Below are 121,896 nucleotides of genomic sequence, written 5' to 3' on the forward strand. Positions count from 1 at the left end.
CTCATGCACAATATTTCGTGCTTGTATAACGAGGGATATAATGCAAATATTTAATAACACGCTTAAAACTTTGAGGTAATAAAGCAGCGAATTAATTCTAAAATAACTGTAAAATATCAGGAATTATTGTTGGTTGAGTTTGATGGTTATATTGCAATCTGCTGTTATTCAAAAGTTGGATCCACTCAAATTTTTTTCGATAATAAAAAAAGACCAAATGAGAGCCAAAGAGGTCTTATAGATGCATAATTATGTGTAATAATTATAAGTATCGAACTATTTAAAAAAAAAAAAAAAAAAAAAAGAGTACAAAGATTACCAAACAATCTGATCTTTTTCAATGGCTCTAAACAAAGAGAATTAAAATTTTAATTAAAATTTCAATTAAAAAACAATGGATTCTGAATTGTTTTAAACCATTGAAAATATTGATTCAAAGTAGGCCAAAATGCTTGACCGTTTTCATACTTTTTTAATGATTGTGCGGATATCTGCGCTTATTGTATAAACTATTACAACTTTAACGTTTACAACTCTGATTTCTCTTTTATTTCCTTGTTTTATTATTTTATATTATATATAACGAATTTCTATTTTTCACATACATAAATTTCTATTACTACAGTCATCAAAAAATGATGGCTTTCGATTATTCCAGTGGCTATTTGCGGATTAGGAGTTAAAGAGACCGAGGGTTGCGCGCGTTTCTCTCGATATAATCGTTCGTGTGGGGGTGTTTACGAAGGGATGCCGCGGCGGGTGCAGCGCGCCACAGTCTCTCGCACTATTAAAAGCGCCTGGCGATGTGTGTGTGTGTGTGTGTGTGTGTGTACGCGCGCGCACGACGACCATTAAACCACTCCCGCTATAAGTAAATTCGCGGGAACTACTGATGCCGGCGGCCATAAAAGTTAATCTTCGCCGTTCTTTCTCGTGCATGGCGCTATCCTCGCGTCCCTTTACCCTCATCCGTCCGAGTGGCGATGCGGAAAGCAAGATCCGTATTTCTTTCGACGCTACCTCCGTGGCGGAGGTGGATAGCGCGAGGGACGAAGACGAGAAAGGAGAGAAAGATGGTGAGCGATGCCGTGTCTTACCTTTTTCGTCTGTTTGGCAGTAACCCAGCAGAGAGGCTGTTACTGCTAAGAACATTAGCAGTCCCATGTCGTTGAGGAAGGCTGGTCTTTTCCTATGCATCTCTTCTTTTATTCAGCTAAACCTCGTTCCTGTCCGCCTCCTCCCGCAGGCTCCCCGCAGACTCACTCTGGCACCCACTCTCCACTTTCGCAAGGCGAAACAGGCAGCACCGGTCTGACGAACGACTTCACGGACCGGCTCTTAAGGGATATCGATTTCACGTGACGGGGGTTACAAAACGCTATTTACGGGGCAAGAGCTGGCTAAGATTCAAACGTATTTTTCCCATCCATTTCTTGCTCGTATGTCTTCCCCGTCACGCACATCGCGGAATTCTTCTCTCTCGCTCCTCCGCGGGACGTTCGATGTTCGATATTGAGACAAACGAATCACTATGGCGACATTCGAATTGAGACACTCCTCCGCGGATGCTTATCGATTATAGATTGGTGCCACCCGTGAGGACGTTAAGGGCCGATTTAGTAGAAAAGTGTAAAACTGATGAGCGCGTCCACGAACGATAGTCGTCGTAGTCCTCGCGTGGTGATGTATCTCCCAAGATGCGACGCGAACGTTACGAAAGCTGGCATCTCGTTTCGCACGTATTTTCTTCGGTCGTTCTCGCGTTATATTGTACCATCACACCGATTTATCCGAATCTGAAAGAACAACGGAGCACAGCTGCAAAACGCACGTGCAACGTGCAGATTTCTCCTGCGAAAACTCTGTACTCTGTATCCGTCGATTCTACGCTTCGAGCTTTCGGGCACGTACACGCTCGCTGCAGAAAACTCGCACTCGCGAAAAAGCTCGGGTCAAAGTGTTGAACACCGTGAGGCAGGTGCGATGCATCCTCAAAGGTTTCCATTCAAGCGCGCGCGCGCGCGCGCGTGACGAGAAAGACATTTAATTAAAAAGTATTATTACATTGAAAAACAAATTCGATAGGATATAATATATGTTATTACAAACAATTAATGTACATCTTATAAAGCATTATCTTGATAATAGCAGTTTATTCGTTATATTTTCCATATATTCCAGATATAAACAAAATAATGAATGAAATATTAAGCTTTAATAAATTTTTGAAAAATATTCATTGACGTCTATTAAAAATTTTTATTATTAATGCAAAAACACAAATTTGTGGACTCTAAATGTGTGCATATATTGCTTCTCTCATTTCTTCTGTAATTTAGAATTTCTTAGGATATAATAAAAATTGGACGCGAGAAGCTTTCCTTGTGTGAAATTTTCTCGTGACGTAAATAGTGAGCAATTATTTTACCGTTTTATATTTGTTTTAATAATATAATATACGAACGGTTATGAGAGCCGAAGCTTTTTGCGTAAAATTATTTTCAGGATGAAAAAGTAGCAGCGTGCTGCGTGACACTATTGTTCGAAAATATTATAATCTCAGCGAGGCTGATATAAAAAGCAATAAACGTAAAGCTAATATTTTTTATACCAAAATATTTTTGAGTTTGTTATACCATTGGAATTAATACACTTGCATATTTTGAATATATATTTATAATTAATAAATTATTTCTATAACGACACGTGATAAATAAATAGATCTCATTGCCGCTGTATTCTTTTACCAAAATATTTATGAGTCTGTTGTAACACCGGAATTAATTCACTTGCAGGTTTTAAGTATTATATATGTATATATATATATAAAGTAATAAATCATTTCTATAACGATACCGTTATACGTAAATCTCATTGTCGCTGTATTTTAGATACCCTGCAACTGTTTTGGAAATATTCATAATTTAGCTTATAGAGCGAGAGCCGAATGCAGCGTATTCTTGATAATCCTCTCGATACAGTCATAGAGAAAGAGAAGCTCAATTTCAATTGATAAACTGTGTGTGCGCGAATCATACACGAAAACGAATCTCGTGTACGTCCAGTCGTATGCGCGGTCGCCGTCTAAAATAATTATTTCTCGTCGGAGGCGAGAGAGAGGCCATCGCCATTCTCGTTCCCGCGACCGCGAAAATTACCGTGGTCCAAATTAAAACCATTTGAATTCCCGCTCGAGCTCGCGATACAACTGGAGACGGTATTTTTCTGCGGCGCGAAAGCCTACTCGCATTACAAATGTGCAAACGCGAGTTTTCGCACGATAAGAAGTTTTTCGTATAAGGTAAAAGAGGGACTTTCGCACCACGAATCTAAACATTTAAACGACCCTGTCAACCCGCAACTTGGCATTCTCCCTTCTTTCGTTCACGCGTTGGTTTACTTCGAAATTTCTCGCGAGAAATAGAAAGAGAGAGAGAGAAAGAGACAGTTTCAAGAGAACTTCTCTGCGTCTCGGCATCTGCGAATCTCATTTGCAGTGACCGACATTCAACACGGTCAACGATCCTCGAGTAGCGAACGACGATGAAATAGAGAGACAGGAAAAAAAAGAAAAAAGAGCCAGAAGTACAAGACGAGAGCAAAAAGGCAGCCGACACGCTCGACATGCACACGGGCCATATTTTTCGCTCTCTTTTTCTCTCTCTCTCTCTCTCTCTCTCTCTCAGCCTCCTCTTTCCACTTCTGTTCGTCCTCTACATCGTCGATCGTCTCGGTGCAACACTCTACATCGCGGCAAAAAAAAAAGCGCACGCCGGTTGTTTCTATTCGACGGGTATCGAATCGCAGCGCAAAACAAACCACCCTCGCCGATTGGAGCCCCTATTTCCAGCCACCACACCGAACGAGACTTGGAAAGCTCGTTTATAAGGTAACCCGCTGAAATTCGCTCTTGCGAAACGCACCCAAATAGCGAGTTGTACGCTTCATTCCAAAGATACACGCTCCGTACCCGTGTCGTTTTATCGGATCGAGCTTCCTCTCTATATATCTGTGCGACATCGCATTTTTTTTTCACCGTTCATTCCTATGGTTGGCCGCGCACGGAATCGGCGTGTGATGGCGATGGTTTTACCGAGTCTAATTGTCGCCGAGAAGGAATGTCGCGGGTCCAGAAAAAACGGAAGCGATACCGTCGTCTCCACCGATTTGAACATATATGTATATATCTATGTATCAAGGAGATATGTGTGTGTGAGCGTGCGCGGCATATATAGGATTCACGTATAGAAAGCCATTTAATCTTACGGCGGATTTACGTGAGATAATCGGAAGAGAAAGATACATGTCTGTGATTTCTAGAACTTCTCCACTCTGCGTCGGTGGCCAATTAAATGGGCTTTAGAATATCATGGCAGAACGGATGACGTTTTTACTATACTTCCTGATTTTACGCAGCGTTACAGAGGGTTACGGCGAGAGGAAGCCATCATAGTGATACAATATTTCCGTCCAATAGAAACACGTATATAAGTACATGTAGATACTTGACACGTTTTCGGAGTATATCCGTGGTCATTCCGTGTGCAAATGCCAAGTTTTGTGAAAGAAAATTGAACTTCCCTCTTCCATGCATAAAAGGGAATATAATAAAGAAGAAAGAAAGACGTTTGCGTTAGAGACATGAAATGATTATTAAGAATTATTGATGCCAACAATTCCTTAAAAATACAGATACACCGCCACTTTCTTATCTTATATCACTGAAAGAGATTCAGCTATCAACGAATGACGTACCACGTATATTTTTAACTGATACAGCTTCGAGATTGATCGCATGAGCGATCGGTGATCGCCCACACACAATCGATACATCAAAATTCTGGGTTGAAAAAAATGCCATTTCTAAATTTAAAAAAAGTGATGTATGATTTACGTTTAGCTAAAATTAAGATTTATTTATTTACTTGTCATCAAAATTCTTATCGTCTATGTTTATTTAATAATTTCAACAATCCCAAAGAATAATATTTTGTCTCGATCGGATTGTTCTTCCAAGTTATCCACTTTGATCTCCGAGAATGGCTTAATTTTCGTATCCGCGAGACAAACGGCGCGATACGTTTTGACATTTTACCGCCGGGTTTCCTCGTAGCCGCAAGGCGGATAACTTTTTATTTCATCTCTTTCTGACTCTTATACGTTACCTCATTAATTAGTACGAAACGTCGAGAATAGCGTAGCATTAATACGATGCATCCTTTCAAAAAAGCACGCGCGCGCCCACTCACTCACACACACACACACACACACACACACACAGACATTACATATACAACGGCCGACGTATCGCAAACGACCAACACCTACAGATCGAGCGCACGCGAATTTCGGTCAAGATGAGTGAACAAGCGGCATCGAGCAAGCACGTCGAGCGTCAGCACCTCGGATAGACACGCGTAAACGAGGACGACGAAGAGAAAAGGGGTAACGTAAGCGAAGGTGGCTAGAATTCGCCTTCGTGGACCGTGACCGCTCGTATATACCCTCCCAGTCGGCGAGAAAGCCGAGGACCCGTATAATGGCTCACGTAGGTGAACCCGTGCACGCGGCTGAAATTTAAACCACCACCACCACCACCACCACTACCACCACCTCTGCCACCACCGACACCAGCAACCACTACTTACTCTACTACACACACTAGACAGCACCCACCAGTTCAAGCATCCACACACTACTGCCGCCACTGCCACCGGCGTATCACCACCCACCCTTTACCGCCTGATAGAGGGAAAAAGAGAGCGAACGAGACGAATAGAGTGACAGGAACGAGAGGCGGAGTTGAGGGAGGCTAGCAACCCCCAGACCGGCATCGCCGTCGTTTTGTCACGGAATCCACGCAGCGGATCAGCCACCCCGCGCGCATTCCGACAAAATTCGGCGAGTTCCTCTCGCGGCTTCCCTTCGCCGGACGAGGATCGGCGAGGACGCATACAGCTTTACGTGCGTCGCGCGTGCTGCGTGTACCAAAATGGTGAAGGTCGGCGCAGCGCTGCCCGGCTCGTTTTCACTCGCGGCTCGCGGAGGGAGATGAAGGAGAGAGAGAAAGAGAGACAGAGAGACAGAGGGGGGGAGTAGGTCGCTTTCAGTTTTTGGTCCAGACAGAGAGAACGCGAGATGGATAAAAAGAGATACGCGTGCGGAAACAGGAGACGAAGAGAGTGGAGAGAGGACCTCGTCGACGCTTCGACCGGGCGCTCCTCGGCCCTCCTCTGTCGCACGACGACTGAATCTTCGGGGTGGACTGGGGAGGCTGCGCGCAGGGTCGACCCCGTTCGTTCCTGCACCCCTGGCCTGTCTGTGCTTCTCTTGCCTATCGGCCAGTGGTGGCGGCGACGCGAACTACGGGGCGGACAGGGATGCTGTTTTAGGATTTCTCTTTGCAACGACGACGCATTTAGATCCCCAATGGGCAAACGATGATGAAGTTTGATGATAAAGCTGTTATAAATATTAATGGCGCGGTATACGGGACGGTTTAACGTGCAAGAATGCCGGTGTATGCGCGCGTCGTGCTTGCCTCGTTACCGTTCGTCGTAATTAATTAGGCACTTTTTCATGAACGATTAAGTTCTTTGATTATCGAATAATCATACTTACATATTTCATAGCGTCTCTCAACACTAATAAATTAATTGAATTCAATAAATAGTGATTCTGATTTTTAATTATAATTATTCGTACATATATCGATGATAAAAGAACATATATTTAAGCAGGAATCATGATATTAACGTTTAGAGGGAGAAACATTTTTATTTATTTAGTTCAAGACCAGTCAGAACTGTTGACTGTTCAGAGTACTTTTTAATCAAAAATATCGAGTTCTGTCTGATAAGTAAATTAAATAAGTATTAATCCAGTCAAAATAAAAAGGAACGACTAAAATGTAAATACAATATATATTTTATTGCGTTAATTATTTTTTACTCAGGTAACAAAGTAATCTTCGTATCTTTCTTATTACATTAGCGTATGTGCCTCCGTTCTATAAACAAATAATAATAGATTATTATTGCACGCGCAAGGCACATATTTCACGTATTAAAATATATTTAAATAAACAAAGTTTCTCATCTTACGTTATATTATATAAATATAACAAATGGACATATAATATTTAACAGATTATAATACTATACAATTATATATATATTTCACATCAATAAAATTTTATCGATATATCCTACGGCAAAGTATTAGTTTATCGTATAAACGAGTATAGCTATATATTCAGATATAACATTACCCTGGATATAATTAGATCTGCATTTGGCGTAGGCAGCCAGCTTGTTTATTCCAGGAGTAATAATAACTGCGCTGACCGAGTCCATATAACGCATACAGATACTGTTGCCTATTGCCGCTGCTTATTAACTAGAAATGTGTTCGATAAAGGTAAGATAATATTAATAAACGACAGTATATAATATCATTGAACGATGTAACTTTTGCCATTATTGAAAATTACATACACGAATCGAAGGAAGCGGAATATTAGAAGTTTGCTATACATGATAAAAGCAATTTTATTTATTATTTTGAGTAAAGACGAGTTATTTGTTGGTTTCTTTTATTGTTTAATATTGGATTATCTCTTTAATAATTTGCTCGAATATTGTTTTCGATTCAGGGACGATCACATATTTACGTTGAAAGAAAACGTCTCTTTTTCTCTTTCTCGAATTTGCCTTCAGGTTACTGAATGGCTGAAACGGGGACACACTTGTTAAAAGTTATTGGACGATCTGTTTTCGCTTGAAAAATTGTTCCAAATATTAGAAATAAGAGGCAGAGAGCATCAGTATTTAAAACCCGAGTAACGGCGATTTAAGGATACGATATTATTACGTTGATATAACTTTCAATTATCTGCTGAGAGTACAGAATTGCGAAAAGAATAAAAGAAATGCGGTTAAATTATATGCATTACCTATTCTCTAGCAAGCTTAAGCTCTTATTATATAATGTTACACATATGAAACTTTCCCTTTAAACGTTCAGTATGTTTAGTAAAAGCGATTTTGCAAATTACTAGTTAAACACCATGTTTCTATTTTCAATTGTTATTAACTACTCAACTAGCAATACTATTTCAGTTGCATTCTTTAATTATGATTGCGATAAGTTTAATGAAGTTGAATACATTTGCAGTTTAACGCGCGCGCGCACACTGTTCTTGTGCTACCTTTCTCCCTCTCTCTTTCCCTCTCTCTCTCTCTCCATGTTTTTATCTTCAATAAAGTTTAACAGCAAAATTCGCCAAACTCAAGCGATATGGTCCCTCGAGCGTTTTGCTAGCGTAATGGCAATTTAAGCATCTCGGGAGTGAGTCGATGGGCTTTACCTGCATAGTTTTTCGGAATGCGGGGAATTTTTGTAAGACGTGAGCCGCGAGGAAGATGACGCTCATCCGCGTCCTCGAGAGGGCCATTTCCGTTTTCCCTGGGCGTTTATCGCGCACGTACGGCAATTTCAAGCAAATTGTTTGTAGCAATGCTTCCGCGAAAAATGAAACGAGCGTATTAGCTCACGGAGGAAGTCTATCTACTTTGGTTTGCGGATCTGCGGACATCAAAGCTGGAAATTTGCCATCGGTAGACACGCGCAAATGCTTTTCTCACGATGATTAAATATTAATCTTTTTTTGAAATTTCTTACAAACATTAAAATTATTTGTTTTATTATGCGTTTTTAATTTTAATAATACACTCATTTATGTACTACAATATAGTTTTTAACATATTAGCGAGATCTTATTAAATCGTGTTGGTAAAACGTATCGGTCTGCATAATTAACACCTCGTTTATAGGATAAAATTATCCGTAAATATTTATTAGTTTCGAATCCATCCTGGAATTCGTTAAATTCATGGGACGTGAAATTAATTATGCGTTTCAGCGTCATTCTATGGGCAGAGATAAAGTCACACGCGCGGATGATAATAGATCAATAATAATAATTCGCACATTTTGATGAAAATTAGTATGAGGTTGCACAAGCGCGGATTTGAAAGTGGAACGCTTGTGATATCCCATTGGAGGATACGATACGGTGATCTATTTTGTGAGCCCTTTGTGCGCCCGTAACTGCTTCTTTGCCGCCTGGCCGACGGAGCAGACGATATTTTCTTTCTCTCCGTCTCTCAAATTTACTCCGCCCCGGGGAAATGTTGCAGAAACATAACTAGAACGAAATAACACGCGATGTATCTACGGTAAGAATATGCAATGAAATTACGACGAAAGGGCTTTTAACAACTGTTCTTGGCTCGTTACTCAGAGAGACGCGACGCGAAACTTCCTGTACTCTTTTACATTTTTTGCCGTCAAAGTTTCCGATTTCATCCTAAGTACACGCCAATTATTCGGTCGGTGCGGCGTTATTGGCGCATGACGCGACCGTTGTCTCTCTTTCCCGTACAAATTTACATGTCCTTGGGGAAATGTCGAAGGAGCACGGCGAGAGATAAAACGGTAGTACACCGGCAAAAGTCGAACTACACGCGAAGTCGAAGTCGCATAAAAATTATTTATACGATTCGCACACGAGGAGAGGATCCGCGCTCGCGACCTTTTCCGCACGACTCAATTTTCAGCGTACAATTTTCAACGTGTAGTCGAAGAGTCGCGCTCGTAGATCGATTAATCGACTATTCCATGTAAGAATTAATAAGATCGGTAGCGTGCTTCGAATCGCGGAGCGCGATTTCGATAGGAATACGTAATGGCTCATTTCGATCGACCCTTTGTACTCTATTCCTCGTTTCTGAAAGAACGCACGAGAAACCATTTTCCACATCTTCCCGGATTCGTCCAAAATTTACTTTACCTCGGGGAAACGTTGGCGCGATATGAACACGGTGATATAAAACGTTATGCTGAAGGGATACGTTCGTTGAGAAATTACCGGCAACTCACCCGGGCCCCGGTCCTTAACTCTCGGATCTCGCACCCCGAAGTACTTTTAAAACCTTCGCCGGTTTAAATCTATCGATTCCGCGGACAATATTTCCTTCCACGGGCGAATATTTACTTCGCCCCGGGGATACATCAGGGCTGTAAATCGGAGCGTAACGACATGGAGGATATGTGCCCGCAATAAAGTTAGACCGCGAATTGATGCGCCAGCGAATGCAAACGTAGTGTCCTTTGTCCTTGACGGCAACATGTTATATCGATACTTAAAGAGAGGTACACACTATTTCTCTTTCTCTCTCTCTCTTACCCCTTTACTATTCTTTCTTATTATTTGGAATTCGCCTTTTTATAAAAATTAGAAATACATTTCAATTTATTATATCATCGATTATATATATGTATATAAATTTTCATATATATTTATATTGTAAATTATTTTTTCTCATTTTATTGGCGAATATGATTATCATAAATAATATATGCCTATATATATATATATATGCGTGTATGTCATGAAAAAAAATGAGAGAGATATATTTTAAATTTCTAGAGTAATCTTCGTACATAATTCCGCAAATTTCCATTATTTCATTCCATTAGCCAGCTATTTCCAAATGTAAAAGAAAGGAAATGTTCCTCATAAAAATTTCCACGGCGAACACTTCTTTTTTTTTTTCAATACCGAGATATACATCATTAAATTGCATTAAGTAGGAAAAGATTAACGTGAGCACGGAGGAGGATCTCGTTGCGTCAATCATCCCTCATCGTCATATACGTTTTCGGTCATACTTTCGTCCACAGACGTCCTCAGCCGTGTACATTGACCTTTCAACAGAAGAAAGACGAAGTTTATAAATATTTTGCCGCGGTTTTGCCGCGGTATTCACCCTCTCGTCGCTATCCTGACGCGCTAGAAGGCGATGTTTGAAGGGCTCCGCCCGGTCGTTCCGGCGGGCCATATATACTGGAACACGTTAAAAAGCTCTTTTTTCTGCACGAGGGGTCGATAGAGAATTTCTCGACCGGAGGAACGTACACGTGAACGTTCATGTAGACAAGAATCGACGGTGGTTTTTGTAAGGCGCGACGGTACGCGCATACTCTCACGCTGTACATATATAACGGAATTACTGGAATTGGAACGGAAAGTTTTCACGGCGAGAAATCTGCCTGAAAAAATTTCACGGCAGTCACTCTTTTAATTACGCGATATTGCGGGCCTCTGTGTCGCGCGAATGTTTCGCGCTGCTGGAAAGCTCTTTGTGCCGCCGTGTGTAAATACACAACCCTTGGCGCGTTGATCCTCTGTCACGATTCGGAATTCCTTGATCCGATGAGCTACTTCATCCGGATCCATTTCCGGATACGCGCGACGCATAATTACCTTTTCTGAATGCACGTTTCATTCAGATACATTCGATCGGATCGGTACAAGAACGGCCGATGCCACGCTCTGTTTAATGAAAGCAACTCGGAGAGCGGTGTATTTTTCTAGGAGCAGCGACAGTTTATTCTTCCGATTCGTCTCTCTCTCTCTCTCTCTCTCTCTCTCTCTACGTAGCTCTTCCAGAAGTACGTTAGGTAAAAAAATGCAGCAGCATTATACAAGGATAATTTATGCCAAATAAATGTAATTCTATTATTATTCAATTTAATTCACGCTATTAAGACATAGTAGGCTTACTTTTTATCCACTTGATGCATTTACATATATAAAATGTAAAAAGAAATAACGATTATTTTCACAATTTGTTATACTTTATATAAAAACTTATATTTGCGCCTTTCATATGCTCTTAAGAAAACTGTTTGTCGTAACTATAAATATTAAAAATATTCCCTGCTATCGGATAAGTCAACATCACATAATTCTCATCGTTAACATGCCGTATCGGTGATTTATGGCGCGGTGCTCTTAATAGCGCCTAATATTCTTAAGAATATTACCGTGGCGCTGCCACGGTAAAATTTAAGCATGTCCTTTATTTCCGAATATAAATCAGGACTGTATAATTTTTGCCGTTAATATGCCGTTTTAATAATTTAACTCAGTTCACCTAAAACGCTTGCGAGCAAGCGATCTTTGCGTTCAAAAATTCGAACGCCTGCGGATATAACCAATATTAATATTATATTTCAATATTCCGGACAATTTAACGCAAGGATCCATACTTGATATACACTTTCTTATATCTTGGTTATATGAAAAGAGTAAAAGAGTTAATTCTCTTATAATCTCCCGGCGCATCCAAAATATTAACTTTTAGCTTGAAGAGAGAAGTTGTTTCTCTAACGAGGAGAGATTTTAGGGGGATTAGAGAAACGAATGAAGCAAACAAAAACATCCGAGATTATCGGATAAAGGTTAACGCAATCGTATGCATCTTGCAAACCTCATTATCGTTTCACTCGAGCGAGTTATTAAGCGCTACTTATTAACGCTTAATGCCCGCGTCGACGTCAGAAAATGGTCGGAAGCCGATGCTCGAACTCGGTGGCAACAGACTGTTCAGGAAAGAGGGGAAGTTAGTTTCGAACAATCATAACCGTATACAGAAATGCACGTGAAAATGCGTGGATATGCAGGTGTGATCTCAACGCGAACGTGACTCGGCATTGACGTAACAATACGATGCGCTTGAGTAACCAGCCGTTTTCGACGTGTGCAACCTCTCCATCGATGATCGATACAATCGAGGGGGGTAAAACGGGCAGAGGCGGATGGGGTGGAATCAGTCTCGACTGTACGAGAGCGGAAAAGGCACTACCGGCAAACGTGCGGATGCACTCACGCGGACGCGTATACCGACGCACAAAAGCTTGATAGTAGGTGGATATTGAGACGGGACTAGAATCTGTTTGTTTGCTCGAAATCTGCGCCGTTAAATGATGTTTTTATAGAAAAAACGACTTGACGTATGATATTGGACGGATTAATGGAAAAAATCCGGTATAGCGCGACTTGCGATTCGCGAGCAGTTTAAAAATCCGAGGGCGCCCGTAATTGCTTTCTCATCCGAATCCAATTCTTTTTTTTTTAAGACTCGTTTTTTAACCGCTGGGCACTGGGTTCTCGTACAACGTGCCATGCGCAGACAGCACTTGGCAGAAGACAGAAAGATTGTGTCGTTTCTTATATCGTCCCGGAGCACTTTCGGAATGCAACTTATAAAATCGACAGCGGGGCTTAACTCGGGCTAAGAACGCCGCGTTTAAGAAGGTCTATCGATTTTATACGCATCCGAGCGAGGGTCGTCGCCGTGTTTTTGCTTATGGTGGCCTTAGCGACAGAAGATACACGCGCAGAATGTAATATCTTCTTGAGAAGACTTTTGCCAGATTCGAAATACGCTGCGTAATTCTCGAAAATTATTCTCGATGTTGTTAAAGAAGACAATATTGCGTTTCACAAAGTAAAATCATTAAAAATCGTGATTATATATTCTACCAATTTTGTTAATTCTTGGATTTTCTCTCATGTTTTTAGATTCTTTAATGCAAAATTTGTTTTCTTTCTATAATTTCCGAAGAATTTCTAAAGTTTGTCAAATGTCATTTATTAAACGGTACAATGGGAGTAATATATCAAATTTTTTAGAGAGAGTACATTTGTCTTTTAAATATCAAATTAAAAGGCGAAAATATTAAATATCTTGTCTTACACGTACACACATAAATAAGTAGAAAAAAATAACAATATCTTTAATAATATTATATGTATATCAGAATTTCTTAAATCAAATATTTCTCGCTTCTTTATTACTAAAGTTGTTAAGCTCTAAATTATAAAATATAATAAAAAAGATATACTTAAAATATAAATAATATCGTTATATGGTAGTCTGACACGTAATGCAAGTCTACTTTCTCGATATTCAGCCGAGCGATATGAGCTAAGCGTATGTACGCAATAGTGGGAACAGCTGTTGCATCCTGTGCGCGGACGATTTAAGACGCGCTTCATATGCATTCCGCGTACAAGCCAAGAAACGGGGGTGAAAACGTACAACTCCGCTTAAACAGGCTCAAGGTTATATACCTTCGCCTGGGCATAATTGTTTTCCTTCAGACGACGGTAGTCTGGCAAAATCGCATAACACCTAAAAATAATAGCGTGATATCTAACCTGCACAATAAATTCGCGCATATTATTTTGCATTACATTAATATACGTACTTTCGGTGCAAGAAATGTGATATAATATTCTAACCCTGGTTGGGGGGTAAATTTTAAGAGGCAAGATTTTTTTTTGCGAAAACTAGACCACAATGAAATTAAAGCAAGGAGACAAGTCTTTTTTAAGCGTAATTAGAAAACTTACTTATTAAGTTACTTTTAATATCTCGGCCCCGTAAAATTTCTGAACAAAGTTGAAAATGTCAGAACGTTTCAGGAAATTTTTATCGTTTTCCTCCCTCTCTCTCTCTCTCTCTCTCTCTGTCTCTGTCTCTCTGTCTCTTTTTCTTTCTCTGTCTCTGCCCTATCTCGTACCGGAGCAAAAATTCCGTTGCGTGCAACCCGGACCGACTTGTTTCTGCATTTGTAAAATATGTAAATTAAAATTGCTCTGATTCGTTCCATCCGCTGGTCCGTAAACTATGACATGGGTGTAAATCACTGAAGCGATATTTTTTGATCTCATACGCATGACGTTGCCAGTTTCGTCATTTTTACCATGACTTAAAAATATTTGGAATAATTTTTTCATCAAACATTTTTAGCATAGAAATTATCATTGCTTTATTAATATTTTCCACGTAAAATTGTTTGACGTATACAGGAGGTCCGGCGTCAATTGCATTACCGATCGTGTGCAGGTAGATTGGCCAGACTTTCCTCAATAATAACTCTTTTATTAAGTGTTATAGAAAAGAATGGTAAAGGACTTTTCTTCTCGATTTCACTCGCACACGACCGGTGATGCGATTGACGCCGGACACCCTCTATATATTAAAAAATATTTTTCCAAGCGGCAAAAAGTCTGGTAAAATTTTCAATCTCTCTTTTTTTTTCGACAATCGCAAATTTAGTAGATTGCACAATGCGACGTAAACTCCTTCATTTGCTTTGAATTACGATCAATTTTTCAAAATAGTTAAATATCTCTCTGTGTTAAATATATCTTTATCTCATTTTATTTAATAATTCTCTCTACTACTGTTTTGTAAATATCTTTTAAAAGTGTAGTATGACAGAATACTTGATGAATATGTCATTTAGATGAAGAGCGGCTTTGACCAGATAATCGAGTTTTTTTTCACAATACCGTTTTCAACTGTGCGTGCTGATTGAACAGTAACATCAAAGACATTGAATATGGCAAACGCTCTTTTCTGGTAGGCCATATTGTAACGATCTTTTTTTTTACCGATCAAAATCTTACAGATAACGAACCGTGCTACAGGCATCTACATTCCGAAAAAAGGCATATTTAATTAAATATAATTAATAAAAGCTTTATATTGCAAGCGTTATGAAATATTTTGAATTTTGCATTCAAAGTTTAATTTATTTAAATATTAATGCGTCGTTTATGTATTTATTATCATTAAAGTATATAAGAGAAGGAATCCAAATATATTGTATATATATATATATATATATATATATATTTATAGAAAAAAAATACAAAATATTATACACAACAATGTGTTGTATAATTATAATGCGTCATAATTTTTCAAAACTGTAATTGCAAATAGAGATTTTGGCAAATATAACGCGCAGATATATTATAATCATCAATATTTATTTTTCATAAAAAAAAATGCTCTTAATTTCTTAATTTGTTTCGCTTTCGTTTGAAGTGATGCGATGCTCCGTTTAATAAATCTTCATACATAATGCCATTTTTCGAGCGTAAGCACAAGCACGCGCTAACGCTGGTTCACCATGCGTATACATTATTCTAAATATTCACCATGCAATGATTAAACAAACGGCTATCAATATTAATCGCACCAGTATTGGATGTGATTTCAATTAGCGTAAACCGGCTATCACACAGTCACTGTGCGCGGCAACGAGCGATGGTGCAATTATGGTCGTACCTTTTACTCCAATGTACATCTATTATAGAGCACCGTGGAATACTGTAGCTTTCCATTAGTAGCAGGCCAGATTTATTACTCATGCGCCCTTTGAAATATTAATACGGACTTCAGGGCCTTGTTTCAAACACCCTTCCCTCCCTTTTTTCGCACTACGCTATGCTATGCTCTACTCGCTCGCGAAGCGAAGAAACCGACGAGGAAATACGCGGCGCGTCTCGAAGTCGGCAGCTTTGGCCGCAACTAACGATTCTCCGACACAGCCGGTACGAAAATAAACTATTTATGAATCATTCTGAGAATACACGCATAAAACTCCCCCTTCCCCCACCCCCTCTTCGCTACTGTTCTGTCCGCCCTACTCTCCCTTTAAACGATCGCAACGCGTGTGCGCGCACGCGATTACACTTACCGCGACGCACGAAATTTTATTTTGGTAAAGTGTCCCGTGTCCCATCGTCTTACTTCCCTCGCGTCGTACAGAAAGCTTTTAACGCGCTTGTCGAGCGAGCGAGCAGACTTTTATCGAGTATATATATATATATATTTGTATTTAAAAAAAGATATTTTTTGAACGGAAATCTTTAGCGGTAAAGAGAGAACGAAAGATTTCTCTCGATCGAAATGCAAGTTGATTCTCTAAAGTGATTTCAGATTTTGTAGCGTTAATGAAGTTTACTTAGTTTTGCAAAAAAAAAAAAAAAATGTTGAACAAATTATGTTTATTAATATTAAAATTATTGCATTAAAGTTTTAATCGTTAAAAATTATTCTAAAGAAAGGATCAATCTTCGTCATAATAGTTATAGAAACATCATTAAATTCTATATAATGGATATAAAAGCGTCAATTTGCATTTAAAAATACACAATATATATATTTTGTTTTTACTCGATAAATAACTCTGAACGTAAGTACGGTATAGCTGTTAGTCCATCACACAAACAGTTAATCCGCAGTTAATTTTTCCATCATACCAACGTGCCCTCACGCTCTGTATATTTTCTTCAGATTATTCAAACAAAACAGCACATGCATTTATTATTACCAAGCTATAATCATAAAAAAAGCACGCTACAGTATATAACAAAGGCTGCTTCAATCGGGTTTCATAAATATACATACGCTATTTGTTGTTCATTAATTGATAAAATAAAGACAGAATCATTTATTTGCCACGTTATGATAAAAGTGATTCCCCGTTGCTGATGGCATCATTCTCTACGCCAGTTGTAATATGATTCTCATATCAGGAGAATAATAATATTTTTTGATTTCTCGAAAATACAGCGATAAACGTAGAACGAAAATTTATAATTACTATTATAGATTTTCTTTAAACGCACATTTATTAGTTCAAGAAATATATTTGATATAATCAAGTTTTGTTTTGTAAAAGACCGTAGATGATACGATTATACGAACGTGTGTCTGTGTTATGAAAGTATTTACAACTGATGGTAAATACTGTCAGTTCAACTTCAATGCTTACCACTCGGAGGAAGCTTTAAAGCTCTTCGCGCCAAATAGACTTGGCTTTATCAACCGGCTACCCATAGCTGGTCGAGAAGAACTTGAATTCGCTTCAGAATCAGTGATGGTAGGTAACTGACATCAATGATCGCCAGTTGAACGGGCAAGATAAATACTTTTGCAGTTAATGGTTACGACGAGAGCTCTTTGAAAAGGCTACTTTAAAATTAGCACTTCAGCGATAACTTTATCAACAGCTCCCGATATCGCGTTTGAAACGTCGGTGCTCATAGAGATTAAAAGCTATTTGACAAAGTTAGGATTTTTATCGAGATATTTTTTTCACCTAAACGATAGATATATATTACATGTATGTGCAATGCACAACGTACAGTACAGCGGATATTTTCGAAGCGGTGACTCGAAAACCTTTTATTTACGATGCTCCAAAAGGCTCGATAGAATTTTACTTTTTCCGATTTTGTAAAATGGAATAAACAAAACCAGTAAAATTAAAAACCTTCCAAAATATATCATACATAGGATCAAACGTATTTCACGTAAAAATGCAAGACATTTGTTATGAAATTGTTATGAATAATGGATGAAAGGAGAATTTAAAGAGATTTTTTTTTTTTTTTTTCCATATTTATTACGAGCAAGCGTCGCGTGAATATCGAATCTTAGCCGTTAGCGGGACGAGACTGATCGATATATAACGTGTTTACCACAAATAGAACCGCAATGAAATGATAACGATCTATGGATAACGGCGTGCTTATACCGCATCTCTGCGTAAATTACGCGGATATGAGCTCTTACCGCAGATGCTTGGTCCTGCAGTAATTCACGGCGCATAATCCAGCATGGTTTTATACTTTTGGACGAGAGATGAAGTGGCTAGGGGATAGGACAGTTAAGAGAAATTTGTGTTGCACTAGCAAGCTCGCATTATATGCATTATTCGTTTTAATCGACCGCTTCGTACCGTGTGTAATGTATGTTCACGATATTAATCGTATTATCGATCGCTAATGACTGAATAATTGTATAAAATATCATTGATGTATTTCAGTTTACGAATATCAAAATGTAAAATACGCTATCGATCGACTTGCAAAAATTTCCGTTCCGCATATGATAAAAAATTGGCCGTATCCGATAATATTAAAGTTATGTGGAACCATTTAGGAGACACTTGGCGAGTTAACGTAAACTCTCTTCTAATCGATAATCGTAATATTGAATCGACAAATCGCTATTCAATATAAAGAATTTTTACGACGAGAAATGACTCGACGAAGGCATCTGGTCCCCAATCTTACCACAATCAGCGATAAATGTCGAAGTGTGTGGGAAACGTGCATCTAACGCGAATGCGAAAGGTCGATTAATATTCGCATCGCGAATCACCGATAGACGTCAGACTGATTAAAATTAAAGAGATAATTGTTACAATTCGCACCGCCCTTAACGAACGCGCAAGCGTGTTATCCGTCCAAATTTTCGCCCACGCGAACTCACACAATCGAGAACGAGATACGCAAAAGATGTTCTCGCGCTCGTCCAAGCGCGCACAACCATCTATTCGCCGATTGTTTCACATCTGGCGAAATTCCCAGAGTAGCCGCAAAGCATTGCTCTCGGCTGAAAGGATTTTCCAAAAGAGGCTTTGCAAAGACGGCTCCATCCGGTGTCTGAACGAACGACGCCTTGTTTCTCGGCTGCAAAGTCCCACCATCACGATTGGCCGCGATTGTGGCATTACAGATTTCGCTGACAGCATGTTACGCGACTCGTATTTTCCAAAGCTACCACCCTTCGTAGGAAAATCAAGAAATGCTAAGGTCGCGAATGTTGCAGTTTTTATCGTGATCATCAAATACAAGAACTGTATTTTCCAAATGCGCTGAAAATCTCTAATACCTTTTCTAGATATTTCATAATTTCTAGAACGTATCTTTTACAATAGGAAATATTTTACATATAAACTATTATTAAATAGAGAGAGAGCAAAAAGTAATAAATTATATAGAATATATATATATATATATATATATATATATATATATATAGAGAGAGAGAGGGGGGGGGGGGAGGGGGAGAAAGAAAGAAAAATTATATTAAAAAAATTTTGATATTACTAATTTGCAATAAGCCGGAATATTTTGTTGTATAATTTTTCAGGTCTACTTTAAAACTATTTATATCACTAATTTATTTTTATATTCATTCCTTAATAATCACTGTAAACTATGCGATAAACGTACGATATCACGCAGCGTTCTATTATAGTTTAATACAGCTTAATTAATTTAAATCGCATTTTGCGCTACAAGATAAGACAAGAATCACCTTAGGGCAAGTATCCTATGCGTGTCTGTTCGCAATCAATCTCGTTAACGCCGATCCTTAATATGACATTAAACCGCCACTTTAGCTTCCTTTCTATGCGATCTATGCTAAGGATCTCTTCGCAATGAAATTCACGTAAATTTCAAAACGCGTGTCAGTATAGAATGTAAAATTTTCCAACATTTCCGAAACGCGTGCGCGGCTCCTTTCGACTGGCTGTCAATGCGCCCGCGCACGATATTGCACAAGCTGACCGATACTCTAAGCGTCCCCTAAGGCACGTGTGCGAGTATAATATGTCAGCATCGCGTCTTTACAGCTTCAGTAGCCCAGAACAACAAAATCATATATTTAAAGTGCCACATTAATTAATTCAATTTTAAATTAATTAATTTATTGAACTTTTTAAACTTCACTTTAATTAAATAAACAGTTTTAAAGAAAGATATGTAAACTGTATTTTCTGTAAAGATAAATCTCTCTCTCTCTCTAATGTAATAAAATATGTTAATAATAATAAAAAAAAATCTTTTTCCCTCATCGTTAATCACAGGGTCTCTACAAATTGTAGATACAATTTTTTTTTCCTTCGGCTGTATTGGAATAAGCGTTGCAGTGTATTATTGGTACATGATAAAATACGGCTGTATCTGACGAGGCTGCACACTGTCGTGCACACCGCTCGTCGAACAGATTTAGAACCGAATCATGCCAAGAACGTCGTGTTTTGAACTGAAAACTTTGACTAATAGCCCGCATATATACTAGTGCAGCGCTTTTCTCTCTATATTTGCCGCCCATTCTTCCAATCGATTTACAATTCGGGATATAAATGCAAATAAAAATAATTAAGAATGATAACGACATATACCAAAGAGATGGAATGTTTACATGTTAAGTCTCAATGATTAAATTATTAAGTATTAATTACGTTATACGTGTCACAAAGTATCTTTATAGAAATGTAACTTGATAATTTAGAAAACGGACAGGTACAAAGTAGGAAAGATCCGCAAAGGAATAATAAATTCACGTTAAACTCGAGAAGCTATTAAGTCTCATGAAATAAAAGCCGCCTTTCCAGGAGAGGCAAAGTAAAGATTACGTTACTGAAAGAAGAAAGTAAATGAAAAAGAAAAAGAGAAGAGATATAGAGCCGAAGATTTCTAGCGTTAAGTTAGAGCCATAAATCGTGATGTACGTGCCCGGTTTGTTGGAATATATATTTCTTTCATATTTCCTCAATAGTTCACGAATCGAAAATCGCATTCACAATTGCCGAAAATGCCGATGAAGCGATGGAATATGTTGTTCGTATCCATAGCCGACGTTATACGCGAAATTGGCCTAATTGGCCTTCCGAAAGATTTCCTTTCGTATGGCTGTCTACACCAGAGTCCGTTTCCTTTTCGTGGGGTGCAAGAGAGATCGCGCGAAATAGATTAAATCGAAAAGAAGACGGACGCGGCTCGGGCGGGGGTGTCTTACGTCCCCGTGCTACGATTTACGACGGTTTGGCGGGAACGTATTTAGGTCAGCGTTTGTTATCGGTCATACGAGAGAGGAAGTGAGGTAGAGAGAGTAAGAGAGAGAGAGAGAGAGAGAGAGAGAGAGACGGAATTCTGCTTTTCCCAGAGCATCACGTCATATAATCATAGATGGCCGATCATTCTGACAAAAAGTCGCCGATGTCGAAGTGAACTCTTCTATGGATATATGTAGTTAGAGATTTATCACCTCGGAAGAGAGGTGTTTGAAACTCTTCGAAGTAGCTGCATTAAATGCGCGCATGGAGATAGGTGAGCAGAAGATAGGGAGGAAGAGAGGGAGGGAGACAGCGTATAGCAGGACGTTCGATAATAGGGTTGGTTCCACCTTTCAGTTGGGAAGACGTCGAAACTTTTGAGGGTGACGTAGCATGTACAGGCAATTCTCCTATCTACATCGTGTAAGGTTTGCAGCGTTTCTCAAACACGGCAATCCAGCCGAAAGGGCAAGGTTAATCCTTAATCAAACTAAAATTTTTTTCAACATACTTCAAAGATTTTTTTAACATGAATATCTTGGCGCTCTAATGTATATAATATAGATGTACAATATCTTTTAATGGGAGAGAATCTATTCATTTTTTAAATACTATGTGTGCAATATCTTTTCGACATATCGCGAATAGAAATTACACACATAAATTGATCGTAACTATCCCGATAACAATTTAAATTTGTCGATTATACGATTATTATCAATTAACGATAATATTGTTTAGATTATTCTATAATAATATAAGCGTTTTTTATGATTACTAGTTTTCTTTATATCATCAATATGATGAAAGGAGGTCTTAAAAACAAGTATACATGTAATTTCACAGCTTTAGTTAATCTTCCAACAAACTCGAAATGAATTTCGTGACGAGACTTTGTTCGCGAGCTTATAAACTTAGCACTGTGACCATACAATGTTTGATGCCGGACGCAATATCGAGAAAACGTTGAAGTTGATCGCTGCAAAAAGGTATGCTTCTAAAACACGAACGCAATCAACAGAATTGATGCCATTAATATCGAAGAATAAACGTAGCACGACGTAATTTTTCTTTGTAAAATCACGAATTAAAGATAGAAATTTGTTGGAAATTATACAAACCTAAACGAAAGTATCGTTGAAATGCGTTTTTGATCTCCAAGCGGAGATCAGGACTACTTATCTAGGACGTCGTATACGGAACTTGAATTTGTACGAATCGGCGCACATATACATATATATAAAGGCACGATGTTGCGCTAAGAGCTTTATATAATATATTCCCCCTATGGAATCGCGGATAAACGATCGACGCACAACATGTGAACGCGATGATATTTATACGCCAGCTCGTGTATTCGAAATTTCGTATTTTCATAAACCGATAAATTTATAAGAGTAGCTTTCTACAGCACGTATAACCTTCGCGATAATAAATGGGACTCAATGGTATTGTTGAGAAGAAACTTGTTCTAATTAATTAGAAATGCAATCTCAAAGTCTTTCAGTTTTTATTTAGCACAATTTTAATTATAATATCATGACATATATTTTTTATTATATAGCGATTATTTTCATGAAAATTATATACATAAAAATATAACGATAAAAACGTAACGTATTTACATTTACATTTATGTAAATTAGAAAGTAACATTATTCCATTTAAAAAAGAGACGAACTTAGTTAGCAAAAATATTGATACACATATACACAAAAATTAAAACATTTTCCTCACTAAATAATAACATTTTGTTTTTTAATTTTTATGTAGCTTAACAAACATTACATAATAAAAAATAAACTAATTGTTAGATATCTTTACATTTAATAATTATATTTTGGAACAAAGTTGATGTAAAACATTTATATATATTTTCTATGTTTAAACAACCCGCTAGAGGAACGATGGTGAATTAATTTTGAACAGCCGTGCGCTTTCAATATCTGGCAAGGACCATATGTTAACGGAAACACAATGCAAAAGATAATAATATGCCAAGGGAAACATATAGGTTGACCTTTACTCGCTGAAATACTTGATTGAATCAGCACTGCCGTTCTAATATTGTATAACAGTTATATATAAAGAATTAAACGTAATCTGAAATAAAAGAAATAGTTAACAGATTGTGCACATTTATATAATGATAAAGATTGTAAAAAAATTGGAAAAGATATATTTGCTTATATTTGCCAAAACTTGCAAATATATGTATGAAATCTATTATCCATAATTAATCCAATATCTATAATCTATTATCTACAATTGATCAAATATCTATAATCAATAGATGTTGTTGAATGTTTTACAATAATTACTATTGAAAAAATTGAACAGTCTGCAAAATAGTATATTTATAATGCACAAACATTTTAATACACAAAGTAATTATTAGACAAGCAATAATACTTATAAATAACATCACAAAAAAATATTATGATTAATTTCTCTAAAGATAAATTACATAACAGGCACTGTATATACTTTTTTATTGAATTCTTATTATGTCATATTATGTTGAAACAATATATTCTTGCATTTTACACAATCCTTTTATAGATTATAATAAATATAATTAAATCACAACTATGCCGTTACCCCTGGATATAGAAGAGCAATTGTTGCACATGTATATATATATCACATATATTTATAGTTAATAATTTGTTAATAAATTACGCATAATTTATATACAGTCCTATTTATGTAAACAGTTTTTCTCTAGTTCGAATGAAATGTCGTATAGGAAATATTATATAACAGCATTTACAAGTTATACTTTTTTCGCAAAAACCTTTTATCGACCGGAAACCGGACGCGATGAAAAGCTCGAGGCAAGATAGAAGCTCGAAAGTCCTGTTGACAGCCGCTAATAACTGTAACGACCTCTGGGGTATAACAAAGTGGGTCTAAGAGCGATGTTAGAGATTGGTGAAGGCTGTTAGGGGATGCCCGCCCCTGGACACTATTACCTTTGCACATGTCATCCTGAGACAAAGTTCTTCACGGAACAAATTCCTTTTCTTGGCCTCTCATATTCACCAGAATACGTACAAGTCAAAAATGTGTTCTGTGACGATTAATAAACGACTGAGCGATGGTTAATATATGTAGAAGCCTCTCGTACACATCTCTGACGTGTACTTACAGCTGGTCACTTAATTACAACAAAATTAAAATTAAGCTACTCGCCCTGTTTGACAAGTTTTTATGTTTCTTCATAAGATAAACATTATCGAGAAACGTTTCTGGGCAGAATTTAAATTTATATAATGTATTTAAGTTTCATATAATAATCATTCAATCGTCTCAAAAATATTTTGCAGACTGTATCACACACTTTGTCGATATTATCGTTAGTTCTTCGGGCAATGCGAACAAGACGATAAAGGAGTAATAGAGATTTATCCATCTTCAATATCCGCGATTTTTTATGATCGTATACAAGTGCTGTTAGAGTTTATATACGATGTATAATATTCGTTTGTACGGTTTCAGAAAGCATGGCTTATTATTACACGTACTCCTTATTTAAGAACATTTTCAAAGCTGGAAACTCTGAATTATATAAGCAATATATTTGCAACTACAAATTGATTACGTTACGCAGCTTAAATTGGCTTATATAATAATAGTAGAAGAAAATATAATACAGCTGCTTATTGTTAAATGAACGTGTCATATAATCGCACATAAGCTGCTTAATTCGTTATACCTATTAACAATGTTTGTTAATGTTATGCTATCATTTATATGACCATACTGGTGAATATAAATGGTAAATTCAGCTTACTATTTCGTAGAGAGTTACAGTTTTTAAAGAAATTTTCTGGATAGGATATATTTTTATTAAATTAAACTTTCCTTCCTCTATCTTAAGCCGAATTAATTTGACCATAAATCAAAGTTCAATTCTTGACATAATGGAATCTGACAATCAAATTGTTATTTCCGCATGATATTTGCAAATATTTTATTGGTCGATCTCAATCAACAATTCAATTCATGACAAACATCTAAATCGTACTTATAAACCTTTTATATGATTGATTTTGAAAAACGACATTAAATAACATCCTGGAAATTGCATTTAAAAAAAATCATTGGGCATGTCCCAAGATAATATTTTTCTTAATGTTAAAGATGAAAGCAAAAATAAACATCATTAATATGTATTAAATATTGTTATAATGCAATAAGGAAAGAATCTTTTGATAGATTTTCTCCATTTCCTTTTTTGAAATACGCAATAGCTTTAAAATATATTTGACTAGACGAATAATGGAGAAAAAGCTGCGGAGAAGAAAAATGTGAGAAACCAGAGACACGGAGCGCTGATACACGCGCCGTCGATTATTTTCAGCAGTAACTTCGAGAGCGAACGAGAACTGTCTTAAATATCCAAAGATCCAATCAATTTTCCTCTGTGTTCATATCCAAATGTTCGACTGACTTTAACGTAGAGAAAAGGCGTTATGTAAGAAAATGTCACGTTTTTTTGCATCGATCAGTCTCGATCTTCGATTCCATTGATTTCTCAATACGTCTTTGACGTGAAACGAGTCATCTACGTATCTCTCGACACAGAAGATGATGCCTGGTCAATGGCACCGAGAAGCTGTCTGCAGCGTGATCCTTGGGAAGGAGTAGTCGATGCCGGACTGGCGCACGAACGCCGGACGGTCGGCTGGAATCCGTCCGGGTGACACCCGTTATACGTGCATTCGTAACGTGAAGTTGTAGAGTCGACTCTCCGATATCGAGCGGGAGAGGCCCGGCAAGGGGTGCTCACACGTGCGCAGGCTCCCACCTCCACGACCTACCACTTCCCTCGTCGGTACGAACGGGGTAGGAAGGTGCGGGTGTCGCGGCAAGTGGAAGAGAGAAATATTCTGGACGGCGGGGCGTCAGCGGAGCGAGATAGACGATGTTCGAAAGGGCGATTTCGGCGGGGTTGGAATCGGGGTGGCCCACCACGGATGTTGGATGGCGCAAAAGAGAGAAACGCGGGGTGACGCGGCTAGCGCGGAGCGAGGAAACAGGAAGCTTTTCGTGCGCATGAAAGAGAGGACGGAGGATCTATCTCTCGCAAAGAAAGATAAACAATGAGCGAGAAAAGGAACGAAAAAGTAAACGAGACGGGAGCATAGGATGGAGAACGTCGAATGGCGGGTAAAGAAGAAACATAACCGAGAGAGACAAAGAGAAAAAGCGATCTCTCCGTTCGCGTAAAGTTAACTCGGTAGAAAAGAGAATGATGCAGATATTTAATAAAAAAACCGTGTACGATCTTTAGTGCGATAAGGATAATCGCGAAATGTTATAAGATCGACGCTAAACGAAAGAAAGAGAGAGAGAGAGAAAGAGAGATTTTGCGTTATCGTGAAATCAAAGGGGAGTTGGTGGCAAATGGAACGGAGAATGGAAGACGATCGAAAGAGCGAAAGAGAGGCAGATAGCGGCAAACAGAGGAGATCGAAGGAGGGAATATATGGTTGGAGAAAGAGATAGAAGGAGGGAGTCGGTGCGACGTCGGTGCGAGGTAGCAGAAGAGGGGACGGGAGTAAAGCGAGAGAGAGGAACGAAACGGAATAGGGTTGTTCCAGTGTGCAGCGGGCGGGCATCGCGGCGGGGGCGCCGTTCTGCTGCTCCTGTATATCCATCCAGGGTTATATGCACCATCCACCACATCCTAGCGACCACGACGGCGACGACGACGACGACGACGACGACGACGACGACGACGACGACGACGACGACAACGACGACGACGACGACGACGGCAACAGTGACGACGACGACGACGACGACGACCACAGCAACGACGACGAGAACGAGGACGAGAACGAGGACAAAAACAAGAACGACAACTACGATGACGACGCCGACGCCGCCGGGAAGCAAAAGGATATCGCTCACGTCGGATACCCGAGTCTGTTCATAGTAGCGACGTACATTAGCATTGGTTATAGTAGTAGTAGTAGTAGTAGTAATCATAGTACGCGCCGCGGACTAATTCTTCCGGTCCCCGCGTCGTGAGGATTCAGTGAAAAAACTCGTCGGAGGGTAGTAGCGAGGAAGAGTAAAACGCAGTGCGGGAAAGAGAGAGGAAATATATCTATGGTACCGAGAATCTGGAATCGCGCGGTCACACTGATAGGTCTATCCAGAGGGAGACATCGGCAAGGAGCCGCTCCTCATCGCCGTTCCAACATGACCCAGCCTTAGTACGGCTCTTCCGTCGTAACACCCTTTGCGGCGCGACACGATACGACACGTAGAAGAAGGTGGTGGAGGAGCCGGAGGTGGTGCTGGCGGCGGAGGAGGAAGAGGGGGTGGAGGGGGCCAGAGAGAGGGTGGAGGACGCCGAGGAGGACGGAGAAGAAGAAGAAGAAGGTGGCGAAGGTGGAGGAGGACGGAGCCCTCGCTAACGACGGCGAACGTCCTCGAGGGTGCGAACCATCAACAACAGCACCACCACCGACGACGACGATGATCGTGACGGGCGGTGATCGGCGTACATGTTGGAGGCGGAGACGCCGATTAGTGATGATGGCTCTGCTCTCTACGATTTTGGTCCTCGCGATGGGCCCCTCGTCGTCCTCGGGCCACAGACCGGCACCGAGCAACCCGATCATGTTTCACCCCACCACGAGTAGCACGGCCATGCCGATGCAGTTGGGAAACGGTACCAGGATGCAGATTTACGATAACTATAACAATAACAACGCTGTGAGTTTCGATGATCATAATGGGACTACTAATCATAATGAAACAGATATAAAGAGACCGCTCTTCCCTGAAGATTTATTCAGCATTGATCAGCGACGCCGCGGCGCCGTGATACTTCACATACTTGGCGTAGTGTATATGTTCGTCGCGCTAGCGATCGTTTGCGACGAGTTCTTCGTACCGTCGCTGGATGTGATTATCGAGAAATTTGACATCGCCGACGACGTAGCCGGTGCCACTTTCATGGCGGCCGGTGGATCGGCACCCGAACTCTTTACATCGATCATAGGCGTGTTCGTGTCGTTCGACGACGTCGGTATCGGCACTATCGTCGGTTCTGCCGTCTTCAACATCCTCTTCGTAATCGGCATGTGCGCTATATTCTCGCGTACGGTACTGTCGCTCACATGGTGGCCTCTATTTCGTGATTGTACCTTCTACAGCGCCAGTCTGCTCACCCTGATCTACTTCTTCCGCGACAGTTATATTTACTGGTATGAAGCGCTCGTGCTCTTTGGATTCTACTTGGGATATGTGAGCTTCATGAAGTGGAATCAACCGATGGAGAAACTCGTCAAAAGGATACTTTACAGGAACAAGGTGACCCGGGTCAGGTCTACCGATCAGCTGATGCCTTCGGTATGTACGGAATGTACAATATATGCCAGCCATACGTACCGCGATCTAGGAAAATGTCTGACCCTGTCTTTGTCTACTTTTACACCGATCGATCGGTCTGTCTTGTTCTACAATTTCTCTCTCGCTCTGCTCCTGTGTGCGTCGCGTCGTCTCTTTCTATCTATCACTTTCTTTCATATAGATATATGTCACCGCCGTCTCTTTTCATCGACACACGTTTTTCATTTCCATCTATCTATCTGTCTATCTCCACTCTCTTTCTCTATACTTTTTCTCCGCGTTTTCTCTCTTTCTTCTTTCATCCCCTTCAGTTCTTCTCCGATATACGCATACTTACACATCATATAAGCTCTCTCTTTCTACGTTACTATTGTTACTTTATATTTCATGGAAGAGCATAGAACGTCGCGTGACTCTTCACGTACTCGCACGACTGTTCGTAGACGGTGTTTTCTCTCACAGCATCGTCACGTTTTTTTTTTTCTTCCATTATGATTTTGCTCATTTTGCATTTCGAAATAAGATTAACGGGCGAATTTTGAGGGTAGCGTTGTTAAAAGATGTGACCTTGAGCAAATCGCAGAACTTTGTGACAAATGAATGACATCTGACATAATAATTTAGCGCCTTTTTTCCCGCACACTCCATTTATGGACCATACGCAATTAGTAAATAAATTGACAGATTGAATATTTGATTACCGAATCTATGAATAATTTTTAAATTATAAAATTTTCGGTAGCATAACAAATATATAATTATTAAACTCTACAATTTGTCTTTGCAAACTTTACAATTTGCAAATTCAATTTGTCAAAAGAAATTGTTAATGTGTTAAATAAAACTGTCAGCTTCAAGTATTTTGAACGACGTCAGTCATAGAGCAGGACACATGAAGGATTGACCCGCTTACCTCCCGCATGTAGGCCAAGGGAGAGATACCGAGATATATCGATTGCTATACCAATGTATTCTCAAAGCATGGGTAGTGACTTTTCTCTCTTTCTTTTCTTTTTCTATTTCATATCCATAACAAAATGTCTATTATTTTTTCTATCTCTATATTATATGATACAAATTATATATAACGATATTCTCTTTTCTAATGTAAATTATATTTAATTATATATAATCATATATATATATATATATACAATATATTGTAATTATATATTTTTTAATAATGACAGCGATAAAAATAATTTGTCTTTCTATTTAATGTTTCATAAGTATTATATTATTAAAAAATATCTGTGCTGTGAGAACAAGATTTATTTCAAAACACATTGATTTGTATAACATTTGACTATTGGAAATAATAATAAAATAATAATATCGATTTTTGCCACGAGCATGTAACATTTTAGTGAAGAACATGATTATAAGCTTTCAGCATGTTGGATTTCATCTTTACGCATAAATCACCAACTAGTGTTTATTCTATGTGATAATGGCGTCTCGTACACGATTCATAAGCGAAGCAAGATTCGTACTCAAGGTCGTCAGAGACGTCACAAGCACTGTGAGCTTTCCTACGTTGAAGTTTCTTTGACCTGTCGCGAAAGAGTGCCTTACAGTGGTGTAGAAAGGCCCGGACAATACGCGCCCCCGGACTTTATACAAACGTAGAAACTTTATATGTATTATGAAAAGCTAGCTGTTGTGACAACATTCAGTATTAGTGTAATAACTCAGACGTCAGCGCGCGACAGTAGCGAGTTTTGTTGTATTTTTAGTCGCCGATAATGTTATCGGCATTGAATGGCCATCATGTTTAATCTGGTAAGGTCATTTGTATCATCACGTTGACAAGTGCGTCGTCTCGTTCGGCACGCTCCAGATATTATTAACATTGTGTTAAATTACTGAGGATGGCCCGAGCAACTGAAACGTCTAATGAATAAAATTAATTTTATGAAGAATAACATAATTGTGGCATCCTTCTTCCAGCACGTTGACTTTCACTCTTGCCCATTTTTGTTTTTATGAATAATCTGGTAAGATCATCAGTTAAAAATGAAATTATCAAATGTCGCCAATAAGCCAATAATCTCCATTTAATGTTGAAGACGTGACTACATATCAATCGAATATCTTCAAAGTTAGCATTTTAACAAATAATCCTACATTTTTGTAATGACTCTCAGCGATCGATTCCCTCGCAAAACCAAATGATTGAACCTTTCAAGTAAACGCTCCGTGGATAGAGTGTGTTTTTATGGTAATCGATTTTAAATCTTGCACACGACGGAATGCAAGAAGACACTTTGCTATAATCACGATTCCAATTAAGAACCATTTTTGACATAACATGTGAGAAAATGTATTAATCCTGAATAATATAAGAAAAACTTTGTAATATTTTTCTGAGAACTGTGCATAATGATTTAAAAAAGAGTATATATTGTAAAAAGTTTTTAAATTATAGTCTTTATAAAGCGCTGAAAACAGAAAAAAAGAGAGTGTATCATGGTTCGAAAAGATTACGTATTACGCATATGAGATAAATTCAAGATAAATTTTTTTACAATTATTGCATGACATGAGGAGAGATATGTCAATACACGTTTAATGATAAAATATTACAGCATGGATTTTTTTTCTCACAGACTTATAGATGCATATATAAGGATTCGGGAAAAAATAATTTTCAAAATATTTTAAAGAATCTCTCTCACACGCACGTACAAAGATTTTAAAGTGCATGGTACAAAAAAATGCGATTATACTTCATTTATTAAAACTCGCGTTTATAGATATGCGATGTATTGAATATATCCGAAACTTTCATTAATGCAAAAAATTTTATTTTCTTTAATTTTATAGCATATGACAGATAATGAAGCAGTTTTCAGATAACGAATAATGAAATAGCTATAAAATATCCGAGATATTAAAAATACTGGGGGAAGAGACGTAACTCAGAAATACATTATCCGCTCCTTCGAAGTTGAAACGCAGCATCCGTTTTGCCGTTATTCATTTTCCTCCGGTATCGTTTACGCTGACACCTAGGAAGGCTTAATCGAAATTTATCTTTTATTTCTGCAAAGCGATGATCATTTGTCAACGAAAACTAAGAATATAAAAGTTCAGTGAAAACAATATTGACGCGATATTGATCGGCGGGAATTGTTCAATTCGCAGACTCGTATTATTATACTTCTACTTTTATCGCTAATATTTCGAAGTACGGAAACGCTTTTCTGTAAATCAGGCGGAGAATGCCGAGAATGCGAAATATATTTCTCTTATTGACGTTGATTACTAGAAGGTGATTATTAGAAGGCAACAGCTGCGATATAACTGCATAATTGCATCTGACTAAGGAATGATGGAACGATTTTTGAAATAGCTTGATTAAAGAAAATTACTTGATTAAATTTATTAAAGCGACGCGCTATTTAGGTAATTCCTGTAAACAATTATAATATGTAGAACGTTGCAAACTAATCTCAATAACATTAATAATTTTATTTTATAACGCATTTCATATAAATTATCTTTAAATATATCGTCATAATTAATCGACAATATCACAAAATTATTGTGTTGTAGATGTTATATACATACGCGTGAGTTGTGAAACTACTTAAAACGAATTGGCCTTGATCAAAATATTAATAATAATAGATACAATAATGCGTTACACATAGTTAATCACTGTCTCTCATTTTATACGCATATTATGGTTAGTATGCCGTTTAATATCTCGCTTGCAAAGTGTTACAATCAGTCGACGCGCTCAAAAGTTTTTTTTTTCTACCGCGCGTACGATGAACGTGCGTCCGAGATTATAATTAGACATTGGTATCGTTGCATCTATTAATATCAAGTGTATTCAATTAATTTTTCGTGTAATGTTATGATAATTGAGATCTCATACGCGAGAAATGATATCTACTATCGTTCATACAACCGTAAAATGTAATAATAAAAGTGTTAATAAAAGTGTTTGTAGCAATATAAACTATATTAATTCTAATGAAAATTTTAACTGCCATTAGTATACTCGTAGGCGCGTAATCATTTCTACGAAATGGATATGACAACAGCATTGACATAAATATGACTTTGACTCATCTTGCAGAAAAAGATTCCAGTAATGCGAGATATCTCTTATCGGTTTTATTAAAATAGATATCATCCAACCGAGAGAGACGAGCATGAACTTGTACACGCGCCATCGTACCAATTGAACTTTTAAATTGGTCGTTATTAGCCTTATTGTTCTTTCCGCAGAATAATGTCGCGTGCGAGCCTCGTGTGAAATATGCAAGAGGCGGCGGTTGGCAATAGAATGATTAAAGGCTTAATTAATATGATTGCCACGGGGCTGGTATATTGAAGGAAGGGGATTGCATTTTAAATTCTACGCCGCCACGCGAAAGATTTATAGGAACACGAAATCCAATAATTTCACTGGATGAACGTTTGTCGCGACGACGGTTCTCATTAACGGTGATTTCTCATGCCTCCTTTCGCCGAGCTTTTAAAGAAGTACTCTAGTTCCCTAATTTTTGATTTTTGGAATTTTACCCCGAAAAGTTACGGCATTGCAGTGTGCATCGCCGTGGCCCTCTCCACCCATCGTCGAATCGATTCGACAGAGGAGGCTCTTCCACACGCTTCCAGTCTCGCCCGACCGCGTGTAACCGTCGGCGTTTCAACCCGCTTCGCTCGTTCTGAGTTATAAAGTCCGATCGGACGTATATATATACACACACACACACACACGCGGGGCAGCATTACATAATCCACCGTTGTATATGGGAGAGATGGAAAACGCAAAAAAAAAAAAAATTTACAAGCACGAATTCAGTCATCAGCTTAAACGAAATCCTCGGATATTCTACGTTCGTGCCTGAAACGCGAGCTCGTTGCTGGATCGTTAATCGTTATTAAACTTTAGCCTAGACGTACGCTAGATGTCGTAAACATGTGTGTCCGCTTTAACATTTATTAGATGCTTTTTCGTAAAGTATTGTTAAAAGGAATGTGTTTAGATACACGCACATATACATATATGTATCGTGATTGTACTGAATATATAAACAGCGTCGAAATCGACAATTGACAGCAACATTTAGCATGTTTCCTAGGCATCAAAAGATGAATAAGAATGAAATTATTTGACGCAATCAAAGAAAAAGTCTAATTATTGCAAATAATATTTCAACTATTTCTGTCGCTTTGTATATATCGCGTAAAAAAATGTTTACAAATTAATAAATTTAGATTAACAGCTTTAAGAATGCGTAAGAAATTGTTTATTTAGAATAGTTAAAAATTTTTAACTGCCGTCTCTTTCATCTTCTCTGCAGATCATTTAAAAATTTTGTTTATCATATAATATAAAAGAGAATCTTTTCTACGAGATGAAATTAAAAGAAAAATTTATATTGATATATTCAGTTTCTTTAAGGGATATAACAGGGTTAATGCAAATATAAAAAATATATAAAAATAAAATTCTACATCATTCTAGATTCTATAAAAACTATCCAATTAATCTATTTGAAATATTGAAAGAATCCTATACAAAATAATCCGCGTATTGTTTAATTTAATTAAAGACATTTTGTGATGTAAAATATAATTTTGACATTTCTGGAATGTGAATAGTGTGTACCCATGCACGCTAAATCACACGCTCTTTTTGTTTAATCGTTCATCGCACCGTAACGGATTATGAGTTTGTAAATATAGTAAATGAGCACATCGATCTAATTATTAACACGTGATGCGCGCGCAACTAAGCATGGCTTTTTTTATAACCGCTATCTCTGCTTTTCTGTCTCGATGCAGCAATTTTGCATTTATACGATGAATAATTGTAATTACTGCCGATATGTTAATTGTTTGCATATGTACAATATATTTAACACGGATATTTACCTAACAGTAGATTCTTATACCTTTGATGGAAAAAAATTTTTAATATGCATCTTAGTGAATGTACATAAATGCAGCATTAAAGTATTAATACTACTAACGTGCTATCGCTCTTTATTTTTATATATGTATGTAATAATTAACAACTATATTGGTTTCTTGTATAATAAAATCTCGACCCACTTTTCTGCCGAACACTGAGTATGTATCTCTTTTGTGTACATCGAGCATATATTTCTTTAATCTTTTTTTAGAACAATGCCATTCTCTCCCCGTTCGAAAGATCTCGGTTACTAAAATATCGTATATATACATTCGTGCATAGTTACTTTACAATAATTTTATCATTAAAAATAATCTGTTTTTGTCAAATTGTAGAAAATTGTAGAAAAAAAAACACTCAAATATTACTCGAAATTAAACATTGTTACGAGTTGTTCTATGATTTTTTAGTTATCGTATATAGCAGACTAGTTAAAGCACTAATGTAGACACTAATCATAAAATGAATGTTTATTATTCGAGGCATGAAATGATAAACTAGAAAATATGAAGTTTGCTTAAATTAACATTTTATGAAGACATCCCCGAAACATTCTTCATTCGCGAAAAGATGTTCGGTAATAGAAGATTTTAAAGCGTGAAATTATTGTCGAAATATCGCGGCATCCTATTTCTTCTATTGATGACTTTTGAGACGCGGAAAAATTTTTGACATGACACGATGGAAATATAAAAATCGAGGATGCGCGGTCTCGCAAGTTGAACAATAATCTGTAGAATCGTCAGCCCGCTGGGTCAGCTTGTAATCGCATGGAATAAATATCGCGCCAAATGGAACGTAGCCATAGTGAAACAATAATACGGTTCTTACAAAAGTCACGAGTTTTCTGGGCTCAATCAGAGAAGTACTAACACTTCTCTCGAACTTTCTCGAATGCGGACAGCTGAAGGCTGATGCTGTTCTCTTCCATCTTTTAATATTTAAACGTATTTGACGCTCGTCTACATCGGTTTAGACACTTTCTTGGCTTTAAGACTTTAAGAACAACGTTAAAGCAAATTAATTAATTTCACCGATGGTTTCAATAGCTTGTATAATGCCGATCAATAATTGAAATAGGTTCGTGTATCGTAATATTATCATTAAGCTTTATTAGATCTGTAAGAGAAATACTGAAGATACTGCGCAGGCAGCACTCTTGAAGGCCTTATATTAAATCATAATAAAACTTGGAAGAGTCTTATATCGAATAAATCATAATGGAATAAAAGTTCTTGCAATAACCGGATTGCTGGAGCATACAATATATCATCTAGCGCCACTCGTGATATCCGTGTTTCTTAACAACATTGATCATTAATTAAAACGCATGCGATCATCTCGTCCTTGAGTATTTTGCAAGTGCAAACATCTTCTCTCTTAACACGAGTACATGCTTGGACTGAACTGCTTCGGAAATGTTATTTCGCGCGATATATGTCGGCCTGATCGATGTGCTCGCGATCAACCTTATAATTACCATCGTAAATCTCTTCCGTCATAATCTGCTCCTTTGTCTCGGAAAGCGGAGAAGAGGAAAGAGAAAATATTCCTTCCATAATGGCGAGAATTAGATCGCTCTCGGAGGATCTGCAGAAATCTTGAGAGAAGAGAAATAAGATGATGGACATTGAAAACTGTAGTAAATCGTATAGAAGCGTGTTGAATTAAATTGTATGAAAATCCGCAAACGTGGTTCAATTGGATCACCGGTAATTGTTAGAGCTCGAGACGCGCTTGGAACGCAATTTTACCGGCCGCAAAGTGATGGTTCTATTTTCGAAGTGACATATATGGTATATGCGGCCTCCGCGACGCACGATATAGGTCAACATCGTCCTTACGCTTTCTTTTACTCCTGAACAGAGAGGAATTTTGCGCGCAATGCGTTTAATCGTAATAATCTTTTAATGAGAATTAAGATTCCTAGCGCGTGAAATGTTAAAATAAATATATAATATATGAAAAAATCTCCACATTTTTACGTTCCAAATAATCTTACCGTCGTATCCCACTTATCGCACATTTCACCTTTTTTAATTCGTCAGAATCATAAAACTACATATAAATATAAATAACAAAACATAAATTACATAAATTAATAAAATGTAGTAAATTTAAATAAGAATTTCAATTCAATTCTTCTCAGATTGTTAGAAGCGATTAAGAAAGTAGGTCCATTGCTTCTTCCACGAATTTGCTTTGATGTTGGTTGTAGAGAAATTAAGCTCGTAACACAATACACTTCGTACTCAGCTCATACTAAAGCTTTAAGATGGCACATTAATCTTAGCATACAGTCTCTATGAATGCCATCTTTACTTAATTATAAAGGGGGTTCCAAACACCGTTTTAGCTTTTACTTTGTCGATTTTATGTAGTCATCCAACACAGGATGTATTAATTAAAATCCCTAATGATCGCTCGCCACGTTTAGGACGAATCATATTATATATGTAAACGTGATTCCATTAATCGCCGATTTTCTTTACGCGATGTCGCGAGAAAGAAATTCTGTTCGAAGAAGTGACCAAGAGATTTTATTGCTTCCTTGTAATCTATCGTTAGGTACGATTGCCTATTCTTCGTATTTTTCACGTTGACGACAATATCGATTTCACAGTAGGAATTCTAATCCGGCCATTTATTTCATTCAACATTATCCTCAAGATCGGCGCGCTTAGAGTACCGGAAATTAATCACATGTGAATTTATACGCAAAATAACTTCTCTTTTTTTGGCGAACACGACGATAAAAAATTATTGAAAATACCTTCGCTTTTCATGAAAGAATATACAAAAATATCGGTCTCTCTATCATATTTTCTACATTTATCCCTTTATTATATTTTTTTTGCACGGCTATCTCTCTTTACTCGCAGCATATTACATCAGTAACTCGCCGATTTTATCGTTGTAAAATATTATAATATACCTCAGTATTTTTCTAACCAGTTACTTCAGACTATATTGTAAACAAGTCTCATTTTGCGCATTAACATAACATCGCAATAATTTTGCCGCTTTCTAATTAAATATATTAAATTGTTAAACCTTATCGCTACTGATGACAAATCATATAAAGATTTACTGAATAATATAAGAGCGCCATTATTAGTACAACGTTATTGTACGCGTACCAATAAGAGCAAAATTCGATGCAGTTAAGACTTCTCACAAAAGCTAGCTTATCGCTTATTGCTCCTTTCTCACAGACGTTTCCTTAATTACGAAGTATTCACAGTTATCTATTAATTCTCGTGAATACTAGTTAAATTTTGTCAAGATATCTTATTTTATTGCATTGCATGCGTTCCAATAACTCAAAACTTATGATATTTTCCAACAATACTCGATAGTTTTCGACATATATCTTTCACATATTTTTGATAGCTAAATATTTAAAATGTAAGAAAGTGATTATTGCCTAAAGCACGTATTTATTGTATTAATATTTATAATATTATTATTATATATTAATTCTAATAATATCACAATAGAGAAAATGATAAAAACTGTCAAAAACATAATTATTTTATTTTAATGTGGTTTATATGAAAATATAGCAGACATTAATTCTTCGACAACGAAAACAATGAGTTTGTAATAGGATTACGTCCAGAAATAAATGTCAATATAGAATATTAATTCATTCGAATCGATATTCTTCGTATCGTTTAATATCGAGCGATTATTTTATTCTCATCATATGACATTCATTGTTTACTACCTTCGCTCTAAACTTCTTCTTTACTTTTTTAAAGATGACAATAAGTTGCCGCGAGGCTATTACGCGTTTGCAACTATGTGAAATTCATTCCTCAAGACAAGTGATTTAATTAAATGTCAATCCGATATTTTCCGCATCGTTTGACATCGGTCGACATCGCTTTGCATCTCGGGTTCGAATTCTAAAAGGCGTGCTTCAGATCGAGTGCGTTATATTTGTTTTTGCATTTTCCAAATCATCATACATTTTTTTATATCGCATGCATGTCACATCTCGCGATGCTTTCCCATTTTATCGTCCCATTTTAAACGCTGCTTTTGATTTTCTCTTTGACACGGAGAACACTAAATCCCGAAACGAGTTACAATGGTCTGCCTGTGACAGCATCGCGATGCTTGCGCGAATAAATATCATTTTTATATAACGCGCAAACTGTGCATACCATACGTGGACACGTGACGACGCATTCGCATGGAAATGAAACGTAAAGTTGTGCGAGATAGGTGATAAACAATTGTCCTATTAAAAGTTTATTACAACTACAGTTATAATAGGAATGGCGTTGGCGCTATTCATTTTAATCATTGTAGAGTTAATACTTCTTGTGTAAATCTTGGGAATAAAAATAAATATGCGAAAAATATATTTAAAAATTTTTTACGAATCCGCGTGCTTTTAAAAATATTTTTTCGCGAATAATTTTGAAGATAGGAAATTTGAACTTTTTTTTTCTCTAAATAAGTTTCGGCGGCCGATACATCGGAATTCGGTTATCGTCACTATTGTTCCACATTGTCTGAAGCTCCAACAATAATATTACATACAACATGCATACTTTATTAACACGAAACATGTGTATTACGTAAGCTTGCAACGTACAGCTGCGTTCTGAGGAAAGAACCATACTTGGAAAAGTATGTAATCGAGATAGCCCAAGTCATGAATTTCTCGTTATCTCAAAAACATTATTATAATTTCCTCGTTTAGAACTTTCCATATAATTCATAGATTATAACTTGCAAATTTCTGACTGGCTTCTACGGCTTCACATACTTTTCTCGGTGTTGTCTGTGTACCAGTCAATGTGTTCAAGCTTTCGTAAGCACTGCATTATTGTTGAACTGTTTGTTACTAGTGTTATCACAAGCTAGTTAAGAAACATTACTGACTGTCGTTATTGTGATTGTAACTGAATGTTTCTTGCTTGCAGCACCAGAGCGCCGCTCAGGCATTGGTGAGTCGCATGTCTCTTTCTCTTCCTTCCTCTGTCTCCGGTATATTTTTTACAACTTTTTACATTTCTATCACCATTCTTATTTTAAATTGTTGAAATTATCATTAATCTTTCTCGTAGTATGTGCAAATTGAAGCAGATAACTTTTAATAATGGATAGTAAATTTTCTTTGAAATAAAATAGAAAAAAAAATGAATGCTATGTGAGGTTGCTTAAGAAATCTACGAGAAAAGGTTGATATGGATATATATAATATCGTTGATACTCTCTCTCTCTCTCTCTCTCTCTAGTAAATCATAATCAACTGCATCATGTTACATGTGTAGAAAACTGTACCACATTCTTATTCTTAAAATATGTCCTGTGCATATATAATTTTTTAAAATTCTGAATGTTAAAATAAAACACGTGGATACAATAACAATATAAAATTTAAACAAGATTTCTCACAAACATATGTATCTATATATGGTATGATTAAGTCACATTCAAAAATTTTACGTATAGTTACTATTGTTCTCTAGTTTATAGCGTTAAACAACATTATATACATTTACAACTAATATTATATTGTATCTTGCAAAGAGAATAGTGCTTTTGGGGATGATATAAGGTAAGCTCCCAGCTGGATCAAGAGACCGAGAAGTTTGGAAACTGAACCTTTAAACTTTGCAAAAGTAACGATTTTTACACGATACTCGTATACCAACTTTTAACAAATTCTATCACGATCGAACGGAGCTTTCTAAATTCGTTCTTTGAAAACATTCTAAGCATCTGAAACTTGATTTATATCAAGTAACTTTTGCGATCCTATAATTTATTTTATATTAAATAATTCGTGTTATATTCCATTAGCAAGGTATGTAAATTCTCTGCTCATAACAGAGTTACTTGCATAATTAATTGCTGATTAAAAGGCTTGCAATACTTTTTATCCTATCGATTAAATTTTTGACAGATTAAAACGGATATCGATTATAAAATTTATGGTGTTTAATTAGAGACGAAAGTATACATATACATGACATTTATAAATACACACATTTATATGCACACGCAAAAACATTTACTGCTTAATCGATACAATATTTAATTTAGTACACTCGATTAACATCGAGCTAGAGAGATCGTGTAAATATTGTAAAACTTTCAAAGATCAGTTGTCGCAAAATATCAATGAACAATCAGTGAAATTATTTCGTGTAATCGATGAAAGCTCACATTATTCGATCCGATACAAAACGGAACAATGATCGCATGACGCGAATATCAATCTGACTATCTACAGCTTCGATAACCTCGACTCACTGATTTATCCTGCACTATATCAGTGCGAATTTTTGAAACGGTCCAGAATCCCGATACATGAAGAATGCATCAGCCATAAAATGCAAGCGGCATTTGTTCTTGTGTATATCATAACATCGATTCATTCGTTGTACACTACAGGACGCAACGGATCTTCCGTTGCTCTCCGTAATACGAAATAATTTACTCCTGATGGAGACGGTGCGAAAAATCCAATCGCTTGAATAATTGAATTGTCGGACCGATCGGAGGGAATCTTCTGCAGTCTTTCGCGAGATTAACCTTGACTTTTTTTGCTATCATGCGAGCCTCATTATCTAAATAGTACCAGCCGTACGTTGAAACAAAACATTCGCAGAAGAATTTCGTTCTGATCTATGAGCCAGACAGACACATTGTCAGAGAGACAAGACAATTTTGCCTTGAATTTTTTAGTTTTTAGATCATATAGGCCAACGTGCCCGAGTTTTTAGAATGAGATCACGCGTTGTTATTTATAGAAGCTTATTTAATAATTGAACACAAATCTCTCTTCACTTATTTTAGAAATTGAAAATTGTTGAAGAATGTAAAAACTGTAATCATGTGCAACAAATCGTCATGCCTCGTTTTAGGGAAGCAACCACGTTTATCGAACCTAAATCTATTAGATGTAATAGCGTTCTGTATATATGACGACTGCAATGAATGTTTGCGATATTAGAAAGATTGTCCAATAACGTAAGAGGTGCAGAATAGAATTTGTTAGAGATTTGTTCGCGATTATTGTTCATTATCCAAGATACTGTTCGAGAAAGTTCGCGCGAAATGATTTTATACGAAGCGCAAACTGGGTCGGAGGTAAAAGTTGTGTAATTGCGACCCTATCGACTCGGCTGGAATAACCGATTCCAAGCGAAAGACTTCGGCACTCTGGCTAGTTTTGCGCGCTAAAGCAGCCATAGTTGCCGTAAACTTCTTCCAATCGAAGCTTTCGAGTGGCTCTTCCCAATCGAAACAACAATTGCTGGTTACATATATATTCGTGTAACATGTATCACCGGTGTTTATTAATTTTGCATAATTGTAGTCGAACGTTTTGATGTTAAAAACGATACGCGCTCTATATTAATATTTTTAGAATAGGATCTATTATCGTATCACGATACTCACTTGCTACAATAACGGCTTCCATTATTTAGGATCTGTTGTTGTATTTCAATATTATAAATTTAATATTATAATTCTTTCTATGGCCTTTCTTTTAGCATTTTTTAATTGAAATACAGACACATTATGTAACATATGATTTGCATGCTTCAAAAATCAAAATGTTAATAAAGCTTATTACCGCATTGCTTTATTATTGCTTATTATATCTATCGTTAAATGCAGTATTCTTTTTTATTTTTTTTTTTTTTAAGCTTAAAAATATGACGGCTATTCAGAAATCAACCTCTGATAGGCTTGCAAAATAAAACAAGAAACAGGAAAAACATATTTTATTATACACAATAGAATAGCCAAAACTACTATCGGAATTTCTGAAGCAGTGAGATGAGAGTTAGTCCACCCACCCCTATAGCCCGAACATTGCATCGAGTAGCTTTAATCTATTTACATGCATGAAAGTGTGGCTAAAAATACAGCAATTCGACGGCAACGAGGAACGGATGAGCAGTGCTAGAAATTGGCTGAGATTCCAGTTTCGCGGCACCATACTTTGATGAGGATATATACAAAAGCCTCGATTCGAATGGCGATTATATAAAAAAATATATATGTAACTCTTGTGTATAATAAAATGTGTTTTTTCTGTTTCTTGTTTTTGCAAGCCTCTATCAGTTAATTTTCAAATAATCCTCTATATACATATATGGAATGACAGCGTGCTGATAATGTCACACGCGGAAATTGATGTATTACGTGAATACTATAATTTGTTCGATCACAAAGCAATATCAATCACCACCCACTGTTCAAAACGTCGAATTTAACGGCCTCCGCCCATTTAATATTAAAGTTTAAAAGACCTTTCTACGCGCGCGCGTTTTGAACGGGCAAATTATATAACCGCGCGCTATCAATATAGTTGCCTACGTGCATTATTATTTCAAAATTACGCTGTCACACGCATATTTCTTTATATATGCCTCAATTTTGATGCAATTCACATTAATCTGAATTAAATTGCTAACAATCTATCGCATAGCAATTATATTCACTTTTCTAATATATGTGAATGTCAATTATTATTTTATATTTCTATATTTACCGAATGAATATTGGCAACGGGAGCAAAAGTTGCTAGTTAGGAAAATATTTTGATTAAATAAAAGACACACTGCTCGAGCGAGCGCTCGTTCACATTAAGCATGCAAATGAATGCTTCAATCTTGCTGTCTATGCCAATTCGAAGATTTAAAGGGCTAACATAATGTTTAATACGTTGCATGCGAGCAATCTCATTATTTACACATTACTTATAATATTAGTAATCGCTTATCTTCTGACGCATTTCCTGACAGATTTTTGTTGAATGTTTTCATTGCAGTTAAATCTTCAATATTGCATAGATAAAGTTATTTTTTATTCTAGTTAGGCGATACATAAGTACATTAATAATAGAACTTGACGCAATAGACTCTTGTATAAGACTCTTATACATATGTCCAAATTATATGCAACAGCAAAAATAGAATTTATTATGACGTTTATAATTTTGTTTTTAAGAGCGATGCCGTCAATGAAATTCTAGATTTAAACGACACTTGAAGTATAGCATGATGTAGAATGGAATTTTAAACTACATTTAGTATAAGATGTTGACTATAATATTACGCATATATGATATAGTGACACTTCTGATCTACTTTTTTTCGCTTATCAATTTTTAAAGTATATAAGATGCGACAATATTTTTATGATATAACTTTTTTGATTTTTCTTTCAACAACAAAAAAATAATTCTGAATAATACAAAATATTTCTTTCTTTTTATTTATGATAGTCAAGATATTATGTTAAATTAATGTGATGCGATTTGATCATTGCGTGCACGTGTATGATACAGTCTTTCGCATTGCTATCAAACATTGTAGTTATAATTGATCAGATTATTTATACATAAATCGTTCAATATATTAGATATATATTATAATATACGAGGGCTCAGACGTTTCAATATTATCTGCTAATTCAAAGTGATTTACCACAATTTAACTTTCAATCGTATTAATCTCTCTGTTCTTACTATAATGTCATCAAAGGAACGGTGTATATATAACCTTTTGATATAATATTTTGCCAATCCATAACAATGCGATTATGTTAATAATTATTCTACTCTACTCTACTTAATCCATCATACTAAACACATATACAAAGCACGTTATTATAAATTATCATAAGCAAGCTTAATTAATGTCAATCGAGATTAAATTTATATATATATATATATATATATATATATATATATATATATTTTGCCTAATGAATTTCTTAATTGTAAGTTTATTTATTTATTTTTTTACAAATTACATGCATTTTAATATGCTACAATGCATCATACATTTTTACTCTTTAAAATAGGAAATCTAAGAAATTATATTCGTTCTTGTAATATGTCATTATTGATATCTGTCATGTTCATATACGAAGCTTTGTTTCGTTTTCCGACGCGGATGGTTTAACAGAGATTTAATTTAACAAACAATTCATGCGCGTTCCATTTCATTCTTGTAATGTAAAATGTTTGATATTATCACAAAATGGAAATACCATATAAGTTGTATAACAATATTACATATTGCATTAAATTAAAATAAAATTTGATACATTTTAATTCATTTCCAGCGTCTTAGAAAATATCATCAAATAAAATATGGCCATTTGTACTTACAGCAACTTCTCACTTTATCCATCTGTAAGACAAAATATTTTATGCATAGTGAATGAATGAAAGGATGGAACATGACATTCTTCCAACATGTAGAGGAAACATCAATGTAATAAGATTATTTTTTCAGGTATATGTATAATAATAAATGTATATCTCAATTTAACATATTTTACTTGATATAATTTTAAAGTCGTAGAAAACTATAAAAACATTGCGTGTGTGTTAATCATGATCGTTAAACATTTACGAAGATTTCAATTTTGCCACGGGATACATACCGCGTTACAAGACGTTTTGCATGATTAAAAGGAAGATATTTCCAGTCCATGAAATATCATGGACTTCATTAGTCAAATTAAATCGCGGCATTAGTAAACCAACGGGAACAGATCCAATTTACTTCAGTTAAAAGAAACTCTGAAAGGAGTATCGCGTAAAAGAGAAAAACTGTGACATTTTTCAGAATAAATACATCGGCTATAAGCAAATTATCTTCGGTATAGTATTCTTTCCACATATATCATTTTCTTTCCATCCTGGAAAAATAGTTCTTTTTCAAATGTATTATTTTTATAAGAGCGAATTCTCTCTATATCCTATATATCTATGATTGTCCGAACCTTTTACAACATCTTTAATAAACTTATGATATTTTCACATTTTTATCGTTGATTTCTCGTTAATGTGGAAACTTTATATCTTAGAATGAAATTTTTTGTAATCATCATTGAAATTCATTCTAATATTGAATTATATATAAAAAAATTAATACACAATACATATTATCATTATATGGTATGAGTATATTATCCATATAATTTAATTTATTAATATTAGAAAATCTCTTCTCAGTAATATTATTTACTTTAAACTGGATGCATGAAGGATAGTTTTCTATTACGATACTATTTTAATAAAAATATATATTGGCATTACAATTCTCAAGATTATTTATCTTATTGTAAAGATCAACAACACTTTATATTTTAATATTACATTAAATAAATTGCATAATATTGCATACGATGTTATAATTAATTTATAGATTAATCACAACGTTATCTTTTACGTCTCTTCTTAGAGTGGTATCATATTTCTGTCGATTACTAATATATAGATAATTTCGAACAGCTATAACTATAACACTATCCCGATAACAGGCCATTAATTATCACTTCGGGAAAACAGATAATCGCTTGGGAGAACATCGTTCTGTATAACACGTTGATTCTCACTTATCATGCTTCTTCTTGCTATAAATAAAACTTTATACGCTTATTTTTACATTTTAGTCTCATTTTTACGAGGAATATACAAACCGTTTTACGAAACCAAAATATGTTACATAACTATCGAATATAAATTTGATATGCGTCGTTAGCATGAAAATGCTTGGAAAAATCGTAAAAAACGATATATCTAACGCTTGTAGAGAAAATACGAGGGTTAGCCTTTAGAAAATACACAAGAGCGATATCTGCAGTATACTGTTACTAGCACACGGGTGCAAAGTCAATTTTGTCGGTAAAAGGGTGATGATAGCTACACGATACTCGATATTAACACTCGACGTTAACACGGATCTTACAAATTTTATCAAAATGGAAAGCATCCGTAACGAAGCTTTTTAGAAAATAAGAAAAGTCGGTCTTTTATATAGGTACATATATATCTCTTTGCATAATTCTAATTATATAAAATGTCGTAGATACTTTGTGATATAGGGCTCAAGATAACTACACAGAAGCGGATGTTGAGTAAAACAGAAATCGGGAAAATTGTAACAGTGTGCACGTTGACAATTAAACTTTGCATTTGACGTGCAGCTATTAGTTTGATGCAAAGCGGTGTGTTTGACAATGATAGTTATTGTTTCTAGAGCACAAACTACGTACAACTTTATTTATTCCTTCACAAACGTACTATGAGAGTGAATTTATACAATGATTGTTGTGCAATACAATGTTATATATTTTTTTATTGAATCAACGATTACGATTATTAGCGATTATTAAGCGAAAACTGTTCGTCTCTCTCTCTTTTTTCCTCTTTCTCACATAGAATCATGGAAAAAATAAGCTCTGCAATCCGCGTATAATCTGTACATGTTTTGAAAAAAAATTTTTACAGTATGAAGAGATTTTTATGTATAATATAATCGCGTTACTATATCTCTATTGAACCAGATAATAGCAGTTTTTTCTAATTTTTATTATAAAAAAGATTTTTATGACATTTGTAATTTATATGTATATATGCATTATTTATAATAGATCATTAATAATTATTTACATTAGAAAAAAATTGTTTGTTATATAAACAAATATGCGCGAAGAGCAAGATTTAGCAAAGATAGTTTGCGATTTCTATTATTTAATATTAAAGTGAGTCTTGATTATATTATTAGAAAAGAGATATGAAGGTTAAATCAATCAAGTAAAATCACATTGAAGATTGAATAATTTGGCGATATTACTCAATCAATAAAAGAAGATGCGTGATTTGTGAAATTAGGATCGCTTATAAGAGAGACACACACACATACGTGCAACAGTTCAACTAACTCATATAAATTCGTCGCGAGTTCACGTAAGCTGCTTACTCATCCGCGTGTGCACGGCTTAACATGCGAGCATCAAGCTTATTATTGCAGCCGACAACCTGTCGTATAGCAACCTTTCTCATGGTTGACAATAATATTCAATTAGAAATAACAATTATATATATATATACACATACTTTTTCATATGACTATTCTTGTTAATGTGTTATAATGTCTGTAAACAATTTCGCTTTCCAATATAACGTTACGGATAAACCGTACTAATTACTATATGTATTTTTAATGGGAATAATAATGATACGCAATTTCCTGACGAATAGACTATTTCAGAATCGATGACATCGTGTAATTTTACGACAGTATACGAGGAAAGTATTGCGTTTCGAGCTATTCATTATTTTCCTGTATTACTGAGAATCATCTGATTCCGTGACAGAAATCCATTTGTTCTCCGCTTGTATGAAAGTTACGTTTATGGGCGAAATGTCCTCTCAATCTTGCTATCGCATCGATTTTTGGGTGAATTAATATCGGAGGGCACGAAAAGATTCTACGGAGAGAAGAAAAGGGTAAGGAAGGAAAACTCACGTCGTGACGAGGTCTTTTGGAAAAATGTATTGATAACTTTCCAGAATCGCTGAAAGATTTGTCATGATCGCTATAATTCGATGTTACGTGGGACACAAAATGTTATCGATCCCAACGACGAATAGATTTCTATTTGATAAATCGACCGCATCCACCATAAATTCTCAGCAGTTCCAGCTAAGTGACATTCGTCGGGCTTTGCATTTGTCAAGCTTCGCGATCGAGTTAGTCGGCTTACAGTTTGCTTAATATGCGCATAGACATTAGCGATTCTCATTCAGATCTTTCTCTTTGATCTATATACACAATATTATTATAATATTACTTATTATATTACTTATCACGTATTTAATAGAGTATCAAATAAAGAAAATAATATTATAAACCAATTAAAAACAAGGCGAATCTCGTTGACAAAGTGACGATACAATTTTATGTAATAGAAAACGATTAACGCGCATGGAGATAAACTTTACATCAAGTTACAAATTTTTCAACTAACGAGATAAAACGTTTGATATGCAAAAAGATCTTTGCATATATCAGCAAAGGTACGTAGGATGAAGACAAACGTCCCAATTTTCTTTTCCTCCCTTCCCTTCCCCCAGACATTCTCGAAAATTCTACAAATACCTTTCTGTGCTGCGTCTGCACTCCTGTCTCTTGTTCGATTTGATAATATCGTAGGAATCTTCCGGCCTACTTGACATTCTAAAATGTTGAAGAATGAGAGCAAATACCGCCGGAGAAATAGTCAGCGAAAATTCAAGAATGAATCTTCCTTCCTTCTGTATTTCAGAATATATTTGCATCTTTGTGAACTTTTTTTATTACTTTAAGCAAAGGGACAACTCACAGGGCGATTTCGATATATCAGCGAGGAAAAACAAGTTATCGCCGTAATGCGAGTCACATACGGAATTCTAAAATTGATGAAATATGTAAGCAAATCGACGAGCTATACGTGAAAAGTTTTCGAAAACGACAAACCTTTTCTCAAACCCGGTGAAATACAATACTTAAGTCGATTCAAGTTTCCTTTAAATACGATTCTCGAAGACAGGAAGTTACGAGATCAGCGCGGATGGCACAGCCTTCTCCTAGCAACTATCACGTCAATCAAATATCTCGGATTACGAAACAAAGCTCAGCGGATCAGAGCAATATTATCGCGGCCTATCGATATAAAATTAAAATATTTTTGAAATTTGAAAATTATCGAAAGTCAAGTCACTTTCGTAAACATATTGTATACAAATGACTAACAATAAAAACGAATTCATTCGTCATTCGGAAGTTGGGAAATTTGTATTGTATTCCACCGTCGCAAGTGTCGGACAATATGCAACTTCGTCTTGAAAAAATTGCAACGTCTAATTGCAAAAGCATGAAAAAAGTTTTTTGCGTGCTTCGCCCCGCGGGATTATTAAATAATTCCTCAGATAGCAACGCGCCATAATCACGCGCGAATGCTTTTGCTTATTAATTTCACTTCCGGCAAGGATGATAATTCATGTAGCGTTTCACAGATAATCTCTTAACTCAAGTTACAAGTAAAAATCAAACCAACGATTAATGAGCAAAGTTGGCAATTAGCAAAGTGATAATCAACCTTGTAATCTTATAAGTATGCTAATGAGTTGCGAACTGTTTGATGTATCCGATATGCAAATATAAGTATTATAACAAAATAATTTAAATATATAAATATAAGTAATGTATGAATGTCAACGTAAAAGTTAATATTATAATAATAGTTTATTTCAGCTTCACGCCAAGAAAGGGACTTGGTTTATAATTTTTCCTACTCACATTCATCTATCCATACTTCCTTAGCCTTCCATGCTAAAAACCTATATATTGCCTTATACTAATATAAATACTATTTACTAATTAACATATTCACATAAATCCAACATAAACACAAAGCATATACCATCTTAATGATAATAATCAGCAACATAAAACACAATAACAATAACATTATCAACTTGTGTAAACGTTAATATTAATATTGAAAAAAAAAAATAAATGTTTGTATTTCATGATTATATAATTTTAGTGTGCAAATTCATACAATCGAATAAATTGGATGACATTTAAAACAGTAATAATTAGTGAGAACGGATTATGATGGATTTATATCTCGATATATGTACATGTTAATCGAAATATATATAAAAATTTCAACAAATATAACTCGTTCAACGCAGATTGCAATAACCGCAAAGTAATGTGGAGCTATTAATATCCGCGTGAAGCATATTTTTCGCAAAAATGACAAGGCTCGGATATCTCACGTATAAAATACGGTGTATATAATGTCATCGCGTAATTGCTCTATGATTAAACGTCCCCAGTGAATTTCTCTCTTCGTTTAAACTCGCAGAATGAGTTGTCAATTTTGAGAGGTAACGCATAGTTATAGGATTTAAGATTTAATAATAGATATACGCCGCATAATTGTAACCGCTCTTAAATATTTGAGTAGTAATCTCTGCGAAAGTTGTCGCAGACCTGTGACGTGTCGGCAATCCTGTCATAATTTCTGCGGCTACGGGCCGCCGCGCCGTCTCGAAATTCAAATCGGGTTTTGCAGGCGCGCCTCTGGTAATTAGAAAGTTCATTACCCTGACAACAGATTGACAACGGCAGAAACCCGTATCTGTGCTGTCGCAGCTCGGCGATTCTACGAGGTCTCCCGGCTTTACCGCTTTAGACTTGCATCTATCTGCATTCGTATCATCGCTATTGATGGCAAAGCCCACACGCATCGCCCACTGGAGAACGGTCCCCATCCTACGTTCTACGTCAGAAACTCACTCGCGAATAACAATATCAATTGTTAACTAAAATACAAAACCTTCTCTGTACGCGCGCACATATACAATATAAGGAAGATAGCTGTAACTACTTATTTCGTACGCGAGGATCGAACGTTGAAAGTCTTTGTGGAAGTAAGCGTTATTCTTAGTTCCGTCAATTTTTATCATTTTGTCGCAGCTGGATCTCAGAAGTGTTGTAGATTTAATATCTGAATAGTCTTTAAAATTGGATTATCATGTTTTAGATTATAACAAGGCCGCCGATTCGATTATGCATTATGAGATTTCGAAGAGCGGCGTCAAAATCACACAGTATATTCTAGGCACAGGACACGTCTGTAATATCGTTATCGATTAACACAATTTTCACGTAACATCTTCATCGTATAGGATACTACGAACTATATTAGTTTTATCAATTAATAAAACTAGTCTAGCTAGAGAAAGAGAGAGAGAGAAAGAGAGACTAAAATCCTTTTCCCCGAAATATCAACTGACGCGTATTATTACAATATGAAAAATGCTAATAAAAAATAAAAAATTAAGATGTTAACACATTTCAGAGCAGAGAGAGATCGATTCTAAATTTGACTCAAAAGAGAGAGAAAAAAGAATTTATTCCTAAAATATTTCTTACCATGTATCTTATACAGTTTATAATACATCATAATTTCTTGCCTAAGCTATCTTGTTATAGTAGTTAACATCGTATTACCTGTAACAGAAGCTTATTCTGTAAAATGTTTACAAACTGCAAGACGCGACAAGCAGCAACGGGGCACGATGTCGTTTCGAGTGACATCATTATTTTGTTGTTCCGTGGAAGTTATCGCGGGAGACGATTTATTAATGCGCATCGAACATCATCCCCCAGATTTATTTTGCTGTCGTCGTTTCAGAAATTTTGTGCCGGGAAAGTTGATGTCGTTCCTAAGGGAGAAAAGTAATTGGAAAACATCGTGGGGCATGAATCCGACGGACGATGACACGGTCTAATCTCGTCATTGTTTTATTTGTTTAACTATATATATTGTCGAAACTATTCTGATATATATGATTCATGTCGATTAATATACGAAAAAAATATGACACGCTCGAACGCTGGGACGCGTCCGCGGGGACAGGAAGAGAAAGATATTTACTTTCTATTTTTTCATTTCTCCTGTGCAAAAGGTTTCGTGCGAAATGTCATTACTAAGGGTGGGAATGCAATCCCGTATAATCTGAGCATCGAGAATAAGGTGAAATTAACTCTTCTATTGTTTAAGCACGCATAAAATAAAAATGACATCCCATCTCTCGTTTTTATATTTAGATATGAATCAAAAGTTTTTATCATGTGTTTTACGTACGTTTCGCGAAAGAACTACTTTATTTATGAATAAGTAAAACTAGAAAGGTGTAATATGCTTATCATATATGGTCTAAAGCACCGCGTGCTAATGCTTAAATATCGCAGTAGCGTGGTTTGTTGCCACGCGGACCGAAAGTATTAATTATCCGGCCACGATACCATTCTCGGTTACGAAACACGAATTTTAATCGCAGTGATCTGCTTTACATAGTACACACGACTAAATTTATATTTTGTAAAAGTTCCATTATTTTGACAATAATAATCCCGATTAGAAGTAGATATACGTAACGGCTTCTGATCATAAAATTAGTCAATAAAAAAAGATAAATCTCTCACAATAGGAGAATATAACAATCGAAAATTACTCATTCAGATAGATATATAAAACGATCAATGCAAAACATAATACAAAATAATCAGTGAAAATCGTTTACGAATTTTTATCCCTTATATTTCTTTCCAGTTAGAGACGATGGAACAATACACGTAGGTCATGTTATCTTACAAATTTCCTTCGTAGAGAAAATTTTCATCGTCTGATTATGGCGGACAATCCGCCGCAGTAACGACGGGTCCGTTTTTCTTTTCTTTTTTTCAAATCACTCCCCATAGAATAGAGTCATATCGTAAACTTCTCACGGTGAACAGCATCGACAATCGTGAAAGCTTTCATTGAGCGCCGAAATGGCATTGTGTGTGTGTTTCAGCAGCATCCGAACGCGACCAACAGTAGCGAGACGAGCGTGGGTGGCGTGTCGGGTGCGTGCGGAAGCAGCGGCATACCGGCGCCAGGGGAGGCCGGATGCAGCAGCAGGGGTGGCAGCAGCAGCGGCGCCGGCGGCGGGGGTGGCGGCGGCATCGGGGCCGGACAAGGCTGCGAGCAGGCTCGCGGGGGCCCGTCTTCTCACTCGAGGGAGAGCCATGCTAAATTCCGTCACGGCCTGCTGCAGCTTATGATCCACACGATCGATCCGCTCCACGACGGTCAGTCCCGCGCCGGTATACCAACTCCACACTCTATCACTCTCGCTTGCAGCTTAAAGCTTTTCTGTTTAGCACGTCTAAATCTGTGGAAATGCCTGTTCTCTCTATCTCTTGCGTGTTTCGCGTCTCGCGTGAATGATAATAATACGCGAATAATTGCACGGACACACCTGCCATCATTTTTAACTTCCTTCTTCGATACGATTTGCTGCCTGATGCTAGAAGCTTTTTGAAAAAAAGTCTTGTAATCTGCTTTCGATAACATTTACAAGAAAGATTTAATCTTTTCGTAAGCTTCGATATCTCGCACGTCGAAAAATGTGGACTTGTTATATCGTAAAAAATATATATATTTCTTCTTTTTTTTTTTATAACAATATCGCACATACAAAGTATATTTATTCAAAGCAATAAAACATCGAAGCTAATTTTTTCTTGCTAGAATAAATGAACGATATAAATATAGATGTATCTTTTATAGCTCTCTCTTTTCCTTTTATACAAAAAAAAAAAAAAAAAAAAAATCAGACAAGGTTGAAGTGATCATGATGTGAACGCACGAAAAGTTTAGCAGTGATAACAAAGTTTCCACGGAATTTTAATAAATGCTTGATCGGTTCCAATTAAGAAAATAGAATGACGCGAAACGCAGCTTATAACGAGATTTTTTTCTAGCAACACAATTCTATCGCGACTTGACGAACTTCTCAAATTATTACTTTATAATTATTAATTTTCGCTTGTATAACGGTTAAAAACATAATTGTGATGCTATCTGATAGCTTTTTTATTAGCTGTATGCATGTTACTTTGTAGAATTGATAGATGAGGCTTTTATGATAGTATTAGTGCTGTAGGCAAGCTGAATCGTACTTTCGGAAGCTCGTTCCGACGACATTTCCTTCAGACAAGTCGCAAAATTTCCGACAGCTCGACAGATAAAGTGTTTTTAAATATAGAACTATGTGCGACCGTTTTTATTAAACTCCACAACTTTACGGAAACAGACGGACGGACTAATACATGTGTGAATGTATGCTGTATATATATATATATATATATATATATGTGCGTATGTATATGTGTATATATATACTTAAACCTTTAATCTTTTCGAAAATTCATCGCGTGAGATAAAATTTCATTCTCGTAATATATATATTTAAATGCTGTAATTAAATTTCACACAGTAAGAGACCTCGCGGCTAAACTTGACTAATAAATTCACAATTTCTTAATGATAAACAAGTAAAAAAAAAAAATAGTTATCCAAAATTAAAAAAATTAATAATCTGTATAATGTGATGTGAAAAAACTTCAAATGAAAGATTTCGGATTAACATTTTCGGACATTGTAAATTATATTTACATTGGAAAAGAATTTTTTCCGGCAGACAAATCTATTATATTTAAACATATATTTTAACAACTTCTAATATCTGTAATTTTCATACAATTTTTATGTTAACGCAAAAAATAGAAAGCGCCGCGCAATATCCCTCTTCTTTCTATAATTTAAAAATTGTTCAATTATTTTATCATATACATAAAAAACAAAGTTGACATTCGAAAGGAACGGGAATCACACGGAAACAGATTAAATGGGAAGCTCTCCTTTTTTTCTGCACATCTTCTCTTTGCGCAGATTGTCAAGTCAAACATTGAGAGCATCGCTCTAATTGTTTGTCATAACGGAAATCTGAAAATGTGCGTGTAATAAAAACAGTGTACACATTTTCGGAAGATGCATGTTGAGACTTGACAACTATAATTTCATGAAAAATGTAACTGCGTGCGTGTATATTAGTTTCTTGCTGCATTGAGTTTGTTTGTGGGATTTACATTATGCATATCGATTGCAATGGTAAAAACTACTTAATGCACGATGTATGTACTTATAATGCGTAAAGAACAGTGTGTTTGTATTTCTCGATTTCTTATATCTATAGAATTCTAGAGTCATGCTCTAACGAATTATATTTCATATAAAGTTTTATTAAGTTAATATAATTAAGTTATAAATATTATATTAAGTTTTATTGACGTTACATCTACATGTATGTGTATATATATATGCTATATAAATCCGATAAAAACCCCTCTCTTGCAAGAATTTTGTATCGAACGCCCTTAGAGCTTGAATGATTCAAATTTTCACTGTATTCGAGATGCGTCCAAAAATAGTTATCGATGACGAACGTGATCGGCGAAGAACGGACCTCAGGTTATAGCCTGTCCGTTAATAAATAATTCGGTGGAGATTGGAAGCGTAGAATGGCGATACCATATGATGATACTTCTCGCTCTAAATTATTAATGCTAATTGTTTTAAATATTTAGTATGCACATTATATTTCGTTACTTCAAGTTCTTTATATTGACTCAAATGTCATTCCATAATTGATACTTAACGCCTCGTTTAACCCGTGTCAACGCTACGTTTGACTTTAATTTATTTTCTGTGCTGTAAAAGGAGAGACTCGCCACTAAATAACGTAGCTTCTATATATTGAGAACTTCGTTTACATGCTTATAAAGTATGTTTCCGTTCGTCTCGTGAATACATATTTTTACATATCCAACTATTTTCGCATCATTTCCCTTCCCCCATGCGTTCACGACTGAATATTTTATAGCACATGTATACGTTTGCCGTCACTCTTACATATACTCATGATCATCGTGAATGTAAAGTATTTATTATTATATATGCATGATTTTAATCTAACTATTTATGATCAGAACTAAAGTCGAATAAATTTTATGAAAAAATTGTTAATAGTTAAATGATTGATAAAAAAATTTGCTTTAGTTTGATTATAACGTGAATCTCATTCAATCGCCACATGAGTGAGTCTTTCCATTAAATGCTATATCGTAAATAATTCATAAGACTTGGACTAAAATACAGTTAATCGATAAGAATTCCATGTGATATGTCGAGAGAGCTTTGGGTACGACTTCATTCAAGTTTATCGTTACATGTACGATCAATGTCATCGCAAATAGTTGTTACGACTGTATTTTATATAACATCCTTGCAACTATATTCAGATATGCAAAATATTCAGATCATTAAATTGATGATTCTGAACAGTACTCGTATCTTCGATCATTACGTCGACTCACGATTAAGGACGAAATAAAATTTTATTTTATATTAAAGACGCCTGATACGTACGAAAGGATATTAGATGATATACGCAATCGCGACATACATCGACGCTATTATAGAAACGGGAAAAGATTAAATGCGCTTTGGTACGACAGGGACTAAAAAATGGATACGAGTCCGTGATATTTCTCTCTTGTTCGCGGACATTCTGTATCCGCATTTATAGATCAAAGCGCGCTTTGAGGGAACATCATTTTATTGTAATACCGTATGTCACAGTTGCCGCATACGCGTGAGCGCGGTATTAACGAAAGCGGAAAATGGAAAACGCGATAACGTTTCCATTCTCCGAACCATTCCAGATTACCGGATTAGTTACAACGTAACGGCCCGAATTTCGCCTCGTCTCACTGAAAAACCACGTCGTAACGCGCGACCCCTTAGCTCGGTTCTCCGACCGTATAGATCCAATGCTCATCAATCTTATTCGTTATCGATAAATAGATAATGTATAAAACAGAGCGACGGACCATTTAGTACGCGCACAATCGTAAGAGACGAGAAAATCTCCGTGGAAAATGTTGGCTTAAAGGCAACGTGCGATGTATCATTTAAGTTTTACAATTCCGGTTAATGCTTTATTAATCCAAACGCGCAAAAATGGAGATGGAATTCTTTGAAAGAAACAATCTCATCTCTCGACGTACATTCTCTTTGACTCTGTTATGTTCGTATTAATACGAATCGGTTCAAAAATAAGTACATTTCAAATTTTATCTTAGTGGACAAAACGCGACGAGGGTGGCGAATCGCACGAAAGGATCTAATAGATGGTCACCCTTTTCTTCGCAGTATTAGCGTGTGACCTGACCTATTTGTGTGACCGTCTTCAGCCTCTATGTATGTACATAGACGATTCCAAAATCAATCCTACGAGGTTGCCGGGCTCGCTCGTGGATTAAGATCTTTATCAATCTCATGTCGTGCACGAGCTCTCTGTACATAATTTAACGGTTAACAAACGCCGTCGCACGAATTCATTTGAGAGCCGCAGAAAGAAACGGGATCTCACTCTGTCGTTTTTAAAAATAAATAATCCGATTAGATTGATCCGATAATTCTAGGGTTGAAGGGATCCTGGAAGAAGAAAAGATATCGGCGGGTTTAGAAAAATTTATTTTTCCTTCGTTTCAGTGAAAATATCATTCGGAAACAGAAAAAAAGCGACGTGATTGAGAAGCAATTATTGATATTCGGAAATTATTACTAAAGAGATTGTATCGCCGAGAGCTTAAACATTATTATATATAATTATTATATGATGATCACAGAATCTTTTGTATCGCGCGATTCATCTGAGAGACACGGCAATAAATGCGTTGCCAATGTTCGTGTATTACAAAAATATCGGAAAGGAGTAGATAATCGATCTATTGTGCAGAGTACATAATCATAATATTACATGTCAATATTACATACCGAGCAATTCCGCCTTAGGCTGATAAGTCGCGGATTACGCCAATAAATTATCCTCGATGTTCCTTCCTCCCTTCTGTGACAATTGTATTTCGTGTGTCTAATGCACGTACATCGTGGTCGTCTCTTTTTCGTCAAATAATATGCACATTATTCTTATTAAGAGGTTAATTGTAAACGTTTTTACGTGCGTATGTCGTGCCGGTGCCATCACTCGTTTAACAAGGGTCATTAGTGGTGATAATCTTTAGTGAATCGTACTGCGTTGAGGTAATATTTACCGTATAAATCCCATTTTCTTCTTTTTTCAAAATCGTCATATTGAAGCGTTTCGCTCCAATTCTACTATAATAGTAACTCGCGACACATGCTCATCGTGAGATAAAAAAAGGAAAATGCAACGTTGATGTGAGGAAACGCTCGGATTATATCGCGCGAAACAATGGTTGCTACTCGACAGCATATTAATTTCCAGCATCGATCTTCCTCGGACTACCGAGAATATCCAAAAATGAAATAAAAGTCCGTATATTTGCCTACTTCTCTTCCTTTCTTCGTGATAACGTTTGACCCTTTTGCAATATATTTAATACGAGAAATCCTTTGTAGAATAATAATTTTAACGAGTATAAATTTTTAACTTGCTATCTTTTAGAGATACGAGTTATAATTATATATATAAAATTTATAAAGTTATAGTTTTAAAAAGTTATAAATATATATATAAAATTATGTGAAGAAACATATATATATATATTTTTCGAAGCGAATTTTTCTTCATTGACATAATTTTAATATTTTTTCATTGGCTTCATATTATTATTTGACATCTTTTTTAACTGGATGTTTTATCCACGATGACTCGTGTCACTCGTAAATACGGCCCGTAATATCTCAAGTGATGTCCGTTCGGTTTCCTAGTGACGCCATTTAATCTCACGATATAGGCCAATCATCTAAAATCTAAACTTTGAGATTGCTAGATAATATATCGATACGCAACATTGCATTGTATGAGACTGGAAAGACAATTCTTTATTTCAAAGCATATGCCAAAATACAAATTTTTTTCTGTAGAAAAGAAAAATATATTCTGACAATGCACGCTAGTTTCCTAAAATTGCTCCAGCAGAATACGAGAAAGATTGTTACATTGGACAAACAAACACACTCGGTTGTCGCGTAGAAATAACGCGATGTAGAATCTCGCGCGCATATACACTTCATACACACGTAGCATTCTTTTCTTTCCACCTACATATCTGTCGCGAATGTCCTCGCGACGGAAGCACGTCATTAATCTCGATAGCGTGGGAAACGTTCAATACGGCGATTTCAAAAGCGCACGTACACCGTCTCATTTCCTCGCGCGAGGAAACAGTGAATTCCTGCTTCTCCGTTACATCCTTTAAACCTACACCCTGAAGTAGATCCGCGTGTGTAATCCTCGATACCATGCATTTGCAGCTTTTTGCGCCTGAGACTCGCAGCACGACATCACAGAGACGGAAAAGAAAAGAATGGGGAGGGAAACGGAAACAGCGTTTTGTCAGAGGTTTGCGACAACATCTCTCGGTGCTTGGCTTCGAATAAATTTTGCGCGGGACTCGTTTTGAGCGTATCGTGAGCGAGTGTGTATCGGGACCCTGACCTAGAAACTGTCGCGTATCGATCGTAACTAGCGAATCCGCACTTGGGGCTTGCCTTCCTTTTCCCTTCCTTTAACTCCGAGGCTTTAACGTCATCCAGACACCACTCGAGATAATACCGACGACGGCGACCAAGAACCCGGCTATTTCTACTAGCGCTTTCTCTCGGATCTGCAGTTTGCGCAGCGTTGTATCCCATCTCGATTGACACAAGTATCTTTTTCCCTTTTCTTCTAAAATTACCTTGGAACAAAAATTTCCATATTCTCGTTATTCGCAAGTACGCGATATCGAAATATTTCCGATCGATCTATGTGAGAGAATATACAACCGTGCCGTTTTATATTGGGGGAGGTAAGGTGCTTTTCAAATGTATGCCAAAGCATTACGTTAATTAAAGCACAAACAGAGAATAAATTTATAGATTAATAGATTATTGTAAATTACAAGAGAGATGAATTAGCTTATTGGATGCAATTTTACGATACCTTTTTATCAATTTATAACGCAATGCGATACTTTGTCGAAACGATCCAAGGATAATTATTGGCATACTCTTCTAGAAAAATTATTCACAGCAATTAATGATGAAAATAGATAAAGAATAAGAGATTGGATGTAGTTAGTAACCACATTTTTTTTCCGGACACTGGAATCTTTATTAATAAAGAACTAATGCAGAAGTTTAAATATAGGTCTCGTCGGAGATGTAAACTTTATCGCAAATTAAGAGAGACATACATGAGACTACAAGAAATTTTGTAATTGCGGAGACTGGCACGTAAACTATATTCTTACAACAAGAAATAATCTTACAATGTGCCTTTGATTTGTATTAAATACATTTTCAATATTGCATTAGAGAATTATAAAAATTATTAGTAATATATTTTTAGACATTATAATCGCACGAAAGGCAAAAATGTTTTATACTATAAAAAGTATCTAGATTATATATAAAAATTATGCAATGTTTACTTTATGTTTTGTTATTACCCTTAGAGAATCACACGAGAAGTGAAGCCATTTACTTTCACCCGATAGATTTCATAGTGCGTAGCGCCTTTAGAAAAAAGAAAAAGTTTTCTAGAACTTGGTTTATATAGCACTTTACAATTACATCAGTAGGTCAAAGATGTATCAACCTGTTTGTTAAACTTTATTACTTTGCGTTATTACGATATTGTTACGATATTATCTGCTTTATTCTGTTTTATACAGTCGTCGAATTATTTATCACTAGATTATGCACGCGCGTACAAGTGACATCTCGTATAAGCGTTATACGCAATCTTCGACATAGTGATTCGAATCGTATTAGTAATACATATCTCTCGACGGATATAATAATTTTATACGATAGCTTTACACGATTATTTTTTAAATATCAAAGTTTTATTCTACCAGGATATATGGAAAGTTGAATTTTATGAAAAATTTTTTTTATTATAAAAAGAATAATTTGCCAAAGAATATTTACATAAAAATATCATTTAATAAAGAAGTACAGATTTATCTATTTAATTCTATTAATCCTTTTAATTATATTAATGCTTTTACTGTTTTATATTTAGAACCCCACACTTTGACGAGAATAAGTTACAATTATTGGATTAAGTTGTTTATATATGTGATACAAAAAGAAACAACAATATATAAATATTTTTATACATTTGACTGACGTTTAACGAAACAACGAGTACACTTTGTGGCCGAAAGTTAACAGAACCTGTGATGGTTTCTGTGTATTCTTGCGATTTCTCTGGCCGAAGGCAACGCGCGATCAATCAATCACGTCGGGTTTTGCATTAGAATTACCTAGCACCCACGCCTTAATCGCTTACACGCGAGGCAGTATTCGATATCGATCGACAATGAGAGGCCCCGGTTAACAAAATCGATCGTCCTTAGTCAAAGTGTTTGGCAAAAGAAGCATGGTATCGATTTTCCTGATAGTTTTTCGGGGTACACTGAAATTACGAGAGTGTAAGGCTGTAACAGGATGCAAATAGCAAGAATCTCTTGATGCGATGTTCAAGTGTACGGTTGGCTGTAATAGTGTATTGAAAAAATATTTTTTTCTTGGTCGCATTTTAACAATTATGTATTATATTGAGTTTTACAGAATTCAATTGTAAGAACAGAAGAATCAGCTCTAAATCGATATTGTTGTTTTCTATCATTTTTTCAATTTCGATTTATGTATAAAAGACCGAACAAAAATATTTAAAAAATTTCTTAGTTATCTGGGAAACATCCGTTGCCGGCCTACAAATGGCAAGAGCGAATAGAAGAGCAAGTGCGCGGCATTCGAAGTCGAATTTAATTTTCTGTATAATTTGCTAAACGATGTCGGATGACAGCGGAACTCGTTATCCCCGGTACTATCGTAATCATCTTGAATTTAAAAGGAAGGATTCTCTGCGAGATGAGTTATTGAAACCTGTGCGCTGTTTCTGTGAGAAAGATTTCGTCTTTAATCGGCAGATACTTTCAGGAATTTGATAATTCTTCATTTATAGATATATCTTACTTTCTCTCTCTATGCAACCTGAACGTATAATCTACGAATATTGAGTTTTCGAAAATAGATGCATTAGATACGTTATCACATGTTAAAATAAATCAGGCGATTACGTAAAGCACACCGGAGCACTCTTAGTCTGTTTACTTTCTTCATTAGAACAAACAATATTAATTACATAAGTTTTTTAAATTAAATTTATTTTATCATAGAAATAAAATTTGTATTTGTAAATAATTAAAAATATAAAAATATAATTTTATTATATACTACAACGTGTGAATTCTCGCTCTAAACATACATAGTAAAATTTCTTTCCGAGGGTCAGTTTTTTTTTTTTTTGCTGACAAATAATGTTTTAAAAAAAAAACCATTTTAAAAGTTAACTTTGTTAGTTAACTTATATATTTCTCTCTATTATTACAATTATAAAATATTGAAAAAAGAATCTAAAAGAGAAGGTTGCAATCTTTAGAACAATTTGCAGTTCGCATTTTAAGTAGTCTAATACAAAATGCTCTAACATAGTCATAATATTAATATAATTAGCTTTACACAGTAATTTTAATCCAATAAATTTCTTTGATCATCGATCGATATCTAATTCTAATTAAACGCGAGTATAGCTAAATCCACTTAGAGTCCATCTTCTATTCGCGCTCAAATAATATTCCGCTTGATTCGGCGACTTAGCAAATATGTCACCTGCTAGCATAATTGTTATTTCACCACAAGAAACACATTCTTTTGTTACCCTTTTTCGCGCTTTAACTAATGCAGAAATTCCTTTCGCTGTGTCAAGGAGGTACAGAAATATTTCCGACGGACGTTGTTACCTCCGCGCATTATTCGACATCATTTCGCTCGACAGCTGATGCTTTTAATTAATTATAGAGCCGGTTCGCTTTGAGTATAAACGCGCGGTTGATTGAGTTTTGTGGATTAACGGTGCCCTGTCGAGACCATTTCCAAACCCATCTCCGACTCTCGACGTTACACTCCTGACTGATACTTCTTCCATGCCAAAGCTAGTAACCGTAAGTTTAACAGATTGAGACACGATAGCCAACCGATCTCTTTCTCTCTCTCTCTCTCGCTCTCTTTCCCTCCTCGCCATTTCTTCTAACCCATTCTTCCCTCCACTCATTTCCTTCCAGGGCTCCCCATCTTGCTCCGGGCAGCTTAAGGGTCGATACTACCATCGCATTCTACTTTCAAGCTCTGGGCACTTCGCCTTTCTTTTCTCGCCTCGTTCCTACCTTTGGGGATGAAGGCCACTTACACGAGCTTTTTCTCTTTGACCTACTGCTGCCACCGGCACGCAGATCTGTGATCCCTTAACACGAAGCACGATAAGCGGTGAATTAGGCGGCCCTTTTAGGCTCGATTCACGCTATGGACACAGTAGTGATCATAGTTCGGTCAGTTTATTACATTGTATCATATTACAATCGATCTCGAATCAAGCTATGGCCTTTGATCTAACTTGTTTGTGAAAAATATCGCTGCGACGTGACATTGCTCTCGGCACACTGCGTGACGACCTTTCGCTATCGCTGGATATATTTCGACCGACTCTTTTTCATAAATTTATGAGAATGTAAGCTGCGAATATGATTAAAACATGATATTATTTTTTCAAAAAAAACCTCGCATCTGATTGAAACAAAATCTACAGCTAACATAAACGCATCGCAGGTTTTTATCGTTCTTGCACTATATCATCGTTCCTTTTGTTAAAATTTACGAAGCGTCGTGTACTCGTTTTTATGCATCGTACGGGTAGTTCTAATTTCTGAAAAAAAAAATAATAATAATAATAATTGATGCGTATGGACACCACGTTGCATATAAAACCGAAATAAATAACAAACTCGCCGTAATAAATAACAGATCTGCGTCAATGTGTCGAGAATGATTGTACTTTATTTCCATATAATACCGAATTTCACTCTCTCCACTTTTTTTTTGCATTCGTCCATTTTTTTTTCCTGCTGCCGTTCCTAGCGAGCAACAGTAAAAGTTTGCACGAGCTGTGGTAATCGACATATTTGGAGCACCTCACAGCTGCTTCGCGAAAATAGTGAAGGTTTGTTAATTATTCCGCAATATTTTTTGACAAGAGCAATCTGATAATGATTCACAGAATTATTCAAAATATATTCCATATATACAGTCTATCCGACCGATATAAGCGCTTTGAAAAATTTCTTTAAAAAAATTATAATTTATATATATCATCGATTTTTAAAATTCGTTTCCTTATATGAATGAAGGAGATAACATAAAATCAATGAGAAAATTTCCGTTTTAAATTAATCATTGAAAATTTCTTTCTTCCTAAACTTTCTGTTCTTTATTTTTTAATTTATATATATATATATATATATATATTTTTTTTTTTTTTTTTTTATTGTATGATATAGATTAAGATGAACATTCGATCTGAATACGGTCGAGTAAGTGAGACAAGTAATAAAATATGATTAAATAAATTTTGTTTATTGCGCATTAGTTACTTAATTATCATTAGGCCAATTAAATATACTTGACTGAATAAAATAAATTATTAATTTGTCACGTTGTAAAATAATTTTGCCTCGTTGAATTAAACTTTCCTAATTGCATGTGTATGTGATAAACCTACTTTTTGTTTATTAGTAAAGGTCGCCAATAAACGTCAATGAAGAATCTCGCAATCATGGAAAGGTTTCTCACTCAGAGAAATAGATAATATCGATTGATCGACTACTTGTTGAAATAACGATGATCCCTTTTAGCGGCAAGACCATCGAGTTCTCGAATTCTCTCCCCGAAGCTATCTATAGAGCATGTACACCCTAAATTATGCATGACCTCTATACATGGCGTACTGTGAATTATATACAGCGGAAACGGACGTGCATCATCTATACATGCAAATGTTCTGGTCCTATATGTATTTATATTTCATGTCCGCCGGTTTAGAGCACGCCAAATTTACCTGATAGTAGTTATTTGCATCAGATTGAATACATGTTAATTCTAATGAGGAACTCGAAAAGTATAAAAAATATTAAAAATTTGTGTTTGAAAGTTTGTTTAATATGATTATATCTTTTATAAAAAAAGCTCTTGTATAAAAATGCATGGAAGCTAATTACATTCATCTTACTTAATCTTTTAAGTTTCAATGTTGCAACTATCCCTTCAATATACTTTTTTTTTCTTTCACCAATTGCATTTCTACGCTCTGCTGCATGCACATCACTTCAGAAGTAAAATTAGAGACTATAAATGGTCTACGTAGCGTGTAATATGCACAATTATTCTGTACACATATTACATACATCATTAATTAACATATTTTATCCAATAAATATTTTACTTAATAGCGTACACATATATATAACACATTAACACTTAAATATACTTAATAATATAATTTTTATTTAAAAAAAAAAATAGATTGAATCATGCAATCATAAATAAAAAGAATATAGTTTACTTTTAATATTGAATAAGATAAAAATTTTTCTTCTATATGACATTATTTAATTCTTGAATTGAATTCTAACGTAATAAATTAATTGCATATTTTTTCATCTTGCAAAATCTTATTGAGAACAATGAGATTAAAGTCTCTTGCTGTCTTTTCAGATCTATATTATAAAAAAGAATTAACACTTATATTTGCATTGTATAAGTCAGTAGGATAATAAATTATAATAATATTTATAAGAGCGCGAAAAGAATTTCGATGAATTGGCAACAAACTTAGATCAAACGGCTTTTCTAAGTAAATTAATAAATTATATTTATTTTTTAAGGTTGGAGATTGTAGAAAAGTAAGTTTGTAGGGTAAACGGTAGAACGTAGTTGCATGAGATGAACCTTGACGTATCTTGCGATTATCTCGAGGCTGTGTTTTCAATCTCGCCGGTTCATGCCGGTATTTTCCGACATCGACATCGTAGAAATCGACGATGCGAATAAAGAATAAGTTCGATACTCGACGCACGCACATCGACATTTCGTAAACGTCCCGCGCGCTCGATCTAGCGTAAAACAAGAACAAAGGACATCGAGCGAGAGCTATGAGGACATTTCCGTATTTCCTGATCGCAATCGGAAACTCGACGAGGCGCGGAATTTGCAAGCGCTGCGAAATTTGCTCGAATGCAACGGAGTCTGCTCCGTTATAACGTACGCTAATGCACATAGTGGCGAAAACTCAATTTCTAACACGAAATAATTCGGACATGCTAACGTTTTAATTAGCATCGTTAAATACAATTTTCGCGCACCTACGCGATGTATCTACCTATCTATACTTCTTATCCATTATCCAATATATAATTTCGTCAATATCAAATATATATACGAATAATTTTAACAAAATTTAAATAAAAATTATTTCTGCACCGGGTGTACGTCGTTAATTTTTTTTAACAATTTCTTGTTATTTATCTGATAAGAATAAAGTGATTTAGCTAGAATCCTATTTTTTCACAAAAGATGCATTGTACATACTCGTCCTTTAATGATCAAAAGCGAATCGTATGACGATACGCTTTTGACAGGCAACGCAATATAAACTGCATTCGTTCGCTTATGAATTGCATTTGTTCTAGAATTCGTCCTCTTGAAAAAGACAAATTTTAATAATTATCCTTATCGAATTATTCGAAGCATATACGGAATTTTGCAGAAACATGCATTTGCATCGCAAAGTGACTTCTACGTTTTTGCTATAAATTCAACTACGAGATGATCGCATAATTAAGAACTAATACCTCGTGTCTCTACTCTACCTCATTAACCTGCATCTCTGGTGCTGTTCAGGCAAGGTGGACGAGAAAGCGACGCAGTTGCACGCGATAGCGTCGCTGAAGGTGCTGCTGGATGCCACCAAGCCGCACAACGGCGCCGCGACGTCGACCGCCGCCCATTATTCCGGTGCTCCCTCGAAGGAGACGACCCTGCAGCTGCAGCAGGGCTCGCAAGGAACCACCACCACTACCACGACTACAACTACCACCGCCGGCACCACCGCTGGCATTCAGGAACTTCCTAATGGCGGTATCGCCGCCGGTCTCGACGCTGGCCTCGAATCGGTAATTGTCGAATACAAGAAATTCCGCACGCTGACAGTATGACTGGAGTTTGATTTATTGATTAATCTCAGGCGTTATTGTTGCCGATGTCGGGAAGTCGTTAATCAAAAATACCGAATTGTACCGCGCTTACCTCGTAAAAGATGCATAATGATTTTTTCGATTGGACTCCTTTAAATAAAGTCAGTATATTATTAATAAACAGTGGTTTGAATTTATAAGCGTTTCAAACAATGAAATCTCACTGATAAGAATCAACTAGTGATAATGGCTGATTTTTCAGTGAAATCTTACTGGTACATTTAATGAAACATAAGAGGAACCAAGTGCGAGCATTTTCGATCAAATACTCGCTGATCTTTGGTGATTGAATAAATGAATTTTCATTGATCGATTTATAAAAGAATATTTTTTACGAAATTCTCGAACATATGACACTTTTCCGATTTTTAGAGAAGAAAGTAGTGAGAAAGTCAAGAGAGAAAGTAGTGAAAGTTTTTACGAACGTTTACGCATTCATGTCGTTTAATAAAATCGATCGATGTTCTCCAATACCTTATACATGATCCTTCTTGTCATACATAATTTATTTCTAATATTTAAGAAAGGAACCGCATTCTCTGACATAAGGATCTGATTCGTTAAGCGTTGTGTTCCGATCCGAGAGATTGGAATACTTTCCCGTGCTATACCGTCGTAAAACAAAGAGGCTGAGAATACGTTGATTGGAATTTGTCGTTCCACTTTTCTTAACAAAATGTTTGAGTTGCTCGCGGCGTATCCGTCGTCACGTTTCTCCTTTAAACGTAATCGTTTCGAATACCCATTATTTTGCGCGCGCAAAAATATTATAAAAAATATATAGAAAAGAGAGAAGTAACTTCCAGCTCGATAAATAAGTACAATAGGCTAATTTTAAAATTAGTGCAACTTCTTTCGAGATGGCTGTCGCGTACATCGGAACACGCTTTGTAAAGGACACGTTAGTTCGATATCGTAATGCTCTACTTTCCATTGTGAAATGTTTGCTTCTATCACGACTTGGATATCCTGAATTAGAATAGGCAGTTTAATTCCCGCAATATACTGCGAATCACGCAAAGTAATCCTTTTCAACTTGTACGTTCAACGTCATTTTGGATGTAACATTCCGCTCTACATATTTTCGAGCTCTCTCGATTAGATATATCTGTGCCGATATAAAATCATAATCTTTCTCTTTCTTTTTCTGTCTCATGTAGTTTCAGTGCAAAAATTTTTATATTTTAATTATTTGCTACAAGAAAAAGTTACAGGCAGGATATATAATTCAGATTATAAAATGAAATTAATCCGTCAAAATAATATTTCAAAAAACGTAATAAAAATTTATATAGATAGATTTAATTGTTATATATTCATTGACAAATATTTCCTGAGCGATTAATAGTTACATCACTATCGAAAGAGATTTTATGCATGGCAATATTGCTCTCTAATTACTTGGTCAAATGTCATCCTCGTAAATCTCCTTCAAAGTAACAGCGGCGATAGTCAAAATTAGCTTTATGTTAACTACATTCGCGCACAAGTATAAATCGAAACGGTGTTCATCCATTAAGTCTTATCGGGAGAATCGCAATTTTCAACCGCGCAGCAAGCCGACCCAGCCTCGAACTTGACGATTATAAATCAGACAAACATCGACGCTCGATATTTAAAAGTTTCGAACTTTAAAAGTTCATCCAAGGTTATTTTGCCCGTGTCGAATTCAACCGCGTTAAGGGGTGAAATATGTGAAAATAGGGGCCCGTCAACGTCGCGCGGTATCTCGATAGAAAAAATCCAATCGGATTTCGCAGCGTAGGCGCGTGCACGGTAGTCGTCAGAGGGAAAAAAAAACTAAAGAGCAAAAGAATCGATAACTTTTTATCTATGTCGAATGTAACGCTTCTTCTCGGAATAGAAATGACCAGCAAACACGATCGATGCAATAAGAGATGAGAGAATACAACGAATGACATCGCTCCTTCTAAACTTTTCGGTTGTTCGTCGGATGATATCGGAAAGAACCCTGTGTGATTCAATTATTCTTTTCGATAAGGCGATAGTATGATAGAAATGCCTATTTGAAATCATCGTCATTTCCCATCGCGCTGACCTTCAACTTCAACAAACGGCCTTATCATTATCCATCTCTCTTTTCGTATCTTTATCGTCTTCGAAAAATTTAAGTTCACTTAAACACTCCATTAGCAACGCTAAATCGACTCTTAATCGTGGAATAAATTTTTGACGAAGTGTATAGTAAGGTACAGGTAGCTTTGATGACTTTCGTGACTCCAATTAAAAGAGAATGTCCCGAGAAGCGACGACAAAACAGATCGGTGGTCAGCCGCAACAAATTGCCATGTCGTGCACGACCGACCCTCGGTTTAAATCGATATATTGCGTCGTGTCATTTTCTTGCGTCAAACATTCGAGCTTTTATCGCCATATTAACATTTATCATGTCCAGCAATGTGAAGAACAATAAAGTACTCATTTAAGTAATGCATCGCGTATAAGCACGTTTACGTCACGTATCGAATTTTATCCGGCATCGTCTTTCGATTAAAGTCAGCTTTGATTAAATCAGCCGCGATATCCTGTGTTATATTGTAGCCCAATGCGCAGTTCTATTTTAATGTTCATTTATTTTTTACAACATTATTTAATCGTGATTTTAAAAAAGTAATATGAATTATACGATTCATAAATACTTATTTCCATTATTACAAATTTTAAATTTTAATGGAAAAAATAAAACAATAATGTTTATCATATTAATGATAATTAATTTTTTAATTAAATATTTAATCATATATTTTTAATATGTTGTCAAATATAACAACTAAATGTGTAAAATGTACGATAGAGAAAATCATTTTTTTCATAAAATTTATTTTAAAATCGAAAAGAAAATATAACGCTTATACAATACTTCTGACTAGCATAATATGAATAAAGAAGACTCGAAAATTTAACGTTTATCGTAAAAAAGATCGCAACAATTACTATTGTTACAAAAGAGCTCTCGTTCTTGCAGTCGATCGCAGTTACAATGACGCAAAGAAACGGAATTGCGAAACAATTTCCCCCCCGAGCAGGATACATAATCGTCGCTGTAATTTGGAAAGTTACTCTGCGGAAATATAAATCGGAAATCGACTAATCCGAAGCTCTCTCGAGGATATTAGCCGACGATGGCTGATATCGCGACGCCCGGATGGACAGCAAGTAGTCTCAGGCGGCTTTGTCCTAAATGAGCGAAGAGAGGACCTTTTCATTTTGAATGCATCGGAAAATCTGGGTCAATGCTGCATCCCACCCGTCCGCTGCATGTTGTAGAACCCGCACGCGCGCTTTGCACGAATAAACGCAAACGAATTCACCAACTTTCCGAAAGTCCGATTTTCCAAATTTACGGAGATGAAAGAGACGCGCCTAGAGAATGTTCATATATAATGTTTCGGTCCAGCGGTCTCGTTAACAATAAGCTTACAACAAAGTAACAGAAATTCAAGACAAATGGCCAATGAGACGATATTAATCGAGTTAGATGGAGCTCGTTCAATTTTAATTTTTCGCGATTTTACATTTCCGATAAGTACATATAATGTTACAATACGATGATATAATTGATTTATATCGCTTATAATCATCGGTCTCTCGATCTTGTTCATTGGCTCGAGCGTAATGCTCTTCTTTTGAGAGAGAGAGAACAGAAGTACCATCCTTTAATAATAATCCCTACTAATGCTTAGAGTCATTCAAAACGAGGATTAGTCTGGAACTAGGTTTATTTCGTTCTTCAATGACGGAGTGACTGAAAACAATGGTAGTTTATATAAGCGATGGCATTGTCTCGCGGTTTGCTCGAGACTGAATAACGAAAAGATACTTTGTGCTTTTGCTATCACAATTTGTGGTTTTTAAAAGGTTTTTCGAGCTTTGTGACATTTCTCGATAATGCGAATAAACGTTACTTTCGCATTCCTCGGGATAGCGATAAAATATTGCCATTTAAGCGGCTTCAAATAAACAAATTTAATGTTCGCGCATCTTTGATTAAGGCAAAAACACGATTTAAGGAAAATTTAATTCTTCGATATATTGTATTTATTCATAGGGCGAAGAGGATGAACCTCCAGAGGCCTTGGACATGGGCTGGCCCAGCAGCCCGAGAAAAAGGCTGACTTACATCTTGGTCGCGCCAATCTTATTTCCTCTTTGGTTAACGTTACCAGATACGAGAACACCTAGAGGTAATCAGTAATCACTTTTCTATACTAGTATGAATTTGAACGAATAATACATAAATTATTTTTCACTCACAGTGAACATCTTTCGTTTTGTAATGTTGTCTTTTCTTAGTTTCAGTCATTAAAAAAGTTTATATATAAAGAAAAAGATATAATTTTTAATATTATGTAATTAAATAAGAGTAATTATCGTAGAACAGATATGTGATGTAAAAATTAGACGAAACTGAATCTGTCGTAATCGTTTGTTTGATTGATGTGATAGATACTTGAATATTTGCGCCGTTACTAATGCTTTACTCAATAGCCTTTTCTTTTAATATTTTCACTGTTGACTGTTTGAACGATATTAAATTTCCTTCATACCGACGAATATAATCGGTCCTGAATAGAGACGGATGAAAACTGGAGCAAAGACAAAAGCAAATCCTTTGTAAAGCGCAAGAGCGATTAAGCACTCTCATTTATATATCTTGCGCCGATTGCAAGACCCAAACTCCTTTCTCCCTGAAAAGTCAATTAGGATATTTAAACGAATATTTAGACGAATATAGAAACCTTCAAGAACACGGAAAATTTAATTCTCCAAAAGTATTTTTAATCGATAAATACATTTATGAGCTTCATATTTTCAGCTCTTTTGTACTTTGTCATTGCTCGACAATAATGTTAAGATCCAAAAATATGTCAAGATAATCTCTATTTCAATTTAATTATATCTCGTTATTCATATTATTTGGTTTCACTGCGATGGCGAATATAATCGAGAATATATATTCACATATATTTCATTTGACTGCAATAAATTGCACAAATTACGATAAATATCCGATCTGTATATTATACCCCTTGCAAGGGATGAGAATTGATAGAATCTAAGAATTCTTGCGCGAAATTAAATTATTCAGCATTAAATTTTATATTTCATTACGCATTAATTATTATATCTGACGCATCGCTATGCTGATAGAAGCGCGTGAACAGCGATTTATCGTTCGCCAGAAATATTATTTGAGAAAGGAAAAAAAAAGGTGTAGAGAAGCGTGTGTGTTTCGAATGTGCCATTAATTACAGCCAAAACCCTAGCCTGTGTGTACCTGTTTTTTTTAACTCGCTGAAAACGTCGGGATCAGATTGAATCCTATCAATCAGCGCAAACGTCACGCTATATTTTGCCCGCCCGGTATATATATTATATCGACCCCCGAGGTAATATTAGCTCGACTCTGGGAATTTGGGATTCCGAGCCATCGATTTTACTGGGATGAAACTCTTGGTCTTTCATCAATACATAAGAGACTAATTAAACGGCATTTATGCCTAACTTGCTGTATAAGTTTATATTTCGTACATTCTTAATGTACGAAACAGTTGCACTTCGTGCAACTTATAGCAATGCCTTGTCGAAGATCAGCGCGTCGGAAAATAATAATAAATAATGAAATGGTTTTTTTGAAATTTCACCGTGAGAACGCGAACGTGGATTATCACGTGGAGGACGTTACGGTGATACGATTCGGCCGCTTATCGGAATCGCGAGGTCGAGTGAATCTCTATTGGATTTGGAGATATACTCACGTTCCAATTTAATAATAAATGTTAAGATCAACGTGATTGTCATTCGCGCCGTGCTATTATTCAAAGCATCTCACAGCCACCGTTTATCACGCCTCCTGCATTATCTCGGCCTAATAACACGCCTCTATTGCCACACTGCACAATGCTCGCGACGAAAGATGATATTGACACGTTAATTTCGCATCGAGGACTGATTGTTGCACACGAATGCGTAGATAGTATGTACATACTCATTCTATTATTAACTAAAATTCCGATATGTCCTTTGAATTTCAGCAATCTCGGGTCTTTGATTACCGATCTGTTAATATGAATGTTGTCGCGATCAATCGATGCGGGATTGCACCGCAAAATGCACAAACGAGTCAAAGATCGCCGACAAATTTTATATATGGTATATAGCTCAATTTATTTGTTTGCTCAATATTTTTATAAAAAGTTTATATAAACCGAAATACACAAACTTTCTCCTTATGTATTGACACACACACACAAATTTTCTTTCTTCAAAATACAAGTATATTATATATATGATATTCATATATTAAAAAAGAATTAAAATAAATTGAAAAAAATTAGCAAATACTTTCTGCTAAAATATATACACGATTGCTTTTTCTTTTTGCATTTAATTTAAAAAAAAAAAAAAACACAGCGAGATGCGTTTCTCCCGTTTTTCGAATAATTAAAACTGTTCGGATTAAACTTAATTCATCTCGCTTAAATTAAGCAAATTAATGTTCCATAAAATTACTGTTCCATTGTGTATAATTTTATTTATTCAAATTTTAAAAAGCTAATGGAAAACGATTCAATAATGGAAACATTCATTCTGCAACCTCATTCCGCTTTAGAGATTGCTATAATCATAATCATGAAAATAAATTAGTTTTGTGAACGAATGCCAAAAAATTCATTATGTTTCTAGAGCAGAACCATCTATATGGTATATATTGGGTTCCACTAAGTAATCATTCGAGGCAGAAGTCTTCTTCTAACGTTCTCAAATTAAACCCCAGAGATTCGGTCATTAGGATTAAATTACGGGGCGGATTAAATATCTCGAACTTCACCCTCATCGTCGTACTTGAAGCAAATACGTCATTGAAGTCTGAAAACTGACAGTTTTTATTGGCAGAGAACAAATTTGTCTGCCGTTATATATCTCTAACAATAAGAAAAAATGCTATTTACTGAGAACTCCTCATTTAAACAACAGCATAAACGGTTTTTCTAAACGATAGCGGTATTGACGATCGCAAGCGAATAATTAACAATTCACAATTAATTACAAAGTTAAATCATCTTTAAATCGTTAGATTAATTTATTGATGGCATCTCTGTAATTTTGATATCTTTCCTTGAATTATATTTTATTTAACGATATATATTCAGTTGCCAATCAATTTGTGTGTACATCCATAATTATGTATTCCCTGATTAATTTTTTTTTATATTCGAAACGAGCTATATTTGTTAGAGACTCGTATCACATACATCAATTAGCCAACGTTACACAACGATATCGGAATGGTAATCGACCAAGCACATTTAACATACTTAAACTACTCCCGTTAATGGAAACTGGAAATCAAGTGATGCGACTAGGGCGCTGGCGCCACATGGCTGACTGCATAATCGAGTGAAAGAACATCCCGCATCGTCGCAGCAACTATCCCGTCTTTTCCGATTCAATTTTGACACAGGAAAGATTACCGTCGTAACGTCCGATATATCAACGTTATATAACGATATATCCTGTTAGTTAACGATTAATTATTGTATATTAGTCATAGATTAGTTATAGATTAGTTTATATAAAGTCGGGACAAGTAACAGATGCCGTATATCCGCTTAATTTCAGGAAAGAAGTTTTTCCCGATAACTTTCATCGGCTCGATCTTCTGGATCGCGGCGTACTCGTACCTGATGGTCTGGTGGGCGAATGTCGCCGGCGACACAGTAGCCATACCGCCGGAAGTGATGGGCCTGACATTCCTCGCAGCCGGCACTAGCATACCGGACCTTATCACAAGCGTAATCGTGGCGCGGAAGGGATACGGCGATATGGCCGTGTCGAGTTCCGTCGGCAGCAACATCTTCGACGTGACCGTTGGGTGAGCATCCAAATCTTCTAGCCATCTCGCGTCAATGTAGCATCGTTCTGAAATATATTATACATGAAGACATACGTTCGTTCTGTTTCAAGAAATTTTAGAATTTCTATTTTAAAAAATTCCATGATTTTTCTAATAATATACTAATATCGATATTAATTATTTCATTCTTGTAAAAGTTATGTTATTTTGTTTTATCGCGTTTAGTGAATTGCACGAATATTTTTAAAAATCTCAATTCATTATGTCTTTATTTTATTTTATCTGTATATGTATCATTGTTTAAAAATGTTACAATTACTAAAATATTTTTTTATGAAACCATTGAGAGAGAGAGAGAGAGAAAATAAGAATAACTATGCTCAAAAAATGTTATATAACTAAATATTATTCCAAGAATATATATGATAAAGAAACAGAACAATTCTAAGAAATATTTTATCATAAAATATGTATATATTATATATGATAAGTAATATATAAATATATATATATATACATACGTATCATTAAAAAAAAAAAATATTTATGTATGTGAAAGAGCGAACATCGTTTAGCACAAAGTCTTTCTAGAAAATTCTATTCTAGAAAAGTCGCAGCAACGTGTATTTCTCATTGATTCCGTACGTGAATAGAATTTTATGATATACTCTAATATATATGATAGCTATTGCTAGATTCGATATATAGATAAGATGAGAAAATAAGGTAATGATAAGAAAATCTTTCAAGAAAGAATTGTACGGAATGTCATATTGATTTTCCGCTAGGATTATCCCGAATCTCGAAGAAAAATAAAAAAAGAAAGTTAGAATATAAATTAGCATACATAAACCGAACGTTATAAATACAAACGCTGAGAGGTAAGCATTCCCAACACGTCTTTTATTAACATTTGGCGTAAAGAAAATTATGGCGAAGTAAATGGTGCAATATGAATAATATAATAAGGGAGAAAACAAATTAGAAAGAAGCAAAACTTTTTTATATTGTTTTATTGTATGCCAGTGCCACGATTAATTTAGCTATTATAAATTTGCCCCCCACTTAACTAATATCAATAAATTCGTATTAATGTTATTATTTGTTTATTCGTCTAATTCTGCAATTGTTTAATATTAATCGTAAAATTCTAATTACTTTTAAAACAACGCAAATTTGTATTGTATAATTTATTCAATAAAAGAGGCAATATTCTGCAAGGATTAGACGTAAGAATTTTTCAAAAACTTTCTTGCTAAACAGCAAAGTAGCAAAATAAATACTAAAATGTGTCGCGAGGCAAAGAAATTTAACACATCCCTAAAAGTGTCTACTGCCTTTCCTATTTTTGAATCCGAGATCCATTTACGTCGCACTATATCGAAGGATCGATTAACGAGAAGGACCAAGTGCCAAAGAGGCCGAAAAGCTTATTCGGAAAGGGATATCAATCTCAAATTTCGCTAATAGCGATCGTTCGAGCGGAACGGGAAAAACAACATATCAGAGTAACGTTTCATACGACAAAAAAAAATATCGATCAACTTGAACTGCTATTTTTTTCTCTAATTTAGTAGAAGGGATAATATTTTATTTTTCTAAAATCTCTTTTTAAATTTTTACCTAATGTATCTAAATTCTCAGCTAATGAAAGTTATTAATAAAGTAAGCGATATTAACGTTTTTCATTATTTTCTCTTTACTGTCACTTCATAAAACGCTTATTGTCGATATAATAGTCGACAGGTATTATCAGTATAGAAAAAAGCTGTGCTATTGTTACTCTTATTGTGCAAAGAATTTATTCACAGCTAATATTTATCGTAATTATACGTTAACATAAATAAACATATGTTACTTTAAAGATATATTTATTATTGATTATTTTTAACATATTTACATAAACTTCAACATCTTTTACACAGATAATAGATACGATATATATTTTTTGTTTCGTCAAAACTCATATCAAGATACTTTAGATTTAGAGCTTTGTTAGATTATTAAAAAAAATATCTGTTAACATGTGGCACTTATTTTCTTATTTTCTTTCTCTTTAATTATAATATATTACTTTTATTCTTTTATTCAAAGATATGGAAAGACTTAAACACAATATATTGCATATACCGGGAAAATATTCTTCTATTTTATAAAATTTATAAACTTATATTATATTTATTCCTACAAAACGCGCATAATATTAATTCGTTGTTCTTGCATTAGCCGATATTACTTAAACAATGTCAGCATTACCGATAGGATCTTCAAAGAACGGAAATTGATATATAGGCAGCAGAAATGATTACAGTTAGTAAGATATCAATAGCACAATAGAGTTAAATAGACGAATCGCGCAATATCGGAATTATCGAACTCCCTCGCATGTGTGTCCGCGCGAATACAATACACTTAATATACTAACTATATATACTAGTATATATATATTAAGTATGCATATATATATGTACTTTATACATACTCACACACATACATATTCTATCTCTAATAATATATACGTTCGCGCATGCAATATGAATCAGACGATGCCCGATGATTAAACGGGATTAGAAGAGATGTATGGAATTGGTAGCCAAACCTATCGAAGAATTCTCACTATTTCACTATAATCGCATTCGCTATTCATTCTCTGACATTATTACCGTATTATCAGCGCAGAAGATGTTACGAATACTGTTTCAGATAACGATTCATTTTCCGCGGATAAATTTCGAAAATCTCTACGCGAAACAACCATTTCATTCTTTTTTTTACTAGTCACGTAATAAATTTCAATCAAACAATGAGAATTTGACACTTTTTGAGCTCGCCAATTTAATATTACGCGTATTCGCGTATTTAAATTTCTTGTGCTTGCACTCCAATTCTTACTATAAACGATACGTATTTAAATCTCCGAAGCACTAACTGTAAAAAGAAAAATTCCTCATTTCGACATTAATAGAAATAAAGTAAAAAAAAACAAAGTTATCTTGCAATTTTAACAATATTCTGTGTGATTTCCGCGCGTGATATTTCTCGGACGATCTTCAACGAAAAGCTAAATTTGCACGGTAACTTGTGGCTGTTATCGATAAGAATTCATTATCTTTCTGCACTTTGTCTTCACGGCTATAAGATCCAATCTGTCGAAATTGATCGCGCATCCCTCCATAGCACTCGATCTCCTGACAATCGCTTGCCGCGATGAAACATCAGATCCTTCTCATCGCGATCAATCATACCCACGTATTCGTCGACTGATGATGATGCCAAATGATAGAGGATTTGAAAGGAAAGTGGAGAAAAATATTTTTCCGTATTTGTGCGGAAGCGATTGCGACTGCCCGTCAAACGATATCCAAGAGATGTCGACAGTATTGTTATAGACAAATATGAATTATAGATATTTTACGTCAAAAATATACATATAGAGAAAGAGAGAGAAAGCGCAACAGGAATCTAATAAAATTCATAATACAAGAGATGCAAATATATATTCGGAAAATTTTGCCGAAAGCACGTATATCACGTTTTACAATTTATATGATGATGTAACGAATATATGGAATTTTTTATATAATTAAATAAATGTTAATTAAAATAAATGATTAAGATATATAGTGGTAACATATGTAATGGTAATTTTTAACAGGTCACATTATTATTTTACAAAACAATTAATATATTTTGGAGAGATAAAAATATTTATATAATTTCAAGATTTTTTTAAGTTACTAGCTGGCAAACTCAATATGATATATAATCAAACATTTAATTAAAAAGTTTTCGATTGATATATAATTAAACATTGCTAATCTTAAATATTAATTTCACATAATCCTTCACGTTGCTGCAGTTATTACCCCCCTCCATCTCTTTTTCTTAAAATATTTATTGCATACATATTTGAAAGATATATATATATATTTTTTTTTATTTTTTAGTTAGAAGAAAATATATATGTATAAATATATATAATTAAAAAAAGAGATAAAATAATCAGAGAAAAAGAGAAAATTGAAGCGCAGGGGATTAATTATAACCACATCGGTGAATCATCGGGCAATGAATAGGCTCGATTTGCGCTTTGTTTCTGCCCGCAGGCTTCCGGTTCCGTGGCTCCTGTATGGTTTGATCTACGGGAAACCCGTGGAGGTGAACTCAGTGGGCATGGTGTGCAGCATAGCGATATTGTTCTGCATGCTGCTTTTCGTGATCATGAGCATCGCCTGCTTCAGATGGAAGATGAACAAGGGCCTCGGTTTCACGATGTTCATCCTCTACTTCGTCTTCGTCGCCGTCTCGCTGATGTTCGAGTACGAATGGTTGGTCTGCCCGGTGTAGGGTAGCCGGTGAAGCAGAGGCACTAGAACCTCCTCCGGAAGAAAGGCGACACGTCTGCGAACGGACGCACATTTACGAGTCTCGTCATCATCATCGTCATCGTCGTCGGCGAGTCTCGGCCGACGAGAGAACTCTTCCTTGCGGTCGAGCCGAGAAGAAAATCGCGCAAACCCAGCCATTACTTTCCCGCGTGCGCGTGAAGGGAATTTAATGATCGAACGGCAATATCAGCACCATGAATACACATATATACAAACACACACGTACATATATACATGCGCACAAGCACACATACATATATACACGGTATTATCACCGTTCATCAGGTCACAGCAGTTTTGTGTATCACGCAGAGGTGTTTTGTTCTTATAGTCGCGCGCGAGAGGTGTACATATTGTATAAATCTTGAAATACCTGAAACGAAATACTCGTCTTGTTAAGGATTAATCGAGCGTGCCACTTCGCTCGAGTGCGCTACTTTATTATTTAGGCATGGCGAGCGCGTTAGCTGATCGTGCCAAGGACCAAACCAGCATAATTTTATATAATCCTAGTAGAAGAAGTTCTTTGGCGCACGTATATAGTACGAGTCTCTCTGGTCATACTCTTCTTTCTTTCTTTTTCTTCTTCTTTCTCGTTCTCTTGTCGCTTAATAAGCAATACCGTACGTGAGATGAATTAATAATTGCACGATCCTTATTAATTCATTGGTCAGACTTTTGCAACAAACGTCTACAAAAAATTATATCTTAGCAATCTCCTCGATCAAAAAATTTTCAAGTCTAATCATACGATATCGCATCAAATGTTACTTGATTCGTGCATTTATTGAAATGTTTTTTACGCGTTTTTTTTATTTATCTACACAATCAATAGCAATAATATCAAATTTATTAAAAAAAAAAAAAAAACGCAAAGTTACTTCGTCAGTGTACACAATGTTCCAGTGAGGCTTCTTTCGTTTGACTCCTTGGCACGCTCACGTGTCCAAATATATTATATATAATGTTACCCTTAGAGAGAGAGAGAGAAAGAGAGAGAGCAAGTGACCTGATCGCTCGCCGATTTTCCTCTAAAATAGAACTCTCTTCACTTCTAATCGTAGAATAGTTCGATATAACTTTAATCTATTATGCTCACGAAATTCCAACTTGATACGGTGTGCTGTTCGACGTTTCGTTTCGACGATGTATGCTCATGAATCTCGAATGTACGCTATATGTTTACAATTGGTTTACAAGTCTTTTTGATTTTATTAATCTTTGATGTATTAATCACAACGCTATAATATACAAAGACATGTAAATTATGCAAAAGATTACAAAACGTGCAAAAAATATCTTATTTTTTCCCATGTTTATGACAAATCACATTATTTTCATCAGAGTAAGATTGTGTTTGGTCAGTTAAAATATTAAATGTTAATCTTACATTCGAGAAATTACATTAGAGAGATATCATTGAAAGTCTCTAAATATTGATTCATTAAACGATATGATTCAGATACTGATAAATACACGTCCCAAATGAAACGATCGATCGTCGCAGCGGATTTTCAGTATACGATCGGAACGGATGTTGCTGTTGATACGTGAATAAGATAGAGTAGTGATAAAAATGCGAGACGTTTTTTAGCAATCAATTAATCTTGCCTGGGTTGATTATATTTTTGCTTTTCATTTTATTAAATTGTTAGGAACAAGTTCAGGGACATTCATTTGGCTCTCTTTAATTGTTCATTTAACGTTTGATTCAGAGGAAACATACATTGTTTATAAGAAATGTATTATATTTTCACGAAAAATCATCCAAATCGTAGCAATTTATTTATTGCTGATCAGCATCGAACGAGTCCATGCGGATAATGCAAAATACGTCTCGTTCGCGTAAGACATTTAGATCCGATTCCGAGCGTGTTTTTTAAATACAATTACTATCACTACTCTCGTAACTATAATCTGTAAACGATATACGAAAGCAGACCTTCCTAAGTGCAAAAATCTTGCAAATCGCATATTCGGATTGATAAACAGATCACGCGAGGATTCTTATAATCAATCGAGAACACTTGTATCGCTTGTTGATGCACTTTACGCACGATCGAATCCTCATGTGCGACATTTTTTCTGCATAGAGAAAGTATCGAGACGATATGCAAAAACTATTAAAATTACGGAACGTGCAAATAATGCATCGTAAAAAAGAAACGAGCACGAGTCGCTTAGACGTTGCACTTTCCGTGATATCCCATCGCTTGATACTCTCCAAGCAACTATTCTTTTCCCTAAATTCTTTCGAGTTTTCAACATTGCGTTACGACGCACTAGTAAAAGATATCGTTAGAGAATATTAACTTACTATTATGATTGTTACGTGTACACACAGTAAAGACAAACGGGTAACAGAATGAATAACGAGTTGACGGAGGTATGCATGTGTGTGAGATTGAGAAAAGGAGAAAGAGAGAACGATAATAAGTAAGAAAGAAAGGAAGAAAAAAATAGGCTCATGTATAGAGTTTAAAGTATGAAGAATGAGCGATTTTTAAGTTATAGGGCCCGTATTGTAAAAAGCGTTTGTAAAGGATACGTTTTAAGAACATAGAAATAATAGTTATAATGTGATATCGATTATATTAACGTACAAGATGAGAAGAAAATGTTATTATACATACCTATCACGTTTTGAGAGATACAAACAGAGAAGTGATATTCTAGCCTGAACGCCTAAAAGCGGCCTAGCTTTTTATTAAACCCACAGCTGGCGCAAAAATCGATCCATGGCGCGAGGAGATAAGAAAGAGACCATAATTGTATAAAAAAATTCTGTCAACATTAATCGATAAGGCGAATTTTAGATTATCAAACTCTTACGTATAGTATGAAGAAAATTTTGTGCGAAACGCATTATATGGAGAATACACACACACACACACACACACACACACACACACACACACACACACACACACACACACACACGTATATTATATTCGCATATAACGGTATATATTTTTTTTCTATGGTTCTGATATTGGAAGCATGGGGAACGGTCTCTCGCAGCTTACGCTCCGCATCGCGTCTGACAATTAGTTATTTTACGTTTAGCCTACATGTCCACCTGTCTCTCTAATCCGCCTAAACCGCAGCGATGTGTGCAATCCAATTCGTACGCTCGATTATTCAATAAAATTATTCCGTACTTCGTACTACTACTTCGATTTCTCACGCGACAGAAAGCATCGTGAGCCACGTTATTGCACCTAGAAAATGAGAGGCTAAAATTGACCGATGATTCGGAATATTAATGTCCAAAACCAACGATGTTAAGGATCTGTAATAGCAAGACGAAAGCAAGAATACCGAAACATACCGAGGCCGCGACGAAAGTTTCACGCGTTAACGACGATAACGAACAACAATTTGTCACATCAATTTTTTTTAGTCAAACTCCACAACGATATAAGCTTGAAAAAAAAAAAATTGTGCATATGTCTGTAGCTACTCGAAATATAAGTAAAATTATAGTTACGATGCAAGCAATGAATGGCAACAATATGATCTCTCCGGGATATCGATCATTAATTAAGATAGCAATGCTCCTTTTTGCGACAGAGCATTACGTTGAGAAAAAGGATTTCGCCTGCATGGCAATACTGCCAATTAATTCTAAAAAAAAAAAAAAATTCACCTAAACACTCTTCCTTTTTATGAAATTTTATTTGTCAATATCAATTAATCAATATAAACGTTTTGAGACTTTTTTATCCGCGAGCCTTTAATTATAAGTGGTTTCAGTCTTATATCAGGTTTTTCTATCCAATGAGTAAACTATATCTGAAATTGAAAAGATCGCGAATGGAGAAAAAAAAAGAAATAAGACATTATTCTTAAATAGCATAGACAAACTTTGAAACACAGGCATAATTGTGAGATTTCTGTAAATGGAAATCGTAATTGAAAATCTCTTAGGCGCGTGAGCGGATGAACTTTTACTCAGCGTATGAAAAAGATGCAATCAAAATCGCTCGATACGGACGTGATGATAGCTAGCGGCGAATCGCCCTTCGGATTTAGCGGCGGTCACCAGCGGAAAACAAAGCCGGGTTCCTTCGTGACGTCGAACATAAATGGGAAAATGTGTACGAGCTGCGGGAGAAAAGTTGGGAACATAGCGCCGAGGCATTTTGCGCCGTGGTGTGCGGAGTACGAAAAGGATTAGTCTGTCAGTCGCGAGCGTAACAACGAAAGCGGATTAGCGGTGGAATCGCGTGATAAGTCGAAGGTCGTGCCGGAGGGCACAGAGCGCAGCGGTCCTCGCGTAATTTATGCTTTGTAATATACCATAGGACAAACATCATCGATATTGGTGAAGAGAGATGGCCCGTTTTGGTTTTGAACGTCAATTCGAGAGATTAATACTTTCCGTAAGCTGCCTGGATATCAACGTGTATATAAGAAAATAGCTCGCCTCGTGATATATTCCCCCTCCAAAAAGAATGACGTGAAGAAATTTCAAATGCACATGGCATGCTATTGATTTCGATACTTTTTAGCGACTCGAGTTGTACATATATAGTTATACATATATGCATATATATACATATATATGTATGTATCAATTGTATATATAAGATATATGTACTATATTTTAGTACATGAAATTTGATTCGATTCTTGTGTTATCAAATTGTCAGAACGCACTGACACATTTATTTATAGAGTATGAAAATAACGAAAAAGAGAAAAAGAGAGAGAGAGAGAGTGAGAGAGAGAGAGAGAGAGAAGAAAATTGAAATAAAATAAAGAAAATAAAATTTATTTCAATGCATACATACACGCACGCACGCGCGCGCACACATACACGTGTTTTCGAAAGATGAAAATTGTTTGTCCGGCAAATTTGTCAAGACTAAAGTGCAATGCATCGATGCCAATCCCATTACGTAAAGTAAAGGATACATTTATGTCAAAGAGAACGAGAACGAAACAAATTCCCACCAGTTAATGCATTCAACCCGAAACAGTATAATCAGTATCCGATATAGACCATTCTAAATTTATAAGAGCATGTCTCTCGTAAAAAATCTTTTTGAGAAATATAATTATCTTTTTATATTTACAAACGCTTCATTTTTTCAAAGGTGGCTTTCGCTTTTATTCGCGTGGGAAAAAAATTAATTTATTGTTATCATATATATATATATATATATATATATATATATATATATATATATATATATATAGAGAGAGAGAGAGAGAGAGAGAGAGAGAGAGAAAGAGAGAGAGAGAGAGAGAGAGAGAGAGAGAGAGAATCCGTTAGACCATTTTATATTTTTATGTGAATGCACAATACGTTGTACTGTTTAGAGTTGATGGTAGATGTTATCTTATACGGATCCGGAACCTGTCGCGCGCTCGCAAAGACGCTCCAAACTAGATTTTAAGCAACGTTAAGAGTTTAGTTGATTTCATACTTTTTAACGTAGCTTTCGAGAACCGTAGAGAAATTTTTACATCGTGACAAGGTCGGTAGATTAGAGCCGGGCACGCGACGAGAATCAAAACGATCCTTCAAATTTCGTCGAGTTTGTTAAAGAAGGGCCGAGTGACACAAATTTGTTCTCCCCATCGATCGATCGTGTATACTAAGAACGTCACTGGTTCTTTCACGACGAATGACATGATATAATATAATCGTCATGATACTCGTGGATATAAAATAACGCGGGATATAGCGGAATAAAAAGGGACACAATACGCACGCTGTGAACGATCGAATAAGATCAAACGCTTCGAATATTTTCTTGGCATTGACAAAGCGCGAACGCACATATCAAAGAGAAAAATGTTGATTATATGATAACTGAGGTTACTTGGTAGTATTATTAGTGACTTAAGTCGTAAGATAATTAGAGATGAGGTTATACGAGCGCGTTATAAAGTTTCTATTATTACAGATTATATAAATATGTATTATATATCGTACGAGTATCAATGAACGCTGGATCGTCGATTATTGAATCGTGTATCGGGGAATATACGGCGAGATGCAATTTTCGCGATTCTGGGCGATCAGCGTGTTGGACGTAACGTAAATTCGAGAGAGTATACCTCGCGTTTCTCTCGGGCTTTTCTTTTGATATATATTTCATTATTGTCATCTCTTATAAAACGCCGCATATATAGGGTTGTACCCCCGTCCATCGCCGCAGTAGTAGATTTACGGGATACGACGCTTAGTTATAAAAAATCACGACTTACGAGATTAATTAGGTCACCACAGAGTGCTAGAAAGACGAAGGGGACGAAGCGAGAAGAAATATAAATATATACATATATATATACGCAACACATATATATATAAATATGTAAAATATCTAGCGTTGTATACGTTCACGTCGGCGATTCCGAGTTGGGACGTTTTTATTACGGTAAAAAATTTCGTTTCTTGATGTTCGTAAGATACGTCTTCGACGCGTTACTTAGATCGGGGCCGAGGTATAAGAATTTTATGCGTGACATGAGAGTGTACAACGATGCGTTCGGACGAAATCGCTTAATCGTAAAATTCATCACTTTGCGATTGCAAAAGTGATGGACAATTTTCCCGAACGAAGGCAAGGAGAGACCGAAGACAGGTGTATCAACGAGCACGTTCGAAAGTTCGCGCGGGACGAATCTCAGCTTAAAATTAGAGATCCCGTAACCGAGAGTACGAGTTTAACGAGTATAACGAAACTAATCGCAAACATAAAAAAAAAAGTCATGATGGACAAAAAAAGATACCCTTAAAAAAAACATGCTAATGTTAAGGAGAAGCCCGGGGGGGGGAGGGGGTCAGCGTCGGGAGTTCCAGGCCGCTCCGCCACTCGTGCGTCAAATGACGAACGTGATTCACTTGACGCCCGAGATCGAGAGCAAGACGACGAACGGGAGCACTCTCGGGAGGATCATTGTTAATGATCGACGCCTTAATGATCAACGATTTTCGTGTCCAAAGGGAACAGGGGGGGGGCGCGGATCAGTCGGGCCGGCTTACGGCGCTGACGCCAACGGGCACGACATTGCGTGTGCAATAAAAAGAACGAAGAGAATATATAACAATATTAATATTATTATATACAACATTTTTACGGCATATATACGCGGATACGAAAGTAGAACAAGCGAAAATGAAAAAGATCAGAAGTTTTAGGATAATGATATTACTTGTTGTTGTCTACCATAGCGCCGTAGCGTAGGTAGGGCACTCTAATCGTAGCCTGTTCGAGGGATGCGTGTGAAATGCGTGCGAGAGTAACAAGTTCGAGAGATCACTCGAGAGCGCGAAAGGAAAAGAGAGAAAAAGAGAGAGAGAGAGAGAGAGAGAGAGAGAGAGAGAGAGAGAGAGAGAGAGAGAGAGAGAGAGAGAGAGAGAGAGAGAGAGAGAGAGTAAACTCGTGCGAATTTCGAGAGACGGAGTGATTGAACGCATATACTAATTATTACTTAATTGCAAATATATACATATGTATATATATATTCACATATATATGTTCTGTATATATACATATATCTATGTGTATATATATATATACATACTCGAAGAAGCTAGTTATTTAACGAAAATCAATGATTGAATATATACAGAATCTATACATATACCTTAAACGTGTGCCTATGTGCGCACGTGCGTACACTTTATCTCCTCCACCCTCACAATCCCTGGCCTCTTCCTCTTTTTCCTCCTCCTCCACCCTCGCAGCCTTCTCTTACCGCCAGCCTCGTCACACGCACTTGCGCACATATCCATTACGCATTATCGTAGCCATGTTGTGTAGGGATGTCTTTAACGAGTAAAATACGATTTCTCATGTTACATGTTATGCGAAAAAAGCAAAAAAAAACACAAGCAGAAAGAGGAAATCTTTTAACGACAAAAAATTTCTTCCGATCAGTTGCAGGATCGTTTGAAGGGAGCATACTAAAATATATGCGCGAGTGTCCAAACAAGCAAACGAGACAGCGAGAGGGATATAATAAACAAACGCGCGTATTCTATATACACACTTAATACTATATACAATTAAGTCGAATTACTCGTCAATCGCGACGCTTCCCTCATGATCTTTTTGCAATTCAATTTCGTTTCTTCTTTTGCTTTCGTCGCGAGAAAAGCCTCTGCGGTGACGGAACTTATTGACGGACCTTTTTATTAATATAAAAAAATTATTAATACAAATTGTTACGATAAGAATTCGCAATATGAATTTTGACAATGGAGATATGAGAGGGAAAGGGATGCAATATCCGTTTAACGCATTGTGGACTTTGTCGGACTTGTGAATTTTAGAAAGAGTCACGTTTAAAGTCTTATTTTAAAGATTAAAATTAACTAAAGGTTCTAATGATTTTAACAGGCAATGATCGAGTATTAAGTGATAATTTTTTTCGAATTTAAATTGGAATTTATACTCGAATAATAACAATCGCGACAATATATCTAAATATTTTTTCTCCATCCATTTACTTTACGTTCACGACAATTGTGAAATAATTTGATGATTAAGACAAGATATTAAGTTCCGCGATAACGAGATATTACACAATTTATACCAAGCAAAAATAAAAGGGATTACATTATTCGTAACTGCAATTTTTTTCACGATCAAAGTACAAACATGACTCCCCGATGCGTTAAAACGGCGACGCCGTAATGAGATGATGTCTCATTTAAACTCATTCTACTTGTTCGTAATGAAAATTACGCTATCTGCCGGTGATGCTCTTTAATAAAGTACGGCGTATGGCTTGTCGCGGATTTGCACTACTCCCTTTACACGCTAACCGCTCATTTCTCCACTTTTGCCATTTGGCAACGCTTTCCTGCGGAGTCTTGCGGTAGAAAACAAAAATTCTACTCTTACACGCTATTATACGAAGGAGACTGTGTATCTTCTTGGCGCGCGTGGCTCCTTCAGAGAAGCTGCAACATTAAGCAGCCTCGAACGGCAGAAATACTTCTTGCATGATTAAATCCGATTCTTACGAAGGTACACCTTCGCCTACGTCACCCTTTACCTGAATTTTAATGCTGTATCATGCAACAGAAAGTACTTAAAACGAGTGAAAAAAAAGAAGCTACGTTATACAACATCTCGAATTAACATAGATATTTATTTAGAATACTCTTCGAGAGAGAAGTTTCCACTATGTATTAATTGCATATTAAATAGTCAGTTAAAAAGCGATTGTTGGAAGAAGCGCAACGTTACGATAGCGTTAAATTAAAGTCATGCGAACGATTCTTCAAAGTTCTCCAAAGATCTCGGTTTAACGCTGAATATTGTATAAGTATATTCTGACTCTTCAAAACTTTGATTCGCGAGTATTTATTGATACACAGTCGACAATAATCAAGTAACGAGAGAGTTTACATTCTATCTATCCACATTACTATTCAATAAACTCAACAAAAACAAAGATATTTGCTAAGTTAATGAGAACGGTCGAGCTCTATATTTGTCTCGCTCGATTCTATTATTCTATTATATATCACGATACATGCAATATAGATTCTTTTTTCAGCATTAATCTCTATAGAAGAGAGAGAAAGAGAGAGCGAGTACATTTTTCGCATTATAACTCTTGTTCTTCAGTTTTAACGCGACGAAATATACATATAATTGGATCGAGTAATTAAATATATTTAGAATTGGCAATATTTTTGTTAGCATTACTTAGCTCTCTTACAAAGTTCCTGGAAGAAAAGAATCGATCGCCTAAAAGAGAATTGAAATGTTATCAACGTATTACAAAATATATCAGTGCTGTTATACCGCTCTCTTATCCCATTTCGTTAGTAAAAATTTCTCTCTTACTTCGTTATAAAATTATTCTTACCGATGTTGTTATCGCCATTATATAATTACGCAAGCAAAAGAAAAAAAAAAGAAAAAAAAATCTTCAGAGTATATAAAAACGCGTTATGAGAGATTTAAAGTAATAATTACTTCTCAGCTAAACTTGAGAACGAACGTTATGCGATAAACGTTCTAATTAAGAGAGATATATAAAGCCGATAAAAAAAATATCGCTGATTCTTTTAATCACACACCTGGACATACTCGTATCTATAGTTATTTATCCAATTACAATTTGCAAATTAGATTGCGCAGGGATAAGTAAAAATATCGCAATGGATTCATCTCTTAGCGCTCTATTTTCTGCATGCACATGCCTATTGCGAACGATTAGTATCATTATGCTACGATCGTGATTACTGCGACATTATTGTTATAGGCGTATCGATTATTGTACCGCGGCATAATTAATTGCTCGAGGTGATTAAAGGCTCGATAATATCAGACGATGCTCAATGAATCGGTGGCGTAAATAAATCGGATTGGAGCACGTTTGGATGTTCGAGCCTGCGAAGATCCTCGCACGTCGATCTCACATCTCTTGTTATGGTAAAGAATAAAGAAAAAAAAGAGCGCTCCCCCCACATCTCGCCATTGTATATACGTATATAATAATGCATAATATTGTCATAGGACACGCGAGAGCGGGTACGAGAGATGGTTATTATTGTCGTTATTAGCGAAATTGCGCGACAAACGAGAGTATTTCGTTGCGTTTTAAATGCCTGCGGGACAGGATCGTTAGACGACACAGTGTCGATAATTTTGTTTTTCGATTTCAGATCTTGGATAAGACTCCCATTACGATTACTTGGACTATTCGGTATATAAAAACGTTCCTAGGAGGCGACTATTGTATCTCTCCGTTCCATTATTTTAAGTTCCGTGCACCGACAGTAAACTTTATCGTTAAGTCTCAGTCTCTCGTTTTAAGAAATCGAACAACACGTCAAGGATAGCGGCATCTTCTTCAAACGGTCGCGTATTCGATATACGTACATACATCTGTCAATCGCTATTCGACGCGATTCTACGCTCGCGAAGCAGCTCTAACTCTTGAGTAGTATCAATCATATATATTTCGCGTGAGAAGACATTCAGATATATATATACGGAATATATTCCGTACGCGCAAAGATGTACGTAGCGTACACGAACGACGCGATGACATACGCATTTAAACTTTTCTTATAGCGTTTACTACTTAGTAGATAAGCTAGAGAGCGTTGTAGAAAAAAAAAACGCGTGTCATACCGAGATGTAAATTTTTATAAGGTTTCAAAACATAACGTATTGTTGTTAGTCCGCGATTATAGAATGATTCGGATGCGCGATACTATTTGACAGTTGGCAGCTGCTTCGAGAAACATAAATCTCCTTCGACGACAACAGACCGGTATGCGACCGTCGAACATAAGACAGCTGATTGTGCCGCTAGGACGACAGCGATCAAAGTGTCAAGACGAGTGGATACGCCTTGTATCTACGAACAATCCGTCACGATATCAACGATATTCCGCCTCTGATTGCACCGTTTTGTCTTGCGCTTAACTTTGATCGAGTGAATCCTCGCGACACGCAGCAGCCGGGAAACGGGCGGGATACACCGTTGGTTTATCGATTATTATCGCAGATATACATGCATTATTCCGTACCAAGTACGGCTAGAGAGCTACCGAGTATTTTATTATAGGATTAAAGAGTCGACTGTAACGCGAGCACGAACGAAGAAAGGCCTGCATCGACGACCATCCAACACTCTTCACACTCTTACCGTCAACACCCCTCTTCCCACCCATCCTTTCCCCGATCTTATATTCCCTCTCTATACCCAGTCACATCCCCTGTACCTTCAAAAAAAAAAAAAAACAAAAAAAAACAAAAAAAAATAAAAAACAAAACAACATATTGTAATCTATTGTAGATTGTTGTAGATAAATTATACGGTTTGACCGTACATTGTTACTTTTTGTCGACAATATAAAAAATACACAGATATATAAGTAATTACCATCGGTAACGTGTTTTCAATTTTATTCTTTTACCTTGCATGCTACAGACTATTATGTTAACAAGATGTGTATAATGTCGTAAATTTGCACGATTGCGATTAAATCGTTTATTTCTTTTTAATACAAGATGAAAATCATATATAATACATCGTAATAGCATGCTCGATAACTTTTGGTATGAATATCATTGGCACGCTGATAGAGAAATAATATTTACAGAGCAAAAGTAAAATTAATTAATTTATGTATGTATGTATGTATGTGTGTGTGTGTGTGTGTGTGTGTGTGTGTGTGTGTGTGTGTGTGTGTGTGTGTGTGTGTGTGTGTGTGTGTGTGTGTGTGTGTGTGTGTGTGTGTGTGTACACACACACATACATATACATATATATACATATACATATACCTTTGAAGATTAATGAGTAATACTGGGCATGCTGGGTGATCCAACAACGTCGATGATATCTGCTTTAACTTCAACTTCTGTTTTTGGTAGGAGTGCTGCTGGTATTGTTAAAGTCTGAAAAGAGAAAGATGCGTCAGATGCGTAAAGATCAAGATCGATTATTATCGATATTATTTGGAATTATATCCATTTAAAATATTACACTTGACAATTACCTTTCCCGGTGCTAATGCTTCATATTGGTGCCTTAAAGACTGTAATTCATAATCACATGTCGACAACGCGCTTCTTAATTCATAATGCAAAACTATGTCGCTACGTAGTTCATTAAATTGCTGACATATCTGTTCTGTCGGTGGCGGATTCAATTCTATAATAGAAACACCGGTTTATATTGTTCTGTTTTCAATTTTAAAATTGTACAAGAAATATGATATAAAAAGCATAAAATATAATTTCTTACCTAATTTTAATTCGTTTAACATTTGTTCAATGCCTTTCATCTTCTTTTGACCAAGACTACTTGGTAATTTGATTCTCTGAGAACGAAGAGTAACACCGCTATTTTTGAAATCAGGGAATTTAATTCCAGCTGACTCCACTGCCTACAAGATTTTAAAAAATTGTACGAGCACTTAGTAGATAAATGTGCTACATATAAAGAGTAAAACTTTGTAGCACTTACATGGGAAGTATCAGTTTTGTTTGGTCTATTCCTAGAAGAACTGCTACTTTTTTTGGAAGATTTTCTCTCGCTCTTCCTGGGATCTGCTTGATGATCAGCTGCTGTAATTAATTTTTGCAAATCTTGCGTTTTTCTATCTCTCTCTTTTTTCCTTTGCTCAATCTTGCGTAACTCAGCAAGTAAAGTCTGTTCCTCGTCTACTTGTTCAGGAGTACGTTCAAACAACTTCTTTAGCTGTTCTTTTCTACGCTTCTCATGTTCCGCATCAAAGATATATACTTTATCAGTGTGAGATTTTGCCTTTGTCAATGCAGCACACACCTGATGATATCTAAGCATTTACTTATTAATTGCAAACATTCAAAACCTAAATTAAGTAAAATATACATGCATTATCCTTGCCTTTCTTTTAAATCTTCTACAGATCTTGCAACAAATTTAGTGCGGTCCCACCTATCCTTAATGATAATAAATCTAAGGTCAAATCTCCTGCACAAGTCGAACAAGTGATCTGTCTCTGCCCGTGACCAACCGTTGGTCACTAAATGTTGAACATATTCAGCATTTGTGTAAGTAGGGATAGGAACTTTCTTGTTGAACTTTGCGAAGGGATATTCCTTCGTGACATCAGCAACACGCCGCCAATGATGAAAGACAGCACCGTCCGTACGTGCCGGATTGGTAAATGGTGTCCATTTCCACGGCCTCACTTTTTTCATACCAAGCTTAGCTCGTACCTGCTTGTATCCTTTCGCCGTATCGGTCGGGAACAACGGCGGCATGTCATTATTGTCCTTGCAGAGAAGCGCAAACACCTCCCGATGCATACCCTCAGGACGTTTTGGCACTTTGTTGTAGTCATACCGTTTACGATTCTTCTTGTCACTACCTAGTATCGATTCCTTCGTAAGTTCCGTAGTCGTAGGCACCTCGATGTCCAGAATATCGCGTACGTCTGCCATCCTGACGGCTCGATTGGGGGTTATGTTTCTGCTATAAGATATTTAACGATATATCGAAACGAAACTGATCTTGTTTTATCACTGCGTAAAATGAACTAACATTTTTCAACTGTATAAAATTTATGTAAATCGCTATTTATATTTGAAAATAATTATCTCGTGCGAATATATCCGAATATATCCCCGTACATTTGTGTAATGACATGCAAGTGGTTTGACTTCAGAACTTGTCAGCTGCGTTCAGAAAACCACAATTAAATGATCGACTTTTGGTAAATGGATTTGATTGGTGGATCTAGAAGCCAATCGCAGCACAAATGTAATGTGAATTACATGGAATCACAATAGGATATCTAATATATAAACACCCCTTTATACTATCAACCTTCCGTAATTTCTTCACATACATTTAAATACATTAGTTGAGAATTTCTTATTTAAAAATTTCATTAGTCTACATTCAAGGTTTAAAATATTTAATCACACTTTCATAACACCACATACATACACACATATATCTTGGGATATATATCAAATAATTATTTCTAATTATATATTTTTCACACTCACATTGAAAATATTAACTTACGAGTTTTTATTGAGGCTTCAACATGATATCGATATTTTGAGGGGCCGTGAGATCAAGTAAATTTATGGTATCAGGAGCCCTACAATTTGTGGAATGTGATGGAATCGATGGTTCATGATAATCTGCTTTCTTTTCAGAATTTAAAAACTTGCAACGCACAATATACCAAAAACTTTGTACAATATTTTTAATTAATCCTGCAAAAATTTTGATTATAAATAATAAAAATTGCATATCATTACTTATTGAAAGATTCATTGTTTGTATTGTATTTACCACTTGTGACAAAAATACCACCCACAGTAGCACATAATTTTACTAAAAATTGAAAAATTGTATCACGTTCCTGAGTTATTTTTATCTTAAGTGCATTCATATCATATTTGAAGAAAATTCCTGGTATTCCATGAGATCCTTTATGGTGATTAATTGGTCTTTGATGATCTTTAACACTGTATTGGTATGTCTTAGATGTACTTAATAATGTTCTAATATCTGTAGGGACAACTTCAACAAAATATTGATACAGCATCATGTCTAGAAGAGAAAATCATCCATTACTCATATGGAGACAATCATACTAGTAACTTACAATTATAAACTTACTATTATCTGCAATCTTCTCGTCACCTTCAAGAGGATGGACGATACCTGGACTAGGACCGCCGAAAGAAAATCTATTGATTCTGTGAGTGAAGTTATAATCTTGCTCCGTCATAAATGCAGAAATATGTATATGACCACGTGGCAAAGATAATGATTTTCCAGCAGTTATATGAAAATTTCCTGCGACTTTATTCACATTCAAGCTACCGTGAATACGACAAGCATTTGGTGCATAATCCGGTTTATACGATCTAAATGCGATATAAAATAATATACTCGTATAAATATCAGGAATTTTTAACAATTGATATTGCAGAATTGTAAGCTGCAGTCTGCTTTACATACCGCACTGGCATCTCACTGTAAAGAGTGATTTGATTGGATTTCCAAAGAAGTTCATGAATAGCATGATACTCTTCTCTTAAATATGAATTCATGTGTTTTAAAGCTTCAAAATGTGCCCTTTGTTCCGACGTTAATTCCCACCATGTATCCTCTTCTTCCAAAGAATCATAACTAATCATATTTTGATTTGTAGAATCTAAAACATCAGCACCAATACGACCACACGGCATAGCCACTGTTATGTCAATATTAATTTGCAACTTTGCATCAATTTCAGTATCTGGTTCGAATTTGAATTGTAATCTGCTATCGAGAAAATAACTTGTTTCTGCTATTATCAAATATGCGATGATGACTATTGTAAAGATAGAAACTGAAATAAAAAGAAATTGTTTGAATATTAATTGAGGTCGATGAGAACAATACACTTCTCAAAATAAATAAATATACATCTAATATAAGTATATACTGCCAATATTTGCTAACTTACATGTTCCCCCCACTGCAGTTTTGTCGACATATAACTCAGGAACTTTAGGAAATGCATCCAGTTCCTTGACTGTCTTAACTTTGACATGTCGTCGTCTCAACATTTTTATAATACTTATATGAACAAATCCTTATAAATTATTTAACGACACATATGCAGATTCATCATTAATCTGTAAGAAATGTTAATTCACTGTGCTTACAAAAAGTTCATATCTAAGATGTGTATTCGATATTTATCTTTAGCATTAGTATTTATCACCATATTCATCACAATGTATACAAATCAATTAATTAAAGACGTGATACTTACCACCACATTTTCGACATATAGATACATATGTACATTTTGACACATTCATATGACAAGCATAAAACATGATATGAAAGAACGATAAAGCAAATATTACAGTAAAGATCGTTTTGTACAGGAAGATGGCGCCACACATAACACATATTTAAAAAAAAAAATTAGTAAATTTCAAGCTTGATATGAAATTAATTTTACGATTCTGATTTGTACACGCAATATATTTAATATATTATTATATATATAAATTAATATATTAAATAAAACCAAGCTTTTTAATTTAACTTTACAACTTTATAACACATTTATTTGTTAACGTATATTTAAAAGAATATTTTTTGTTTTATATTTTTCACGATAAATTCTGACAGAATTCGACTTTAATCAAACTCTCATACAAAATCACATATTTAAAATTATGTTTAAATAATTTTTCTTTCATAAATAGCTAATAAAATGTACGTTCCCTACGATTTTCTAAAGTGTCTGCTTTTCAAATTGTATAAATTTTGCAGTTTATAAAATATGGTTCTTTGTTTAACAAAATATTGCATATTGCTATTTCAAAATATGTTTAAAGCGTGAAAATGTCCAACGTATAAATGAAATTGGGGCCCTGATAAGGGCCGTTGTGATCTTGAGAGGAATTGTTCACTTGGAGCTGGTATACTTGGTGACAGCTTTGGTGCCTTCGCTCACAGCGTGCTTGGCCAATTCTCCAGGTAGCAGAAGTCTTACAGCAGTTTGAATTTCCCGAGAGGTAATCGTCGAGCGTTTGTTATAATGCGCCAAACGGGATGCCTCTGCAGCGATACGTTCGAAAACGTCGTTGACAAAGCTGTTCATGATGCTCATGGCTTTGCTGGAGATTCCAGTGTCCGGATGTACTTGCTTGAGTACTTTATAGATGTAAATAGCATAGCTCTCCTTCCTCTTCCTCTTCTTTTTCTTGTCAGTTTTGCTAATGTTCTTCTGAGCCTTTCCGGCTTTCTTCACAGCTTTGCCGCTCGCTTTGGGTGGCATAGTTAATTAAAGTTTTTCGTAAAGCACCGTACAAGCAGCCGCAGAGACGAAGCTTCGAAAAGTGAGCAAAAGTCGAAGATGCGGTCCTTATATACAGTAGAGGGATAGTGGTGGCGCACCAATCACATCGCGCGCCGCGATCAGTCATGCGTATCTGGCACGCCATTGGACGCACGACGTAACGCAGAGTCGTATAAATAGTTGGCGAAGCAGTCACGAACGGCACAACTGATCGAAGCGTTACCCGTTTCGCATCGATATAGAAATTTTCATTCGCTAAACCGCAAATCTTCCGTTCGTCATGTCTGGTCGTGGAAAGGGTGGAAAGGCTAAGGGAAAGGCGAAGTCGCGATCTAATCGTGCCGGATTGCAGTTCCCCGTTGGACGTATCCATAGACTTCTGCGCAAAGGAAATTATGCTGAACGCGTTGGCGCTGGTGCTCCGGTTTATCTTGCCGCGGTGATGGAATATCTCGCCGCCGAAGTATTGGAGTTGGCAGGAAATGCTGCACGCGATAACAAAAAGACCAGAATCATTCCCAGGCATTTACAACTAGCCATACGCAATGACGAGGAATTGAACAAATTACTTTCTGGCGTTACTATCGCTCAGGGTGGTGTACTGCCAAACATTCAAGCGGTCTTGCTGCCGAAGAAAACTGAAAAGAAGGCTTAACTACAGATCCCGGCAATTACAAACGGCCCTTTTTAGGGCCACCAATTTCTTCATATACGAAGGATATCTCATTTGCAATTTTATATGAAATTTGTATGCATAAACATTTTATTTACACATGTTCCGTTCTCTCTTAAAATATTTTTTCAGTCCTCTGTTCAAGATCATATAAACTCTTACCAGTTACTATTATTTTATTGCCAAATTATTTGAAAAAAATGATAAAGATATTTGAATAAAAATACAAAAATATACAACGATATATGCGCATAATTTTGAAACGATAAGAAATATATATTCAAATAGTTCCCAAAATGACCGCACGAGGTGCATTGGCGCAGTTGAATGATTCTTGATTCTAAAGCGGAGGGAGCACATACTTTTGCATAAGCACAAGGAAATTGATTGATCAATTTCCTCATGCATCACGAAATTCACCAATCAAATTCCTTATGCTTATGATTATGCGCTTATGCAAAAGTGTGTACTCTCCCCGCTTTACAATTAGTTTCTTTAAGATTAAAGAGACCATACTCTAACATTTCACAAGTATGTAAAGCGGACAAGTTAAAATCGAAATATTAATTGGATAATAACAGCAATAAACTTTAAAGTACTAATAATTAAGTGGGAAAACGAGCAGATAAAATCCGATGCGCGAACTTATTATTGTTAAATTCTATTAACAAATGTGCATTATTAAAATGTACGTTTTTTGGTTCATATTTAGCATATGGATATAAATATATTAATATTTAGAAATATGAGTTTGATTTTAAATTAAAAAATTTAGATTGTATTTTAAAAATTAGTTAAACTCGTCGCATTTGCTTTTTTCCCACCATTTTTAATTTTATGACCTGTTTTGTGATCTATACGTTTTCCCTCTAATAAAGAACTTGCTAAAAAAATTCAAAGACTAATTGATTGGGAAACTTAAATTTGAATTTAATTTTAAGATTTGAATCGAATTTAAACATTAAGTAAACTTAGCCCTCCTCTCACATTTTTTTTTCTTTTTTTTTGCCTTTGTTCATGACCAACTTATTTATAACCGTTGTTTCTTTGACCTTTATTTATGATCATTTTTATGACTTTTTGCGTGACTGTATCGTTCGATCAACATTATATCGATGTAAACCGCTGACGGATATACGTGATGACGTTTGGATATCGTCCATCAATCTGTACAGATTCTACGCTGGTTTTAATGAGCCTTCCTTTCCGATTATTAATTTTAATTTAAAATTTGATTGCTGCAAGTATGTGTCAAATTTTAAAATTCCTATGTAATTTGGAAATATAATCTAAATAATTCTAGTTCTGTAACTTAAAAAGTCAATATTTCTTGAAGCGAACATGCTTCCGGAAGAAAATTATTTTTCTTTTCAGGTCCTACAATCATATTTCAAGTTTGGCCATTTAATTAGGGAGCATCCTGTATATTTAAAATAACGTATGAAACCAAAAATTGTACTTGTCAAAGAGAGATGTAGTTCTTAGAAAAAATTATTATTATCTATTTTGTAATTACGATGAATTATGATTTATTATTTCTTCAAACAAGTTTATTATTTCTTAACACATTGACGATCGTTCGGATAAATTTATTCGAATTTATAATGCATAATATACAATGCAGAATTCATCACTGAACTGTCGAATTGGCAAATCTACTTTTTATATGTGCGCAAAATACATAAACACGATAAGCAATAATGCTACTGACTCGATATCTAATATAAGAGATAATATTGACAGGCACTCATATTAAAAAAAGCATGTAAAAAAATATTAGAAAATAACAGATAAAATCTTTAGAAACGATGCAGAGAGTGGGTATAATTTATAAAAAAAAGATTACACTATATATAGATGTATATGTTTACGAATCGCTGCACGAACTTATCGTTAGTTATTTTAAACGTCATCACCGACTAAAAAAATATAAAAATATTTAAATTTTTTATTTTTATATCAACGATGATCTTATTCGCCAATTTCATATAACAAAAGATATAATATTAAAATTTTATTTTACAATAGTAGATATAATAAATTTTATTTTTAATATTTCATGTTCTTAATCTCTCCTTATATTGCGTATCTTCCTTTCCTTACGTGAGTACTTTACGTGACTTCGATCAATAATAATATTGTGTAAATTTACGCGTACGATGCTCGAATAGATCTTTGAACTTGGGAATAAAGATGTTGCGTTTTAACATTATATGCATATATCATTTATATTTCATATTATTACATTACATTTTCATATAATTTTATATATGTAATATAATTTTACATATATATATATAATTGATACAACGTTTATATTTATTAATAAATCATTCAATTGAACAAAGCAAGAAGAGTTATGGAATATATTTAAAGTTATTAAATGTAAACTTTACACGGGTAAAGCTCGAGTCGAATAATGGGGAAAGTTGACGGCATAGGGCGGTTTATCGTCCTTGCTGACCCAAGCTTCCCCGTTTTTTCCTTTTTGTATAAGATCTACCATCGCGAGAGCCACATTATCAGCTGATTGATGCTGACCGAGACTGGGAAACTTACTAGCGTGTTCAGCGTCGATGAAAGAAATAATCTTATGAAATAAGTCGCCGATTAACGCCGTTTTCGTAACACCTGGACACATGACGAGAACTCGCACTCCGGTCTTCTCGTACAGACCCGCCAGGGACTGGCTGAATCCGAGAACGGCGTGTTTCGTAGCCGTGTACACCGGCGCCGGGGGATGTACGGTTAATCCGAGGATAGATGAGATATTCACGATCAGGCCTCCTCTTCCACCTTTGTACTTTCCCATATGGTCCAGAGCCAGATACGAGCTGCGAATCAACGCCGTGACGTTGATGTTGATCATCAGTTCCCATTTGTCTTTATCGTTTAATATGCCAGCGTTGTTGATAAGAATGTCGAGAGTCTCGAACGCGTCGATGACTTTCTTGAATGCCTCTTTCAGATCTTCGGTCTTCGTCACGTCGCACGCGACGAAGATAGCGCGATCCTTGCCAAACTCGTTCTCCAACGTGATCGCTGCATTTTCACCGTTTGATGTTGGCAAATCGATTATCGCGACACTTTTCGCACCATTGCGAAGCAATATCTCGGCGTATTTGTAGCCCAGTCCGGCAGCTCCTCCGGTGATCATTACAGTCTTATTCCGTATGTTGTCCATGTCTTGCTTTTCGCGAAGACTTCGGCGGATTGTGACGCGCACTGCGAAGATCGTCAGTTAAGTAAGTGTTGATATTAGATAAGGTTTTTTTACAAACATCATGTACTTCTTATCGCGCTTTTAATGTTCCTAGACGAACGTTGGTAGGGATAAGGAATATTCATTGTCATGTTTATTTATGTCATTATTTGCAACTGTAGCAGATTATTGTTCTTCCTTATAATTTTAAAGAAAAGGTAAATTGTTTTTACTTATAATGTTAAATAACAAGTAAAATTCGTCATACATGGAAGATAAATTTCGAAACATTTTCTAATGTTTTTCTTTTATACCATTCAAATATTTATTTTCGCGATAATACACTCGAATCGAGATAAGAATTAAAATTCGTGCTCTTTAACCGAGACACTCATCATTCATTGTATCTAAATATTTTTCTTGCGAGCAATTGTTATTTATAAAATTTATATAATTTAGAATCTGTTAATGGAGATTTGAAGATCTAATAATTCTTTAACTAATTTCTATTTATTATAATATAGAAATTAAACGCAATAAAAAAATACACTATATAAAGATATAATATTATTTAAAAGATATAACTAATGTGAGATTTTTATATTCAATTACAAAACAAATACATGCATAATAATAAGCGAATGTTTATTAATGTCAAAGAATTAGTATATTTTATGTGCATTTAATTTGCATAGATGTTAAAACAAGATATTGTATACATACATAAAACATACCGAACATTATAATTACAAAACTCCTTCATAAATGCAAATAATAATATTTATATCACACAAATATCAGGAAAGTATGAAATATTATTTTAACAAATATTAAAACAAAGTATATGTTATTCTTTAACAAGAAATGTAACAAGCTATGTGTGCATTTTTATAAGAGACATATATATATAAATCAATGTTAAATATTTAAAATGAAATAAAAATAATTTTTGCAATCAAAGAACTCAGATCAATCGATATTTTAATTTCTAGCGCTAACAGCCTGCCCCTCCATTTCTCTTTCTTGCAACGGCCGCCTGGCGATTGGCTGGCGGTGTGGTGGTGGGGGTAGTACTGCCCGTGCGGCTTTATAAGGGGCTTCTCTCGGATTTCCGAGCACATTCTCCGTCGAGACATCGTAGAATACATATCGTAGATTTCAAGATGACTGGTCGCGGTAAGGGAGGAAAAGGATTGGGAAAAGGAGGAGCCAAGCGGCACAGGAAAGTCCTGCGTGATAACATCCAGGGTATTACTAAACCAGCTATCCGTCGTCTGGCAAGACGTGGCGGTGTGAAGCGTATTTCTGGTTTGATATACGAAGAGACGAGAGGAGTCTTGAAAGTCTTCCTGGAAAACGTTATTCGCGATGCTGTAACTTACACCGAGCATGCCAAAAGGAAGACTGTGACTGCTATGGACGTGGTCTATGCTCTCAAACGGCAAGGAAGAACCTTGTATGGTTTTGGTGGTTAATGCGATCTAATATTCGTCAGAATCAAAACGGCCCTTTTCAGGGCCAACAATTTATTATACGTCGGAATTACCTTAGAAAGCATGTTACATTGTCTAAATTTAATTTTACATATATATATATATATATATATATATATATTTGTTAAATAATTGCAAGTTATACAAAAATAAGATTTTGATAACTGCACAAACTATTTAAAAGTACATTTTTTCATTAATTTTATAAAGAATAACTTCAAATAATTTTGATACTAATATATAAAAAAATTATAAATTTAAAGTTTGTTAGATCTTATCGTATACATACATAACTTGAAATAAATTTTAAAATGAGTAAGTTAAATTTATGTTCAATTATAATAAATGTTAATAGATTTGCAAGCATTTGTACGTGAAATATAAATTCAAAATAATTGAGATATAATATATATACATATATATATATATATATATCGTTATTTTTAATTCAACATGTTTATAATTTTAAGTGCACAAAATTATGTAACATATTTAGCAATACACCTCTCTTAATTTCTTTTTGTTTTAATTCTGTTTTTAAACTGCGATATATTATATACTTTATTTAATATTATCGCGTTAAATATATTAAACAAATCGCACACATCAAATAGATCATAATAGATCATCAATAAGAATATTTTGTGTTTTTATTATATTCTTAATATTCTATTTATATATTTGGTGAGTTACAAGCGAAGATGAGAGATAAGTTGTTCATCGTATATTATCGTAAGATATTTAAAAATATATGTAATCTTTCTGTATTTTAAATAGTTTGCATTATTACTATTTATTATTATTATATATATTTAAAATTAGAAATTTATTAACGGAAAACGATATTTCTCTTTGATCATTAATAAGTAAATGGCAATATTTTTTAAATATGTCAAGTTTTCTACTACGTACTGTAACATGATCTTAATATGATATTTATGGAATAATTATTATTTTCACACAGAAATCAAACTTATCGAAAGATCTATGTTCAGAATCGAAAATATATGTTAATTAAAATGTCTAATAATAAAATGGATTTTTATGGGAGAGGTAAAATGAGATATGTATCAATTGCAATTTTTCGAAATTGTTCCTCGTTTTAGATAATTTGGGCCCTGAAAAGGGCCATTTGAAATTGTATATAGCGAGCAGAATAATTATTTTTTTGCAGAAATTGCTACGGCTTTTGCCGCTGCTTTTTTCGGTTTCGGGGTCTTAGTCTTCGCTGCAGGTGCCTTTACAGCTTTCTTAGCTTTCGATGGTGCTTTCGTCTCTATGGCAGCTTTACCACTCTTCTTCCTTGCGACAGATTTAGCAGCAGCTTTCTTCTGAGCGGGCTGTTTCTTTGGACTTTCAGCTGCTTTTTTAGGAGTGGCTGTTTTCTTCGCGGCAGCTGGTTTTCGTGCCGTCGTAATCTTCTCAATTTTGTCTTTCTTAGATGCAGGCTTGATAGGACGCTTCGCTTGCGCTTTATTAGTCTTAGGCTTAGAATTGTCGGTGGATAATTTAAAAGATCCGGAAGCGCCTTTCCCCTTGGTTTGCACAACGGCACCCGATGAGACAGCAGCCTTCAAATATCTTCTGATAAACGGCGCGACTTTCTCACCGTCTACCTTGTAAGTCGCCACAATATATTTCTTAATCGCTTGTAGCGACGAGCCCTTGTGATCCTTTAGCTCTTTAATGGCCGCCGTTACCATCTCGGAGGTCGCTGGCCGCGATGCCTTCTTTTCCTGCGACTTAGCCTTGCTCTTGTTAGTCTTCTTAGCCGGAGCAGGATTGCCCTCGGCAGTCTCGACAGCAGAGTTTCCAGTGTTAACTTTGTCCTCCATAATTTCAGCGAATGAGTTTTGCGTACAAAACGATCGTCTATGCCTCTCGATTCTACAAAGTGCAGAATAGTCAGTTTGCTCGGCGAGCCGCTGGCGACGCGCTCTAATACCGACAGCGCGGACCATGGAGAGAGACCTACCCAATATATCGGCCGGTTAGTTTCACGGAAAATGACGGAGCGGTAAATGTACTTTGATTTTCCCACCTTATTTCTCCAATATTGAGATCGCACGAATATCGTAAACTGGATTAATCGATAGCCAAGTATATGGGCTTTCATCTCAAATCGTATCGAACGTCTCTACAATCGTCCCTTTTTATCCACGGTGAAATTTTGTCGTTCGCGTCATTTCGCTCTGATAGCATAGGTCATGGAAAAACATAAAAATCAAGCTTTTCTCTAAATATTTTTCACGTTACCTCACTTGGAAGATATTCCGACGGAACAGCCCCGCGCTCCCGATTAATCGTTTCCGATTGATACCGGCTTATATTCTGAGAATAAGAAGCTTAAATCGCAGCCTCCCGGGATACGCGCGCTCGTAAGATGCACGAGGCAAGCGGCCTTGTTGCTTCGTAGCTTAATGGTATATAATGCAAATCGATTGAATTGCTCGATCGAATTTTAATCACCATACGTTTTAAAATTCACGACCAACGTTATAAATAAATTATGTGGATAATTAATTCCGAGATATTTTTTTTTTTTTTTTTTTTTTTTTTACGCGACGAGAAGCGAATACTACGCAGTTTTTCATACAGCTATATATCTATCCTATGTATACGAGAAGAATATAATAAATCCATCCAATAATGTGTAATTCGTTAATCTGACTCTTTTAAATTAATAATAATACTTATTAATAAAACAAAAATAAAAATTTGATTTATGAGCTTTTAAAGCAACAATAACTCTGAATTGTCCGAAACGACTTTTATCGTATTTTTGGAATCATATAGATTAATATAATCAGGTAAATGTGTAAAGTTACTTTATTTATTTTATATCCGTTAATTGCGAAAGAAGAATGTGTGTATAAAAATTAATAGAAATTATAATAGAATTATTATTAAATAATTTTCACACGATACATTTCATCATAATATTCGCTAAATCAGAAATGTTACTGTTGTGTACATATATGACGCACATTATATCGACAGAACGATATGGTAATTTGTTATATAATTGTTTATAATTGCGAAATACTAGACAAATAAGATAATGAATGCATTTTTCGGAATTATTATATGCATTTATCTATTTAATCATATTTTTAAAAAGAACGTTTTTCCGTTTATAAAAAGCCATTTCCTATGTTTATATTTCCCTATTATATGTATTCATGTAGATTTTGTAATTTATTAAAATTCCGACTAGATTTTTCTAGGATAATTCCTAGGATTTTCGTATTAGAGTATTGTTTTGCAGTTCGTGACTTGATATCGATATGATCTATGTCTATGTCATATACATATATATATATATATATATATTTATATTATGGTATTTCTTAAAATTTCTCAAGTAATAAGGCCTAAATATTGCATGTTAATAAATCTAATATTTTATATTTATATTTATATGCTAATGTAAAAAAATACAATATTTGTTTTCAGATAAATATGTATTAATTTGCATAACTTGTTATGAGATTTATCCATAAAATATGTAAATAATCAAATATATGATATAAATTATAACTTAATTATAAATAAAAGCAGATTATACATTCGTATATAAATTCTTCAATTACATATATTAATATTTTAGAAAATATGCCGAATATGCAAGAATGCAACAATATTGACTGCTGATATTATCCCATATCACATATGGATATAAAATAAAAAATCTATATAAATGTTTGTTTCTAATCTATTCGATAAAGAAAAATGTAAAAAACAGATTTTTTGAATTATAAACTATAAACTATACGTCTAATCATGCCTTAGAAAACATTAAAAATTAATATATGTATTATTACATATGTAATTAAAATTATGATTGTTACTATCTATGAATATTGCTTGCGAATACATTTTGCAATTGCTGATAACTGCATATTACTCGTACCCTCATAAATAGTACCGACTTTGGAGTCCCTAAAATATTTTTCTTGAGGAAAATCAGTTGTAAAACCGACACCTCCCATAAAGTCTATGCATTTTGTAGCGATACGGCATGCAGTTTCGGATGCGACAAGCTTCGCCATAGCCGCTTCTTTCGTGACATCTTTTTTAGCCTCTATTAGTCTCGCCGCGTTGTAAACGAGCAATCTAGCGCATTCCAGTTCCGTTACCGCTTGAGCTATTTGATATTGTAGAGCTTGGAAGGAGAAAATTTCCTTTCCAAATTGCTTTCTTTCCAACGTATATGGTATAGTAGCGTCTAGGCAGCCCTGTGCTATACCAATCATCTGTGCCCCGACACCGATTCTACCCTCGTTCAGAAATCCAGCCGCATACTTATATCCATATCCGAATTCTCCTAATAAATTGTTTTCGGGTATTCTGACGTTGTCGAAATGGACCATAGCGGTGTACGATGCCTTCATACCTATTTTATCCTCTGGTTTAGCTACCGTGAGACCTGGTGTATCGCGATCCACGAGAAAAGTCGTAATGCCACGATAGCCAAGGGAAGGATTCGCGTTAGCGAAAAGCAGGAAAACTTGCGCCACGTCAGAATTTGAAATCCACATTTTTGTACCGTTGATCACGTACTCGGCACCATCCTTTTTCGCTTCGGTTTTTAGAGAAAAAGCGTCCGATCCTGAGTCAGCCTCCGACAGACAGAAACTACCTACAGAATTCCGAGCTAATTTGGATAAATACTTTCGCCTTTGTTCTTCCGATCCAACTTTACGTATCGTCGAATTTATTAAATTGTTCTGTATAGAAACGGGAATGGATACCGTTGCGTCGACTTTACTAATTTCTTCAATAGTTAGTATTATATTCATAAAGTTGCTTCCCGCCCCACCGTACTCCGTCGGTATTTCGATACCCATCAGACCATTTTCAAAGAGTTTCCGAAAGACGCCGTCGTCTATCCTTCCTTCCTTTTCCATCTTTCGTACGAGCGGAGCGATTTCTTCTTTAGCCAGTTTAGCAACCATTTCCTTTGTCATAAGCTCATCGTCTGTAAAGTGTGTTAAAGGACCTATGTAATGACGAAGACGCGATGCATGCAAATGTAACTTACGCACTGCACATGCGCTTTGCTGCATGCCACGTAGAACAGACATAGTTGGCATATATTTTGTTCCAAGATAGAGCAAACTATACAGATAAGAAATTTTCATAGAAATCCGGCACACACTCAATTGTCAATCTATAGATCGATAAATAACGTCGATGACAGTTGCAATAATCCTCACGCAGCTCGACCTGCTTGACTCGTTACAAGGCGAGCTCTTCCAATACTGAATTGCATACTAACCTCTCTTACACATTCACAATATGAAACAATATCACGTGATGTCGTGATATGAATAAATAGTATAAGTAAATTCGAGAAACAGGTCAACAAGGTACATATTTTTGAATAATATCTTAGAAAATGTGGTAACGCAATATAACGGAAAGCAAAAAGGAGTTTCGATAGAGATAATTTTTTAAAGATTAAAAATTCATCTCTGTCTTATAATTAGACATATAATTACTGTGATAATCTTTGACGAATGTTATAGCAACTGTTAAATTTCGTATACTTGAAGGAAACCCATGGAACTTATCCATTTGCATTTTTTCTATGTTATAATTACTATTAATCTATTTAATAAAAACTATGTTTAAAAATAGATTTTTGCGAGTTAGATTTATTCGCTCTTTTCTATTAAAATAAATATTTGCAAAAGATTAGTTTTTTATCGTAAACTATTTACGTAATAATTGTTCTGAAAATATATGCGAGAGAGATATTCTTTAAATTTTTAAAGAAGCAGCTCATTAAGTAAAAATATATATTTCGCCTCTTTTCGTCGTTATTTAAATCAAATCAAGCAAATTTCTCAAGCTGATAATATTCATATTCATTAAATAAAGATGAGTGACTTGATAATTTTATACTTCAGATTAAAAAAAAAAAAAAATGCCCGTAAAGCCCATATCGGACTACGTATTGAAAATTGAAGATTAAAGATTGGAATTTGATCAGTCGGAACAAAAGAAACTAAAATTTCTTTGTGCTCAAATTGTGTCAAATTTCAATCTTCAATGTGTAGTCTGACATGGGCTTTAACTTTTCCTCTTTCTAATCTTTTTTTCTCTCTTGTCAGGATTAATCAATTTATGGCAGATACTTTGCACTACATCCTATATTCAAGAGAATGTAACGATTCCTTTTTTTTTATCAAGTTACTATGGAGATAGAACCAATTGCATGCCGTGATATCAATAGTCAATGACCAACGTCACTGTAATGATAAGAGAAATTAATGTAATGAGAAACGCAGACCGTTATTATGACTCATTTGAATGCATGAAAGTCAGAATATATGGATGTGTGATGCGAAATCAGCTGATTGCGATGCATTGGCTCGACACGCGTGGCATAAAACTCGTGCAATTACAATCATTACAATTTTTAAATTACAGTATTCAATAGAATAGAGCGAGATGCTCGTTGGTCAGCGTCGATTGACGAAATGACAGAGTAGAGAGTACACGCATTGAGTGAATTATGACACCAACCGCCATCTAGGTTCGTAATCTAGAATTCGTGCGCAGTTAATGCATCCCCACCACTGTTCCGCCAGCCAATCAGCAGTCTGCAAACGGGGCGGCTACAATATATAAGCGAGGCGTCTCGCACGGAGCGTTATATCGCTATAGCTCGCTGTTGTGTACGGATCTGCTCGACATGGCAAGAACTAAGCAAACTGCTCGCAAGTCGACCGGTGGCAAAGCCCCGCGTAAGCAGTTGGCGACAAAGGCGGCGCGTAAGAGTGCGCCCGCAACTGGAGGCGTGAAGAAGCCGCATCGTTATCGTCCTGGAACTGTTGCTCTTCGTGAAATCCGTCGTTATCAGAAGAGTACGGAACTGCTGATTCGCAAACTTCCGTTCCAGCGATTGGTTCGTGAGATCGCACAGGATTTCAAGACCGATCTTCGTTTTCAAAGCTCGGCCGTTATGGCCTTGCAAGAAGCGAGCGAGGCTTACCTCGTCGGACTGTTCGAAGACACCAATCTCTGTGCTATTCACGCCAAAAGAGTTACCATCATGCCCAAGGATATTCAGTTAGCTCGCAGAATTCGTGGAGAGCGTGCTTAAATATTTTTTTCTTTTTTCTTTTTTTTTTTTTTTTACAAAAGAAATCGGCCCTTTTCAGGGCCAAAAATTCTCTTGCGGAGGAACGTCAGTCTTACGCTTTCATATATCATTGATATATAATATCAACCTTTTGTATATATTTGATTTATTTGCAAAAAATGGTTATTAAATTAATATTAATATCTACAATTCATATTATAAATAACTCTATAAAAGTTAGTTTAATTTTCTTTTACAACATTCTATCTTCAATATAAGTCATATATTTTTTTCTAGTCCATTATTCAAAATTATGGATATCAGGATATTTATTTCTGATGCATCAATTGGAATCGTACAATAGATAAGATTTTAGTAGATGTAAAAACGCATTATGATTCTTATAAGTATACAGAGTATACGATGAAAGGCAAGAATGAACGCTTGCGCTGGTTGACGTTGACGGACTTTTATAATGTGGCATCTTCATAAACTTACGTGTAATAAAATAGCTAATCATTTTCCTGTTTTTCGAAGGAAAATTTACATGAAATGGGAGATTATTAAGCTTTGCCAAGTTGTTTATCATAGAAGCGCGCTAAAATCGCTTAAGTATGCTTTTTATGATAATTATAATCTCATACAAGAAGATACGATAAATTAATCTTAAATTAAACAAATCCAATAGCATTTATGTGTAAATAATCAATTCCTTGAAAATTTGAATCATTCTTATTCTGAAAACAAATTTACTTGCGTTATTCCTATACGTATGGATATTTATGATGTTTTTGAAACGTTGCCTCTTATCTATGCAAATAAAAATCTTAATCATTTATTTATTATTATCGCAAACGAAATAAGAAATATATTCAATGATAATCGATTATTATATCAAGAAATTCACAATTAATCGCCGGATTAAATCACATGGTAATACACGCACATGTTCAATATCATCGTGCCCTTCATCGTCTCTTTAGTCGTATTATATAATAAAAATATATTTTTGACAACTGGCAAAAGACTCTCGTTCTACCGATGGAAAAAAACTCGCAGCGAATTCACGCATCACGCTATATTAATTTGATCGTCATTCATTATCAGTCGTGTTTGCTGATGTATTTAAAACCTCTCCCTCTTCCTCTTTCTCTCTTCTCGTGATTTCTTAACGTACGGCAGTGCGGGAACGTGCATCGTGTCCCCACAAGGAGGATAGACGACCGGACGATGTCAAACGAACGATCTCTCCTCCGAGCGGATCGTCTGTTCGGGTGGGGAAAATCGATAGGAAAAGGCGAGTTGAAAGCGCGAGGGAGAATACACATCGCGACGGGTCATTAACGTTCTCTCCGCGTGCTAACAGTAGTGACGTTTTCGCGGATAGTCAGCGGTAATAAAACGACGACAACAAGACGAGAATGTCGCAACGGCGGAAGTGTCGCGAAGGTCCCGTCGCGTTTCGACGAGGGAAGTATTCGTAGACTGGCCGGTCAAGTATTCGGTCATATGACGTACGGTAACAGCTGTGGTGCGCGATATCGTGCAGGAAAATGCTGAGGGTGTTCGTCGTCGGTTCTTGACGGCTCTCGGGACGAGGGGAACAGGTCCGAGTGCCGTGTCCGCGCTGAAAGATGACCTCCCATCGGCGGCTGGTGCACGTTCTGTGCATATGGCTGCTCTGTCTGTCACTGCAGCCGGACTACGCGCACTCCACGCACATCACCGGTACATTCGAAACGAAGGAGTTCTTCCGTTTCCTCGTAAAGTTCGGCTTCCAGAAGACCGACCGTCATCGGCAAAAGGACTCGTACGGTTATATATTCGGCAATGTGACCGCGACATCGGACTTCGACGTACCGATCACCCTGGCGATATTGGATCGCGGTCATTTCCTCGAGTATTACGGTAATCGCACGCTGATGGACAAGAGCACCGCGTGTACTTACATGTTCAATACGTTGAAAAAGAGTTCCTACGATCCGCATTGCAACGAGGAAGGTCAAGATTTCCTGAGGTATGTAGTATAATGTGAGTGAGATATGCAATCTCACTTGTCACTTGCGTTTTTTACTTTGCACGATGTACGTAGTACGATAACTTTGCATTCTTGAAGGCGAGTCCCGTGTCCTCGAGATAAATTGTGTCCGGACGAAGACTCTGTATGGAATATTGTAAAGGGACATCAATTCACGTATGTTATACAGGATTTCTGGCAACCACGTTTTTGGTATATGAGCCTGGTTGCATGCTACAGAAACAGAACAACCTGTCAATGGGAGCATTATAGCAAACACGATGAGTTAAAATATGATATCTGGCTAGTAAATGGCAATCCGAACATCAGCGGCCTAAACAGTTTGACTTATCAGTTCTCCTATGACAGACAGGATACTATGGAGCTATACTTATTGTTTTTTCTGTGTTACATCATATTAGTGCCACTGCAGTTGTATGCAGTAAGATTGCAAAAGCATCCTGTAACAAGATTGTTCACCGCTAGCTTATTATTAGAATTTGTGGCAGTATGTTTAATCTTGATACACGTATTGAAATTTGCACTAGATGGAGTGGGCTATGAGCAATTAGAAGTTGCAGGTGATATTTTTGATATCCTATCACGGGTAAGGAAAATATTTTATTGTAAAGATTAAACGCACTCTATATATGTATAATAAATATATGTATAGTAAATTGTATAATGTACATATAAAATCAAACAATCTAATATTATTCTATGTAATATTGATGCATCCTTTAATGTAATTAATTCTTCACAAGTTTATTAAAAGGCCTTAATAGTAGTTTATAATTTATTTTTAATAACGTAATTAAATGAATAACATAATTAATGATTTGATGATTGATTTATATGAACAATTGGTATAAATATTTTTGTTTAAAAAGCTTAGAAACTATATAGCAATTTTTGGGAGGGTAGCGATATGTCTACATTCAACCTTAATACTAAATTATTTTTATATCTTTAGACATCGTTTATGTTATTATTGCTCTTACTTGCCAAAGGATGGGCAGTAACGAGAATGGAATTAACATGGAAACCATTGGTGTTTGCGATATGGTTTTGTTATGGGGTTGTTCACATCTTGTTATATGTATGGAATATGGTAACTATCGCATACTTTATTATTTATATGTATATTGCGCATTTGCAATAAATATGTAAATTTTATTTTGTTAACATACAAAATTTGATTTACAGACAGAAGTTGACATTATTGAAGACATAGACGAATATCAGACCTGGCCAGGATGGTTCATATTGTTATTCCGAAGTGCCATAATGGTATGGTTTCTGTACGAACTTAGAAACACCATGACATACGAGCATAATACTCAAAAATTGAATTTTCTCCTTCATTTTGGTGCATCATCATTAGTTTGGTTCATATATTTACCCATTATAGCACTTATAGCGCTTCAAGTGAGCGCGCTGTGGAGGTTTAAACTATTATTAGGTAAATGAAATTTATCTATATCGAAATTTATTTTTAATTATATTTTTTTTCATATTTTTTACACATTGTTTTTTATAGGCATAACATACTCGGCAGACTGTTTTGCTTATTGTGTAATGGCTCATTTATTATGGCCCACCAGAAGTGAACAGTACTTTCTACTCGCGCAAGGTGCGGACAACGGTGATGAACTGGATGAATTTAACGAAGCACCGCATGTATTAAATAATTATGTAGAACCGCCAGAACTCAGTAAAATAATCACTTAATACTCGTCCATTGAAGGTATAATATTAAACAATGATAAACACGAAGTTTCTAATTACGAATGATGTGATGTACATTTGCCAAATGGTCAGTTTAATAGAATAGGTAATATTCTAATATGTGCTATTGAACTGTGAGATATTGTACACATTCTATAATTAGAGATATAGCGATCCTCAAATTCGGCTATGTGATATGAAGTTAATAAATGATACAGCTGGTGAGTAATCGATGAGTATGATATGAGTATATGCTACTATCACAATTTTCAATTTTATATATGGAAAAACAAGTAAAGCATGAATTATATTCTTAGCAATTTTGTATATATGTATAAAGAAAAAAAAAATTAAATATTAAATATTTACTCATTTGAAGAACGATATATTAATATGCATCTAATCTTGATAATATTGATGTGTATTCTTACCTTATGTTGCTGAGATTTACAAGCAGATAACAAACTGATTTATATATATCTATATATAATTACATAGAATGTAAAATTTATTATATATAATAATACACTGTCTTCAAAACTTATCGTGCGAGTATTTTCTCCAAATGGCAATTTTACATACTCATATCATATTCAAAATCTTGAACTTTAAACGTCATTCATTTTCCAGCCTTTCTATATAATTTCGGTTATATAAAGAATCATACAATACATTATATTGTATATATAAAAGATTATTGAAAATTGAATTTTATAGTAAGGTATATACATTTTTATATCATTGTTTAATTCTTCATTATCTTGTAATTATTCCATGTCTATTTCATACGAACAATATTACAATGTGTGCTTGAATAAGAATGATGGTAAATAAAACTTATATAATTTTTATAACATTTTGATTTTAGTTAAGTGGTTTAAAAGTTGAACACATAATTATAATGTATATGTATAAAAAGTTATATTGATTTATATATTATTAGTACAGTGCAATCTGTACCAGATGTTCTAAAATTATCATGTTCTTTTAAGTATAGATTTTTTGGTCAATGCATGTTAGGTTTGAATAATTAACGATTGAAATTGGACAGATAATGAAGATATTTTCTTCAGGACTATAGTAAAAGTTGAAATTTAGATAATTAAAACTTAAAATATTAAGACATTTCAATTGAGGAAAAATCTTTTGTAAATTGATCAAAGAAACTGTAGCTAAAAACTGGTATTATTAGAACATTTGTATACCAAAATTTTTATATATCCATTCTTATTCAATGTAATTTTAGAGTGTTTAATTTTTATCTTTTTTTTCCAAAATTGTTAATGCAGTTATTAGTTGCATACTTTTTAAATATAATATTATATATCAAAATGCAAAAGTATTTATATATAAATTATTTCTGATTTTATTCAAGCAATTCAATGTTGCATTAGTCGAGAGAGAATATAAATTAATGTATACAATGTTTGAAAAGATCGGATATATAAATTTACGCTAGTTACAAACACACGTTTTTCTGTCATACCATTATTGTGCTCAATCTTGTAATTTAGATAATAGGTATATGTATACTCTTTTTTAAGAATATTTTAATGCTCAGCATATATATATGTATATGGGATTATGCGATCGGTAAAATTCTTATGTGTGATATTTATATTTCTGATATCGCACTAAATGAAAGCAATTTTAGTATAAATTATATTCTTGACTTCTTTAGTTGTCTTCTTTAATGTATGCATGTGTGTGTGTGTGTGTGTGTGTTAATATATTATAAAATATATTATTTGACAAGGTTATGAGCAAAATTTTAAGTACTTTTTTAGAAGGCTCAGATAAAATATAAGTTATAGATACGAATATATGTATGTATATGTACAGAGTAAGAAGTGTTGGCATCCCTCTAAAGTCTATTACTCTTAAAAATTAACTCGTTTACATTATGAATGTCCTTTTTTGGAAAAAAAAAGGTCTTTTTAAAGTCAAACATTAATTATAACCTTATTTTGGTGACACAGGTGAACATTAAATAATTATGTATCATAATTTCCAATATTCTACCAAAAATGTACTAAGAAAGAGAGAGAGAGAGCTTATTTAGTGATACTTTGCGAGTAGAGAATGATTTTTGTTTGGTTTAGGAAATGTCTTAATTAGAGCTTTTCTTCAAGTATTAGAAAAATAAAATTGTTTTGTGGAACTGTTATATATATATATATAGCGAAGTTTTGGGGTATAATTTTTATTAGGTTTTTTGCTAGTTTGAAATTTTATATATATATAAACTATTTTATTATTTTAGTATCTCAAGATTATGAAAATTATTATTAATATTCTTCTTTAACAATATCTTCTTTTATTTACAAGATACATTTATAATAATCTTAATCTCGATGTAAGACTATCAATAACTTCATTAGATCCTGGTCCTATGCCGACAACTGTGACTGTGCCAGGCTTTAATTGAGTCCTACCAGCATCTTTTATTATGGCAGTAATTAAACCAGCACGTTGAGCTTTATCTGCCAAAATCAATAACTCCTCTTCATTTGGTATTTTGACAACAATTTTTGGTTGTCCAATTTGTAACCAAGATTGAAACATTTGTTGTTTCTTTTCATTGTTTAAAGTTTGGCGACAACATTCTAACGCAGCATGAGCACACTGAGCACCGATTTTACCTTTTCCCATAGGTATATCTGACCGAACCACTATTACCATTTTACAATTCTGTCCATTCCAAACAGGAGCAAATAAAGATTTAATATATCTATTCATCAACCACATCTTTAAATTCAGGTAGCTATTATTAATGTTTTGATTGTTGCTGCTTTGTATGTTCAGCCATACATTCCTTAAACTTTTTTACTTCATTTTGACATTTCCTCCAATCCCTGTACTCGGCTATACATTCCTGAAAAAAGTTTGGAAATAAAAATGTTTCTAATATATAATTAGAAAATTTTTAATTTAATAATTAAAAATAGAATTTAATTTATAACAGTCAATTGATTTTGGCTTCATTAATCTCAGATAAACTTTTTTAGGAAAAAAAAAAATCTTGAGATTTTATTGATATTAATATTGATACGTATTAATATTGTACATTTATAAGTAAACATACTTGAACTTGATAATGCAATTCTACGCAACCGGTCTTTTTTAACATCCGCTCGACAGGATCTTCAATTTCTTTTTCAGCATCAGTATTTGATGACACAGTCATATTATATCAATACTTAGATGAAAAGATTCGAATTATACAACTGGAATAAATATACATATTAATAAATCATTAAATAAATATCGCTTGCACGATTCTAGCAAGTGAAGGTTAATTACTTCATAAATTATTTTTTATCTATTTTGGATCGATACAGATTGAAACGAAATAAGTGTATCGGAAGATTGTAAAAGATGCCCGAGTTTATCGAATCTCGTTTACAAGATGTCAATTTATAAAGAATATCATTGTAAAATTGTATGAATTTTACATATCTACTAACACCGATGAATACAGTTTGCTACAAATAATGGAAATGGTATGATTCAGCGATTGAGGCGCCATCTGTCAGTGCTACCAGTTTCGTGAAAGCGTGAAAGTAAACCGATGTGTGTGACGACTGCGAGAAAGATTCATACGGATCGTTCAGGGCATTCCGCTTGCACGATTTTCGAAGGTATTTACCGAGAAAGACAGCGCCTTCGTTATCGCGCGCTTGAGAGACTCTTCCGGGACGTCGACGCGAAGCGTCCGATAATTTCTAATATCGGTGAAGAATAGCGTCCGGCTTTCTCGTGGAATCCGTCCGGAAACACGGCACCGCCTTGTTTCGTTACTCACGTTACATACTCTGCAACAAAGCTTCTAATTTATTTTATTTCGATTTGGGATCGTTCGATAGTGACGTGTATCGCGCAGCGATTCATTACGCGAGTTCTTACGTGTCGTATAACAATTATTTATAACAATCACTTATAACGGATTATTCTCGTAAGTGAGAAATATTGAGAAAAAAGGAAGTGAATTAAAGCACAGTTACAGTACGAGCAATCTCTGCGAAATGTTCTTCGCATTTTTTGTTTCTTTTGCGTTTTTTTATTTTGTGCTTCATTCTCTTTTATATGGGCGGAAGTCAAAGTGAATCTTAGATAGTAATATAAACTGCAATGTGTACAATTTAATTCGATTAGTAAATTTTATGTTCTTTTTTTATGGTTTCCATAACATGACAATGTGCGATGACATCACTTCTAATATTTAACTAGTGTATTTGGAGATTAGTTGCAGCGCGCGCGCGCGCACACACACACACACACACACACACACACACAAAATTATATTAAATTAAAATAAATTAGTTAATTTTTATAATATTAAAAACAAATTCCTGATTATTAAATTTTTTATTTATATTTATATCACAAAGTTCATCTTTTAATGATTTTAATAGTTTTATTTGCTTAATATATATATTGCATATGTGTGAAATATCATATGATATTTAGAATAATCTATTTCATTTCATTGATTCATAGTTATGACTATGTGTGAAATACTAATAATAATTCATGTATAAATAAGTTTTCTTTACAACAAGAAAGAAATACTTAAATATTATAAATATACTTTTAAATATTAAATAATAAAAAGATTTTATATTTTTAATGGCATATATATTGGTATTCTAGATTATTTGCTTTAAGTGTAGAAAAGATATACAATGTGTATATTTCTTTATGTAGTATATAAGATACGTTATAGATACTCACACATAAAATTATATACTTGACCCTTCTCTTAGATTTCTCATACTGACAACATAACTCTCATATCCTGCCATTGTTAACCTTGCCCTGCTTTAATTAAGTTAATTATCTTAAAAAACACTATATTTTTGAGAAATCCAAGAGATGTGTATCTTATATAATTACTTATAATTTTATTCAATTACTATTGATAGGAATGTATATACACATACTCTCTGTTAGAAAAAATATATAAAAATAATTATGATTAGTAGTTAAATTTAAACATATTATTTATAACAATTGCATTCATGTATCAGAATTGTTGACTATTGCAAATATAAGATTTTATTACTATATACTTTTAAAATATGGTGGAATTTAATGGCTACTTTATCTTAATTGAAGGTAATTACCACAAAAATGTCGAAGAAACCAGGAGCTACCCAAGCAATGCATAAAGTTATAATGGTTGGGAGTGGAGGTGTTGGAAAATCTGCCCTTACTTTACAGTTCATGTACGATGAGGTAAAAACATATGTACTTTTATAATAAATATAATACTTGTTTATATTATTGATTTAACAAATATGCAATTTATATTATATTATTTATATTTTTAAGTTCGTATTATTTATAAATATTACATTTTAGAAAAAAATATATTTTTAGCCATCTTATGATATATATTTAGCCATTTTATAAAAAAACAAAAATTGTTTTTAAATCTTAATCCTGATGTTAAAATTAGTTTGTTGAAGATTATGAACCTACAAAAGCAGATTCCTACAGAAAAAAAGTTGTATTAGATGGAGAGGAAGTACAAATAGATATCTTAGATACTGCAGGACAAGAAGACTATGCAGCAATTCGAGACAATTACTTCCGTAGTGGAGAAGGGTTTCTCTGTGTATTCTCGATAACAGAAGATGATAGTTTCCAAGCTACACAAGAATTTAGGTAAAGGAATAAAGTTTAATAAAATTGTTTATTAGCTTTTAATATTTAGATATTTAGTTACTAGAAAAAAATTTAGTATATAGCAATTCCATAATTTCTTATTAGTTTATTCCATGTGAACAAAAGAAAATTGTTTCTTTTTCCATAGAGAACAAATTCTCAGGGTAAAAAATGACGAGAACATTCCATTTTTATTAGTGGGAAATAAAAGTGATTTACAAGAAAAAAGGAAGGTTAGTCTAGCTGAAGCTCAAGCAAGATCTCAACAATGGGGTGTTCCTTATGTGGAAACAAGTGCTAAGACAAAAGAAAATGTGGACAAGGTAAAATACTGTGTATCTGTGTATAACATATAATGTTCATTTAATATTATACACTTTAATATAATATCATGTATGTAAAACACACAGACTAATGTCATTGTTTATAAATTTTAATAATATAAGATATATATATTTCTTAATTATTAACATTCATAAATAACAACTAATATTTCCCTTTAATTTTGATTGTTTTGAAAATTGTTTATAATGATGTTATTCTTCCCACCAGTATAGTTTTGTCTTTATTAAAATGAGAACTTTATACGGAATCAACTGTTTTTTCTTTTAATTAGATTTTATGTCAATATGTAAAATTAGATATATTTAATTACAAAATATTATACATAAGACATATATACATGCCTAAATATATATGTGTAGCTAAATTGTTGAAATTGGTAGATGCATTCACTCTTTTTTGTTGCTTTTACTTTCAATTTACTCCCAATGTTATGTCATGTAATGTATGGCGTATGAATCAGTTGCACGAAATATGCATTTTTATATAAGCTTAATTCTGCAATCTATGTATACATGTTGTTATGTCACTATGTGTTGTACTATTGCTTATATGCATACAATTCTTATTTCCTTTTTTTACAAATATAAAGGTCATAATATTCATTTTATATTGCACATTTTATATGCCTTAAAGCTTTGAGACAGCATTCATTGCACATTTGCAGGTATTTTTCGACTTGATGCGTGAAATAAGGTCACGCAAAATTGAAGATAAGTCAGCAAGCAATGGTCGAGGTAAAGACCGTGCCAAGAGGAAGAAAAAGAAGTGCATTATTCTATAGGTTTGCCGATTTTTCTTGCACCATATTTTTTATTTTATATTTTTACGAAACAATATGTAGAACTATAGCATTTTTTATTTTGGCATCTTTAATTCATGTATCTATGTAAAATGTATGCAGAATGTGTGTATTCAGTTTAATCCAATGCAATTTTTCTGATTTTGTATAGCTATTAAAGATATGCAATGAAAATGATTATTAAGCTATTATATTAGCAATTTTTAAGAGATATTAATAGATATAGTTATTTCCGCAAAATATATATTTTATTGCATATCTCCATTTTTACTCTGCTTCAAATTTGATATTGATATTTAAGATATTTAAATTCCATATTAATTTAATAAATTATTTACAAGTATTTGTATATAAAATGAATGTGAAATGATATATACGCACACACACATTTACTTGTACAACTTGTCACAGCTTATGCAAAGCATGTGTGCTTTTTTCTTTTTTTTTTTTTTTTCAAATGACATTATGATGTTTTATCATGTGTCAGTTTTTTATTATATCTTTCAGTTTGTAATCGTCAATGTGCAAATTTCAAAACATCAGTATAAACAAAGAAGTAAATTAAAACATATTTACTGCATAACGTTACAGGTTTTCTTTGATCTAATGCGAGCAATAGCTGCTCGCAAGGCACAGGAAAACCAAGGAGATGGGAGCGAACGTAAGAAGAAAACAAACTGCTGCATCTTGCTATAACAAACCTAAAACAATGTGTAACTTGTGTTTCGAAAAGTTCAGCTCCTATAATTGAAAGCTAAGCATAAGAGAATTGTATTTATACAAAAATGAGAGTTTTCTGACACTTTACAGTGAGTTGACACTCTTAATCTTTACTGTTCATTGTATCACATACAGAATATATTCGAATTCTCTTAAGACACACACACATACAATTTATTCTAATATATTTATATATATACACACATACATATTATATATTCACGAAAATGTTTTCCTATTCAAAATATTCAAAGAATATTATACTTTTTTTATGAAATTATTAAAAAAAGAAGATTTCAATAGCAATACATTTTTATTATTTCTTTAGTCTTATTATATTACTATATATAATACATTTCTATGATGTATAATTTGAGTTACAAGACGAAATTTTCGTGAGATTTATAATAGCACAAAATTGCATGCAAGATTACTTGTAAAATTACTTAGAGTGCTGAAACATAAATAATATTAATATATTTGAGAACATTGAAAATGTAAATAATATTTATATATCTTTTAAATGAATATTATTTGTTTTGCTTTTTCTATATATATTATTTGTGCAAATAATGTAATTGCATTCATGTTGAAATAAAATTATTACATTCTTAAGTTTACCTCTTTGCATTACTTATTTATATATAACCTTCAATGAGTTCAGCACTCTTTATTATGTTTAAAACTCATTAAATAAAAATTATGAAAGTGTGAATGAGATTAAATATTCTGGATATTTCGACTTACTCATTAATATAGAATAAAGTTGCAATATATAAAGCAGTCATAACACTGTAAAGCAACGAAAACTGTTGTAAATTATATAAGTAATATATTTGTTTATACATATATATGTATATATGTATCTGTGTGTGTTTTATATAGTTTTAATATCACTATGCTTTATTTTATAGTTATTTTTGTTATAGTCTTTTATAGTATAACAGTTTGATATCTCAAATGTGTGAATGCGAATTTTATAACTCGAGTCATAATGCGCATTAATAATAATTTTTCTATTTTTTATACAATGTTATATATATATATATATATATATATATATATATATATATATATATATATATAATTTTATTATATAAAAGATTACCATATTTTGTATGCAAATAATTTTAGGTTTTAAATATAAATCCGGAATAAAATTTAATAAGAAAATTTGATTATAATTTCAAATTTTTGTAGTAAAATATTGCAGTGACTTATTTCATGATAATATTTGGCACTTTTTATTCGCACACTTGAAATATTAAACCACAATATAATAAAATAAATGTTTATGTTTAACATGGTAGACTGGTGATTAGAGACTGATTGTATAATTATAAGTCGCTTATCAAAAAAAAAAAAAAAAAGAAACAAAAGAACTTCTACCTCTGTAAGGCGCATTTATGCAGATATTTAGAATAAAAACCAATTTTAATACAGCTTTTTAAAAAATGAATTGACAGCTGTTATGGAGTGATTATTAATGTTCGCAAAATACATGTAT

At 34.9% G+C, this 121,896-nt stretch overlaps 14 protein-coding genes across 35 annotated transcripts in view; 6 read left to right on the plus strand and 8 right to left on the minus strand.

Moving 5' to 3' along the window:
- The window catches only part of Kon (chondroitin sulfate proteoglycan 4-like protein), a 50,835-nt gene extending 34,582 nt beyond the window's left edge, over window positions 1-16,253 (minus strand). The window contains exons 1-2 of one of the 6 annotated variants that reach the window (XM_070307778.1): window positions 15,996-16,253; window positions 1,098-1,796 (exon numbers count right to left, since the gene is read on the minus strand). In XM_070307778.1, the coding sequence (XP_070163879.1) occupies window positions 1,098-1,197 (100 nt within the window). In that variant the 5' untranslated portion in view covers window positions 1,198-1,796; window positions 15,996-16,253. Of the gene's footprint in view, window positions 1-1,097; window positions 1,797-1,911; window positions 2,086-3,322; window positions 5,611-5,988; window positions 6,283-15,995 lie in introns of those variants that run through there. The other 5 variants (XM_070307779.1, XM_070307781.1, XM_070307777.1 and 2 more) reach the window with 5 other exon arrangements.
- Window positions 16,254-27,688: 11,435 nt separating this feature from the next.
- On the plus strand, window positions 27,689-86,676 carry Nckx30c (solute carrier family 24 member Nckx30C). Of its 5 annotated transcripts, none has more exons than XM_070308113.1 (7): window positions 27,689-28,722; window positions 39,601-39,624; window positions 52,857-53,148; window positions 66,722-66,993; window positions 71,144-71,279; window positions 74,719-74,971; window positions 79,060-86,676. In XM_070308113.1, exons 1-7 carry the CDS (start codon window positions 27,844-27,846, stop codon window positions 79,298-79,300), a joined length of 2,097 nt encoding a protein of 698 aa, XP_070164214.1. In that variant the 5' UTR covers window positions 27,689-27,843; the 3' UTR covers window positions 79,301-86,676. The 5 variants fall into 5 exon arrangements, with proteins under 5 accessions (XP_070164214.1, XP_070164216.1, XP_070164215.1 ...); XM_070308115.1 differs by having other exon boundaries at window positions 52,857-53,133; XM_070308114.1 differs by having other exon boundaries at window positions 52,860-53,148.
- On the minus strand, window positions 74,609-95,676 carry LOC138939863 (DNA methyltransferase 1-associated protein 1-like). Of its 7 annotated transcripts, none has more exons than XM_070308124.1 (7): window positions 95,609-95,676; window positions 95,297-95,468; window positions 94,807-95,179; window positions 94,462-94,712; window positions 94,132-94,392; window positions 93,856-94,052; window positions 93,208-93,297 (listed from the first exon to the last, which is right to left on the minus strand). In XM_070308124.1, exons 2-6 carry the CDS (start codon window positions 95,397-95,399, stop codon window positions 93,862-93,864), a joined length of 1,179 nt encoding a protein of 392 aa, XP_070164225.1. In that variant the 5' UTR covers window positions 95,400-95,468; window positions 95,609-95,676; the 3' UTR covers window positions 93,208-93,297; window positions 93,856-93,861. The 7 variants fall into 7 exon arrangements, with proteins under 7 accessions (XP_070164221.1, XP_070164223.1, XP_070164220.1 ...); XM_070308125.1 differs by having other exon boundaries at window positions 93,209-93,294; XM_070308120.1 differs by lacking the exons at window positions 93,856-94,052; window positions 94,132-94,392; window positions 94,462-94,712; ... (1 more) ...; window positions 95,297-95,468; window positions 95,609-95,676 and adding exons at window positions 74,609-75,018; window positions 91,620-91,733; window positions 91,835-91,989; window positions 92,083-92,224; window positions 92,305-92,635 and having other exon boundaries at window positions 92,707-93,492.
- A 320-nt stretch (window positions 95,677-95,996) lies between these two features.
- LOC138939698 (histone H2B) lies at window positions 95,997-97,239 on the minus strand. Its single transcript, XM_070307768.1, has one exon. The coding sequence runs from the start codon at window positions 96,626-96,628 to the stop codon at window positions 96,257-96,259; it is 372 nt and encodes a 123-aa protein (XP_070163869.1). The 5' UTR covers window positions 96,629-97,239; the 3' UTR covers window positions 95,997-96,256.
- LOC138939697 (histone H2A-like) lies at window positions 96,863-97,539 on the plus strand. Its single transcript, XM_070307767.1, has one exon. The coding sequence runs from the start codon at window positions 96,930-96,932 to the stop codon at window positions 97,302-97,304; it is 375 nt and encodes a 124-aa protein (XP_070163868.1). The 5' UTR covers window positions 96,863-96,929; the 3' UTR covers window positions 97,305-97,539.
- A 1,784-nt stretch (window positions 97,540-99,323) lies between these two features.
- On the minus strand, window positions 99,324-100,553 carry LOC138939867 (15-hydroxyprostaglandin dehydrogenase [NAD(+)]-like). The gene has a single exon (XM_070308136.1). It carries the CDS (start codon window positions 100,504-100,506, stop codon window positions 99,715-99,717), a length of 792 nt encoding a protein of 263 aa, XP_070164237.1. The 5' UTR covers window positions 100,507-100,553; the 3' UTR covers window positions 99,324-99,714.
- Window positions 99,675-102,110, plus strand: LOC138939866 (histone H4). 2 transcript variants are annotated; one of them, XM_070308134.1, is made up of 2 exons: window positions 99,675-100,567; window positions 101,517-102,110. In XM_070308134.1, exon 2 carries the CDS (start codon window positions 101,688-101,690, stop codon window positions 101,997-101,999), a length of 312 nt encoding a protein of 103 aa, XP_070164235.1. In that variant the 5' UTR covers window positions 99,675-100,567; window positions 101,517-101,687; the 3' UTR covers window positions 102,000-102,110. The 2 variants fall into 2 exon arrangements, with proteins under 2 accessions (XP_070164235.1, XP_070164236.1); XM_070308135.1 differs by lacking the exon at window positions 99,675-100,567 and adding an exon at window positions 100,703-100,742.
- An 832-nt stretch (window positions 102,111-102,942) lies between these two features.
- On the minus strand, window positions 102,943-104,499 carry LOC138939772 (histone H1-like). The gene has a single exon (XM_070307930.1). The coding sequence runs from the start codon at window positions 103,976-103,978 to the stop codon at window positions 103,178-103,180; it is 801 nt and encodes a 266-aa protein (XP_070164031.1). The 5' UTR covers window positions 103,979-104,499; the 3' UTR covers window positions 102,943-103,177.
- Window positions 104,500-104,887: 388 nt separating this feature from the next.
- Window positions 104,888-107,297, minus strand: LOC138939723 (short/branched chain specific acyl-CoA dehydrogenase, mitochondrial-like). Of its 3 annotated transcripts, none has more exons than XM_070307812.1 (2): window positions 107,062-107,297; window positions 104,888-106,998 (listed from the first exon to the last, which is right to left on the minus strand). In XM_070307812.1, the coding sequence occupies exons 1-2, from the start codon at window positions 107,159-107,161 to the stop codon at window positions 105,872-105,874; spliced, it is 1,227 nt and encodes a 408-aa protein (XP_070163913.1). In that variant the 5' UTR covers window positions 107,162-107,297; the 3' UTR covers window positions 104,888-105,871. The 3 variants fall into 3 exon arrangements, with proteins under 3 accessions (XP_070163913.1, XP_070163914.1, XP_070163912.1); XM_070307813.1 differs by having other exon boundaries at window positions 104,889-106,998; window positions 107,066-107,297; XM_070307811.1 differs by having other exon boundaries at window positions 104,889-107,297.
- A 1,401-nt stretch (window positions 107,298-108,698) lies between these two features.
- On the plus strand, window positions 108,699-109,154 carry LOC138939882 (histone H3). The gene has a single exon (XM_070308164.1). It carries the CDS (start codon window positions 108,721-108,723, stop codon window positions 109,129-109,131), a length of 411 nt encoding a protein of 136 aa, XP_070164265.1. The 5' UTR covers window positions 108,699-108,720; the 3' UTR covers window positions 109,132-109,154.
- A 1,053-nt stretch (window positions 109,155-110,207) lies between these two features.
- Window positions 110,208-115,727, plus strand: LOC138939764 (transmembrane protein 145). The gene is made up of 5 exons (XM_070307905.1): window positions 110,208-111,127; window positions 111,227-111,734; window positions 112,101-112,238; window positions 112,334-112,589; window positions 112,668-115,727. The coding sequence occupies exons 1-5, from the start codon at window positions 110,745-110,747 to the stop codon at window positions 112,856-112,858; spliced, it is 1,476 nt and encodes a 491-aa protein (XP_070164006.1). The 5' UTR covers window positions 110,208-110,744; the 3' UTR covers window positions 112,859-115,727.
- Window positions 115,190-115,537, minus strand: LOC138940000 (peptidyl-tRNA hydrolase 2, mitochondrial). Its single transcript, XM_070308448.1, has one exon. It carries the CDS (start codon window positions 115,535-115,537, stop codon window positions 115,190-115,192), a length of 348 nt encoding a protein of 115 aa, XP_070164549.1.
- On the minus strand, window positions 115,531-116,856 carry LOC138939766 (cytochrome c oxidase assembly factor 4 homolog, mitochondrial-like). 2 transcript variants are annotated; one of them, XM_070307910.1, is made up of 4 exons: window positions 116,762-116,856; window positions 116,505-116,670; window positions 115,941-116,082; window positions 115,531-115,730 (listed from the first exon to the last, which is right to left on the minus strand). In XM_070307910.1, exons 3-4 carry the CDS (start codon window positions 116,040-116,042, stop codon window positions 115,626-115,628), a joined length of 207 nt encoding a protein of 68 aa, XP_070164011.1. In that variant the 5' UTR covers window positions 116,043-116,082; window positions 116,505-116,670; window positions 116,762-116,856; the 3' UTR covers window positions 115,531-115,625. The 2 variants fall into 2 exon arrangements, with proteins under 2 accessions (XP_070164011.1, XP_070164010.1); XM_070307909.1 differs by lacking the exons at window positions 116,505-116,670; window positions 116,762-116,856 and adding an exon at window positions 116,159-116,352.
- On the plus strand, window positions 116,412-120,820 carry Rala (Ras-like protein A). 3 transcript variants are annotated; one of them, XM_070307906.1, is made up of 6 exons: window positions 116,412-116,496; window positions 117,974-118,093; window positions 118,317-118,525; window positions 118,674-118,848; window positions 119,535-119,651; window positions 120,261-120,347. In XM_070307906.1, exons 2-5 carry the CDS (start codon window positions 117,989-117,991, stop codon window positions 119,649-119,651), a joined length of 606 nt encoding a protein of 201 aa, XP_070164007.1. In that variant the 5' UTR covers window positions 116,412-116,496; window positions 117,974-117,988; the 3' UTR covers window positions 120,261-120,347. The 3 variants fall into 3 exon arrangements, with proteins under 3 accessions (XP_070164007.1, XP_070164009.1, XP_070164008.1); XM_070307907.1 differs by lacking the exon at window positions 116,412-116,496 and adding an exon at window positions 116,518-116,810; XM_070307908.1 differs by lacking the exon at window positions 119,535-119,651 and having other exon boundaries at window positions 120,261-120,820.
- Window positions 120,821-121,896: the final 1,076 nt, after the last annotated feature.

The sequence above is a fragment of the Polyergus mexicanus genome, unplaced genomic scaffold (assembly GCF_030449975.1).
Source record: "Polyergus mexicanus isolate NDT 795.1 unplaced genomic scaffold, iyPolMexi1.0 SCAF_15, whole genome shotgun sequence".
Classification (NCBI taxonomy): Eukaryota; Metazoa; Arthropoda; class Insecta; order Hymenoptera; family Formicidae; genus Polyergus; species Polyergus mexicanus.

What these genes read in the sequence shown, in the direction of transcription:
- Nckx30c (XM_070308113.1), top strand. Translation starts at nt 27,844, where the DNA reads ATGATCGTGACGGGCGGTGATCGGCGTACATGTTGGAGGCGGAGACGC. An exon ending in CCGATCAGCTGATGCCTTCG is followed by an intron (nt 28,723 to 39,600) that starts GTATGTACGGAA and finishes TCTTGCTTGCAG; the next exon opens with CACCAGAGCGCCGCTCAGGC. An exon ending in TCGACGCTGGCCTCGAATCG is followed by an intron (nt 66,994 to 71,143) that starts GTAATTGTCGAA and finishes ATTTATTCATAG; the next exon opens with GGCGAAGAGGATGAACCTCC.
- LOC138939863 (XM_070308120.1), bottom strand. Translation starts at nt 93,266, where the DNA reads ATGGCAGACGTACGCGATATTCTGGACATCGAGGTGCCTACGACTACG. An exon ending in GTAGAAGATTTAAAAGAAAG is followed by an intron (nt 92,636 to 92,706) that starts GCAAGGATAATG and finishes GTAAATGCTTAG; the next exon opens with ATATCATCAGGTGTGTGCTG. An exon ending in GTTAAACGAATTAAAATTAG is followed by an intron (nt 91,990 to 92,082) that starts GTAAGAAATTAT and finishes TTTCTATTATAG; the next exon opens with AATTGAATCCGCCACCGACA.
- LOC138939698 (XM_070307768.1), bottom strand. Translation starts at nt 96,628, where the DNA reads ATGCCACCCAAAGCGAGCGGCAAAGCTGTGAAGAAAGCCGGAAAGGCT.
- LOC138939697 (XM_070307767.1), top strand. Translation starts at nt 96,930, where the DNA reads ATGTCTGGTCGTGGAAAGGGTGGAAAGGCTAAGGGAAAGGCGAAGTCG.
- LOC138939867 (XM_070308136.1), bottom strand. Translation starts at nt 100,506, where the DNA reads ATGGACAACATACGGAATAAGACTGTAATGATCACCGGAGGAGCTGCC.
- LOC138939866 (XM_070308134.1), top strand. Translation starts at nt 101,688, where the DNA reads ATGACTGGTCGCGGTAAGGGAGGAAAAGGATTGGGAAAAGGAGGAGCC.
- LOC138939772 (XM_070307930.1), bottom strand. Translation starts at nt 103,978, where the DNA reads ATGGTCCGCGCTGTCGGTATTAGAGCGCGTCGCCAGCGGCTCGCCGAG.
- LOC138939723 (XM_070307811.1), bottom strand. Translation starts at nt 107,161, where the DNA reads ATGAAAATTTCTTATCTGTATAGTTTGCTCTATCTTGGAACAAAATAT.
- LOC138939882 (XM_070308164.1), top strand. Translation starts at nt 108,721, where the DNA reads ATGGCAAGAACTAAGCAAACTGCTCGCAAGTCGACCGGTGGCAAAGCC.
- LOC138939764 (XM_070307905.1), top strand. Translation starts at nt 110,745, where the DNA reads ATGACCTCCCATCGGCGGCTGGTGCACGTTCTGTGCATATGGCTGCTC. An exon ending in TTTTTGATATCCTATCACGG is followed by an intron (nt 111,735 to 112,100) that starts GTAAGGAAAATA and finishes TTATATCTTTAG; the next exon opens with ACATCGTTTATGTTATTATT. An exon ending in GAGGTTTAAACTATTATTAG is followed by an intron (nt 112,590 to 112,667) that starts GTAAATGAAATT and finishes TGTTTTTTATAG; the next exon opens with GCATAACATACTCGGCAGAC.
- LOC138940000 (XM_070308448.1), bottom strand. Translation starts at nt 115,537, where the DNA reads ATGGTAATAGTGGTTCGGTCAGATATACCTATGGGAAAAGGTAAAATC.
- LOC138939766 (XM_070307910.1), bottom strand. Translation starts at nt 116,042, where the DNA reads ATGACTGTGTCATCAAATACTGATGCTGAAAAAGAAATTGAAGATCCT. An exon ending in AATTGCATTATCAAGTTCAA is followed by an intron (nt 115,731 to 115,940) that starts GTATGTTTACTT and finishes AACTTTTTTCAG; the next exon opens with GAATGTATAGCCGAGTACAG.
- Rala (XM_070307906.1), top strand. Translation starts at nt 117,989, where the DNA reads ATGTCGAAGAAACCAGGAGCTACCCAAGCAATGCATAAAGTTATAATG. An exon ending in TACAGTTCATGTACGATGAG is followed by an intron (nt 118,094 to 118,316) that starts GTAAAAACATAT and finishes TGTTAAAATTAG; the next exon opens with TTTGTTGAAGATTATGAACC. An exon ending in CAAAAGAAAATGTGGACAAG is followed by an intron (nt 118,849 to 119,534) that starts GTAAAATACTGT and finishes GCACATTTGCAG; the next exon opens with GTATTTTTCGACTTGATGCG.